Raw genomic sequence first — 129,855 nt, 5'->3', positions numbered from 1 at the left:
GCTGTGTTGCTTCAGTGTTTCACAACTAACACATTTAGCAAGGGAAGTTGACTCATGTGCGGACTAGAAAGTTCTGCCTACACAAATTGTTGTATATTAATTGTATTCTTCACAACAAGAGAACAATATTCTTTATGTCCTTAGTCCTTATTCTTTTTGAGAAAATCTGTCTATGAAATACATATAGTTTACTTTTAAAACTGGTAATGTGATTAAGGTATTATTGTCAGGATCTGAGTTTTTTCTGTTTGCCCCAGCCAATCCCCTGTGTTGATTGTTCTTCACCTGACTCTTGTTAGTTCCCAGTGTATTTATACCTGTTTGTTCCTTGAATGCTTTGTTGGATTATTGTGTTTGTGTCCTGAGTTTCCAAGTCTGCTAATTAAACTCTGTCTTCCACTTCAAGATTCTGACTTCTGTGCATTTGGGTCCTACTAGAAAAACATTCTGACAATTATGTTGATTTATGCACATTTATTTATTTATTATTTGAAGGAATGCTGAAATCTACATTGCTAATAGAAGAAATACGTATATACTAATACACAGCATGAAATATCTACTGTATACAGTGTGTTGCGTACACACACACACACACACACACACACACACACACACACACACACACACACACACACACACACACACACACACACACACACACACACACACACACACACACACACTGTAGTATATTAATACTAGTCCAGGGTTCTTCTACCTAGGGGGTCCGGGACCCCCTAGGGTCCTCAGAATTACTACAGGGGGGCCACCAATTTTTTGTGTGATAGGATACTTTTTTTTACATTAACCACTTGAACCCTAGCATCCCTATTCTGAGGAGAACGTTTGCCGAAAAATAACAGATCTATAAACTCACTGCAAGGCGTGAGCTTGTAGATCTGCTATTTTTGGGAAAGAGGTTTGGTGTAGAGGGAAAAAGAGCAGACCAAGTACAAGTTTTATTGAGGGTTTAAGCGGTGAACTGTCTGAAAATACATATTAATATGAATCTAAAAAAACGTATACATTTACAGTGCTGTCCAACACAATTTAAGACAAGTAGTGGGGGTCCCTGCTTTCAGCTAAGAGGTCCTTGACCTGAAAAACATTGAAGACCCCTGTATTAGTTCATACCCGTCATTTCGACACACCGTTCATCCGGGCTATGGGACTGCAACCATGACTACAGATCTCATAGTCTGCGAGGATCGTTCACAATAATAAACAGTTTAAATCTAGGAAAAGTCAAAAATTGGCTTTATAGTATGCCAATGGTCAATGTCGTGTGCAAGTTCAGATCAATTGGTCAACCCACTGAGGAGAAAATGCGTATAAACGTGTACGCATACAGGTATATGTGTGTGTGTGTGTGGTGTGGTGTGGTGTGGTGTGGTGTGGTGTGTGTGTGTGTGTGTGTGTGTGTGTGTGTGTGTGTGTGTGTGTGTGTGTGTGTGTGTGTGTGTGTGTGTGTGTGTGTGTGTGTGTGTGACGTGTGCGTGCGGGTGTGCAGACCGCAATCGGCATGTGGAGGAATAGAATAGAGGTGTAGAAAAGAGTCACCCTAGACAGCAACCCTCCCCCTGGCCTATTACCATGGCTTGGCTCCACCCCTCTCACCTGCTCTCACTCACTCCTCAATCAGTGGCCTGCTCTATATAAACTCAAACTGCCTTTCAGTTCACTTTGGCAGCAGCAAGACCCGACATGAGAGCCCTCTTGTCCTGGGAGTCTCAGCCAACCTTTATTATCAGCCAACCTGTTATGCGTCACTGAAGTGAGTTAAGTTCATGGTTCTCATATGTTGTATTTTAGTGGTTTGATAAATGTGCTGAATCTTACAGATCACCTGTTTGCCTTGTGAAGTGTGTGTATTGCGCAGTGCACATAGTCACTTTACCATTCAAGGAAATGCAGTTATCATTAACCTTAGGAAATATTGAATGTTGTTTGATTGTCCCATATTATTTGTTAGTACTCTAATGTTTAAGTGGTAGGCCTACCCATCCCCCCTTAGAGTGCTAATTATTGTGTTAGGTACCTAATTGTTTGTTGTCCATTGTTAAATGTGATGTCATTAATGGTGGCTTGTATTTAATTATGTGTTTCTGTCTTTTTATAGTAAAAAAACATAACTGAAGCCTCATCACCTCCGTGCCCAAACATATGCTCATGTGTGCAATGGAAAATAAATGGCTTAAAATGGAATCAGTTGTCTAACATTCTTGCTGATGTTCCATGGCGATGTTCAAGTACCTGTGAACCAGAACTCTATTTTATAAGAGGGAATGAGGAGGTGATGGGTAGGTATAGGGTCAAGGAGAGAAACAAACAGGGACAGATGTTGGTAGAATTTGTAAAAAGGATGGAAATGGCCGTGGTAAACATCTATTTCAAGAAGAGGGAGGAACACAGGGTAACATATAAAAGTGGAGGTAGAAGCACACAGGTGGACTGTGCTATGTAGGAGGGCTAGCCTGAAAGAGACTGCAAGGTGATAGCAGAGGAAAGCGTAGCAAGGCAGTAGCTCTCTAGGACGACCTAAGAGTGCAATCAGAGGAAAACAGTGAAGGTAGAGAAAAAGGAAATTGCTGGAAATTGAATAAGGAAGAGTTCAGGGTGGAGTTAAAGGGATATTTTACTTTCATTACAATTCATTCAGTCATTTTATCATCTACTCGGGCTTTTGTGAGCCCCCCAGACAGTTTTTAAGTTGCTTGATTCAGTATTTAGATATTTGATATTCATTTTATCAGACCCATTATAACTTCAAACTGTTTTTCACAGTGTTTTTCACATGTTAGATTCATCTAAAACCCCCGTCCTTGGTTCTGGTGACTCATCCTGCCCTCCTAATACGTGAGGGGGCCGTGTTTCTTCGATTACTTTTTTCATTTAAAAAAAAATGTATTTAATTCTTTTCATTTTTCCAAAAAAGTATTAAAAATAAATGAAAAAAGTAATGGAAAAAACACGGTTTCTTCACGTATTAGAGCAGTTACCAGAACCAAGGACGGGTGTTTCCGATTAATCTAACATGGTTAAAATGGAGTTTGAAGTTACAAAGGGTTTGTAGGGGGGCGTGTCTGATAAAACGAATATCAAATATCTAAATACTGAATCAAGCAACTTAAAAACTGTCCGGTGTGCTCCCTAAAGCCCGAGTAGACGATACAATGACCCAATTTTTGGGGGGAAAGTGAAATATCTCGAAAGTACTTGTCTTCAGGATAGAGGAAGGAAGACAAGGAGACCTGGTGGTGGAATAAGGGAGTCCAGGAAAACATACAGACGAAGAGTGAGGTGAAGAAGAAATGGGACAGCCAGAGAGAAGAAGAAGAATACAAGGAGATGCAGGGTAAGGTGAAGAGAGAGGTGGCGAAAGCCAAAGTTGTATGAGAGGTTGGACACCAAGGAGGAATAAAAGGATAGAGATGGAAATGTTCTGGGAAAGTTATGACAAGCGAAGACAGTGTGTTGAGAAGATGGAAGGATTACTTTGAGGAGCTGATGAATGAAGAAAATGAGAGAGAAGGGGGTAATGAACCAGAAAGTGAGGGAGATTGGGAAGGAGGAAGTGAGGCAGTTGGTTCAGACGATATACCGGTAGAGGTGTGGAAATGTTTAGGAGAGACTGCAGTTGAGTTCCTCACTAGATTGTTCAACACTATCTTGGAAGGCAAGAAGATGCCTGAACAGTGGAGAAGTAGTATACTGGTACCGATTTTCAAGAACAAGGGCGATGTACAGAGTTGTAGTAACTACAGAGGTATAAAGCTGATGAGCCACAGCATGAAACTATGGGAAAGACTAGTGGAAGCTAGGCTAAGAGATGTGACAATTAGAGAGCACTAGTCCATACCCGGTGAAGTGAGCAGGCTAAATAATTGGTCTACCTTAAGTCAGTCCACCTTAAGACCAGGATTTCATTAGCTTGTTTACTCCATGACATTGTGTCTGTCTAATGGTGGCGAGCCAATAGATTAGCCTTATTGTTATTATTATTACGGGCTTCGCAGTTCCGTGGGCATGGTAATGGTGAATGTGTGTGTGCAAATGCAGAGCAATTGCTCCAGCCACTGATGAGAACCGGGCAGACAGTTTTGGCCTCACCACCACAGAGGTTTGTAGAATTATAGGAGGATGGGAGAGTATGGGTTTATGCCCAGGAAGAGCACCACAGAGGCACTGTTCGCCCTGAGAGTGTTGATGAAGAAGTATAGAGAAGGCCAGAAGGAGTTACATGGTGTCTTCGTGGACCTAGAAATTGCATATGATGCCAAGAGAGGAAGCGTGGTATTGCATGAGGAAGTCAGGAGTGGCAGAGAAGTGTGTCAAAATGGTAAGGAGTGTGTTAAGAGTGACAGATGGTTTCGAGGTGGGGTAGGCCTACACCAAGGATCAGCTCTGAGATGTTTTCTTTTTCTTTTTTTTAAATGTTTTTTTCATTGACATTCTGACAGTTCACATTTGTTGCAGCATACAATTTGTGTAGTACCCCACATTCTTTTTGGCAGCTTAACTACCTTCATAACACAAACACACACACACAAACAAAATGGCAGGTACCACAATATACAGTCATTACGTTTTTCCAGAGGTACCACGCTCATTACCTCCTTATACCAATCATCCAGTGTAGGAATGTCCTTATGAATCCAAAGTCTGAACCCTTTCTCGTTTGTATTGGTAATGGACAGGTTGACACTTGACAGATGAAGTCAGGCAGGAGGCAACGTGAACTATGATGTTCACAGACGACATTGTGATATGTAGTGCATGAGGGCACAGGTTGAAGACAATCTGGAAAGGTGGAGGCATGCACTAGAGAGAGAAGAGGAATGACAGTTAGCAGGAGTATGACAGAATAGTATGTGTGTCTGAAAGGGAGAATCTGGAACAGTGAGGATGCAAGGAGTAGAGGTGGAGAAGGTGAAGGAGTTTAAATACCTAGGGTCAACTATCTAAAGTAATGGGGAGTGTGGAAGAGAGGTGAAGAAGAGAGTGCAGGCAGGGTGAAATGGATGGAGGAAAGTGTCAGGAGTTTGTGACAGAAGTGTTACCAGCAAGAGTGAGAGAGAAGACGTATAAGGAGTGAGACCAGCTACTGAATGCTGTACGGCTTGGAAATGATGGCACTGACGAAAAGACAGGAGGCAGAGTTGGAGGTGGCAGAGTTGAGGATGCTACGATTCTCTTTAAGGGTGACAAGGATAGACAGGATCAGAATTGACTACATTAGAGAATCAGCCCTGGTGAGACGGTTCGGGGATAAAACAAGAGAGGCGATGTTGAGATGGTTTGGACATGTGCAGAGGAGAGAGGAGGGGTAAATTGGGAAAAGGATGCTGAAGATAGAGCCGCCAGGCAAGAGGAGAAGAGGAGGCTGGAGTGACAGAGGAAGACGCAGAGAGAGAACAGAAGCAAATGGAAACACATGATCCGATGTGGTGACTCCGATGGGAAGTAGCCGAAAGAAGAATTGTGTGTGTGTGTGTGTGTGTGTGTGTGTGTGTGTGTGTGTGTGTGTGTGTGTGTGTGTGTGTGTGTGTGTGTGTGTGTGTGTGTGCGTGCGTGCGTGTGTTTATGAAGTTAATCTAAAATACAAGTTAGGAAGTTAGACCCATCTATGGCTGTTCGCACAATGCATTGTATGATTCGGTATCCAGCAGTTCCTTCCTTGGGGTTAAATTCCAATTCATCATTTGGCTGAATGGATTCAGGTCCTCCTGTTGAAAATGTATAGTCCAATGGCTGGGCAAATTCTCCCTGGTATTAAAAAAAATCACACCCTGTGTGAAGGAAGCGGTGCCTTTGGGGCGGGGTTTAACTCATTTCAGTTCGTCCCTATTGGTCGTCTGAGTCCACTTACCAAATGTGTACTTGGTAGCATGCTGCAAACTGGAATAATGGCTGTTTAAAGCCCAGCCAATGGGCAGACAGAGGGGGCGGGGCTTAAGTAATTACAGTTCGTGCCTATTTGTGCTTTTAGTCCATGTACACAATTTGTACTCCGTAGCATGCTGGGAACGTGAGTTATGGCTGTTTAAAGGCCAGCCAATGGGAAGGCAGAGGGGGCGGGGCTTCAGCAATTCATGCTCGTCCCTATTGGTGGTCTAAGTCCACATACCAAATTTGGACGTGGTGGCATGCTGCAAACTGGAGTTATAGCTGTTTAAAATCCCGTGCTCATCCCGTGCTCATACGGGCGGACGGACATAACATACGCTGGGGGTCCCTGGAACCCTGGGGCGGGGCTTCAGCAATTCATGCTCGTCCCTATTGGTGGTCTAAGTCCACATACCAAATTTGGACTTGGTGGCATGCTGCACACTGGAGTTATAGCTGTTTAAAATCCCGTGCTCATCCCGTGCTCGGACATAACATACGATGGGGGTCCCTGGACCCCTCTCTGATAACCAGTGGTACGTGTGGGCAATGAGAGGAGAGATGGCATAGGCAGTGTCCACGTCCGTGTGTGTGTGTGTGTGTGTGTGTGTGTGTGTGTGTGTGTGTGTGTGTGTGTGTGTGTGTGTGTGTGTGTGTGTGTGTGTGTGTGCGCGTGTGTTTGTATGTGTTTCTTCTTTGCCGTGCTCATCCCAGGCTCATACGGACGACGGACGGACGGACGGACGGACGGACATACGGACAAAGTCAAGCTTAGAGCGGTTGGCACCGCTAAAAAAAATAATATCATGCATGTTGGTGATTTGCCAATGGATAAAACCATGCATAATTTAGAAAAGAAATTGTCTGAAGTATTATTCTGGCCAATTTTGTCTAAAATGGTGGCTGTGGGGTAAAATGAACAAAATGCCCTGGGGTAAATTGAACCAATTATTCTTTTATTACATCTTTGCTGCTCAAATTATGCTGAATGACCTTTAATTTGGATGAATATGCTCATTTAAGAGAGGTTTGTAATATCGTATTCCAATTGCAAATATTAAAAGGTTCTGCATGACAAACTTTATTTAGTTGACTTTATATTGTTTAAATAACCATTAAGAAAATAAATAAGACTATTTGCAAAAGGGAAATGTGTTATTACATTTTTTTAAGGGAATACATTATTTGTTCAAGTTTGAACTTGAAAAATTAAAATATCATGTGGGTCAGAACTGTGACACAAGAGCTGGAACAGATGAACCTGTCATGGGGAGAGGCGCAACATGCTGCCAGGGACCAAATGCAATGGAGAGTGCTCATTGAAGCCTTATGTCCCATAGGGGACGAAGAGGAGTATGTAAGGAAGTCAATTACAGGCACACGGTATGGAGTATGAAAACCCTGTTTGACAGTCATTGGCACATGACGCACAAGAACATTTGTGCCTAAGTAAAATTGTGTGAAGTAAAATTGGTTCTGCGTTGTGTAGAGGCCCTTCAATCTTACATAACACAATAGCATTTGGGCCAGATCGGACACTGTGCAATCTGCTATTCCGACTGATACATGTGTACCGATTTGTGTGAGCTTTTGACAAAGTCGGAGTAGTAGGAAAAGTAGGAAAATGACAAAAAGGAGTTCCACCAGGCCTCAGCTAGGTGAAGGCAGGCCCAGTGTGTCATTGATTGATTGATTGGATACTCACTTTATTAACAGTTTGCAAAAAAAGCACAGAAAGTACAGTTTAATACAAATACAATGCTAAAAGGATTGAACCCAAGAAAGCACTGTGGCTTGTTTCCATTGAAGCGGTACACAGCTGCAATGGAAAGAAAGCACTGGAGCAGCTTTCTGACAACAAACTGACGTTTCTATGTCAATACATCACTCATGCCAAAAACAATAGAGGAGGTAGACCACTGTATAATGCAAAAAAAAGAATATGCCTTCCGGCAGCTATTTTAAAACTTTTTGTTTAGACAACTGAACAACAGATTGGGTCAAAACCTTATAGACTACTCAGCAACGCATTTCGAGTATATAATTCTTCCTCAGGCAGCAAAGGATACATCACTCATGTCAGTCACTCATGACTCAAGTGACTGCAAGTTATATTCATATCAGAACGTCAGCCTTGTGTCTTTTAGCACCTCTAATAAATAGGCTTCAAATTGTCCGAGCTGCTCCGGTGCTTGCCTTACATACATGGTGGAAAGTCTTGTCAGGCGGAAATGCGATTACCAGGCGTGGCCTATATGAGAAGTTGCATCATGATGAATGGAATCCAGGGGGAAAAATATATATTGTACAACCTACGGTTCAAGTTCAAGAGTTGTAGGCCAAAAAGTGAAGTTACCTGTCAAGTGCCACCATGAGGCCGATTTGAACAATTTGGGACAGAGGTTCATTCTTGACCTAGCTACTGGGAATTTGAATGAAAAGTTTCACACCGGTCAGTCCAGCAGTGTCTGAGATTAGCTACTCACAGACTCACAGACGCACGGACAGATCCATGGGCAAGTACAGGGCCGAAAATATTATCCCAGCCCCCGGCTGGTCCGGCCTGGCAGAGATAATAAAATATAATTTGATCTGAGAAGGCATTGCCTTTTTTGGACTATGGTGTGTTTTTTGAAGCTGATGACTGCAGTAATTGATACTTGTTCTACGGTCTATGGTGGTGCATCATGTTCTGCGTGTTAGACATCGGTGCCCTGCTGTGAAGGTCATGGTAAGGTTACTGGGGTATGACCAATTCACCTTGGTGATGTTTAAAGCATCACCAGTTAAATGCTGAAGTGATTTTTATACCCTCATTCTGATTGTGCCCTCAGTGAATATTATTGATTTGCTTCTGATTGAAGGCTTTAACCAATTTGACGAATGTACAAATCTTTATTTTCATTTCAATCATTATTTTTCTCTAAAATAAAACGAATAAATAAATGCTATGCTTTATTGATACAAACAACTTTTGTGATGTTACCACTTATTTAATTTTAATACAATAACTTGAAATGAAGTCTTCAGCAAACCAGTCACCTTCGCTGGCCTGCCAGTCTAATTTTTTTTGTACCGGATTGGTCACTTAGATCATGACCTCAGACGCTGACCTGTGACGCCCTCAGTGTTCCTTTGCTGGCCCTGGAAACAGCTAAATGCAGAGGAGCGGCTGTCATCATTGCAGACAAAAGACAGTCTGTCTGTGGGGACACACCTCTCTGGCCCCTCATGAGTCCAGCCAAGCGCACCGGGAGCATATTAGGACTACTGGATTTTATTTATCCTTTCTTCTGGGCTGTGCAAAGGGTTTACTGGGACGTCAAGTTTGTCAGATGCTTCAGCTGTGACTGTTTGACCACATCACCCACACCCTTTCAGGCTGCCTGTGCACTTCATGTTTGATTTATCTGATTTGCGTTGTCGGTGTTCATATTCTCCATTTGTCACTGAAGCATTATGTTGGAGAATGGTGCTGGCAGGACCCAACAAAAAAAGCCAGCCATGATGCATTCCTGGTCCTCTTAATGTCTTTCTTTAAGGAACCTTTTCAAGTGAATAGAACCTCAGAGGAAACCGAGTGATTGAAATTGAAGAGACTCCTCTGTTCATGAAATGCAATTTCTGCTGGGAATTTATGTTGAGGCTTATGCAGAAGGAAAAACATGGAACAAATAAGACCAGAGATACAAGCTAACAGGATTGTTAACTGGTCTTATATTTAAGATGATAGACGGTGTCAGTGGTAAACTAAGTGCCATGACAGCTCATATAATTTGTGTGCCTGACGTATATTATTCTTAATCAACTGTCCTGGTTTTAAAAGACCATACCGGTATCATGTCACTGTCCATTGACAGTTGAGAAATAAATTGTATATTAACTAAACATAGACATGTTCCATTAATGACCTTTTTGTTTTGTTTAACATCTTCCCTGAAGTAATTCAAATAGAACTGAACTTAGCTGAATAACTTAGTCAAAATTGGCTAAATGTCATTGCGCAGTTAAAGAACCACTTGATCTATTTTTGGCCTTTCAATCTTCATATAATTGGTCCTCACTAAGGCTCAATTTTAATATGGTGCCATTTTGCACTTGGTCTGTGTCTCAGAAGAAAGCTGTGGTCTGTGGACAGTTCAAAAACCCACCTATCAGTGACATCGATGGGGAATAAAAAATAGAACCTGCAGGCTTTCTATTCACATGCTATTATAGAAGGCATTGTTCTTGCATTAATAAAAGAAAATATTAAATTCATTTGAAATGACCAAACCTGCCTATGATGATGATTCATAAGGTGTAGTATTAATTATGATCTGGTTTATAACACGAATTACAGTTAATTACTCATATATACTCATAATGCTTTATAACAATAATCTTTACACATTATAAGGCCTTTCGTATGGTCAAGTATCATAATACACCTGCCACTCAGGGTCATTTCCCCCTTTCTTTTAATCAGGATCATATAGTTATTATAATTCTCATCAAGTAATGCATTATAATAATTGTATAATGCATTATCATTTATAATCACTGTTATGATACATTATGGTATGCTTATACATGTCAATTACTATAACTTTTCTTATAACTTTAATCGCCATTAAAGTTATAAGAACAACACAAAATGTTTCTGCCTACACCTCCAGGAATATCATTACTTTAATTAAAGTACACAATGACCACTTAGTGACATATAATCAAACTATAAGGCATTATAACTGTGAATATATTTAATTATACAATTATGATGTATTATTTATAGTACACTATGATCATTGCAAGAAAATATGCATGAGTCTCTAGAAATTATGAAGTATTATAATACTTTAGTGATTATAAAATGCTGTTATAATGTTATAAAGCTATGAATAATTATGAACTATAATTATGCAGTGTTATAAGCAGGTTTTTATGCAGTATAAGTCTTTTTATAATGTTGTATAGACATGAGCTTCAAATAAAGTTGTACCCAAATGGTAAATGAAAAGAATATGCAAAATTGATTTAGCTTTGATCAATAATGCACAATCTTTTAATGTATAACTGTCCATATAGTTGGATGTTAATTAATTGTGTATACGGTAACTATAGAATATAAGTGTGTTGATTTTACAACTATAGGGGAAGTTCTCTATAAGCCTCTGGCTTCAAACTTCTCCTGCACAATATGGTTACATATCTATTTTTCTTTTTATGTGCTAATAATAAATAAGACTCAAACTCAACTTATGTTTCAGATAGTGAGGGCCAGGGTTTTAAAGTACATTTTATTTGTTAATAACAAAAAGCTATCAAGTGGTAAATCATGTTTTTCTATCAGTTGCCTCTCCTTGACACAGAGCACTTTGATGAAAGCACACAGGAACTGGAATGTATATAGTGCTCTTTATCGAACTACCATGCAAAATCACTTGATTTATCCTGAGCACTTTCCCAATGTCACACTGTCTGTGCTTGTGACAAAAGTGCCCCTTGTTGTGGCACACAGATAACCACAGTCACCCTCACGATGCTCAAAGGACTGATTTAAGACTCGCTTTTTCAACCCTTTGTCTTAAAAAACAATGGCAAACAGAGCACTGCACTTTCTCTTGGCAAATGATGCCTTAATTGTGCAAGTTAACAAGCTTGCTCTTTTTTTCCCATGAATAACAAAGCATTTAGTGTAATGTTGTGTGTTTTTCTCCTGCTTTAAGAGATCTTGCAGCTCTTTTTTGGGAAGTTCCCATGCTGTGGTCTGCTCCCTTTTGGCTCTATGTTTCTGCCAAAGGAGAGTGGCAGTGCCCAGTTACAGGGTAGAAAAAATTGCATAAGATATTGTAAATAGAACAAGAGGGCATGGCTGAAATGCAGTGCCACAGTGGGACATTTATGTACAGTATTCATTATGTGTTCATTTATATCTGAAATGTGTTTGACCCTTCTCTATGTATTCTTTATAACAGTACCTCTTTTATCTCTCCATTCATTTTTGGCTCAAATATCTTGGTCGTTGCTCTAAATAGAGGTTAGTGTTGAATAGGACATCTCCATGAATTTGCATAATCTGGTGGCACTGGGTTTGGATTGCTGGTGAGCACATAGTGGGTTGTGCCAACTGCAAAAAGGTAAAGCCCTCATCCCTTGGCAGGGGGTGGGTGCTTTGAAATTTTTTGTCCCACAAGTTAGTAGGCAAACTTTATATCAGATGTGTTTTACATTAATTCATTGTGGGCAATGTCACAAAACAATATCTCAAATCAATATTTTATTTTTGTATTTATCTAAATGGAACATTATTTTTCTTCTCTCTGCATGGGCAGCTCATGAGCAATTATTTGACATGTTTTAAACCAGGTCTTATTTCTAAATATATCTACCGCATACTATATGTATCTGGGGTGTTATATGTGATTAGAGTGGTGTGCTTTCACATTAAGAATTCTCATATAGTTTAAAGGCATTGATATGCATTGTTTTCCTTTAAGGTTTCTTACAGACGCTATTCATGTCTGCTATCTTCTTACAGTGCCCCTTATTCAGACAGCTCTGGTGCCAAGGCACTGGGATGGCTGCTTCTCCCTGATGGGAAACTGTTGCTTTATGTGTTGGGTTGGTTGCCAAGTTTTGGCATTGTTATCTGTGAGGGGAGGGGGCTGCAGAAAGGGGGCCCTTTAAACCCTGTGAGATAGTGGTATCTGTTGTGGGAATGATCTCCATCCCTTTCGCCCCTTTTCTCATTCTCTCCATCTTACTCACCCTTCTCTCCCATTCCTTCCCCCGCGTCTCCCTTTTCCCTCACCCTCTCTCTGTCTCTATCTTTTCATGCCCCACATCAGACAGCCATCCTGAGGTGAGCCGGTGGAGATCTGATGCCATTGAGGCACTTTGATTACAGACCACTGCTGACTGTTGGATTTCTCACAGCTTGTGCGCTACTTTGGCTTTGCTCCCAAACCCTGTGCGTTTCACCAACGACTAAACACACCACCGCCCCCATCCCCAACAGCCCCGTCCCTGACCCCATCCCCAAACACCACACTCCATCCCATGAACAAGGAAACAAAATATTCTCTTGTATTATCAGAAGCTTAGCTAAAGTCTATTTTGTCACACTACAGTGTGGCTTGCCAAAAATAACTGATTTTGTTCATAAACATGAATGTTTAAAATATTTTGAACACAAATACCATTTTTTGTTTTGCTTAACCGCTGGAATCAAGTTTTAAGACATGTGGCCTGAAGGTTGAACTATTGTTTTCATTCTGTCTTTTCCCCAACAAATACAAAGCTATTCCTGAAAATGAAAATGTTGGCACACTGCCAGTAAATGTATTATTGTATTTTATTAATTTTATTTTTTAATTAATTTTACTTATTAACTAATAAAATGACAGAGATCTCTTATCTACAGTATTAAAGTTCTATAGAGTATTTAACATTCTCTGACAACTGCAACAAAAAATAAGCTGCTACAGTAGGCTTCAATTTATTCTGTTGGCTTATCCTGTATACCAAACTGTATTGAAATCAGTCAACAAGACTCAAAAGGAACTTAGATTCCATGTATACATATTCCATACATACTGATTATCTTTCTCTTCTGTATTGTGGTGAAGGAGTGGATTGTGAATATTCAGTGTGTGATATTAATGTTGAAGATAAATATTTTCAAACTAAGGCTTTGCCAATGAGGCTCGGTCAGTTTACATTACAATATGGTTTGAACTCATTCTTCTTGCTCAATTTATTATTATTCATGTGATGTGCTGTGGCAAATCTGTCTCATCTGGCTGAACATGAGTCTCTTTCTCTGCTAAACTCTGTGTTTAGAGTCAGGATTTAAACCAATATTGGGGCTGTGTAGGGATCCAAGTGTTCCCTCAGAGCCCTTGCCTTTTATCGTATTGTCAGTTTTCCATCTGTATGGCACTTTCATTTCTTTCTTTTGCTCTCTTGTTGCTTGTCTTTTGGTCAGGGGCTGGTTAATGTGGGTTTATCCAACCATCCAGGCGATTAATGTGGATTTATCCATCCATCCATCCATCCATCCATCCACCCTTCCATCCATCCATCCATCCATCCATCCATCCATCCATCCATCCATCCATCCATCCATCCATCCATCCATCCATCCATCCATCCATCCATCCATCCATCCATCTATCCATATGATACAGCCATACATACGTCCATCCATCAACACATAAAGCATCTGCATGACCCATGTGTCCTATATAGTTTTCAACCAACACCCATGGGACTGAAGATTATGCCAAGGTACATTTAACTAATTTGACAGACAAGGTCTGTGATTACGACTCTAGCTCTGTTTCTACAATAAGCCTGCATGAGTGAAGCATTTCTTCAGCCTTCTCCTCAAAAAGAAAACTTTGATTTCATGGTGCTGATTATGTTTCTTCGCAATCACTCAAGGATGAAGCCCAAGGATCTTGATATTTTCTTCCTTTCAGATGCAGGACAATAGACTTTCCAAATAAATAAATATATAAAAAGGAGTTCCACCCACCCAGTCTTGTTAGCACTCTTTCTTCTTTACTCACTCTCTCTCTCTCTCTCTCTCTCTCTCTCTCTCTCTCTCTCTCTCTCTCTCTCTCTCTCTCTCTCTCTCTCTCTCTCTCTCTCTCTCTTCTCTCTTTTTTGGTGCTTGCATAATGCTTGGAACCCAAAATAATACAACTTACTCAAAGACAGAGAGAAGAGACAGGAGATTAGTCCATGTATTGAGACAGGACTGGTATATAGCACACATAGCCCAGACTAAAAAACAACTCTTTCTTGATTAATAGGACCTCTGGCAGATGAACAATCAAATCCTGACTTCATTTTTCAACTTTGAGACTGTAAAAATGTAACCTTTACATTTGGTTAAATCTGTGCAGTTTCAGACTTACAAATTGATAAATTAACACTGGCTTGTACTGTGTGGTTTCTCCCAACGTGGCACAGATTTGCTGAGAGAACATTGAGATGAAAGCATGCTGTCAGTACAATTTCTTCCATTGAGTCACAGATTGCAATGCATATCCACCTTTTCTTTTGAATCTCCCCATGTTTTGAGCTGTTTATATTGTCTTGGTGTTGTGATATGATAATAATAATACAAAATATTCAGAATCCATGCACCATCTGCAGCAAGGTTGAGAATATGTACATAAATAACACAACCTTTAACCACACACTAATGAATAGCCACTCACGTTTGTCTATTGAAACTCAACTTCAGAGTTATCAATATATTTTTTACACACTGACATTTTCCCTAAATCATTCATAATATTTCATATGCTTGGAAATATCTCTTTACATCAAATTAATAAGAGACTCCTGCTGCCTTCAGTTAAGGTTGAATTGTGGTTTGTTTAAGTGTGTTAAGTTGGTATAGGTATATAGGAAAAATGTTGTTTCGCTGCATGAGTGCCCTTGGAACAAACTGTTTCCTTCTGCCTTCTGCCTTCCTTCTGCCAAGATTATAACCTCTGAGTAATATGCTGGAATAGGGTGAGCACTATAGAATATAAAGGTCCTTCATAAGCTTTTGTGGAAGCTTGATCTTCCAAAAAACATATCTCCTCAGTTTTGCATAATGCAAACTACTACATTTAAGACAAATAAGATCATTCTCTTACCATCTTTCTGTTCTCAATAGGTCAATATTAGTAGCGGCTGATATACTGTAGATAATTTGGAAATTATTGGGAAAATATGTTTTGTCTTGGCCACATCATTAAAAACTAAATGTAACTTTTGGTCTGATTGGAAGTTTGATACTTTTGTGATGTTAGGATACTTGTTTAATATAATTATATTCAGATTTGTATCTATTCAGTATTTAAGGTTATAAATCCTCATAAATCCTGTTCAATCATGACAAACATAATGGTTGTTTAAAGAAATATTTATTCCATTCGGTATTCACAATCTGTATCTATTTTTAAAACACACACAAACAAAATATAAATAAAGACAACAGAAAAAAAGAGAAAATATTTACATGGCATGTTGTGCACTGTGCAGACTAAACGCGTTCGCGTGCGTGTGACCAATGAAATTGAAATAGTGGTGATCAAGTCCCTGTACCGGCGACAGATATCCACCGTGATGCTGTTGCGTGGGCGCGGAGAGTGGCACTGTTGGGTACGTGATGGTGGGACTGCGCGCCGAGCTGTGCCAGGAGAAATGTCCCGTGGGAGGACTCTGCTGGTACATGGAGTCGCTGGGACTGTGACTTTGGTGGTGGTCCGGGGAGGAGTGCAGGTGGCCGAGGTAGTCGGTGGGCTCTGGCAGTGACGCGCCAACGGAACCGAACACGGGTTCAGTGACGACTCGGGACTTGGACTGTAAAAAGGCGAGGATCCGCGCGTACTTGATGTCTTTGGTTTCGGCCCGGTCCTCGGTGGTGAGGTAGTGCACCAGGTTCTTCATACACTCGTGGTATCCGTAGTGGAAGTAGTTGGCGAACTCAGCCAGCAGCTCACCTAGAAGAACGAATCAACATACAAGCGACCGTTAGTCTTTTTGGTTGACTTCATTGCACGGTTTATTGTCTTTGGTAAAGTGGGTGATCTGTAGGCTATTTCTATAGTCGCAGCAGTAGGCGGCCAAATGACTCCGTCCAACTTCACCTATAAAGTTTGTATAATTGTTGGCACATAGCCCCACTCAACGGAAGCTGATCTGGAAATGAATCAAAATATATAGCCTATAGGCCACTGTTTCCTAAACAGTAGGTCGGGACCCATTTGTGGGATTTTCATGGGTCGCAAGTAAATATCCCTTCATTTTTTGATTCCTACATTTTGAAAAGATTCCCCCCCCCCAAAAATCAGCATTTTTCAGGAATTCATAACCAATTAAAACCTTTTTCAAAATAATTTCATAAATAAATGAGAAGAAAGTAAAACATAAACGAGAGGGGGTAAAAAACTAGTGAAAGAATAAAATAGTGAAAATAGCAGATCTACAAGCTCACAACATGCAAAGCAATGCACTGTGAGCTTGTAGATCTGCTATTTTCACTAATTTGAGTCCCGGGCAAACGTCTAATTTGTCTTTTGGGTCTCGAGCTAAAAAGTTTGGGAACCACTGGCCCAGGCTATCATACAGGCACAGTTACATTACATACCCTTTTCTCGCCCCCGCGGGAAATCCGCTGAGTGGAGTGCCCGTAGGTATTGAACTGTCATCTCCAAGATTTCTGCCTTTTCCAGTTTTCCAGAATTCTATCATTCAAAAATATATATTGGTTAAGAAATAGACACACATAGTGATATACACCGTATGTTGTAAGCCATTTGTTCAATCTGATATGGATAAAGTTAAAGTGCCTCACCTGTTTAGCAAGTGCCATGGGCACTGTTTTCCCTAGTTCGTTCAGGCAGCGATTAATACGATCCCGTCTTCTTTTCTCAATGACTTTGTGGGAGATGGGAGTTCTCTGTCAAAAAAAGAGCGCATGAAGGAAATGTGAAAATGAAATACAATTCGCAGTTTGTTTATCAGCCGTAGGCCTAATACACATCGAAGAAACTGAAACAATAAAATATACCCACGCACAGAGATAGTTTGGGATATGAAAATGTATACATATAGGCCTAGGGCTGTAGCTTATATGTTGTGATTCTTTTTGTGTCCTGATGGCTGCTTGGTGCAAAATGAATTTCTGCAAGGACAAATAAAGAATCTATCTATATATCTAGCTAATGATCAACTCGAATACGAGAGAATGTAAGAACATGTCCATATAAGCTGTAGCGCGCAGACATTAGTGGATCTGTGCCTTTGCGCTCTGGTGCACCAGTGTGCGCAACAGAGATGGTGTGTGCTCAGCTCCACAGCAATTTTCTATTACTCTGTCGTATTTGTGAAAGAGGTTGAGATTATGTTTAGCAGATTGTGTCATTTAAGTGTTGATTTTGTAGTTTATTATAGTATTTATGCCAAAAGTTATTGTTAAGCATGAGCTCAAACTCTAGGAAAAGCATCCAGGACGCACGGCACATGTGTGGAGTCTGGTGCATTTCTTCTTACCCATGTAGCATGGATTTTCCTTTAGGTGGAATCCCAGTAATTATTTATTTTAACTATTGATGTAATATTGAAGTAGGGAGGCAAAAAATCCAATAAGAAACCCCAAACGTGTCCATAAAAGGCCATGTTGTTTGTAATTCCCTCAGTCCTTAAAATGAGGAGCGCGCCAACAGTGCTTACCTTTCGATCCTTCATCTTTGATGCCATCGACAAGTTTCTGACAGACGTCTTATCCAGCAGCTCAGTTGTGAGAGTAAGATGTTCCTCTGGTAGAAGATGGGCCAGACTGAGGTTTTAGGGGAACTCGGGGCCTTATAAAGGGATCATGCATGAGACTCTGGCATTCATGATGCAAATTATTCCATGGGATTAAGAGGCAAGCTTTTGGTAAATGTGTGCGTTTAGGATCAGTTAAAGAAATAGTAAAAAAAAAAAAAATCTCAAGCCATGGGCTAGCAGGGGGGCAAACCTGCTTTGTTAATCCACGTGGCTGTTCAAAAGACACGTGATTATTTTCGGAATATTATTTGCATAGTAACAACTCAGGCGGGAAATGAGAAGTGAGCGTTGGGTTCGCCTCATGCGACCGGGCGCACAGCGCGCACTGAAGACAAAGGCGTGGAAGAAAAGGGCCCTCTTTCTTCCACTCGCGTTTCTCACACGATCGCCTGTTTACCAATCTCAGCAAGCGATCTAAACTCTCATCCAGGCTCAGTCTGAGGTTTAAGGCCTGTCCAGTGTCATTAGAGTAATTAAGTAAGCCTTTAATAGGCTGTTCCGCCGAGTTCAGGGAGATCTTTTGGAGACCGAGTCCCCCGTTTGTTCTCGGCGTTTCTCACACGACTTGGTGACACGTCCATCTTTTATGAGAGATGGCAAGCTTTTTGTTTACATTCTTTATGTTGTTGGAGTCCTCGGCAGGTGTGTGATTAGCCCTGGCACACGAGCGTCGTCTGCGTCCAGGCCAGGCGTCTCCAGCAGTCTCTGGCACACGAGGGTTACACCACCACTGGAGACTCTTTGGAGAGGCTCAATTTGTATCCTATTATCCTATAAGAAAATGTCTATTCAGTCGAATGAATAGTTTCATTGGCCTAAATTTTAATAATGCTGTGAAAAGAAAGCGAGAAATAAAGAAGAATGCAGCTGGTGTGAACGTGCATTATTCCCCGTCACCTGCGAGATGGGTAGCCTTGGAGACCCCTATTCATTTGCCTAATTTCGGTCAACTTAACAAACTTTGGAAGAAATTATACTGCCATTGTTGTGAAGGGTGAAGCTTTCTGATCGAATTAACAGCATGTTTTGATCCGGTAAATGTCATTAGAAAGAAAGAAACAATCGCGTTTAAAGGGGCCTGGGTAATGCGCCAAGTGGAGACGCCAAAGCGCAAACTTCACAAAGGGGGCTAGTAAATGCCACAGGGGACTTTTGTACCCTCACATTGCTCAAGTTTTTTTCCCCCAAACAAAGGGTATTATTTTATACTTGAATACATTTCATACAACAATCGCCTGTTTTCTTCAAACATATTTTCACAGCAAGGTTAACAACAGGTTTATTGTGTGCGTTCATTCTCACCAATTCAACTCGATTCATGCGCCAAAACATTTCGCTTGGATACTTTTTTCCCATTGAGAACGTTTTAATCTTTAGAGTTCCACTGTGTTTTCGTACATTTGATCCTGTAAGCAACGTCGAAGAATAAAGAGCAATGGAAATTGTTAAATAAAGAAAAGAAAGGCTCACAAGACATAAAGCGTTTGGAGAGTTTTATAGCGCCATGGAGCGAAAAGCGCAAGAGAGTAGGGGGCATAAAATCCCATTATACGAGGAGTTTCTCTGTATTTGGCCTTTGAATATGAGGAAAATAACGTCTTTTGCTTGTCATGAAGTTATATATTAACTTTTTTTTCTCCCAGATGTCATTAACCAAATAAACACAAGTAATAATCACCTCAGCGAATTAAACCGAATGACGCGTAATTATCCTATTCACAATTAGGCTATTATAGGCACTTTGCTGTGAAAACTCATATTTAAGCGAACAAATGTGTAGGCCTACTAACGTTTTATATACACATACACGTGACAATTTGTAATACTTTCATTAAATAAACATTTGGCAATTTAAGCATAATCCTACATTTAATTTACTTTGGGCACCAGCGTGCGTTTGCACATGTTTTACAACATAGAACATAAGAATTATTAGGGATAACCTGCAGGTGCAATTCTATAAAAACTGTTACAAGAGGGAGTTCAGTTGTTCTGGGCTCGTTTGGTCATTTGACAAACTTTATTTTTATCGCAACTCTGCACTGGTCTAGCCACTTATGTCAATATGTGAACGAAGGTTATTAGAATTAGCAATTTAACAGTGATGGAAAGTAACTAAGTACATGTATCAAGTAGGTACTGTACTTAAGTGTAATTTTGAGGTATTTTTAGTTTACTTGAGTATTTCCAAATTTCAATACTTTGACTTCTACTCCACTACATCTCAGAGGCAAATATTGTACTTTTACTCCATTACTATTATTTGACCACTTTGGTTAGTTACTTTGTATATTTAGATTACAAAACATACACACGACTTCAGCCCTTAAACTGTGGCTATTTGAAAATAGCCAATCTACAAGCTCACGTGTCACAATGCAATGCTGTTGTGAGCTTGTAGATCTGCTATTTTCAGATTTGAATTGACAACATGTAAAATGGGACATTCTGCAAAATGACGACTTTTACTTTTGGTACTTTAAGTATATTTTGATGCCAATACTTTTGCACTTTTCCTCAAGTACATTTTGGATACAGGACTTTTACTTGCAACAAAGCATTTCTACATTGTGGAATTGATACTTTTACTTAAGTAAAACATGTGAGTACTTCTTCCATCACTGCAATTGAATGCATTCAGGAAAAGCTTAATAGCCATATGCCATGCGTACAGTGTTACCATTTTGAGTCTAGTGATTGCATTTATCCAGAATGTCACGTGCAGGCCGTAGGCTACAGTAAATTGCTTATTTAGTGTTGACACAGACTATACTGGAATACACCATATAGCCTTGGCCTGTTCACATCAGCTTTTCATAAATATGACCACCACAGCAAGACTACTGCATAACTAAGGGGCCTGTCAACTATTGAAAGTGAACTTTCCCCCATTCCTTATAAACGTCATTAACCTTTACCTGCACATAGTCCAGCGAGTCAATGAGTGGCAACACCAAATTGGGTTGGATACCAAGCAACATCTTAATTTTTTCTGCATTCATTTGGACTTCATCGTTTGCTTCATGTCTGAGTCACCAGTTATTGCATGATTCGTATGCTAAGTGTAAAGATCTATACTCACGGGATTAAAGGGGAAGTCTAGGCTGTAAAAAATAATCCAGAGTAGCCTATAAAGTCAAGAAAATAATGATATACATTAGTGTAGACCTATAATATACAATATATATTGCAATTAAATGAACAAATAGGCCTAATGTAGGCTACACATCCAGTCAAACTATTAGTGAGAGACGTATTAGGCTATCCCGATCACTGCTACCGCTGACGGTCTTGTTTATAGAATAGAATAGCCCAAAATAATAATAATAGTTAGCTTAGCCTAATATAGCCTACTTATAGCCTGTTCGTGATTGTTTGCCTGCAAACAATATTCTCAGATCAAACAGAGGATCAAATAATCATCTGGAATTTATGACTTGAAAACACAAAGTCCTATGTGTGCAAGTGTCAGCTATGTGACGCCGTGTTGTCAAGCGCTGCGCTCTGAACCGTGATGACCTTGGTGGGTCCCCATGGTCCCCATGGCACAATTCTTTAGCTTGGCGCGCCACCCTCAGCCTGAGCTGCATCAGTTCACACGGCCCCACTGAACTGATACAAATCTGACAGAGCTACACTGATTTGAATGCTAAGGATGTAGCAAACTATAGAGGTTGCAGTGCAGCAATAGGTTGTTACTATTATTTGATTTAAATAAATACAAATTCTTGAATAATAATCCTAACAGGCTAAATAAATAAATAGTAAAAATAAATATTGTTTAAAAAAAATGTTAGGCTAATAGTGCTGTCAATTAAATGCATTATTCAGATATGGGATGCAGGACCATATTTTTTTTTTAACAAATTACAATAAAATATCATACCCTATCCATCAAGGAAAAACAACATTTGAGGCATTACAAAGAATGAAGCGGCATAATACATCTATGAAATTTGCCAGTGGGATGATACCGTTGAGTAGGCCTATACTAATATGCTTTGTAAATAATGAAGGTAACATAGAAATATTGTGTCTGTAATGATTTAAACTTGGCTATGTCCATTTGCTTTGGGAATGGCAGTAGTTGTGGTGTCAGGGTTTTGTGTATGTAGGCTCCCTCTTGTGGTATAGGCTTGTATGTGAAGATTGTAATTCTAAACATAATTTGAAAGGTTATCTCTAGCCTAGGCTGCTGCAAAACGACTGAGCATGCAGAAAGTGTCTAGATGTCTTTTATCTAGCCTAAACAGTATCATTTCATGTGATTGTGGCTCTATGGTATAGGCGCCACACTTTTGCACTTTTTCAACTTAAAGCGGTAGTATCATGTAACTTTTTGTAGTGAATAAAATGTTATTTAGTTCAATCAGTATGGTAGAGTACATTAATACAATATAACGTATACAATTGGGGACGGGTGGATGTATTTGGTCTCCCAGCTCCTCTACTGAGTTGTGTCCTATCCTATGTTTAGGTTCACAGCCTTTGACACAATCCTCTTTCTGGTTTGACACGAGGTTTGACCTGAAGGTCAAAATAGCTATTTCTCCCCAGAGCAAACAGGCAGGCTATATTAGCTCAGTGGTAAAATGTCAGTACTTGAGTAGGAGACCCAGGTTCAAAGACAGAAAACGTACATAGAGCAGCTTTTAGTCTAACTAATACATAACCCTATCTATAGATAGAGCTGTCAGAGGCATATCAAGGCCTACTTGGAACTGAACTTAAACTTAATATAGATGCTTATAGCCTACCTTTCTTAAGATTTGTGAAAGGGGGTCCTTAACCTTTTTCTTTTTCTTTTTTTTTTTACATTAAAACTATATTTTTGTTTTATTTTAATTATATTTATTTATTTGAACTTTATTTTCATTTGGGGCTGGGGGCTATAATGATTATGTTATGTAAGACAGTGTTGGCACATTAAACGTGTGACGTGAAAAAAAACAAAAACATTAATGTGGCCTACTTGACACCAGATGGCACTGGCTAACCATAATGATTGACTAATGGCACAAGTCTGCTGTGTGACTCAGAGGCTCTCAGGCTGGAACCATTCATATTTTTGTGCAAAGGGGGGCGTTAAGCTTTTGGACATAAAAAGTCTGGGCATTAGAAAAAAGGTGGTCATAGTTATTTATTTATTTATTTATTTTCAGCATGAAAATCATGGGCTTATTATGTGTGTCTACATGCTCAACTCAACTAACATTGCAAGTTTCCCTTTATCTTATCATTACTGCCCCGTAATTATTTTATAAGTAGCTATGCTGTAATTAAAATGGTTATTTCATAATAAGCCCCTCCTAATATCCTCATTCAAAATATTTTTTCCCCAGACTTATTGTTTTGTTAAGTAGGGCCTACATTAATATTCCCCGTGAATTAGAATGTATTAACAATAAAGCAATCATTTTATAAGTAGCCTACCCTGGCCTAATTACAAAATAATTACACCATAATTAGCTGACAGTAAACCGTTACCAAGCACTCTTAGTGCGTTAATTCTATGGGTTAATCGGGTTATTCGAAAAATAAATAAATAAACCTACATTGATGGCCACAACATATTGACCAATGACAACCAGGCTCTCAAAGGCAACAGGAAAACACACTTGAGACGCTCCCTGATTGGCCAAGCATTCTACAAACGGAATACAATGCAGCCTGACGCTCTCCAGCCCCTTAAAGATTGTGTGGCTCCAGCCCTCGGAACTGCTTCGCATCACAGGTTTGTTTGTTGGTCATTTTTGCCATTTCACAGGTCTAATTGTTGTGCTCTCACTTTTCCAAGTAGTCTACACGTTTGTGTGGATCAGTAGGCCTGTTACAAATGTGCAGTGATTCGTGCTATATTGCGCTCTACATTGATCGGGGTTTCTGACGTTGTTGACAGTCAGTACTACTCCGTACCCTATGCTCAAGCCATGATGTAGAAATCAGACTTTTCCTTCAGTCGCATTTCTCTATGTAGGCTACGATAATGTCACTGCATTAACCGCTAACCTAAACACTGGAAGTAACATGAAGTTGATGCGGCGTGAATCAACACGTAGGCCTATTATCAGTGGTGGAAAAAGTACTCAAATGTTTTACTTAAGTAAAAGTATCAATAATACTGCAATGTAGAAATACTCTGTTACAAGTGAGAGCCCGGAATTCAAAATTTACTTGAGTAAAAGTACAAAAGTATTGGTATCAAAATGTACTTAAAGTAAAAGTACTCATTTTGCAGAATGTCCCGTTTCACAAGTTTTCAAATGTATACAAATCCTTTTAAAATAGCCCAATGCAACGCTTATAGGTAGGCTAATTGCATATGGCCGAAATGGGTTGAAGTGGTTATGTGTGTTTTGTAATAATAATCAAAAAGTAACTTAAGTTTTCATATAACTGTAGTGGAGTAAAAGTACAATATTTGCCTCTGATATGTAGTAGATTAGAGATTAAAGTACTGAAAATTGGAAATACTCCAGTAAAGTAAAACATACCCCAAAACTGTACAGTACTTGAGTACATGTACTTCGTTACTTAGTTTCCACTACTGTCATTTACTAACAAACCCGCCAGTTGCGCACAAAGTTTCTGTTTAATGCCAGGAGGTGGAAGACATGGCAGAGTTTAGTGTGACATTCTGCTTTGTTTGTTTAGAACAGTGGTTCTCAAACTTTTTCATGTCAAGGACCCCCAAATTGACACTTATTAGCCCGTGGACCCCATTTGAAAAGATAAGCCAGAGACTCCCCATAAGAGAAGATTTGTACGGCTCTAGCAGTGATTCTCAACCCAGTTTGACATGCATTAGGCTACGGACCCCCATTTAATGGCATTTTTATCCCTGGGACCCCAATTTATATTGTAAAATCAATGTTAATTTAACTCTGAGAGTGTACAAATGGTACCAAATGGACCTGTTGGGGTCCATTTGGTACCATTTGTACACTCTCAGAGTTATAGACCCACAAGGTCCATTTGGTTCCTATCCATCATTTAGCTGGGGACCCCCTGGAACCCCCGGCCTCAAGTACCCCTGGGGGTCCCCGGACCCCACTTTGAGAACCAATGGTTGCGCTGGAACTGGAAGCGTGCTACTGCTACCACTTGGTATGCGTGTAATAGGCGACGGTTGATGCCATTTAACTCAATATTGCAACGAATTAAAGGAAACAATACAAGCATTGACGAATCGATGCATGTCGCGAAGGCGCCCATCTCTAATAAACTTAAAGGATGACTGTTTTTTACTTTGGTCCTCTCACTTGTTGCTATTTCGTAACATAGCCAGCCTAAATTTGATGTACAAGTTAATGTTAGTTTGTATAAAGTATGCCATGCCGCCATGTTTTCCGTTCTATTTTGGATTAAGTTTAAACTTCCAATGTACAGAAACAAAACACTAGATTAGACGGAAGGGTGGCGACCGATATATTTTATAACTCTATGGTCGCGACCAAAGGCATGCTATAGGTTACGAGGCAGTACGAGGAGACACCACGTCATGTCTGTACGTGGCGTCTATGGGATTAAGAAAGTTGCCAGCTATAAAAACACCCCAACAGAAGATGGATCGAAGTGTTGAATAATGTGCTTATTTGACCTGTGTGATTGAAACATACGTGATTGGTTTTGGCACTGGATCTCCTTCTGAGTATTATGTTTTTGTTTTTTTAAATAAACGGATTATATAAAGTTGAATATTGTTGGTGAGGTTCAAGCAGGAAGTGTGTTGATGTTTAAACATGCAGTAGCTATAGGTCTATAGGTGGTACTAGGTATAGGGTGGTAGATGGTGCAAAAGTAGGTCAGACAGTTGTGGAGCAGCACGTTTTATGGCAAAGATCCCATGACAGGAATCTGTGGAATGTAGCTTGAGTGTAAGTTTTTGTTTGCCCCTCTTAAAAAAAACACACATCATTTTAGGTTTTGAGTTATACCTAAACTATGTCTTTATTTTTGTTGACTTGAGATCACCGTCTGTTTTATTCCCCCCTACAAACATGTTGTTCAGACCCACAACAGCTACAGTACATAGGTTTGTTCTTGTTTTTACTGGTTGCAGTGATTGAAAGCATCTCTATGACATTGACATACCTTAATCGTAGATGCGTGAAGAATAGAATGTCCCTTTCAGTGTGGCTTCCCAAGTGTACCTACACATTATACTCCATGGTCCAGTTGAAATTTGAGCTATGTAATTTTTTCCTGCTTCTCAAAATCTATTGTGTACATCATTACAATAGCTTTTGTTCTTTCTATACAGTAGCATACTGTAGGCTCTATTCTTTATCCAGCTTATCTCTCTTTTTCGTGGGGGTCATGTATTGCACAATGGAGCTCTAATCTATGTTAAACTCCATGAAAAACAAAAACTACTTAATATGTGTGATGATAATATTAATTGGCATGTATACCCTATATGATATGATTTTTACAGTTGCCAGATAATCCAGTAATGGCTTTCATCAGGTGGAACTCTTCTAAGTAATACTAGACAGTTGTCCAGTCAAGAACAACATGGGCTTCATCATTACTTTCGGCTGTCTGTCATGATGTTGTGACGCTGCAGCCAGCCTATGTGTGTGTCTTGGGGTTACTACCGGACGAAAGCCTCAGGCCAGCGCAAGTAAGCCTGCCATTATTTACACAACACTTCCCACTCAACTGTGGCTTTGACCTGCCTGCCACTGTGAAACAGGAAGTTGGCTCGCGTGTGTAAGATTAGGAAATGAAAAGTATTTGGTTGTAGTATTGATATATTTTACTGTTGAATGTTTTCATTTCCTGGTGGTTGCCAGCTACTAATTCAGTGCCTATTTTGTAATTAAACGAATGACAGTGTCGCTCTTTGAAAATAACAGGTTTTTAAGAGAAAATTTTCATGTTTGTAGTTTTGCATGAGTGCAAGTAAAAGTGTGTGTTATCAAACCTTGCTCCTATCTGCTTTGGTAAACTACTGATATTGGTCTCATCAAAGAAAGATTCATGACACTCACCACCTGAAAAGGCAAAATTCACATTCACATTTTCTACAAAATGTATTTGCAAATAATCCTGTGGTTTTAAATTTATTTGGACATCAATAGGAAAACCTTTATTTGAGGCTACTGCCTCAATGTTATACTCTTAAGTGTGTGCCGTTTACACTGGACAGATTGGAGGATGTTTCTCACTCATCTCAATGCCTACATTTTGCAGTGGTATATAAATGGCATGGCACTAGTGGTATATAAATGACACCAGTGGTCAATATGCATAAGTGTCATTCTTGAGGTCATTTCAACACTTACACTGTGTGCAGCAGTTGATGAATGACCTTTGCTCCATTTCAGAGATCCCACACTCCACCCCTCCCCATACATGACTCAGTCTGCACTCATGTCATGTGACCAACAGTGCAGGTCTCACGTCTGTGTTTGGACACAGAATCTTGCCACCCAAGGTCATCCTTTGTGTCCAAAGCAAGGATGGAATTGGGGGTGGGGTGGAAAGAGTTGTGCATTGAGCCCAATTTATACTTTGCCGTACAACCAAAATAGCCAATTTTCATCTGGTGAGAGACATGGACAAAGAATGAATGAGCGATTATTCTAATTTTGGTAAATGTATTTGGTGAATGTATAGGGCTACACATTGTTACACAGACTAATATTGACCTACCCTTCTTCTTAGAGCATGCTGTGCTATTTGTAAGACTGTTGAATTATCAATGAGATATTGACTATTGACCAACCACAGCAGAACTCTCAACAGGATCTTGTTAGATCTGCATCTGCTGATTGATTTATATAGTATCTGGATGTCGCTTCAACAGATTCTTTGTAAACCAAAGGTTATTCCCAGTTCCACATTAGACCAAATAAGAACTTAATCAATGTTTCAATGCTGTTAATTGCTCTTTGTTTTTAGACCATAACATTTTAGCATGACATGTGGGTCCATGTCATAGACTTACTTAGAGTTACTTTTTTTATTTACTCTTTTAATCTATATTATTTTACTCTGAATTGATGCTGCCAGTAACAGTTTGCATAACCCTTTCCATCGTATAGAAAATAAAGTTGCTATTTTTGGGATATTTATGGGAATGTGTTCTTAATTGTGTATGACAATACAGTAAGCATGATATGCAATTTAGGGCCTGAACTGGACTTTGAGAAAGAGTTGATGAGATTATGATGGGTAATTTAGTTGGTGGATTCGCTGATCCTGGGAGAGGTTGGGATTAAGTTAAGTATGTTTAAGGACCCTAGTGCTAATCCCCCATTCGGCAGGCAGTAATAACAAGCTTCAGTGGATCAGAAGGCTTTTAAATTGACTCTCAACACCCTAGTTGACAATCTCTATAATCTCAGGAACAGGGCAACAGGCCCTACTTAACTCAGATGTACAGTATCTGATTTTCTGTCCTCTAAAAAATTCTTTGCAAGTCTCCTTAGCCAGTAACGACTGTAAGCACATTTCTTGTTAACAATTTAAATAGTATGCTGTAGTTTACACAGTATAATATGGGTGGATGATTTACAAGCCTTGTTATAGATAACATAATTGTTTTATGATTGCATTTAGGGCATCATTTATCAGCTACAGTCTGCCACTCATTTAAGTGTCTGATTTGGTAACTTCCTCTCTTGGGATCGTGGTGACTGACTGTTGAGCAAAGTGTGCTTCCATCCTTAACTGCTGGCTGATCTGTATTCTTGATGTTCTGCTTTGTGTCTAACAGATCAGCTTGGTTTCTCCCTTTCTCCCATCCTCCCCCCCTTTCCACAGTCTTGTGTTTGCTGTCGAGTGGGGTGACTGGCAGGCTAGCACTGCCATTGGCTTGTCACCCTCCCAGGCCAAGTATGGAGAGTGGTGGTGGTGTTGGGGGAGGGCTGTGAGGGTTACCTTTCGCCTCAAACCACTCACACTGCTGACCATGTGACACCCATGGCATGTCCCCACTCTTGGCCAGCTGACAGAAACACATGAGCATGCACACTCTCTCTCTCACACACACACACACACACACACACACACACACACACACACACACACACACACACACACACACACACACACACACACACACACACACACACACACACACACACACACACACAAGTGTATATATTGCATCAAATCAGGTTTTGGGCTGGTTCAGAGGTGGTTGCACTCGATATTGGCCTTAATATTAGTTACTTCAAGAATGAATGCCTCTTCTATATTTGGTGGATATGGATATTACTGGTGGATATATTCCAAATGTTATTGATAAAGTTGCCTCAGACATTTTATGGCTACATTTGCGTAGCAGCATCACAAGGAGTGTTGATATCAGTTTATTATTTGGGAAAATACCATTTATTTTGTTATCACTCAACTATGAACCAGCTTTATTTTGTATCATGGACTTCCTGGTGTCTGCACAGTTGGCAAAGAAGCTCTCAGTAGCTCTCTTTTTTACATGCATAAAGAGAGTAGAAACATTGGCATGGAAGCAGAATGGAAGGGTAGAGGCATCAGCAAATGCTGCATTTCTTAATTCCACTAGATAAAGGAGCATTAGAAAAAGGCTAGAAACTCTTGGCTGCACAAGAATGGCACAGATTGTGCACAGTGTGATGAGGGCATTGGTAATTAAATCAATGTGATTGCCAGTTTTAGTCCATGTACATCGGTAGTAGTACATATTACTTTCCTCTGTGAACTTGAAAGGATCGTGACATATAGGTTATATGATTTATCTTGTTACTTAATACCCAGATCAGTCAATTCATTGATGTCTTCTGGGTTTGAATTACATTGTGGGGTTGAATGAACATACTCTCTGAATTGTGCTCCAGTGACTGGCTTAGTGTTGCTGTCTAATGCACCTGTATTTCTGTTTGGAAGGGGGTGTGTTCTGCTATTCATAGTTGTGAGAAAATCAGAGGTCTATTAGAGGTTAGTTCGAGACCCTTCTATTACCAACTGCTGCTACACAGAGCCTTAAAGACACCTATTCTTCTTTCCCTTAGGCTAGATTTCTTATTCTCATCTACTGTACTGTGTTGTTGTTGTAAGTATATTTTGATTCACTTCTAAATGTGCCTGCATATTGCATAATATACAGTAGTAGGACCTACTTCGTATTAAGAATCAATATTCAAGTTGCATTGCTTTATGCTTTTCGTCTTATACTGTAACAGACTGGAACGCTCATCAGTGTTGAGTGTTGACACTTGAAGCTTGTATTGTGAAACATTTACACAGGTTTGGCCTGAGTGATATGGTGACATGATAACCTATTTATTTACTTTTTTATTTGACTTTAAACCAAAACTATTTCCAACATTTCTCATTGATATAATCTCACTGTTTTGGACGGTTTCATATTTGCATATCTTTTCATAAAATCAGCGCCAGTTTAGAAATGTTTACCATTTGCCAATTGTTCTACAGTATTTGGTTGTAGTTGGCGCGAAGCCCATCTGCCGTAGTCTTGGTGATAATAATAGAAGTGGGTCGTTGTTTGTAGTTGTGCACTACTGTTACCTTTCACACTTGAGTTCAAATGAGGTGACCCTATAATTCTGCAATTTTACACACATACACAAGTGTGTGTGTGTGTGTGTGTGTGTGTGTGTGTGTGTGTGTGTGTGTGTGTGTGTGTGTGTGTGTGTGTGTGTGTGTGTGTGTGTGCGCGACAGAGAAAACCTGTGCAGGTTTTATGGTTACATGAAGTTTCCACATAATTGAACATTCCTTCATGGGCACTGCAGGATTGGAATGAGGACCTAAGGCAGGGGTTTTATAACATAGCCTTGTATGTTATAAGATATAGACCTTCTCCAGGCATCTGAAGAGGGTCAATAGACCGTTTCGGTCAATTGACCGAAACGTTGCCTAAATAAAGTTGTCCTTATTGTCCAAGTGTAGACGGTGTGCGGGTTATTTTATTGTATTAGACGTCTGATCCCTGTCCACCCACCCGTCTCTGAGCTTATCAGGTGTGCATAATAATAATAATGGATTTTATTTATGATGCACTTTACATTTGGGAAAATCTCAAAGTGCTACAATAAGCAAATGCATAAAAAAGAATCATCACACCACTAAAAACATCTAAGAAACTGAAACAAAACATTTACAACACGAGGGCATAAAGCCTAGAGCTAAAACCAGTGTAGCAAAAACAATGCTTTGTTATTAAGGCAGGTCTTTAGTCTCTCTTAAGAGTCAACCGACTGTGGTCCTCTCATGTGGGCAGGGAGGGCGTTCCACAGTTGGGGGGCGGCTGAGCAGAAGGCCCGGTCGCCCATGGTACTACGTGGGTTGGTCTTGGGGGCTTTGAGGAGGTTAGTGTTTGAAGAGCGGAGATTGTGAGTCGAGGGTTGTGGGGAGACTAATTCCTTGAGGTAGGAAGGAGTGTTGCCGTGGATGCAAGACCTTGCTTTTTCCAGTATTGTCAAATCTAACACATACACAGTAAATCCTCTGCGTTACAGTGCAAGTGAAAGGACTACTTCACCCATTTTCAACCTGTCTTCATATAACTGGTCCTCACTAATGTTCAATATGGAACCATTTTTGTATAGTTGGCCTGTGTCTCAGAGGAGGGCTGTGGGCAGTTCACAAACCTGCCTGCCACATCATCGATGATGAATCTAAGCTAATAGAAACCGCAGGCTTTCTATCCCTGGAAAGTTGGCATGCTATAATAGAAGCCATTGTTCTCTCATTAAAAGAAAATAAAAAGTTTGAAATCTTGTTTGAAATTAACCAACCCACCTACTGATTATGTCACTGGTAGCTGGGTTTGTGAACTGCCAACAGCTCTCCTCTGAGACACATACCAAGTAGGCAAAAATGATAACCTATTGAAAATGTGTGAGGACCAGTTATATGAAGACGGGTTGAAATGGGTGAAGTCCTCCTTTAAAATAAGTTATGGTAAATCCTGTAAACCTTTACACGATGTACACTACTCACTGACTTTGGAGTAGAACGGAACCCTGAGGCTGCCATATGCACCGTAAAAACAGGAGATTCCAGTGAGCTCATTTTCAAAGCATTCCAAGCAGGAAGTCTCACTTCCCTGAATCCCCACAAAAGACAGATGTGGCTTTGGTTCCTGGTGTCCTGATAGTGCCATGGAGACTTCTGTCTGGAACTTCTTTCCTTCCCTTGTCAGATTTCAACTGCAGAGCGGTTGAATAGCACGACACTATTGTCTGTTTTTTTTTAAGAAGAAATAGAAATGAAATGTATGATCAACATGACGGCACTAGACACAGTTCTTGTAGTAGCTTTGGTTCTTAGAAATTGTGCTCTGTAATTGAAACATCATATCTGGCCTGTTGTATGTCAAAATGTTCAAGGACAGCCAGTGCGGATCCAAATGGGTGACATTGTGTGATGGAACACATTTCTGTCACTGCCATGCCTCTTGACTTTCTATGCAGCAAGGCTGCAGCTGTGGAAATTGTGGCGAAAAAACTGTGCAGCTGATGACGGCTTTTACCTTAAACGGCCCCTCATCTTCTCCTCCCTCTTCCAACAGCACAGAGAAGCCATGCAGGCTCAGGAAGTCCTGAGGCAGCTGCGGATTCCCGAGCTGGACGACTTTCGGAATTATGTGCGGAACTTGCCCACCAATGCCCTAATGGGCATGGGAGCCTTCGCTGCCATCACCACCTACTGGTACGCCACCCGGCCCAAAGCCCTCAAACCACCTTGTGACCTCGCGATGCAGTCTGTGGAAGTGCAGGTAAGATGTTCTCTTCTGTTGCACCTACAACAGTCACATGCTACGTTCGTGTACGATCCTGTTGCCACACCTTTTGAAACTAAAGCAATGTTTAAACATACATGTATTCTTTTTTTTATTGAAAATGATGAAACAGTTGTTGGTTGCTGGCTTGTTGTTGATTCTGTCTTGTGTTTTTCTTAAATATATGTCTTGTACGTAATTTTGTCAAAAATTAATTTAAAAAATATATTGAAAGAGAGAAACATGTTTTTGGTAAAAAAAACATGTTTCCTGGTGTGTGTATTCGCTAGTTGTTTGTCTTTAGCAGTTGGTAACACTATTGCAATATGTCTTACATTTTTAGTGAAGTTATGAGTCTCATATTTACTTAATATTTAGGCTAAATGTAAAAATGTGGTAAACTTGATCCACCATTTCTCCATTCCTGGTATCTTATACTGTATTCTCTCTGTGTGTAGGAGTATACATGTGTGAGTACTTATGTGTTTACGTCTAAAAGCACTTGAGCGCCAGAGCACATTCCTTTCAGCCATCATGGTTTTAAACACAGTAACTAGCCTACTCAAAAACTATGAACAAGTATACCTACTGGCACCTAGTAATGGAATCTGTGAAACAGAACTTTAACTTAGCAGTTCATTCTATGCTTTGTTCACTCTATTTTCGTAACATCTGTTTTAGTAAAATTCAAGTAATGTGCTGTTCAAACAACCGCACCGCTCGCATGCCAAGACTTGTCTAGTCTGTGAAATGTGCATTGCCTCCTGCTGGCCTCTGTTGTTTTCCTGAGAACAGCAGTGCTACCGTTACATTGCTCACATTGTGTTTTAAAGTTTTATAAGTAAGTAAAATGTTGAAAATCATCAGAAAGTACAACTCAAATCTGCACATGCTTAAGAAGAGAACACGTCATACTTTCTTCTGTGCATTGAAGAAAGCATGATCTGCTGAAACGTCTGCTCTTTTAAAGTTTTGTTCATAAATTTGTGTTGTCTTTTTCTTGACATTGTATTCTGAACTATTTCAACTTTCTTGGTAGAGAAAATAAATACTGCTCTGTGTGTATCAAGGAGAACTGGTCAAGGACAGTTAAGCCCCTTGCACACAGTCAGTTTTATTAACACAATCCCCCCCCAAGCTCACAACGTGTGGAGGACCTCAAGGTGCGACACATTGTGAGCTTGTAGATCAGCTATTTGTTACTTCTGGGTGACACTGTTGGCAAAGTAGGGCATTGATTTCCAAAATATGGAGATACAAGGTTTCTGTCCGACCGCAACAATAAAGCACATAGAAGCAATGAGCTGGCCCCGAATATGATAAGAGTCTCTTATCAGCAGTCAAATGACCAGAGTATAGCCTACTGATAATACAGAGGTCGTGTTAGGTCATATTGTAGACTTAGGCTTAGTTACACTATGAACATGTTTTGTGTATTTCTTTTAATTGGACTCGACTCTTTTTTTTTTTACTGGTTAAAGGACTTATTTGATACTTCAAAGGGCAAATCAATGCATTTTATTATTTTAGAGTAGTTCCATGTGTGTTTTTTTTTTTTTTTTGCTAATAGTATACTGCCACAATCCCTGCATAAAACATCCCATACTATATTTTGTTTGTTACTGTAGCTCTTTAAGTGTGTTACATATTGTAGATCTTGATATCCAGCAAAACTCTGCACCTCTGTAATGGGATTTTTAATAACCTGACTCTCAAAGAGGTGGGGTTTTCCACCACAAGCAGGACATACTGTAAGTAAGCAAAATAGCCACCATGTGCTCATGGTCCTATTGCGTGAATAGATAGTTGGTACAAATGGTTGAGGAGCACAGTTGAAACCACCCTGCCCTGAGGCGGCTGTTTTGGTAATGAGTGAGCATGCAGGTCACAGAGACTTTCCATTTGCGTTGTCTGTGTCTAGTTGTGACAGTCCAGCTTATTTACAGTCAGAGGGATTACCAACAGTCATGGAAAAGACCTTCAGGTGCTGTTAATTAATTGGCACAGGTAGCAAACAGAACAACATAAAGTCTTCCTACGCAGTGCAAAACGGAAACAGATGTGCCTCTGAGACCATGATTGAGACATCTTAAGCCTCATGTTTTGCTAATCCTTAATTAGAATCAACAGTAATTAAAGGACACAAGTTACAAGAAATGTAGTACTACCATAAATCATATTACATGTTACATACAGTACATTTTCTTTTGAAAAAAAGGTAAAAGCATATGAAAAATATAAAATCATACCAGAGAAATATATCTCCACACTATCCAAAATGTGCTGAAACAAACACAACTACAAAGCAATTGCATGTTACAGTGACAAATATAACCTGCGGATGCACAAGTAGGCATATAACCAACCTCTCATGGAGAAGACAACCCATTCCTTCTGCTGTAAAATCTACTGGCCCAAGCTGTTCACAGTTCAACCCTTTGGGTCTGGCATTTTGTTTTAAAATACAAAATTACTATCCTTTTTTTGTCAGGGCTGGTATGGCCGACTCAAACATTATGTTCATTCCGACATACTAATGCTACATCTACACGAGGTCATTTTTGTATTGCATTTTCAAACACATACCTTTTGCTACATTGGCACCTATCGTGCACACTAATCAAGCATTTCTGCCCCCATAAAATGGAGACATTTGAAAACACTGCTGACCCTGTTTTGTTTTTAAAATGTCATCACTGTACTTAAACCTTTTGAAAATGGATGACGCAGGCAGTCAAGTTCGTTGACTATCAGTGGTTAACTCAACGTGTATAACTAATTACAGACATTACTGACCTTGTTGTCTATGATAGAAGCTGTTGTGTACAAGCATTTCATAATGCTACTACTGCCTACATGCACAGGAGGAACGCTATTGGACTACATCTGCATGTGGTAGGAGCAACAACAAAAATGAGGGCACCCGTGGATGTAGCCTACTTACATTCATGAATGACTTGGTTGTTACAGACAGTCTGTAACAGAGTACCAGTTCTGCTCACTTTTGCCCCCCTGAACAGCCGTATTACTTATAATTATGTACCACCACAATCTAGGTACTCATGTTGGAAGCCATGTGCAATTGGACATGTCGTTGCCCCAGCACACATAGGATAGGATTTCATCTTAAAGTGTAGGCTACTTAAGAACGTTTCCACGAACATAATGACATTCATCGTGTATCATCTGAATGTGTTATTTGGTATGAGGAAAATGTATGTGTGTTTGAAAACGAGGGAACTGGATTGTTGACATGGCATGTTGTGTCTTGTCCTTAAGTCACACTCCTCATGCTTGCTGGATGTTTAAAACTATTATTTTGGTGTTGGGTTGTTGGCTGAACATGTGCTCCGTCATAGACCGCACCATAGGTGAATGCTTGGACATTGCAGGCGTAAACCTCCTTCACACACACAAGAAAGTATAAAATGCAAATAATATACATAACACTGTACACTCCTGTTAATTCCTAGACCTGAAATCATCAGTAGCCATATTATGTTGCCCGTCATGTGTCTTTCAGCACAGATGAACTCACAGACAAATCTACTGTGACCACAGAAAGGGGAACCATTCTTTGAATGTATAAGCACTGTGTGTGACTACAAGTACTGTTTCATGGATGGTGTCAAATGGCTGTCAAATGTGATATGCTCGGTATGCGCATGCCCAGTGTGCGCATGCCCAGTGTATGTGAATGGTCACGTGACATCCGTTTTCAGGCTTGGAGTTAAGGCTGGGAGATGCGACTGAATATCAATATCATGATTATTTAAAAACTTTGCCTTGATTAGAATTTGTGTTTTTAAATTCACTGTTTTTGTCACTGTTTCTGTACGCCATCGTTGTTCAACAAAGTATATTACAGGGTTAAGTGGCCAATTTGACTAGTTTTATTTAGTTGATTATAAAAAAAATCTTTTAAGATTTTTTTCATGTTGATACTGTATGCAAGACATGACAGATATATTCGTTTTAAAAACTTGCTTTTCGATTTCTCAATTACCCTACATGAGCAAGATTAAGTCAGTGATTGGATTATGGACGGAGATGACTCCAGACAAGGTGCTTACACTAAAGTGTGGACAGAGACAGTTTTCCTCTTAGTGTAGATTCTCATAGGTAGGCAAATTTATATGAAGCATTTCCAGTAGTCTCTTCTTATAAACTTTTTAGGGTGTTAATTTTGTAAGGTAAGTATCCAAAAAGCTTCTCTTTATAGAAGTGCTCCCACCTCTCTTAAACCAGTTAAGCCCTACATACTTTCTCATACATCAAATAGTGAAAATAGCCGACCAACAAGCTCACAATGTGTCGCGCCTCAATGAATGAGTTGTGAGCTTGTAGATTGGCTATTTTTGCACATTTGGTTATAATGACATGCCCAAAATGGGGACTCCTGGTTGAAAGTGGTTAAAGGCTGTACAGTTTCTACCCCCTCAAACCTCAAGAAACATGTCATGACCTACAGTATATAGTATAACACATTGTTTATGAGCATGCCAAATTATAATTTTGTTTATTTCACAAAATGTAAATTATATTTAGAAATTACCAATATTTCTACCACTAATAAAAGTTTTATGGAGGACATTCTAAGTTGATTCTGAATGCCTCCGATTGACCTACCATACCTGTGAATATGAAGAAAGAAAGCCCAAAACATTGTCACTAAAATGAAACCACAAATGGGAAAAAGGGTTGTTGTGATACACAAACAAGTCCTCCAATTTATTCATGAATACGTTGGTGTAATTAGGAGAGCAAGGACTGCCCATACTCACACGTGACGTGTAAGTAGTAAAGAGTTTTCAAACTTAAAGTAATTTCATGATTTAGATAAAATGAGTAATTTCAAGGAGGAGTCTCTGGTCTCGTATGACAATGGGCAAAGGCCTTCTTCGTGAGGAATATTGGTGTATAAGCCAGTGACATCCATAGCGCATAATATGTCGGTGTCTAAGAGCAAAATGGCTGCCGTGTGCACATGGTTCTATTGCATGAATAGACTGTTGGTAAAAAGGGTTGAGGAGCACAGTTGAAACCACCCTGCCCTGAGGCGGCTCTATGTTATAATGAGTGAGCATGCAGGTCACAGTGCCTCTGGCTCTCCATTTGTGTCGTCTGGTTTGTAACAGTCCTGCCAGGTTTATTGAGCTTTTGTATGATGCTGAACCTGACTGATTTTAAAGCTGCAATCAGAACTTTTTATTTATAATTTAGTCCCCACTCGTTCAGGGTATTTTATGTGACTGTACATTTGCACATACATGAAATTTGTCCTCTGCATCCTTTACCCATCCTAACTATTGGGAGCAGCAGGCACTTCCTGCGCCAGGGGAGCAGTTAGGGGTTAAGTAGTCTCTCAAGCCAGTCAACACAATCTTTGAATACTACAGAGGGTACAGTATGTACTGTAACTCCACCTCACAAAAGTTGCGACAGGAAATTATAATTTGGGTTTCCAGTAGGTACTGTATTATGTACACGACTGCAAAGGTGAAACGGAGGTGGGGGAAGGTGGGACGTCTGCTTTATTTTCTTCTCATCTGTAGAAAATAACAGACTGCTAGGCTGTTGGGAGGAAGCATTAGAAAATTGTGTGAGCTGACGGTCTGTCTCCAGAGACAAGGGGTTAAGTGTCTTGCTCAGGGACACTTCTACACATAATGTAGACTGGGCGGTGAACCAGCAACTTCTGATTCCCCCGACTCCTATGTTAATACACTATGTTAATACAATATGACTACTATGTTAATACAATATGACTAACACAATGGGGTGGTTGAGGAGGTGGTCTCGCTGCTCTTCTATTGAGAAATGTAGACCCTGTGTTCGGGTAGGAAACCTGCTATACTTGTTGACAAGAGGTATTGCCTGAAGCTCAAAGCGCAATATCTCCTCTGCCCAAGCTTCGCTGTAGAAATGTTAGCCCTTGTGCGGTAGGCCCGTGTTTGAATCCCGGGTAGGATGTAAATCTTACAGATTGCAACTTTAAAATCTGATGTGAAGAGTCTAGACAGTGAACTTAGCATTTTGGTTCATAAGAGGTTCAATAGGTTTAAAAAATAACAGAAGACTCTGCAAGAGTTAGACTTGCTGTATATTCTCTAGGTGGTTCATCATAACTGATGATGATGCATACTGTAACTTGACAGGACCGGGTGCACACTTCTCATATTTTCCACAACAGAAAACCTGAGCTCAGGTTAAAGGGATAGGGTGTCTCCTACCGGAACCGCTGTCTACCGGTCTGCTGGTCATCAAATTATTGACTTCGGAATGCGACGAAAACTAAAACATATCCATGAATTCAAGTCTCCATGGGGTGACTAATCGATAGGAAAAAAAAGTAGGGTGAACTATCCCTTTAAGGATATGGCTCTGTACTTTTTTAAAAGTGGACATTCATGTTTCACTTTTGACTGTTGCATGATCTACCGTTAGCAAGGCTGAAGGTGGGATGATGCATACAGCAACATTTCAAATGTATTATTCACCTGTGCATGGAATGTTAATGGGGATAACATGCACTGTAAAGGAAAACATGAAATCCATATCTGTGCAGAAAGGGTCTGGAATGTTTAACGTGTTTTTGAAGACTTATTTTAAGCAAGTAAGTAGTAGTAATTTTTAACAATTTATTTTCCTCGCAGGGTGAAGGATATGCGCGAAGGTCCCTTTTGAATGACAGCGACAAACCCATGGTTTACTACTATAGTGATGCACAGACCATGTATGAGGTCTTTCTACGAGGGATACGGGTGTCAAGTAAGAACTGTTCTCTCAGCAAGATCGTATCCACTAAATGAATATGTTATGAAAATATATATATATTAATTCATTATTAAGTTAAGTTAACTTTCAGCCTGGTGTCCCTACTTTGGCCATGTCATTATAGGCCAAATGTTTTTTAAATGTTTAAAGCAAAAATAGCAGATCTACAAACTCCCAAGCTCTTGCACCGGGACGAAATGTGAGCTAGTAGATTGTTCGCTATTTGTCATACAATGAAGTATAAAGGGCTTACAGTAAGTGGTTAATAATGTTATAACTTTGTGATAATTCATTTAGTGCAAATCTTTGCTTCACAGACAATGGACCTTGCCTAGGATCAAGAAAACCCAACCAGCCTTATGAGTGGTTATCATACAGAGAGGTGAGATACTCTATGGGATTGTTGCCATGGGAAACGGGTATCTAAGACTTGAATATGTCTTAATGGGTTAAATAGTGAAAATAGCAGATCTACATGTTCAGAAGGGGTTGTGATGCGACACGCTCTGAGCTATTTTGACTATTTTTACACGCTACCATTGTACATCCAAGTATAATACAGGACTTGAATGGTTAATCAGTCTAATTGATTTAGTCGATTATAAAAATAAATCTATTCAAATATTTGAGTGTGTACAACAGTATATAAGAAAAACTAATATATGCAGTGTATATAGCAGGGGTCTTCAACGTTTTCAGGCCAAGGAGTGGACCCCCTAGCTGAGAGAGAGATGAAGCAGAGACCCCCTCCATAGGCCTACTGTATAAAATTGTGTTTCAGATAAACCTTTGCTGCTCTTTTTTTCCCTCTACACCTATAACTCTTTACCAAAAATAGCCGATCTACAAGCTCACAACGCCTCGCAGCGCGAGGCGTTGTGAGCTTGTAGATCTGCTATTTTTGGCTAAAGTTCTCCTCAGAAAAGGGATGCTTGGGTTCAAGTGGTTAAGGTAAAAAAAATAATCATATCACACAAAGATTTGGCGGACCCCCTGTTGTAACTCTGAGGACCCCCTAGGGGTCCCGGACCCCCTGTTGAAGACCCCTGGTATAGAGCACCGAAGTCTGACGTAATTTACACATCCTAGGTTTGTCTACCTGGTTCGCGGTTTTCCACCCCCAGTCTGAATCCCCATAGACTTATTTAATATCGCATCAAATAAGAACTGTGTTCCAAAAATAAACAAATGACCCTGGCGGTTTTACTCTTATGGATATGAAGCATCAACTGACGGTGAGAAAACATAAAATGTTACATCCACCGAATTAGTTACATTTTCGCCAGAAACAGACTGTATCAAATATAAGTGACTCACTATCATAAACTATACAGAACCAACTCCCTGACAATATGGCAGAGACAGTTTGTTTATTTTTGGACCACAATTCTTATATGAGACGATTCTAAGATGACCCAATGTTATTCTCCATAGCGAAATTACTTTACAAACCTGGGGATGAACGAGTGACGCCAGGACTTCTGTACTCTATAAAAATTAGATTCTCGATTGTTCGGTTATGTCAGTATTCGTTTTGATATTTTTGGTTAATTAACCCAACCCTACCATACATGTTGGAACATTAAGTTATTTGATCTCTTTTGTCAAGGTGGCCGACAGAGCAGAGAATGTCGGATCTGCTCTACTGCACAGAGGCCACTCTAAGGCAGGAGACAAACATATTGGCATTTTTGGCCAGAATAGGCCAGAGGTAAGATTACTACAAATAATAGGAGCTTTGTTGAATTTTTACTTTCAATTCTCCTCCTTTCCTAAACTCTTGCTTTTCTTATTTCTGGGGGCCACTTGCATCAGCTGAAAAATGTATTGGGTCAAATGTAACAAAGTCAAATGGGAAAAGACAAACTTTTAGGAATATTTATTTGTTACTGTACAGCTGGAACAACATCCTGAACTACAAATGTTCCCTAAAGCTTGTGACCGTTAAGCCTCTTAATGAAACATGAACCTTCTTTGGTGTCGGGTATATTCTGGAATGTTGATATGGTCAAGTCCTGCATTCATAGCTCTTCAATTCCTGCAAAATTGTTATTGATATGTCATAACTGCAACTCATTGTTCCATTTCACTGGATATATTGGTCAAGCTGTTAACTTTTAAAGTGTGGAGATGCTGATATATTTTTGTGTGTAGTCACAAGAGTGTATATCTTACATTGATACTTAATGTACACAACTGTGACTGCTCCATGTTGTCTTTTTCAGTGGACCATTTCAGAGCTGGCCTGTTACACATACTCCCTTGTGGCAGTTCCACTGTATGACACACTAGGCACAGAAGCCATTGGCTATATTCTTGAGAAAGGTACGTTTAGAGGGTACCTTGAAATCTTCTTTGCAAAGCACCACACCGTCTAGAGTCTGATCACATATTACCCTGTTTTCTGTTATTGTTGAGCTTTTGTTTTGATCAAGATCAATTCAACGTGCGTCCTTCCTTTTCCAGCTAACATCTCCACTGTGATCTGTGATGTACCAGAGAAGGCTAGGCTCATTTTTGACTGCGTCAGTGAGAAGCAGCACACAATAAAAGCCATTGTCCTCATGGAGGCCTTTGACAGTGAACTGGTGACTCAGGGGAAGAAATGTGGCATTGAGGTTCTTAGCCTGAGCGCGTTTGAGGTGAGAGCAACAAGACGTTTACTAATTTGACTTAGTTGCTACTATTTATTCATTTGTTTTGTTGCATGTATTCATTGTTTTTTATTTCTCATGTCACAAATATCTTAACATAAAAGTAAATATCTTAACGTAAAAGATGTTGGACTGAGTCATATTTGTCAAAAGGTTTTATTGTATGGTAAATGTTTGTCTTCACAGGCGATTGGTGAAGCCAACCACCAGAATCCAGCGGTACGTTGGACTGACACACACACTGTACAACCTAAACTCCCGCACACTGTTTTCAAATGCAAAAAAATATTTTTAACAGGAAATGCAATTAAAAAAAATAGTGTTTCCCATCAAAAAAAACTTTTTTGCATTTGAAGACACACTGCGGGTGTTTTTTCTTCTGCTAATCGGCCCTTGGTCTCTTAAGCCCAGTCCACACCAATGATTCGCAATGCAATAAGCAACTGCAACCACTTGCAAACAGAATCCCAAAACTGCACTGACCTGCAACGGGTCAATTCAGACGGCTGCAACTGGTTGCAAGTTGCAATGAGTGGCGTAGTAAATTCTTCGGTGTGGACTGGGCACCTGTCTCCTTATAGGTGTGCAAGTCTTGCTCTTTTTTTATTTGAACATTATTTAAGATACTTTACTTAAACAGTATTTAACACACTTTACTTGTATTTAACACATTTTACTTGAACAGTATTTAACATACTTTACTTAAACGGTATTTAACAGAAGTAAAGAAATGAGAACATCAGCTCAAATCCATTTAAGGTGAAGCAATCATATTTTAACTTTGAGTATCAATTTTTATGTGATCTACTGTACGTCTCATAGGAAGATAGTATGTTATGGTTTAAATTGACTTGCACTAGACTTCAGCACTTGTTAAATGGATTAGTAAAGTGCTTAAATGAATTGCTGTACTACTGTATGTTGTTGGTATGGGTTAAATCGTTTAATTCTCTGATTTGTTTGATATCTGGTTGTAGCCCCCTATACCAGAAGACATTGCATTAATCTGCTTTACCAGTGGAACCACAGGTACGGAGATTATATTTACATACAATATAGTAACTTATCCACTTAAACCCTATATACAGTACTTTGTTGACTGGGGACTCTCAGGGGTCTATCTTTGGCCCCCTCATTTTCTCCCTCTAGAGCAATGTCTTTGTCAAATCTACACTCACAACGCATCGCATTGCAATGTGCTATGAGCTTGTAGATCTACAATTTCCACCAATGTTATGTTATGACATATAATTATAAGTAGTAGTCAGTTAATTAATATTATCAATACGATTTAACTACTGTTTTCTTCACAGGAAACCCAAAGGGTGCAATACTTACCCATGGAAATGTCATCTCCAACACTGCAGCTTTCATTAGAATAACAGAGGTAAACAAAGACATGAGATAAACTGTCTGACACTACCATCTCATTTTGGAATTGGATCAATGATCTTATCAAAAGTATATAAAGCTTTTTATCTTTAGTCATATGAATGATGTTAGTACATTTACACTATTCAGAATCTTACCTTGGATTTCAGATTCTGTACTCGGACCGAATACACTTTTCAAATGCCTAACCACTTAAAGCCCTATATAATTTGTTGTACGATTAATATAGAAAATAGCTGATCTACAAGCCGCGACGCATTGTGAGCTTGTAGGTGAGCCATTTCTGATATTTTTGAAAATCTTTGACAACTTTTGTTTTGACAATATAATGACCTTTTGGGCATGTCATAAGTTGTCAAAGATTTTCTTTAATTATTATTATTAGTATTATTACATTGCTAAATGCATGCTGAGACAAATAAACCAATTGTACTTCATCCATGTCAGTAGTTAGTGGTCATTTTCCTATATCTTTTCTTCTCTGTTCCTACTCTCCATTTGTCTTACTTGTGTGTGATCCAGGGCGTTCTCGAGCCCAGTAATACAGATGTACTGATCTCCTTCCTTCCATTGGCCCATATGTTTGAGAGGGTTGTAGAGGTATGCCTTGCTTGACCTGTTTGTGTGTGTGTGTGTGTGTGTGTGTGTGTGTGTGTGCATGTGTTTTTGTGTGTCCCACAGGTGCACTGCATGCTGGACGTACATGATATTCATATGTCATATCTCCCTCTAGCACACATGTTTGAGCGGGTTGTGGAGGTATGTTATTTATTTTGCTGATTTGCCCTGAAATATCAAGGGGATGATGTGTGTGTTTACATGCAAACTCAAAATGTTTACATGGTGGCTAGTATGGCATGTTCTTCCATAAACATACAACTGTTTTCAGCTTGGAGGTACTGTACTACAGACACTTTAGTTTGGTCTATGGTCCCACATTCTATTGTGTTATAAACCTATGGAATAAAATACATTATCAGATGTACAGATCTATTGTTAATATTTGTGATGAAGATTGTGTGTCACTAACATAACTGAACATTTTCAGGCTCAGCAGTGGCAGTGCACATTTAAAACTAATTTAAAACACACATAGATTCTTTGCAGAACAGTGCCCTCTTGTGGCCAGACAATTCTGCACTCCCATTTAACATTGTTTACCATTTAAATCAGGGTGTCATCCTGATCCATGGTGGAAGAATTGGCTACTTCCAGGGGGACATCCGTCTGCTGATGGACGATTTAAAGGCCCTGCAGCCAACAGTTTTCCCTGTTGTCCCTCGTCTTCTCAACCGCATGTTTGATAAGGTCAGACAAAAATCCTTATCAGCAATACAAAGTAAAATACTCTGTTAATTTATCTCGAATATAAACAAATGGCTCGGGTGGCGCAGTGGTAAAAGTCCCTGCCCACCACCACAGAGGTTGAGGGTTTGAATCCACCGTGGTGCATCCGGCTTTGTCGAGCGTCTACACGGAACACAATTGGCCCGTGTTCAGGGGAGGGAAGCCGGGCGGGGAGGGTGATAATGGTCATTGCACGTACTTCTACGGGCTGGGGTGGCACCTGTCAGCGGGGAGTGTTGGGCGGGAGGAGTAGGACGAAGGCTCTACGTCCTCCTGCTCCTCACTGGCAGGTGAGTCAGTAGGATACAACAGCAGTGACACAGAAATGTGTGTGGGGAGAAATCAATTGGCATAACGACTTGGGGAGAAAAAGTGGTAAAAAATAATTGGCTACTCTAAATAAAAATACAAAAATGTAAACATATGGACCTGTGAGGGTCACTCTCGGAGGTCAGATGGATAAATTAACACAGGGTTGTGCTGTGTACGATTCAATTTAACCGTTACACTAACGACGATTCCTGCAAGCCTAAAATGGGAGCTGTTGTCTTCCTTCCAGATATTTGGTCAGGCCAACACGCCGCTCAAGCGATGGTTGCTAGACTTTGCCACCCGGAGGAAGGAAGCGGAGCTTAGAAGTGGCATAGTCAGAAAGGACAGCATGTGGGATAAACTCATCTTTCAAAAAGTTCAGGTAAAAGTCACATTTTTACCACCTCAAGGTCCATAAAAGCATTCTGTTATTATTCTTTAAATGTATCACAAGTGTCACATTCCCCATTTACAGTATGTGATTGAAAGCATACATCTAGTGTGTTAGCTCCTCCATGTCACAACAAGAATTTTCTCCTGAAAAAAATATTTTGACACGAGAAGCTGTTGTGTTCTGTGGAGTATTCTAAAGATATCTTATTTGTATTCGGCTGCGGACCCCCCCCATCTCAAAATATGTTGTTCCAGGGACCCCCAGAAGCAAAGATTTGAGTTAAAAATGTTCGCTTTAAAATAATATGTAAATTCAAAGATTTGCGCAAATTGTGTGCGCTATGAGCTTGTATATCTGCTATTTTTGAATAGCCAAAGTATCAAATCTAAAATGCCACAGATGCTTTCCCGGTTTTATGGGGCAATGTTCACGTCCACTTGGAGCCGAAAGTTGCTTTAAAAAAATGTACCTTCACACAGTTTGAGGTATGATAAATGAGAACAAGTGTCTCGATTAGTGAAATTGAAATTCCTGATTTTTAGATCTTAAGATTATCTTACATTGTTCTTGGTTTGGTTGCTCTTATCAGGCTAGCCTGGGTGGCCGTGTGAGGCTCATGATCACAGGAGCTGCCCCAGTGTCCCCAACCGTTCTGACTTTCCTACGGGCTGCCCTCGGCTGTCAGGTTAGCATGTCTGCCTGTTCCTCTTTTGTTGTCACTCCTTTTCATAGTTGACTGTGATTGTGTCTAAATGTAACTTCCTAACATGTCCTTCTTCATCCCAGTTTTATGAAGGATATGGCCAGACTGAATGTACAGCAGGATGCTCCATGTCAATGCCTGGGGACTGGACAGCAGGTAATTACATCAATATTGTCACATCACAGTTGCAAGTTTGGAGATATTACTGCAGATGAGCACAATTACACAGTATGTGCACTGGTGGAAAACTCAAATGGCCGTTTCTGGTGGTGTTGCTTAATCAAGTTGTGTTAATTGATGCCATATTGACTTGACTTTCATATTTTTTGTATTTTTCAGGTCATGTTGGGCCTCCTCTACCCTGCAATTCTGTCAAGCTAGTGGATGTGGCTGAAATGAACTACCTAGCAGCCAATGGGGAGGGAGAGGTGAGGATGGGTGGTTTGGTTAGCCATCAAATAAATTAATATGGGAAGTCGCTTATCACAAGACAAGCACACTTTCTCATACTCGCTCTCACCCTTGTACAACAATGAACATTCAGAGAGAGGGTCAGGGCCACAAAAGGAGGTCGATTTATTGAAATCACAAATGAAAATCAAACAGAAAAACGAATAACAAAAACAGGGAGGGGTTAGAAATAATAGAGCTTTAGCCAGATTGAAATGGCATCAAAGGTGATATTATGATATAAGAAATCACCCCTCTTAACGTTTTACTTGTTTAGATTACAGCTAAACTGGCATGCTGCTTCTTCAGCAGGTCATGTACTGTACGTATTGTATGTCATTTTCTTCTGATATATTATATTTTTCCTTGCTAGGTGTGTGTTAAAGGACCAAACGTATTCCAAGGGTACCTACAAGACCCAGAGAAAACTGCTGAGGCGATTGACCAGGATGGCTGGCTGCACACAGGAGACATTGGGAAGTGGCTACCTGTAAGCATCTCTGATTGCAGAGGAGACTGGATTGTCGTATTTCCTCGAACCTGACAAATATATGGTTCAAATTGGTTTTGTATTATTTGACATTGCTTGCATGTAGTATGGTAAGCCCTTATTATTTCAATTATTTTTCAGAATGGCACATTGAAGATCATTGATAGAAAGAAGCACATTTTTAAGCTGGCCCAAGGAGAATACATTGCCCCTGAGAAAATTGAAAATATCTACAATCGTAGTGATCCAGTGGCTCAAGTGTTTGTCCACGGTGACAGCTTGCAGGTGAGTAATTTTGTAATCTGAATATTATATATATTTTATTTTGGCCTTGCAAACATTAAGAAGTTATCAAGGTTCAAGGTTCAAGTTTATTAGTGTCCCCGAGGGGCAAATTGGTTTGCAGCATATAGCATCAGTACAGTACAACAACATTAAAACAGACAGTAAAAAACAGAACAGTAAAACATCTATAGCCGGTACATAGAGTTCACATTAGGTCATAAAGAGCAAAGTGTAAGGTGCTATTCAGTGCAGTGTACATGGCCATTGAAAAAGAATACGTGGACAACAAGGAGACTGCTAGGTGCACGTAATAACTAAAGGCTATCTCCTCCTTGGCTTCTCCATGACCGAGTTCAGACTGCCGATAGAAATGGGAATAAAGGACAGTTTGTGCCTGTTTGTTGTGGCACTGGGGGTCCGCAAGCGACGGCCCGAAGGAAGGAGTTTGTACTCAGTGTTAAGTGGGTGAGCAGTATCTGAACGAATCGACTTGGCTTTTTTGAGCACTTGTCTGTTAAAGAGAAGTCCAAGGCTGTTCATATTTGTACCAGTTACCTTGGAGGCAACTTTCACAATTCTGCCAAGGGAATTCTTGTCCTTGACACAGAGATTACTGTACCAACAGATAATGGCAAAGGAAATGACACATTCTATGTAGGCACTGTAAAACAGTTTCATCGGAGTTTTGTCGATATTGAACTTAGCCAATTTTCTCAGACAGTATAGGCGTTGCTGGCCTTTTTTATACATCATGATTGTCCGTGTTGAGGTCAAATTTCAGTTTATCATCGATTATTGTGCCCAGATATTTGTAATTTTTTACAATATCTACTGTCTCTCCGTTAGCCAGGCTCTTCCTGGGAGATTGTAGGGACAGTCTAAAGTCAATGCAAAGCTCCTTAGTTTTTGAGACATTCAGCTGTAAGAAAGCATTGTCACACCATGACAGGAAATCATCGAGCACTTGCCCATGGCCATTTTCTTCATTGCCAAGCAGGCTGACAATGACCGAGTCGTCAGCGTACTTGTCTATGAATGAATTATGGAAATGGCTAAGGTAGTCGTTGGTATATAGAATGTATAGAAAATCAGATATAGATACAGCCACATATACTGTATATAGTTTGGCTACTAATACATTTGGAGATTGTAATATAGTGTATATTGTCACTGTTTTAAGGCATGCCTGGTGGGCATAGTGGTACCTGATCCTGACTTTTTACCTGGTTGGGCCAAGAAAAGAGGGATTGAGGGATCCTACTCTGAACTCTGCAAAAACAAGGTTATATTTATCATCATTACCGATCCAAATGCACTTGGTAAGCATTGTTACATATTTTCATCTGACTGTTTGCCATGACTATTTTAGGATGTAAAGCAGGCCATTATGGAGGACATTCAGATGTTGGGGAAAGAAGGGGGACTTAAGTCTTTTGAACAGGTAATTATCGTGTATTTACTAACTTACTCACTTATGCAATATGACAATGTATTTACATCATGCCGTCTTTGTAGTCCTTGACAATCTCTCTGCTCTAATTAAACATTGTGTATCATCTGTGTGTTCATCTTCTCTGCAGGTGAGGGACATTGTACTGCAAACAGAGATGTTTTCTGTGCAGAATGGTCTGCTGACCCCCACCCTGAAGGCCAAGAGGAATGAGATTCGCAGCCACTTTAGAGAGCAGATTGATGCTCTCTATGCCAAGATTAAGATGTGAGTCCTGATGATGGATTAGGGAATGATGACAATCATTTAGAACCTAAATCCTGAATCAGATATTCCTTATCCACCAGTTAGTAACCGGATAATGTCTCACAACTTGGAATCACAGGTTAACCTGCTTTATCCCTGTCTCGTTTTCTTTGGGGAACAATATCCTCCATGTCCCTTGCAGCAAATGGCTTGTCAAATATGAGTATGTCCCAGTCTCCAGAAACATGTTAATACCATTAGTAACTCTTCTTGGAAGAAGAGGTATAGCAAACAAGGAGAAATGTGCCTCATTGATGCCTTAACTGCAGTCTGACTATAGTACATGGAACGTCGCCTGGTCAGAAAGTGCCAGTCAATTTCCCCTTTTTAAAATGAGCCTTTTTTGTTTTTACGCTTTGCTTTTTGTTTAGAATTACAAAACTGCCACAAACTAACTTTTTTTCCCCCAACAAATACAAACATTGGCTATTTATATACCATTTTATTTAATATTTTGGATTTCTATTTAAGTTTATATTTAATGTCATCATTGAACCTGTAAATAGTATATCTGTAGAAAAAATCTATTTGTATAATGGTTGATAATGCATTAGACATTTTCTGCATTCCCATGGTTCTTAATGCTGTACACAGTAAAATCCTGTTATGTATAGATATATACATGCTCAGTGTTAAAATTAACAATGAGGATTTTAATATGTAGGCAAGAGGTGCCATTTGTTATCTAGCCATTTCAGTGTAGTCAATAGCAAAATTATTTGTTTAGCAGGATTTAACAGGATTTCTTGTGAGATGTTGACCGTTACAAGTCAAGTTGGACTGAAAGAAGACATTTTGTTAAGGTATTTTTGTGGTCTATACTTTATGGTCTGTCCCTCCTTTTTAAAAGGGTCACTGTACTGAAATAGAGTTGAATATTGTGACCACGATCTCGATGTAAATGTTCTCAGAGCCAGTGATGATTCAAATGTCTTTCACCATCAAATGTTTGTATTTATGGATAACAATTTGATGTTGCAGTCAGCTTAATCTTCCTTGTAGGTGAGCAACATCACTATGTATTTTTATAGGCATTGGTCTCACATTTCAACATTTTTAGAGCCCGACCGATGCCTAGACCACTGATGTTTTGACCAATATTTTTTCATAAATTGCATAATGCATCGTACAACGTTGTGAACTTGTAGATCTGCTAGTTTTGAACATGTTTGAAAATGTTCACCTATGGATGATTGGGATACATCGGCTGCATAACTGCAGATACTGATTTCATCCAAAAAGTGAAATAATGGCCGATATATATATCGGCCAGACCAATACATCGGCCGGGCTCTAAACACTTTAACCTTTTCTCTCTGCATAATGTAGCAGTTCATTTATTTGCTGGTTGTTTAACAGGGTTTTACATTTGTAGAATCAAAACTGTTACAGACTGCCTTGGACAAGAAGAAACTATATTTTTGGCATCTTGAGGAAAAACAGAACTATTTGTGAACTCTATGTTTGGAACGAATTGTTATCACTGTGCATATACTGTATATTGAATAATGGTATTTTCTTTGCATTATTAAAAGGGTTTTATCTCTCATATAGAGGCCATGTAATGTTTCACAGCAATTTAATTGATTGATCATGCCATCCTAACTTCAGTTTATCTCCAAACAACTCATGACCGCCACAACCACTACAACAAGGATCTCACAATATTGAATGAAGCTGGGTGTAACACCACTGCAAGCCAATCAAAGAGTCATGCCCCTTTTCTAAAGCTATTTAACAAGAAAGTAAAGGGTCCAAACAGTTTTGTGCTTGGGCAAAAATATATCTTTATTACTCTACTGTACCAAATAAACACTTCTAATGTCTTATTTGTTTCCTTAAGAGTGTTCTTATGCTTTTTCAACAAAATATATTCAATAAATGTTTCTCTTTTTAAAATAAATAAATTGCCAAAACAAAAAATCGTTCTTAAGTTAGTCTTAATATTTGTCAACAATGCCCAGTGACAAAATGTAGCACTCAACACCTGCTAACAGGACTAAGGCATGCATTTGGGGAGAAGCTGATCTGAGTTCTGCTAACTGGACTCAAACTCCTCCATGCATTGGAGCAGAAGCTGATCCGAGACGATCTCTGTACAGTCTGTGCTCCTCTCATAGTCCACCGTTGCTTCAAAGTAAGCCTCGTCATCGGCTCCATCTTCCCAAACCTCTTCTAGATGTGCTGTGCTTTGTAAGGCTTGGCCTGATGCCTGACTGAGCTCAATGTTACCAACATCGTCTATCAAATACGCCTGGTGCTCCTCGTCCTGTCGCAAAAATGGCAATGACAATATTGTTTTATTTCACAAAGAACTGTGTACTTATTTGAGCAATTAAAACAAAGCTGGTTAAGATTCCCAGACACTGTCAACTTGAGTAACGCCATCTACTGGTGCTTTGTTCAACTTGCTGAAATGAAAGAAACAAACCTTTGTCATGAGGTTGCTAATGCAGATGTCCTGTGGTAGTGGGTAACCTGAGAGGGAACACGTTTTAATAACATTAGTGCTTGTCTCACATAGCCAGATCAGAGATTTACTGATACCTCTGAGGAAATCTAAATTCAATGTACAGTATGAGCCAGTGGCGTTCCCAGAAATTACATTTAGGGCAGGCGAGATTTTTTTTCTCTACCTACCCCCCCCCCCCCCCGGGGGGGGGGGGGGGGGGGTACTCGGGGAAAAAATCTCGGCGGAAACAAGTTAACAACGCAACACTGACTACAAAACTGAAAAACGTTAATAAAAACAATATGCAAGTATAATCAATTATTCAGCAGTGGTCTCTTCATGTAGTAGTTTAATGGTTCAAGCTGCTCTCATACTCAGAGCCCCTTTTATGCCTGGTGAGTACAGGTGATGGCCCAGAGACCCCCACACCTGGCACTCCTGGCACCCCATGAAGATAAAGGCAAACATTTGCATCACTATAGTATAGGCGACGTCGCTCTGCTGTTTGGATACGGTAGTGATTAGCTGCCTGCCTGCCCGCGTGAATGGACGAGGTCCGACGGCCACTATTCTCTTTGGATTTTTTTCACTGCCTGTTTTTCAGTCTTTTACTTTATTTTCTAGGGGAGGCTAGATTTTAGTTGGGCAGGCGGCCGCCTGCCCTGCCTCTATGGTGGGTACGCCACTGGTATGAGCGAGAGACTAATATCACTGTCCCAATATCAAGGACTGCCCTTAAGTCTTGTGGAATGCACAACCAATTTCTTCATTTTGGAATAGTTTCCACCCAGTTTTGGCCCATTCACTGAATTTAGATATCACATATCAATAGGCGTAGAACTCTGATTGTGTGTGATACTGCATTAATGCATGTATGCAGTGGAATAAACAGTATTTAACACTTTGACAAACAGTAACAACCCTTATAGCCAGTCCATACACGAGGGTCTGAAATTCAGACTTTGACAAACAGTAACAACCCTTAAAGCCACTCCATACTTGAGGATCTGAAATTCTTGCAAGCAGGATCGTGACACTTCTGGTACCAGAATTCCTCTTTGAGATCCACAAGAATCCTACAGAAAAGACCAAAGAATATATTGTGTATATAGATACTGTAGAGCACTCAAAGGCAAAACAAGCTATTGTACATGACATGAATAAGACTCACATGATGTTGTTGCTTTTGTGGAACCTGCCTACATTGTCACACCAGCGGTATTTCAGGATGTCAAAGACCAGCAGTTGTTCAGAGACGAAGTAGTTCCATCGCCTTATGCCTATTAAGGGGGGGGAAATGGGAAATGTTGCTAGTGACTTATACTCTGATATACAACAAGTCTTTATATAGAAAGCACATACTTCCTTGTATCCCATCCTTTTTAATCACAGTGAGAACAAAGGTGTCCACTTCTTGATAAGGAGAGAACTGGTAGCCATCCAATGTGCCTGTCAGCGAGGAATGAAAAGAAAGCATTGTAAATGCTACCCATCTACTAATGGTAGTATTACTGAAAACTATACGTACACTCAATTTAATATTACAGTACATGAAATACTTGTTGATTTCTGTTGACAAGGCATCCTTGTTATAGATTCCTCAGTGTCAGAAATGTCCCACGTTAGAATTCTCTGACCGGTGTACCTGGTGACATAAAGGAATAGTGTCTAATGCAGAGGCTCAGTTGACCACATGAACCCTAGCAATTAGGGTGAATATTCTGTGAAAATAGTATGCGTTGTGAGCGACTAATTTAGCTGAAGATATTTGGTGGATGTTGAGGATAAAAAGAGCAGACCAAGTACTGAGCCAACCCTAGTCAACTAAGTATTAGTTTACTAAGTATACTGTTTAAGTAATAAATAATAACAGCGTATGAAACTGTATAAGTGTGATCATTGTACCTCACATTGCAGACTAAGGAAGACAAGAATAGGCGTTCTTCTGCAGAAATGTTCCTTTCAGGCTTGGCAATAAATGTATTGTCCTCTGCAACAGTGAACGCAGCATTCTTTCCAACCTTTGATGATTTGTAGAGGCGAAAGTTTCTGTTCTTGGTATATACCCCTGTTTATGTAGATATTTACAAATTAAAAGAGTACATTCTGGCAAGTCTTACACAATTGATTGCATCAAGAATAATCTTTCTTTTAAAGTGTCAAGTATCTTTTACCAAGATCTACAAAGAGACATTCTTGCCCATCTTTGTTTTTCACCACAAGGAAGCTGAGATCTCTTTCATTTGGTTTCCACCTCTTGGCCTGTGGACTCTCCATCATCTCCGTGGTAACAGGTTTTCCTCCACTGTCAATCAATAAACAAACTTCTTGAGGAGTTGTATATAGCCATGGTCTTACTGTATAAACTGTACCGCAGTGGTTTTCAAACATTTCCATGTCAATGACCCCCAAATTAATTATGTATTAGGGCGTGGACCCCGATCAGAAAATATTTTGTGACAGGGCCCTCGTACAAGATTTGTGGTGTTAAAATGTTTCAAAGGTTTCACATTTATTTCAAGATATTTTGATAAATAGCCAATCTACAAGTTCACAGTGCATCGTTTTGCGCCGATGTATGTTTAAAGTGGTTCAATTAATTTTTATGCCATATTTACTCATGTTAATGGGGACCGCCTGGAACCCTGGGCCTAGGGGTCCCCGGACCCCAACTTTGAGAACCACTGCTGTACCATATACCCTATGTGTATGCATATACATTATACAGATACATGTCTGTGTGTATACGAGTCATTACGAGTCATTACAAGTACAACTGTTAAGTCAATTTAGATTTACAAACTAAAGAACATACTGTGTTCGATTGTCCTCTGCCATTGAATTCACACCAATGTCCGACTGACTTCCTCTTTTAGATGTAATCAGAACTGGTTGTAGAATGGCATGGATGAATCGACCTAAAGTGAATATCAAAGAGATAATACATACATCACAGAGTGAATGAAGGGTGTAACATGTAGCAACATCAACCTAATGGCGGTCATACGGTAGCTGAATGGGTAGAGAGACTGTCTGGGAAAAAGAGGGTCCCCAATTCAATGGCCCAGTGTCGAAGTGTCCCCGAGCAAGTCACTTAACCCCTAACTACTCCCCCATGATCGTGATCATTTGAACAGCCATCAGCTGGGTGAAGCTAAAACAGAATTTCTCTGCAGGAATAACAAAGATCTCCCCTCTCCCCCTAGTCTCGCGTAGCCAGACAACTATTCCACAATCTCCGAATGCTATATAGAGTCTGGAACTACACCTCCTGAACGCAGAAAAGGGAAGCTATCATCTTTTCGTCATTTCCGTTCACAAAAATATATTTAAAAATATATTTACATTCTATTTTTAAATTCCCATTTCTGATTTGTGCAACTGTGAAGACGAAACGGAAGCGGGAGTAGCATTTGAGAATTGTGTGAGGCGGCAGTCTGGCTCGCGAGACTACTCTCCCTCTGAATCAAACATTTGCAACCGTATTGAATTATACTTTGCATTTGCCTTAATCTAGGCGACACTGTGTATAACATAACATACCAACATGTAGGTTGTCTTTGAAAACTGCAATTGGTAGGATGAAGATAAGATGACGGCTGAACTTGTCCTCTGTACTGGAGTCGAGATTCAGGACATCTTCTCCAGAGCATGCGATCCCATAAACCTCCAACAGCTTATCACAAACATACTGACAACACACAAAGCAGAGACTAGTGAATGGTCAACGTTTATCTGGTTCAGTTTGAAGACAGAGTAGGTGGTATTTGGCTACTGTACTGATAAAGGTTCTGAACTATAGCCTACCTGGATAAGAGAGGACACCATTGATTTCCCATCAAGCCCTTTATTGGAGGGTCTATGAAACTCCAGGTCAAAGTACAGCTTACAAACTGCCCCCTCCGGAATCACCTCATAGCAATGCATCAGGGACTGCTGGTAAGTCCTGATGAGAGTTGGTTAGATTGCCATGAATGTACTCATGTTTTCAGATACTAATGTTGACACATTAATATGTGTTTGGCCGTGGATCTCTTTCTGTAGTAATGATGCAGCAGTAATAATGTTACATACCTGTAGTAATACCATAGCTCTGTGTAACTGGTGACTAAATACATCCGTTGACCCAAGGAGGTGTTTTCCTTTTCCAGTGCAAAAACATGCACATCCTGAGATAGAGGGCACAAAGTTATACGCACACCTTTTCTTGATCAACTAGAAACCACGTTCACACAAGAATTGATGAAGTAACATCTGAGGTACAGAAAAGATAACAAAAACCACCAGCAAACCCTTCGGTACACACAACACAGTAAAATCCTCAATGTCATTTTATCCATTTGAAACTGAGAAGAAGGTATATCAATGTAACCAAATAGAATGTAAACCAAACGTTACCTCTTTGGAGCTCTGAGCAAAGCTGATCGCCAGACACTGACGAGGGAACAGTCTCCACACGGAGGACGGCTGCCACGGCTGCAGTCTCGGTTTGTAGCGGGAGGGAAGAGGAGTCTTATGGAAAGACTGAGCCAGCAGCTCAACCTTCATCCGTCGCTCTTCACTCTTCTTCATTCTCACTTCATTCATATTGTGCGGGTGTTCGGCTGATGATCAGCTTACAGAATAAGCTTCACCTGCATAACAAAGCAACCAGCATTCAAGTCAAATACAGTGATGTCAGAGGGGAATGTTTTGGAGCAATTTGTATAGAAGTTACTCTAACAGTGAACACCACAGTGATACAGTCATGACAACTAAGAGGAAAATGTAAGAAAATAGAAATGACGCTAAAGCTTTCAATCCATTAACCTTTTATAGAGATATTGCTCTTAAGTTATGACACTCTTTCGCACCTTAATGTCTAATCTCATGTACATAGCTGCTGCTATGCGGACCTACCGAAGTGCTACCACATTTGTACGAATTTCAACCCGACGCACTGTCACGCACACTACTTGCGCGACTGGTCGGCTACGGCCCTTGCAAAAGGCCGGAGTCCCTGAATCGGTGTAAAGTAGATAATACTCAGACCTACCCAACCTGTGTCTTTGATGTTTTTTATTTACTAACACAAATACAAACATACATTAACACACCCAGCAGCCAATCGTGCTGCTAAGCGGCCAGTCAACTACGATCCTGCCAGTAGGCTCACATTCTACTAACAAGATCTAACCAGGTCAGGCAGTCAGGTCAGACAGGTTTTAAACCTACAGAAAGATTGAAACACAGAAACAATAATGACAATATTACCGACATGAATCTTCACACAAACAATAAACATATCAGCATATATGACTATTAATCTTCGTGTATCAAGAGCTTTGCTACTTACTACTGATCTGTTGAGGGACTCCAAGAAACTGATTCCCCACTGACTCTGCACCACAGACCCACACAAAGGATGTTGCCTCCCACCAGAGATCATGCCTACCCCCCAAGGTGGCCTGGTTCTCTCTCTCTTTCCTGATAAGACTTTAAGGAATTTGTAAGACCCTAAGAAAATCTAAGCAAGGACCCACAGTATAGTGCCTTTACTCACTGGGCAAATACGATGAGCACCTAGCAAGTGTCTTTCTCCTCCCCCATACATAGCATCAGGCATGTCATTTGAGCCTCTCTCTCTCTCCTCTTTGAGATAAGGGAATGGTACGGAATTTTCGACCTACACACTCTGAGAAAGGACCCAACTTATGTTGGGTCCTTTCTGCCTGTCCTTTCTGCCTTTCTGCCTGTTCCTTACTGCCTGTTTGTTAATGACTCCAAACAGGCAGTATTAACCTTCATATATGTATGTATTTTACCCTTGCCTTTATATGTCGGCCTACCACACTGGTATAATCCTAAATAAGCAGTAAATACACACATAATTATAATCGTAATAGGAATCACAGGCGCTGAAGGCATGGAAAAACCATACAACATTTGTGAGTTTGTGTCTAACCTTATGCACCTTACGTCTAATGTAGCTGGTACATACTATGTGTATGCAGATATCTGTTGTTGCCTCAACATAAACAACAAAAACTATGGAGCTGGACAAAAACTACGTTCACCCACTTCTTTACACCTGTGTAAACATGTGCTGTGTGTGACAATAGAGATGAATCTGATTCTGAGCTTCAGGCAGTATACTACTTGTCAACCAGCAGGTGTACCCAACACCAAGATCTTAAATGTTCAAAGGAAGAGTAGAGAGAGAGAGAGAGAGAGAGAGAGAGAGAGAGAGAGAGAGAGAGAGAGAGAGAGAGAGAGAGAGAGAGAGAGAGAGAGAGAGAGAGAGAGAGAGAGAGAAAGACCACCTCCAACCACAGCACAGCATAGAGAGAGAGACGTGTGTTTTGGGTAAACAATAGGACAGTCACGTCAACGACATATGCTTCCATAACGTACCCCAAAACATACGGGTTGGAGTCTAAACAGAAGAAAATAAAGTAGAGGAATTATTCCCCATATAGCTTAGAAATATGTGCTAGTTTGTAACTTTGTATTGACATTCTCCGTCTCGCAGATTAATGGTTACATAACTTTTATCCATTGAAATACGTTTCGGTTTGCAGCTCTAACCCAGATGCTCGTAAATAGCAATATGCAATGTAAGCAGAAAATGACTGTAATGTCTGTTCCTGAAAGGTATAATGAAATGTAACACAACTGTACCACATCTGCCTCCTGAATGTTACCTTATTTACTGCGGCAGCATCAACGACTAGTCTACTACACATTAAGTAACCTAAAGTAAACACTTACCAATCAATAGGTCTGTTAGATCAGCTCACTGCTGTTGTGAAGCATGTGCTCCTCGAGCATTAGCAGAGGGACATTCTTATTATGACATGGACAGTATAACTCTATGGATACTAGACGAGACGTTCTATGTGCCTGGTTGCAAACTCGCGCACTCGTTCAAAAACGAAAATAGTACGTGATGGCCCAGCCTACTGGCGCGCGGGAAGCACTGTTGCCAGGTTTTGAGAGAGAAACAAGCAACCAAAACCAGCCCAAAAGAAGCGAGCACTTCGGCCTTTGAATAAGCTCGCTGTGAGCTTGTAAGATTGGCTATTTAAAAAAATAATCTTAACACAAATCTTGTACGTGGTCTCACTCCCTGGCATAAAATATTTTCAGATGGGGGTCCGCAGACAAATAGCCTACAGGTTTTCTTTACTTGAAAATGTTTAAGAACCACTGGTTTGAGCAACATTAAGAAACAAGCTAGCCATGGTTCACATCATGGTATGACAGTCATGTTTCAGGGCTAGGAAACAAACCAAATAAGCAACTACACTTTTAGAAACAAGCCCAAAAAAACGCAACCCGCATCTACCAATATTTACAAGGGGACCCTGCTCAAGTCATTTTGCTAGGATTGGATGGCTTAGGGTTGAGGACAGAGTACAGCAACTTTAGCCTGGTAAACCCCCCTCCCTCCGGAAATCTCATTTGCATTTGATTTCAGGAAACAGTGTGTCGCAAGCTTCTTCCATTTGACGGTGTCAGGTTACAGCAACTTGCTATCGGCCTGGTCTTCAAGATACACCACAACATTGGGATCCCCCTGTATTTGTCAAAATACTTCCAAAATGTTAATCAAGTCCATGATCATAACACCAGAGGCAGCTCCACAAATCATGTTCAACCCAGATTTGGCTCAACAAAGGGAATGAAGTCGTTCTCATGCTATTCATCAAAAATGTGGAATGCCCTACCAAAAGGAGTAAAGGAGTGTAAAACCCTACTCACTTTCAAAACTGCCCTAAAGATGTACCTTCAGGAGGCTGCAATTCAAAAATGGCCCCTGTCCAAGTCCTAACCTACCCCATGTCCTAACCTACCCCCCTACCCCCTCTCTCTTTCTTCTTTTGTACATATTTTTCACTCTTCATACCAGTAACCTGTAAACTGATTGTATGACATTCTGTATAGTAGTGTGTATATCTGTCTGTCACTTATATGTCATCATGATTTGTGTGCATGGGGATCTCATCTTAAACAAGCTTAGTGCTTAATGAGCTTTCCAGTTTAGTAGACCTTGTATTGTGAATTTGTACTTCCATGTACTGTTATGTACTGTCATGTACTGTTCTCATGTCTTACTAAATAAAGTACATCAATCAAAACAAGCCACTTTACAGAAAAACAAGCCCATAAGTCGCTTATAATAAGCAGACATGGCAACGCTGGCGGGAAGCCCAGGAAACTACAGTTGCCATATCCGGTCATTGGTCTAGAGCCCGCCCACCGCATCCACACCAATGATGTATCCGCTCCAGACCGGATATGCAAACCGCAAAGCTCTTTGTCTAGTCCAGTAAAGCAATTGTTTCCCAAACAATGGATCGGGACCCAATTATGGGTTGCAGCAGGCCCATTTATATGGGTTATGAATAAATATCCCTTTGTTCTCGTTTCCTCCCAAAAAAAAATGCAGAAGATATATATATATATTAAAAAAATTAAGTAGTGAAAATTGCAGATCTACAAGCTCACAACGCATTGTGGGGAGACACATTTATCATTTGGATCAAGCTAAAACGTTATAGGAACCACTGGTGTGGATGATGTAAAGCTGGGATTGAGAACAAGGTTAAAGGCGACTCTGCTGTGATTGCAGGGCAGTTCAGTTTGGAAATTGGAAACATTTGTTTAAATCCATTTTATGGAGTAGGCTAGCTACTACTATGAAATATATTCAAGTAAAACTACAAATTCTCTATTGAAGAAGTGATCAGTGATCTTCAAAAGAGTGTGTCAAGTATGTATGTCAAGAACTTACACAGAAATGGGAGTTAGAATCTCAAGGGAAACTGTACCGGATTGTCTGGTTGAGTCACCATTATTAGGAAATGTGCCCATAATCAATCGCATGTCTCTGCTTGCTCATACAGTTGCAATGAATCAGTTAACATGAGTTTAATAATAAGGAAGGTTAAGAGAACAGAATAAGGGCAACCATGGGAAAGGAATAGATCAGTGGTTCTCAGTCTTTTATTAGCTCTGGACCACTAGCATATCTCAGTAAATAATAATGGTAATAGTAATACTTCACCTCAAATTAACTAATTGAATTAAGCCCATAACAGTCATTATTTAATTTCAAGCTTTTTTCCCCACACCACGCCCATACCCCCAATCCCAACACAACACAAGTGGTCCCCAGGTTGATTCTCAGTCAGTGTGGTGGTGGTCCCTGGTTCATAATCAGTTGATCTAAGTGATACTCTCTTTAAAAGAATCTGGAGGGGGGGACCCCAGACAACCGGCTTGAGGGCGGGGTTAGCGACACTGAGCCAGGGGCCTCATACTACGGTCCGCCTAAGGCCTCCAGATCCCTAAGTCTGCCCCTGACCCTAACCCTAACCCAACATAATATTTTAAAAAGTGTTTCCATGGATATGAATGCATAACAAGTCAGCTATGAGGTGGGAGAAAAAAATAAATGAAAATGATTATTTTTTTAGTATTTTGGGCTGAGTTAAATCACTGGTCAAATTTGACCCGCTTCCACCAAAAGTGGATGCAGGTTTGTAACACAATGCAAGGGTTAACAAAGAAGAAAAAAAATGAAGTTGTGAATCCTTGTCTTAGACAAGGGTGTTTTCTGGCAGAGTGCAAGTTTAGATGTAAAAAAAGGAAACCAGACCAAAACATTATATCAATTCATATATATAAATCCTTTAAGAATATTTTTTCACCAAACTTTAAAAAAAAAATAGTGTGTTAATAAACAATAATTTGTTTTTTTTTGGTAGGACATGATTTGTCCCAATTCTCAAGAATGGGTGATATATATATATATATATATATATATATATATATATATATATATATATATATATATATATATATATATATATATATATATATGTATGTTACAGGGCAATTGGAGAACCAGGGCAATTGGAGAAGGAGCACTCGTTTTCACTGCCCCCCAAGCAATTCTGTAGAACCAACACTAGAAGGCATTGCAAGCCACGAGGCTTCCCAACCACAGTGCACTAACATATATGGCCCTGACCACACACACACACACACACACATACGCGCGCGCGTGCGCACGCGCACATGCTTTCAATTTGGTTTATTGAAAGCATGACTGTTAAGATAATTTGATTGTGTTCTGGCTTTTAACATTTGTTTTAGTTTATCCCTAACACACACACACACACACACACACACACACACACACACACACACACACACACACACACACACACACACACACACACACACACACACACACACACACACACACACACACACACACACATGGATAGTGATCCATGAAAAGATCTATTCTCTCCCTATCGGTTTAAAACTCGGACGGCGCTGATTCGACTAGCAGAGCATCGGCCGGTCGGCGTGGGCACTCGCGCCCGAAGGCGCGAGGCAAAATGGTACAACCATTACCCAGATATACTGTATGCATTGAAGTTTGAGGAGACTCTGCGATGGATATATGTTTCACAGTCAAAGAGAGACGAGGAACATGTTCAGGAATGTGGGAGAGAATGTTTGGAAATTGAGAGATGTTTGGAAATTGGAAACATTTGTTATCTGCAGTATCACCTGCAGTACCACCACGGCCCAAGAAACCATCACGCCAGAATGAAATGTTTGGAACGGGGGAGTCTGGTGCAACGCTCAGGTCCTGGACCTGGTGAGACGAAGGAGGAGCCCAGCCAGGAGGCCATCCACAGAGCCTAGTCCCTCCACGTGCCAGAGCCTCCGCTCTCCCCCAGTCCCGGCAGAGTAGTTCCGGAGAAGCGGATTGAGTGGCCCTGTCTTGCCCTAAGAGGACTGACCGTGGGTAGCTACTGGGACGTAAGTCGGGGGCTTGATCAACCCCGGCAGGGTCACCTCGGTGAGGGTGTATGTTGCAAGACCCGAAACACCCGTCGACCCCAGGCTACAACACTGATGACACGTCCCAGGTGCATCCATGTGATGTTTTTCTTTATAGTTATTCTATTTATAGTGGCTCATAGGAATAGACTACGTGACAACCAGGAATAGTTTGGTGACCACTGGATAGACGGTTGACAGCCGGAATGTAGACGGCATCCGGGAGCAGTATGCGTTAACGCCCCAGCCTGTGTTTTCCGCGAGGAAGAAGCCCAACAAATCCACGGTGAGGCCTTTAAGGAGGGCCATTCAAGCAAGCCGCAAATGGAGCCTACAGTACCACCACGGCCCAAGAAATCATCACGCCAGAATGAAATGTTTGGAACGGGGGAGTCTGGTGCAACGCTCAGGTCCTGGACCTGGTGAGACGAAGGAGGAGCCCGGCCAAACAGAGCCTAGTCCCTCCACGTGCCAGAGCCTCCGCTCTCCGCCAGTCCCGGCAGAGCAGTTCCGGAGAAGCGGATTGAGTGGCCCTGTCTTGCCCTAAGAGGACTGACCGTGGGTAGCTACTGGGACGTAAGTCGGGTGCTAGCTCAACCCCGGCTGGGTCATGTATATGATATATATATATATATATATATATATATATATATATATATATATATATATATATATATATATATATATATATATATATATATATATATATATACATATACATGTATGTATATATATATATACATATATTTACACATATATATAGATAGATATATATATAGATATAGATACATATATATAGTCTATATTTGTTGCCTTGAATATGATGTCTCTCCATTACGCAGTATAAACTGTACTTTTTTTCTCCTTGCCGTGTTCTTAACTGCTTTACTGTCTTTGGCGCCATTTCCCCCACCGGGAGCAATAAATAGTGTAGACCTACACAGAGCTACTTTATTCTGGAGAAAAAGTCTCAGCCACAACATGCTAACTTAAATGAAAGAGGCCTATATGTAGAATTCAGAGAAAAGTCTTCATTGTCAATTTTCTTAGGCTACTTGTTCTGGTAAGCAAAATGGTACAAGTTACCATTATACTGTATGCATTGAAGTTTTACACAAATGGAAACATGTTTCACAGTCAAAGAGAGATGAGGAACATGTTCAGGAATGTGGGAGAGACGTGGGAGAGCATGCAACAAATGTATTGGCTGAAGACCAAATGCTGACTTAAAAAAATATTAGAAAATGCTTCCTTATAAAGAAAGCGTTTGGACTGAGAGCTAAGTATTGTATTTTGTATACATGTGTTGATGTTTTTTCTCTTGCCTCAGTCATCAGACACTACTAGACAGTAACTTCTGAAATTAAACTCTTATTTGTTGAGTGGTATAATCCACTGAAGTGAGGTACAGTAGGATAAATTAAGAGTCTTCACTCACAGGCACTGTGCAAAAGTATTGTCTGCCTTTGAGGTATATTTTGTAGTTTAAAGACGGATTCAGAGAACATTGTAGCCTTTTTTTTACCCCATTCAGTTTAGGGAAATAACACTTCTCCTTATTTTCTTTCCTAGAATATTAACCTATGCAGTTGCTAGTGTGATGGAAAAGATGTAGCTGCATATAATGCATATGATAATCGACTAAAACCTTCACTGGAAAGACGATAGCTTTATCAGTTATAGGGCATAACTGTACAGCTCCAGCCAACAGCAATGCCATTAGGAGAAAAAAGAAAACAAGACCCCAGGGCCAAATGCCAATTGTTACTTCCCTTTCCTGGGAAGGAAAGGGAGTTGCTGACGTTAGAATAATTGGCCTCCTCCCATAAGTGAATCACAACAGGGCAGTGGGTAAACGCCCCTGAAGTCTATTGTGCTTGGACTGTTTGTCGTTTCAACTTTCCTCCCATGTTTGGCTTTCTATGAGGAATTATCTATTCTAAAAAAAAGGTATGAGCTTCTGATTGTGTGTTCTTTTAGTTTGGACTATTTGTGTTTATGTGGTTCAGTGGAGGTGGGGGGTCTGTAGCCTATGTCATGGAAATGCTGCAGATTGGCTTCAGCCACACAAAGGACCTTTCCGATGCAACAACCCATTTGTGTGTGCTGTGGTGCAGGGTTATTTTAGTTAACTTAAATTATGTTTTAAAGTTGTGAACTTTTAGATTGGCTAATTTAGCTGCTTTTCTGAACGTTTTGTATCTCGCCAACTACTTTGTGCCCGTTACCCATGATGTCAAATGTCTGTGTCATCACTGAACATGTTCCTACAATGTTTTAATTTGATCTTCTTCAGTGACTTACGAGGGCAACAACCAAAATGGAGCACATGAGAGGAGGACTCCTGGTTGTGGTTATTACAGCTATTTGTTACGGGGTAAGTTTCCGTTACGAGCGCGCGCGTGTGTGTGTGTGTGTGTGTGTGTGTGTGTGTGTGTGTGTGTGTGTGTGTGTGTGTGTGTGTGTGTGTGTGTGTGTGTGTGTGTGTGTACTGTGTACTATATTAAAGTGTTGTTGTTAAAACAGTTATAACATTTCCTTAGTGGTCAACAGGGGACTGGCTAATTAAAATGAATGCGACAATGAATTACAGATGGCTGTAGTGACTGCAAAGAAAGTGCTGGACATGGCTGAAGATGCAGTGGATGACCAGTACGATGGGTGTCGTGACCAGGTCCTAAAGAAGGTCCAGTCAGGGCTATTGGACGAGGAGCTGCGTAGCAGTGAACATTTCAAGAAAGCCTGGAATGCAAGCAAGCAATGTACAACACCGATCCCTGGGGGACAAATGGAGCACACTGTTGCAATGTTGGCGTATCAGAATGGGCATGAAGATTTCCTAGATGAATTTAATGATGCTGTTGAATCTCTGGGTGGGAACTCTACTGTCTATGACAGCAAGTTTCAATTTAAGTCCCTCCACTTCCTACTTATGGATTCCATGAAGCTGCTGAATAAAGGGAAGTGTCAGACTGTGTACCTTTTTGCAGACAAAGGCAAATACAAAGTGCAGCCAGGCAAAGAGATTAGGTTTGGAATGTTCCTCGCAGTTGTTGGTAGTACAAAATTGATCGATTTAAACGATGGAGATTTATTTAGTATAACCTCCTGCTCGATTCTCAACCTGAAGGACACCAAATGCAAAGGAAGTGGGGATATTGAGATGCTCTTATCCCCCGTTGAAGTGTTTAAGGTGGAGTCAGTAACAGATATCACAGGTGATGATAATGACTACACAAACATAACTCTGAAACATTCAAACTATTCCAGCAACAACAACTGCTATCTATTCCCTGGGACTGGGTAAGACACAGTATTGTTTTTTTCAAATTGTTATGCTCAATTACGCTACTATACTGTAAATAACCTTTTTGAAATGTTATACACCTATGAATTACTGTATGAATAATGTCTGTCTGTCTGTCTGTCTGTCTGTCTGTCTGTCTGTCTGTCTGTCTGTCTGTCTGTCTGTCTGTCTGTCTGTCTGTCTGTCTGTCTGTCTGTCTGTCTGTCTCTCTCTCTCTCTCTCTCTCTCTCTCTCTCTCTCTCTCTCTCTCTCTCTCTCTCTCTCTCTCTCTCTCTCGTCACCCACATGTCTTTGTGTCTAGGTCTCTACCTGATGCCTCCACCACTAAACCTGATCCCTCCACTCTACCTGGCGTCTCCACCCAGTATCTGGGTAGTGCTGTGATGGTGCTTATGGCAGTTTCTCTTTTTTTGGTTACCTGCTGAAGATCAATAATCGTGAAATCTAACTGCTATCAGAGTTAAAGGAGAACATCGCCCATTTTCAACCTCATCTTCATATATTTGGTCCTCACTAATGCGCATTATAAGATGGCACCATTTCTGTCTATAATAATACTTAATTAAGATAATAACTAGTTAAAAGGCAAAAAAAATAAGCAAAGAAAAACATTAAAATTAAAAGGCAGAAAGGGGGATTTGAATTAGCAGGGAAAGCGAGTCTGAAAAGGTGGGTTTTGACTGAGGCTTTGAACAGGGCAAGAGTGGGTGCAGCTTTTATGTGAGGTGCGAGTGAGTTCCAAAGGGAGGGAGCTGCAAATGAGAAAGCCCTGTCACCCTAGGTGCGTTTCTTTGTTTTGGGGATGTACAGGAGGTTGGCATCACCAGACCTGAGAGCGGTAAGGGGCGTGGCGTTTGAGGAGGTCAGAGAGGTAGCGGGGAGCCTGGTTGTTGAGGGCCTTGTAGGTGGTGACACGTATTTTGAAATCTATGAATCTCTCTACTTGCTCTGCATCTCAGAGTCGGACTGTGGAAACTTTATAATCCTACATACCAATGACATCATCGGCAGGCAAGTTTGATCATTTCAAACAAGATTTCAATGTTACTGTTTCTTTCTTTTGTTTTTGATGGCCTCTATTTCAGCATACTAACATTCCAGGGAGAGAAAAGTTTCTATTAGCTTGGAATCCCAATTGATGATGTCCTTGGTATGGTTTCTAAAAAGCCCACAGCCCACCTCTGAGACACAGTCACAGTAGACAGAAATGATGCCATGTTAAAACGAGCGTTAGTAAGGACCAATAATATGAAGATGAAAATGGGTGAAGTGGTCCTTTAACTATACAGTTATATACACTTTTTTTCACTCTCACACGCTGCACAGTACACACACACACACACACACGCACACGCACACGCACACGCACACACACACACACACACACACACACACACACACACACACACACACACACACACACACACACACACTGTATAGTTACTTCACCATATTTGCCATTTGTCATGCTAGGCCCTAGCAGCTAGGGAATAGAAGTAGGAAAGGAATACAGTGTTACTGTCCTTCGTCAAGGCAGCATAAACTGTGTTCAGAAATTGGTCAGTAATTTTACTAAAATTGTATTGATGAGCAGAATACTAATAATTGACAGAAGTAATTAAGTATTTCTTGCCTTCAATCATATGATTTATAAGTAGTTATGATCTCCAAACCAACTGAAATTCAAAGTTACACTTTTTAATTCTAGAAATAATTTACATTCTAAAAGTAATTTAATTTTTTTTTTTTTTTTTTAAAGATTAATTTATATGAAACATAGCTAATATTTGACATAGTGCTGGTGTGTTCATAACAATCACAATGCTTCATACTAGACTTTGTCATCTAAAGAGTGCCATACTTTGATGATAAGAAAACTGTTATACTATACTGTGTCATGAAACTGTACTATATCATAAAACAAACCTCATATAGGCTTATTATACTCCCAAAAAATGTAATACGTTGTTACAAAAATCCTATGCTGTAATGTACAAAATAAAGTTTTGATAGATGTCGGAAAATCCTAAAACATCATAAAATACATGATTGATGATAGTAAAATATGATATTTTGCCTCATTATGGGGACTGCCATGGCACACAGGAGCACTGTTTGAAGGACACAGGGTTGTAAGTTCAATCTCCAGAACTTCCTGAAGGATGTGCTTTTTGTACATCACAGTTGTACCAAAGCAGAAGAAAGTTTTTATTGAAAGGAACTGAGCAGTAAACTGTACTGTAGGCTGGCCTATATGTGGAGGTACAGCGGGACAGTGTTTCTGATTATGAATTGGCATTAGAGTAGTTTTGATTATGGAATGTGAACATTTAAAATGAGAGCTTTTATTGTTTTTAGCTGTTTTATTGTTATGCTTAAGCTTTTTGGTCGTGGTATTTTATATTTTCAATTGTATGTGGATTGTGATGATTCATGAGTGTATCTGCGTTTTATTTGCATAGCCCTCTGAGGCTCAGATGAGTGTGTAATAAAGACTTTTGTGAATAAATAACAAATCTCACTTTGAGATTATTCAGTGTTTTTACAAGTTTTCTGCTGAACTGTAAACTTAACAGAATCACATACAATGAGTGACTTTATTTGATTACCAGTATTTAATCGATAAAAGATATTCCCATAATTGATTAAGAGGATTCAAATTTAGATCATTTTCAGTAGAAGTAATTATGTCAATTCCATGCATTTAGATGGAGGGCCAGAAGTACCATATTTAAAAAAGAAATAAAGGAATACATTAAATAATAAAGAAAAAAAATGAAATAAAAGTGCAGGTTAAATTGAAAATAAACAATAAAAGTTGTTTGTTGTAGATGCGATAAGGTAGCCAGCAGAGTGCAAACGTCACCACTACGATGATCATCATCTTTACCACCTGCCAGAGATGGAGGGAAAAGAGAAAATAGATAGATAAAACCAGAGAGAAGACAGTATAATATATACTGTATACACAGATTATGTGTGTGGGTGTAAAAAAATAAAAAGAGGGGGAAAAGGCTTTTCTACTATATGAGGAGGTCGATCAGTCTCATTTTGTTCTTAGTTTGAAAGTAAATTAATTATGTTTTGTTATGGTCCGGCCATAACTTAATTACAGCCAATTCATAACTCAAGTACATCGGATAACTTTCCTGAAACTTCACATCGTTCTGTGCTGCTATTTTTCCATACAGTAGCTACAAACTAAAAGGCATGGGTTTCCGAGGCTACTAACAAACAGACTTAAGCCCAGTCCACACCAATGATTCGCAACGCAACAAGTTGCAACTGCAACCACTTGCATCTGCAACAGTCAGAATACCCAATTTTTGGTATAGTCTGAGATTTTTGAGATAGTCTTGTATAGGTATCAAGAAAGGAGTCTCTGTAGCTATGCCACTTGGGGGCAGTGTGGACACTCCATGCTTGCCCAATTTCCCTTTTTCATGGTCTGCCTCAGGATTCACAAATCTGGGTATTTCCATTATTCTCAATGTTAAAGCACTGCTACGGTTACATTTCTCTAAGGGGTATTAGGAGTGATCTCACAAGATGGTTTGACCTTCCACTTTCTTGGATGGGCAGGATAAATCTATAACTAAAATTAATGTGCTACCCCCAAGGGCGCCGATATTTATAAACACCTGCGGGTGCCCAACATGCCATACATGCATGGGGCGCGTGCGCGAAAAATTTTGCGGGTTTGGGTTGGATAATTAACTTTTTTGGGGGGGTTTTGTAACTTTATTTCGGTTAATTCGGTTTATTCAGTACACAAAATTTACTCTGAACTGAGTATGTTTAAACTCCCCCGCCCCCCCACCCGCGGCCGAAAGAAAGGGCATTATTTTTCTTTGGGTACTTTATTAACAGTTTGCCAATAGTACAGTGGTACTGGTATGATTTTACAACAATGAATGTCAACTCAGACTCACTCATGACTTTACCGACCACGACCACCACCACCAGCGGAGCTGGCTGTGCTATCCTCCGCTTCCTCCTCCTCCTCCTCCTCACTCTGACTGTGCTGTTCGCCTCTGCGGGTTTGAAGAAATTTAGTTTCTGCTGGGTGAATCTCTTCTTTGCTGAAGGTGCTGGTGGCTTCATCTTGCTATTAGTGCAGTAAAGGCAAGCATCTCTCTCTTAGTTTGTGAACTTTGTGTTAATTTACCTGCTAGGTGAAGACTGTCTAGAGCCGGCAAAACGTAAACAAATGGGAGCGCGCTGCAAGTACGAGCGGCTGCGCGTTGACTGCGAGTATGAGCGCGTGCACCCCCCCCCCCCTCATACTCGCGCGCGGCGCCCCCCCCACCAATGAGTGGATATCCGAGTTAGACAGCTAGTAGCTACTGTAATGGTTATGGTACTGTAAATCCGGGCACCCACCACTACTGATTTTGAAAAAATAAAAAATAAAAAAATAAAAAATAAATATATATATATATTTTTTTTTTGGGACCAGCACCCAGTGGGTGCTCCTCATTTCAGGTGGGTGCTTCAGCCCCGAAGCACCCACGGTATCGGCGCCCTTGGCTACCCCGGCTTCTATACCCAATGCAAATGTTACCTCTATGCATTACCAAGGGAAATTGAAAGAGACTTTTCTAAATGTATGTGGCATAATGCATTGTAAAAAAAAACTAGACTGAGTATGAAGACATTTTGACCCAGGAGTCAGTGCCGTTTTTCAGTCTTGGTACGATAGAGGATAGAGTTATAGGAGACCTGTTTAATGTCAATGCTGTTCTCATGTCGATTGTAATGGTTAAGAACTCATTTGGAGTTCCTCGAAAATACTTTTTTGCATAACTTCAGGCTTGCCACTTTATCAATACGGAAGTTTCCTCAAGACAAGCCTGAAGCCTCTTCACTGAACTATTAACCACATATTGTTATGATAAGTTACAATGCACACAATTTAGATGATGTGGTGGGGAGGTCAGGGGACTTTCAATCAAACTGAGTACGTTAATGTTGGGCAGAATGCATTCAATCTTCTCACTCCACTTGTCTTAGCTACAGTAATTGAAAATAGCCGATCTACAAGCTCACAACACAAGATCTTGAAATAAATGTGGAAGATCTTTTTAAACATTTTAACAACGTTATTTAATTATTTTACATGTGGAAGGCAACTTTATAGAAAAAGCAGCCCAACGTTGCTTATAATAAGCAGACATGGCAACCCTGGTCATACACGTTTTGTCAAAGGTTTTGTCACATGATTACTTCCGCAACACGTGATTTTTATATTTTCAAACATCCTGGTAGCTGGTACAAGTAGACCGCAGATCCACCCAGTGAGAGAGTAGAGCAAACAGTGACTGTCTGGATGTACAGAGACATTATAAAATAATCAGTGACAGTACGTGATGCCCAGGATGACAAAGCAAGAAATGTATCTATTACTCGCTGGGACAGCGCTGCTGTTCCTTGGAAACTCAGTAAGTAAATGTTTTTTTAAATACCTTTCATACTCATCATCATCCCTTATTGACACTATTGCTGCTAGAGCCTAGTCTTACCTAATGTAATGCAACAAGGTACAATCAATCATCATCTCTGTAGACTAGCATTTCATCTTGTAGTGTGTTTTGAATTCGAGCTGACAATTTATCTGAACGTTTGTTAGACTTCCATTTAAAGGTTGGCAGGCATATCCGATGGCAACAATTCTCGTTGTTAATGCATCAGGTGATGCTTTTGTCATAAAAAGTGTAACCTTTATAAACCTTTACAAAATTGTTATAACCATATTGTTTTTTTATGCTGTTCTGGTCTAGCCCTAGAATGGCTGCGATATTACATACATTTCATGTGTGTGTATTTGGAATACATGAAATGTACGTAATATCACATACATAGCTAGGGCAAATAGACCAAGATTGGGTCAACATAGACCGAATGTTACACAAGGCTCTCTAAACACTGTTAAATTGTGCTTTGACTTCTCTGTTGGCCATCAGCTTGGAGCAGACCGTTCATTTAGTGTGGACTACGAGAAAGACTGCTTTCGGAAAGATGGAGAAGAGTTTCGCTACATATCTGGAAGCATCCATTACAACAGGATCCTTAGAGCCTATTGGAAAGATCGGCTGCTCAAGACGTATATGGCTGGACTTAATGCCATTCAAGTGTATGTTTACCTCATATTAGCTAACTTAATGAATACTTATTATTCTATCAGATACTGAATAGAGTTGTGTTCAATATTCATTGATATCATATGTGCAAACTTGTCCCAGTACTTTTCTCAGTGAAGGGACTTATGATATTACCATGTTATTCCAGCCACTTTAATGCTACACTTGATGCAAGGATATAGACTATGTTGTTAATTTAGAACAATGCATATACAGGTGTGCCTTCACTTTACAACTAACAAAGAAAACGGTGAGGGGGGTGCTCAACAAGCGAAGCAAAATACAAATGAAAAAACTGCTTGTAAAAGCTTCTGTCAAGGCATTCAGATTCAGTCAGGATGTTGAGTCACACACTTGACTTGAGTACAGTATGTATGTATGTAAAATAGAAGATTATTGTCTTATATCACGGGAGAAGTAGACATGAAACACAAAAATGGTTAAGTATAGTTCTCTGTCCAAGTAGAGACTAGACCATAATTGAGATGGAGGAACCTTACGTCATAGTCACAAGCGGTACTCATCATAACAATAATTGTCAGGTGGTACTGGTCAACAAGGGCCATCTTGAGTCTACAAAATTCAGATTATCAGAACATATTATAAGACAAAGGTTGGCTGACACCCTCAAGTCACATGCTAGTGAGACAGTCTAGTACACGTGATTGGAATGCCTTACCTAACAGTGAATAAAACAATTATCCCACACTTCCAATGGTGGACTAATCTGTGGAAAGAAAAGCTGGAGCACTGCTCTGACTTTTCTTTCAACAAAAGAGTCCACTACTGGAAGTTTTTGGCTCATTCATTAGAGCATATTATATCTTATCTTTTATCAAAGTTGCCAAATACGTTAAGAATTTCAATGACATTCCTTAAGCAGAGATTCAACTAAACAAAGTGAAGTTTCTTAATCCACATTTGCTTGTTGTTCTCCATGAAGGTACATTCCCTGGAACTACCATGAACCTTCTCCAGGCCAGTATAATTTCAGTGGCGACAGGGATGTGGAGTACTTTCTTCAACTGGCTCAAGACATTGGTTTACTGGTCATACTTAGACCTGGCCCCTACATATGTGGAGAGTGGGACATGGTAAGAGATGGAGTCTTAATGTACATTCTTAAGGGAATTAAGTGTGTACGGTACATATTAAAGTGTTGAGGCTATGCCTCAACTGCAAACATCACCGTCTGTTTTTTTCAACTGTGGAGAATTTTACAACTAGTAATTTGCTGATATAAAAAAAGTTTTACACATGCTGTGTGTATGGATGTTGTTGTCTTTTAGGGTGGCCTACCTGCCTGGCTACTTAGCAAGAAAGACATTGTGCTGCGGTCATCAGACCCAGGTATGTAATGGATGAGTGTGAAATCATAAACAGCAAGGTATGCAAAATATGGCTTTGTGTGTGCTGTCATGTTTTTACAAATGTCTTGTCATGCTGTACAGATTACATTGCTGCAGTTGATAAGTGGATGGGGAAGATACTGCCCATGATTAAGCCTTTTCTCTATCAGAATGGTGGGCCTATCATCACCGTACAGGTATCATCGCTGTACCCTTTTCTTCTTATCACTAACTGGGCCATTGTGGTACCTTAAAGGAGCACATCACCCATTTTCAACCCCATCTTCATATAATTGGTCCTCACTTATGAAAAACCTGTCCCTGGTACGCAGGTTTCTGAACTGTCCACAGCCATCCTCTGAGACACAGACCGAATAGAGAGAAATGAGCATTAGTGAGGACCAATTACATGAAGATAGGTTGAAAATGGGTGAAGTGGTCCTTCAATTTGTTATTCATACACTGCCGTACAACAAAGTATCAGGCTTAATACAAAACAACCCCTCTCTCACCATGTTTCTGCCTCTGATACTTAAGGTGGAGAATGAATATGGCAGCTACTTTGCTTGTGACTACAATTACATGCGCCACCTAGCCAGGCTGTTCCGCTCTCACCTGGGGAAGGAGGTGGTGCTGTTCACTACAGATGGGGCTGGGCTTAGCTACCTCAAATGTGGTGCCATTCAAGGTCTCTATGCTACCGTTGATTTTGGTCCAGGTAAGTCTGAGTTGCAGATTTATTTTTTTCCCTTTCTTTAAAAAACAAACAAACAGATAATTTCAGGTATTTAATTGTAGCATTTAGCCCGATAACCCCCCCCCCCCACTTCTACTTGATTCATTATAATATGCAGTAAAGATTACACTTCTGCACTTAACCATTAAGTCTCTACTTTGTCGTTCGACAAATGGGGAAAATACAAAATAGCTTATGTCCAACATTGTGAGCTTGCTTTGTAGATCTGCTATTTTTGCTATTTGACAATGTATGACAACTTTTGACAATATAATGCCCAAAATAGAGATGCCAGGTTGACATTTGTTTTGTCATGCAGAGCAGTAGAATCTTGTATGTCATGGAGAGTTGTCTTCATTGTTAGGGGTGGAACATTTGACTAAATAATCCTCTGGCATGGCTGGATTGCAAAGGAAGCAAAAAGGAGAGTAAAGATGTGAAAAGTGAAACATGGAACACATTATATTGGCTTCAAGGTTTTGTGAGATGACTGTGTTCAACGTCTTGGTTGGTGTACCATGGTGACTTATTGCCTCACTCCATTATTAGTCAGAATGAGGGCATATGCAAGTTTTTGTTTGCATTGTTAGTCTTTGTGTGCATTGAGTCTATGTCTTTTGTGCATACAAGGGGGAAACGTTACTGCTGCATTTGAGCCACAGAGACACGTTGAACCTCATGGGCCTTTGGTAAGCAACACATATTGTCTTCGCTTGTGTTGACACAATTACTACATCTTCAGTCAGACCTTGACAATTTTGCGTCCTTGTATTACAGGTCAACTCTGAATTCTACACTGGTTGGCTAGATCACTGGGGCGAACACCATTCTGTGGTATCCTCCGCCATAGTGGCAAAGTCTCTCAATGAGATCCTGGCTCTAGGTGCAAATGTTAACATGTGAGTGGTTAACACAAGTCTCTAAGAGTGACACACTACTGTTAAATGCTGTTAAATGCAAAGCTGAGAGAGGCCAGGATAGGGGTATAAGTAATATCATACCTCTTCCTGGTACCAGTTAGGAGCCTGGCCGCTGTATTTTGGACCATTTGTGGGCAGGTTATGAATGACAGTGTTTAGGGAATTGCAGTAATCCAAACGGGATGATATGAGGGCATGGGTGACTACTTCAAGGTCTTGGACAGTGAGAAATGGCTTGATTTTGGCAATGGAGCGAAGTTGGAAACATTGCTTTTCAAAGGTTTTTGACATGGGGCTTCACAAAGGGTGTACAGGTTGCCAAGATTGTTCAAATTTGTTTTTTAAATACCCAAAAAATGTGAGATATTTAAGTATGTAGGGCACAATGTTTAAGTTATACAACATCTGCTTCCCTACCAACTGTTTAATGGAAAGGGAAACTAAATACTGTAGATGTAACTGTGTGTAAACATCACTTGGTGGAGAGAATGATCGTGATACAAAAGCTTCATCTCTTGTATCTGTGCTCTGTAAGTAATGGACATTTCTGCTCTCTATTATTTTTTAATGATATGCTAATCATATAATAATCTACCCTCAGGTACATGTTCATTGGAGGAACAAACTTTGCATACTGGAATGGTAAGTGCCATTTCACAACTTGGTTTCAGAAGATGACATTTCCGTTTGTATTTGAGAAAGTCATTTTTGGCAGTCGTATACCTATCATCATTACCAAGGCAGTATTTTCACTGTCTAATTGTTTGTTGTTATTCTAAGGTGCCAATACGGCATATGCCCCTCAGCCTACCAGCTATGACTATGATGCCCCTCTTACAGAAGCTGGAGACCTCACAGAGAAGTACTTTGCCATTCGAGATGTGATCAAAATGGTATGCAAAGTGATGTCAGTTTACGTAATTGACCTACAGCTGCAAAAAAGATTTGAATTAACTAGAAAAAGCTCCCAGTAGAGAACACACCTCTGCAAAAGAAGCAGCTTTTGCAGAAAATGTTGCTGTAGCACACCACCTTTTAGGAAAACATACATTTTCATAACATTTCATCATGGTTTAAAATAGAAAGCTGTATATTAGAGTATTGTATTTATTTATTTTAAGTGAAAATTGTAGACCCATGTAATTATCATTCAAAAAAGCAGACGTGGGCATGACCCAGGGCATCGACCGGCAAGTCGGTGGCACTGAGCCAAGTCCGATGACTCCAATTCCTGGTGTTACATGAATCCATTCTGAGGTTTTGCTCAGTTTTGTGATGAGCCATGCCCACAGCCTCGCCCCATTTTGGCCAATCAATGTGAGAAGTTAATCAGTTCTTCCTTGCCCCATGACCAACCTTTACTGAAGCTTTTATAGTGTTACATTACGTTCTGGATATGCTCCTTTGTGTGATAGGCCATACCCCCTTTTTGTAAACTTTTCCAAATGAAAAGTTAATCAGTTCATCCTTGACCTACAACCAACCTGTCCACATATTTTGTACAAATCTGTTCATACCCCTTTTGAGATATACTGCTACTAATGGGAAAAAACATTGGCAGATGTAATAATTATTGTTGAGCTGACATACAGTATGTGTAACCTGGAAGAACTATTTTATCTTACTTCAACAGTATAAGAAGATACCAGAGGGACCCCCGCCTCCTACTTCTCCAAAGTATGCATACGGAGTTGTTAAAATGAAGAAGGTTGGTGTTTATTTGAAGTTATTCCTCCCTAATGTCCCCTAAGTTGAGAAATTAAACTTTGAACTTTGGTACCCTCAAATATTATATTGTAATTCACCTCTTGGAAAGGGGAAGGTATGACATGATATAAAGACATACAGTTGTATAATGAAATACATAAATTACCATTTGCCATCGCAGCTCCAGACATTAACAGATGCCATAGAAATATTGTCCTTTTCCGGACCTGTTACGAACATGTACCCTCTGACCTTCACTGAATTGAGCCAGGTAACCCTCTGCTGTGATTTTTGTATTAGATTATGAAATTCTAACTACATTTGTCAGATTTGTAAGTGTTAGTAATATCATGGTATTATTAAATAGGATATGTTTTATACTGTTATTCATTATCATATAGGTTTATAGTTTATATATTATGATATATTTTCCCTCTCCCTTGCAGGCCTTTGGGTTTATGCTCTACAGGACCAAGCTACCTGTTAACTGCAGTAAACCAACTCCTCTGTCTTCTCCACTGAATGGTGTCCATGATAGGGCATACGTGTCCGTGGATGGGGTGAGTCTTCTGCTATCCAAACGTTCTGTGATTTGTTAGAATATATACACACAGATTTAGTGTTTATGCACTACAGCTCTGTCACAGTTATTAATGTACTTCCCTAATGGTTAAAATACATTTTCTAAGGGTTATGCACTATGTTGGGTGGTGCTGGCCAACAGTAAAATTATTTTAGGGATGAATCACACATGTTTCATCGTGAGACTTATGACTCTTCTCTTTTGTTCCAAAGGTGGCAATGGGGATACTTGAAAGAAACAAAGTGTTAAGTATCAATGTGACCGGTAAAGCTGGAAGTCAGGTTGACATACTAGTGGAGAATATGGGCCGAATCAACTATGGGAAGCAAATCAATGACTTCAAGGTTCTTTTCATTGTATATTTCTAAGGCTACCATACATAATGTACACAGTTGTCTGTATAAAAACCTGAGGCACTAACATCTTATGTTTTAACAATGTTTTATTTTTTAATTTATTTTCTTTGTTTCTTTATTGTGAAGTAAACAAAACGTTAAGGTTTAAGGTGCTTTATTGTCACGTACAATACAGCTGTTAGCAATATTTTAGACAGGCAGTTCAGGCAGTATTGTACTCCACATGTTTTTTTTGTAACTATACTATATATGAGACCCATTTATACTATGTATTCAATTGTGACAATTTTAGACATTTACAGTTACTAAGATATTTGTTCTTGTGACACTATCCTGCTTTGCCTCACAGGGCTTAGTGTCCAACCTGACACTTGGGCCTGATGTGCTCACTAGCTGGACCATGTACAGTCTCAGTATTGATGAGGCCGTCAGCGAGGGGCTCCTTGGGGAAACTGAGCCCTCAACAAGAGATGCACCTCAGCCTTCCAACCTGTCTCTTCCAACCTTCTACGGGGGCAGCTTCATCATTCCCGACGGCATTCCAGACCTGCCCCAGGACACCTATATCAAGTTCCCATCCTGGAGGAAGGCATGTGTCTCATTATAAAATATGTTGTAATACTTAAACTCTAGAAGAATACTACCATATTACTGTACATGAATCATTTGCTGAGGCAAACAAATGAGCCGCACTAGCCTACAGCAGGGCTCGGGTTTTATTTGTATAAATTGTGTTCAGCGCTCAGGTAGGCTAATGTTCACATTGTGTGTGGTGTTCTTGTGTTCATCCAGTTGTCTTTACTTAAGCTCAGGAACTTAATGTAGATATAGTAGATATACTGTATAATGTAGATCACATGGATTTAGGTCTGCCATAGCTGGGAAACAGAACTTTGGCACAGCTTGAAATGCTAATATTGGCTTAACATTGCAGGCAGGCAGTGAATTATTGTACTCTATTGTACTGGCTATATGTCAAAGTGTCCCTGAGCAAACACTCTAACAGCTCCCCCTGAGCGCTCATAACCATCTGAGCAGCCATCACCTGGGTGAAGATGAAACTGAATTTCCCCCACGGTGCTTTTTTGTGGTTAGGTCCATTTCACCAAAACAAAGCAATATCCCCAGTATGAGTGGTACTTAATCTGTCTTTAGTGACTTTTCTTTTCCTTTTTTCCTTTTTCCAGGGACAGGTTTGGATCAATGGCTTCAACTTGGGACGTTACTGGCCCAGCCGAGGCCCTCAGGTGACTCTTTATGTCCCTGCCAGCATCCTCAGTACAGCTGCACCCAACAATGTGACAGTCCTTGAGCTGGAAGGGGTCCTCTGTACAACAGGACCATGCATGGTGGAGTTCACCAGCACTCCTATTCTGAATGCCACTGTAGTCAGTGACTACAAACAGAGGGAGGTTTTTGATAAAGGTGATTTATTGTGATAACCCGATTTCATACAATATTCTCTGTAATCACTTAAAAATAATCATGGGTGGCTCTACTTAAGTGATTAGGGGTGAACTGTATGATTTTTTTTTATTATTCAAAGCCTTAGTTGTATTGTGTGTTGTTTTGTTTAAAGGCATTGACATTTCAAGCTGTGCTGAAATCTCAATGTGAACAGGCTGTAAGCCAAAGAATATATTTTTGTCTCTAAATTTCAGCAGGAAAATGTGTTGTTTGATAAAGTATATTTTATTTTTGTATAATATTACAATTTTGCTTGTATTCTGTTTGTGAAGTGCTAATATATTGCCATGAATTTGTTTACACTTGACTACTTTGATCGTGGTCTTTTTTTTAAATTAAAATATGTAAATATTTGTTTTTAATGCCATACAATTGTAATTAAAATGCTGATTTGATAAATCCTGTACTGTAGGGACTAATTTCACAAGCCCTTCAATTAAATGGTTATTCACTGAATCTTTCTCCTGTGTCTGCACTGTACATGTAATATGTACCTCTGTGTTTACGTATACAAAATCTACAAAAAGGGTTATGTTGGAAGTGTGTTGAGTTGAGAAATGCAGGGCTAGAACCATGTGTAACCTTTATCAGTGGATTATACACAACCAGAAATGTCCTCTGATACATTTGTATGGAATGTGATAGTTTCCTTAATACATTGTAAAGCTTTAAATGTGTTTTGGCCTGAAATCTAAAAAGACACTCATTCCATCACCAAAGTTAATCAATGTGCTTTGATCAGGGGTCTAGAAATTGGCTTTAATTACTCCCATCTTCAATGACAGTGACTACAGGTCCATTAGCATTCTCCCTGTTCTAGTTTATGTCTCCATTTCATTCCATCTCAATGGATATGGAAAGTATGGTTTTCATTTCAAATTATCCATTGGGATCCAGTCTAGAGCCTGCCTTCTGTACTATCCAGTAATTTGCGTGCGCGCGCCCACATGTATGCACACATTTCCATCTGCTCTAGACCCAGACCGGCTCAGCAACCTGCAAAGCATCTTGATTTCATTCTAGGTCAGGGGTGTCAAACTCATTTTAGGTTAGGGGCCAGACTGGGTAAAATGCAAGTTCATGTGGACCAGACCTCTGAACATACACGCCTAGACACTAAGCCCATTTCAAGACAATTACCCCATGTACCCCTTTGAATACCTGGCAAATACTGTATGTATTATAATTACTATTTTTCCTATTCATTTTATATATTTACTTTTTTTTGTTTACTATGATGTTTTATACCCTTTTCTTTCTTTTTTCAATGAATTTCACGACCAATGCACCAAGTCGAATTCCTCAAGTGAACATAAAGTTGAATATGGTATATGGAGCAGTTCACACACTGTATCAGTAGGTGGCGTTAATACACCTGAAGTATTTTGCCAACCCCTATGATGGTTGGCTTTAACAAAGAAGAAGAAGGAAGGAGGAGCTGTTGGGAGGAGGAAGCTTGAAGCAAAGAGGTAAATAAAACCAAATGCATAGATACATGTTATGTAGCTACGATAACAATGGTTGAATACAACTTACACTGTGTTAAGATTAACGGTTCAGTTAATTGTTTGATAGCCTCGCTTATGCTTCAGGTTTGACGTTAGTACTATCATGAAATATTTGAGCAAGGTAGCATTAGCCAGATACTGAAAGATGCTACACACGTAGCCGTCTAGTGACGTTACCCGTGATATATAATATATTATGCTGACCTCTATTTTCTGTTGTTTTGTCATTTAATGCAGGTTTGTGTGAAGTGGAGCAACCTTGTGAAACGTTACACAAGGTTACACACACAGACAGTGGATGTGGTGCAGTGAAATGCAATGCAAAGCTGGGGATATGATTATGATATAGTAATTGATATCTTAATCAATTAATCAATCAGTATGACCAGTTACTGTCTGCTGGTGCTTGGTGGCTGACCTTTGAACTGCTCTTTTTTTTTTTTTTTTTTTTTTTTTTTTTTTAACACAAGACAGCCTTAACCTCCTCACACAAAAGTACCTCACTTTTCTCTGAAGACCATCATCTCCACATTTATTTATTTTTTAATTAATATTTTTATTAGGGAATACCAAATACATTGGGACATCTCCCCATCATTTTAGTCTTCAAGTCAAGCAGCATCTTGTCATATAGGCATCATGGTGGATAACAGATACGCCACAGCTCTGGTCATTGGCTCAGTGCTCAGCCTCCTCGCCACAGTGTATCTGTCGGTTGCCGTGGGAACACAACACTGGTACCAGTACCGCAGTCTGCCAGTCTCCAGCAACGCCTCCGAGCTCCGAGAGGAGTTCATCAATGGAGACTTTGATGAGAAGGCCTACAGTGACACCATGTTCCGTCTCAATGGCACCCTGGGACTGTGGTGGAGGTGTGTACTTGTCCCGGCCCCAGGTCAGGGACACTGGTACAAACAGCCCGGTAAGAATCCATGTCATTGTGATATCACTAAAGGTTTATAAAAAAATACACAAGATGATAGGATTTGTGATGAATTCATACTGAAATAATCTGAAAAAGCATCTGTGTCATTTTAGCGTTGGCTATTCAAAAATAGCAGATATACAAGCTCAGCGCGTCATTTCGTGCCCCACTGCGAGCGTGTACATCTGCTAATTTTGTTGTTTGAAACATTTTGAATAATTTTGAATTACGAAAAAGTTTGAGAACCACTGATTTAGAAGGCATTTGTAGAAATGGCCTCAGGTCTTAATTTAATGTCAGTTTGATGGTGTTTGCCCAGTTGCATTTAAGCTCTCCCTCTTGCTGTCCCAGATCCTAAGATGGTGACCCAGTGTGTGAGCTTCACCCTGCCCCAGCAGTTTGTTTCTAAGTACAAGGATCCTGGCAACCATAACAGTGGAGAGGATCTACTGAGGACATGTGAGTTCCCCAACCCATATTTACAGTTTTTTACGAACCTTTGTTTAACCACTTAAACCCCACTTAAATATGGTTGAGTGGAGTCCCTCAGGGCTCTATACTGATGTCTTTTCTGTTATTGTGGAGAAAGCTTTTGCTGAAAATAGGCGATCGACAAGCTCACAATTCTCTTGTTTGATCTCCTTCCCACTTGCCCCCCTACCCCTCTTCTTCTCTCTCTCCCCACTCTTCTTTCTACGGAATTTAACGTTGCGATGGGAATGATGTACAAAAACAAATTTCACCCACTTTTTTACCTTGACAATAAACCTGATTCTGATTCTGATTCTGATTCTGACAACGCGACGCAGCGCGTCGTGTTGTGAGCTTGTCGATCGGCTATTTTCAGCAAACGCTTTCCCCACAATGCGGATGCTGGGCTGGGGTTTAAGTGGTTAATTTAGTACTTTTGAATATTGTCAATGTAAATTACGATAATATTAATAGCTGTATTACATTTGACTGCCCGAATAATGTATTATTCTTTCACCGTTCATTGGCTTATGTTTCTTTGTGCAGACTTGTGGAGGTGTCAGTTCCTCCTGCCCCTGGTGTCTCTTGCCTTGGTTTTCCTGAGTTGCCTTATTGGGGTGTGTGCCTGCCTGTGCCGCAGCATCACCCCCACCCTAGGTGTAGGAGTGCTACATCTCCTGGCAGGTAAGAGAAAGGAACACTTATTTTTGTTCTACTTTATAGTAAACAATGTTTCTCACCCACCTATTACCTTTATGCCCCAACTAGCCAAACGTATGGTTTACACAAATTTGTGAGTTTTAACTGACTTTCAGCATTCTCCTTTACCCGTGCTTCTCCAGGCCTGTGCACTCTGGGTACTGTTTGCTGTTTCCTGGCAGGAATGGACCTGCTCCACCGGAACTCTGCACTGCCTGATGGGGTGGATGGGTCACTTGGCTGGTCTCTCTACTTGGCCCTGATCACATCCCCGATGCAGATGATGGCAGCTGCTTTGTTCCTATGGGCTGCCCGCAGCCACCGCAAGAATTACACCCGCATGACTGCATACAGGGTTGCGTAAAATGCAACATATTGAGCCTGAACAAGATTCAAGTAAATGAACTACTCTTCAGAAGACTGTTTAGTGAGGTTATTGCTCAGCAGACTTCTACAGGTTGGACTAAATTTTTACACCTCTACCAAACCACAAAAGAATACAAGGTTGATCTTCTGGAACTACAGGCCACGTTAGTGCTGTTGAATGGGGAAGTCACACACGTATAACTTCTCATTTATTTTCTGTTATGATATTTCACCCAGATTTCACAGCACCTATAACCTTCATTAAACTTGAATAACATTTATTTTGAGAATAACATTTATTATGACCTTTTCTCACAACATTCAGTTGCGCTGGTTCCATTGTTTTTATGCTGGTTTGTAAAGCTTATGACTGCATTTTTCTGTTGCCATCTAGTCTCACCATATTGTCCTTATTTGTGAATAGTTTAAACTTTAAAGATGTCATGAAATGGCTTTATTTTTGACTCTTTTACCAAGCTTAGCTCAGAAACTGAGGCATGTTTTGGCTTAACCAATCACAGTCTCATCCTGATGCGACTTTTAGGGACTTTTGACATAAGAATACACATAAATGGATTTTATTTTTGTGTGGGGAAAACATTTTTCATTTCATTAGGTCTTTTAAATAACAATGAAAGTTTATTATTGCCACCAATTTTAAGTCAGCAGGGTTATTTGAGATAAATAACCCTGGCTTGCTCCATTAATGCATGATGATATTAGACCGGCCTATTTTCATAGGTTATGTGCATTTTCTTTGGTCTTTATGTGTATTGCAGAGGCTTTTTTGTTATTATCTGTGGTAATTTTCACTTTTTATATATGGCATGTTTTGGCTGAATGTCATTCATTGAAATGTAACCACTCCTTTGCTGTTTTCATCCACATTTGTAGATGTTTATTTCAATGTAAAACATAATTTGTTGAATTTATACCACTCCAGAAAACCTGTGTTCTTTAAGATCACATGTAAAATATAATGGCCTACATGTTTCAGCCCCAACTTGTGTCAACTTGTTGTAACTTAGACTTAAACCAAATTACTTTTAAGTAACTCTGAATCTTATAGAAAAGTGATATTCACTCCAAACCAGATAGCACAACTTTATTTTTCTACCAGTGGCAGTGCTCTATGGCTCTTTAATAATGGCTGCTCCATTGGCCTGCTGTTGATTAAAGCATGACACTGATGTAAGCTTTAAAATAGCTGTTATTAATTCAGTTAATTATCTTGATAATTGTTAACTGTGCCATAATCTACTGCCAGGATATGTAGATACATTTTCAATCACCGTCTTTCACATTCATTGAACAAAAACATGTACATACTTATGAATAGTTCCACACCACCTTAATGTCATGCACACTTCAGGATTTGAAAAATTGCTGGCATTCATATTTTAATACTAATCCTTTTCCAAGTAAAACTCGAGAATTTTTAGGTGTAGTCCATAGTAGCTGAGGATGCGTGCACCCCAACTACGTGCAGACTTGGTACCGTAACCACAGCTCCCGTAGTCCATGGCAAAAATGCTAAAACTGTAAATTTGGGGAAAGGGAAACATCACCTGTGTCAATTCCTGCTTATGCCAATGGCCCATGTGCAACTTCAGATCGATTGGTCATACCACTAAGGAGAAAAATGGATAAGGATAGACAGAGTTTTATTCATCTTATAGTAAGATAGATTATAGGGTGATGTTTGTTGCTTGTAAAAGTGAAGTTTGAAAACTGTCAGCCTTTTTGCACTTGGCCTGCCTCTTTACAGCTGCAGAGATTAAAATTAAACATTTGCATACACAAATGTCCATAAACATGTTGGGTACAGTCAAATCCAGCATCTACATATCTGGAACAGTTTAGACTGAGTAAGGCCACTTAGGGGTTTGTTTGTTGACCTTTAGCTGAAGGTCTCATCTAATCTGATAGTTTGGAACTGCCCTACACTGCCACAAGAGAACATTTATTAAAAAAATGGCCTGACCCCCATTTTTATATATATATATATACTGTATATATAGCAGCGGTTATTATGAGAGATTATTCACTTCTGCAGCTGCTATTAGAGTCTGTCTGGGGAAACTGTTTACATTGTCAAGCAGGCAGCAGCTTCTTAGCATTTCTTCTGCCTTCTCTGTCCATCTGTTTATACTTGACAAATATTACCTCACATTCAGAATGAATCGCTGTGACCTTTTAGGTACCCAAGTGGTGTGGAAGGTGCAGTAAGTTCATAGTTCAAGCCTCAAGTTTATTTCAAATTACAAAATAAGTCAACAGCAGGAACAAAATGTACTGTATACCCACAAGTGTTAATTAACCACCATACTTTGGTGTTGTACAATGGTGTTATGCAGAGAAAATAGATTATCTACAAGCTCACGTGTGACATGGTTGTGACCTTGCAGATTGCTAAAATCTGAAAAAAATAACTTCAGTTGCTCAACCAATATATTGGCTGCACTGTTTAAACTACTCTAACACTGACAGTGTGTGGTAGGGGTGTGCCGATATATCGTCCCGCGATATATATCGCGATACGTTTTCGCGACGATATGTATCGTTTTGGGAAAAAAAAATATCGTTTTTTTTTTTTTTTTTTTTTACAATCATAATAATCAGGCATGCAAACGGCCCCGAAGTGAAAAGAGTGACAACATGTTTTTTTTTTCGGGTCAGGTGTCATACTATTTGGATTCAAAACGGCTATTGTAGCTGAAAAGCTACAAGTTTGCATGTCTGAATAATGCAAAAACAGAATTATTTGTTTGCATTTTCTTTTTTTCTCCTCCATATATTTTCATAATAAAAAAAGTGCGTATCGTATCGTATCGTATCGAAATCGTATCGAAGTTGTGAGCCAAATATCGTATCGTATCGTTTCGTGAAATTAGTATCGGCACACCCCTATGTGGCAGTGAAATATGACATTAACAGTATTTAAGTCTGTAAACAATTATGTTATTGAACTGTGTAATGTGTTAGCAGACCTGTCAAATACATTTATTTTGTCATGTAAGTTCCCTATTTTTAATATATACTTAATTTATACCACATTTAAAATTGTATGGCCAAATAACCTATGCATTTGGCTTTTAATGGTACAAATTGTATAATGTCATGTGACCTTGGTAGGAAATAATTACAATGATTTAAGATATTGCAAAAGCAGCATTTTCCGGCAGTGTTTTAGCTCATATTGGCTGTCATATTATATATTTTCCTGCTCCAGAATACATGTTTAGTTGCTGTTGTATATTATTAGATGCCTAATGTTTATTCACTTAGTGGCTGTTGAAAATGTTTATGTATCCTAAGGCACACTGTTCATATTGTTTCTCTATTAATAAATGTGACTTTTGCATTTATTTTTCTGTCTTGGAAAAGCCTGAAGTGTCAGTCAGATTCAAGGTAAGCTACAGTATATGTACTTCGATACAGTCAATCTCACCTGTATTTACCACCTTGACAACTGCACCATCATTGTCCAATCTACTGGAATGTATTCACATTTTTGCTGATAAAGATCCAAGTTGGATCAAAACACTTGTCATTAAAGTGTGGAGACTTGTGCCATTTTGCTTTAATTTCCATGTAGCCAGTCAGTCAACCATGCATGTGCATATCAGAATAAAAGTACACCACACCAGAATTAATTAAAATGTATTTACTATAAATTATAGTTGTAATTATTCCATAAATATTACCTAATAACCCATTAGTATAGTTCTGTTTAATAGTATAAAATGTATCTAAAATATATATATATATTATTATTGAAGTTCATTGTTTCAATATAAACTTTCTCTCATGGTTCTTCACGCTTCTACTCCAATCAATCCTTCTTCACACTTATGGCTGGTATGGTTAAAGTTTTCTTTTTAGCAAGATGGAATGCAATTTTCTTCTCATAGTATGCACACTCATTCACAAAGAAGGGATAGAGTGGTTCATCCCCCTCATACGGAAGTGTCTCTCCAGAGAATGACAGAAAGGTGGGGTCACCAGGACGCAGAAGGCTGAAATCTCTATCCTATAGAAGCAAAGTGACAAGGTAAGATAAAGTGTGCAGGTGAATTGCAGATAACAAATCTCACAAATAAACAAATGACACATTCACAGATAAAAATGACAAAAAACGGTTTCTTATTATTTTGACTTTGTTTTAGGTCAGTGCCGAGAGACAGAAAAGCAAGGGCAGAGAGAGGAGAGACATGAGACAAGATGGGAGTCGGATTCAAACCCAGGTTTTCGTGTTCACAAGGAGTGGTCCGTACACTAACTGGCTGAAACACCAGGTGCCCCCTGTTACAATGTTTAACAGTCTTAAGTGTACCAAGTGTATGCATCTCACCTTGTAGTTCAAATATGATAGACAATATTGAAATGTGCTTGTTGTACCTGTAGACTGGGGTGTATGGCACCAGTCATTTCATGTGTCTCCGGGTCTCTTGGGTAGTCTATGCTCTTCACGAAAATGTACGCTTCCACTTCACCGCCTTCAAAGGTGCTGCCTATGGAATTATGGGAAAGATATTAAATGACTAGAATGGACTACATTTCTGGGGCTAAACATGTTCATCTTGATAGCGACTGGGAGTTGTTACTTTACCTGAGTTGAAACTCTGAATCCAAATTAATATCTGATCAACTGCCTCTTTCATTAAGTTAAAGATATCTGCTCTGACCACTCCATTGGGTTGTGGTCCTATCTCTATTGCTGTGGAGAAGAGGAGATACAATTCTTATACCAATGTTTGTCACAAATTCAGAGGTGGTACACACACACACACACACACACACACACGCACGCACGCACGCACGCACACACACACATGCACACACGCACACACGCACACACGCACACACAACATAAACATGCACACACTGTATAAATACAGACTCACACACAAGCACTTACAGAGGCCATGTTTGCCCAGTGAATCTTGAGAATAAGCCTCAGAAGAGGGCAATTCCATAACGATCAACCTCACGGGTGCAGAGGTTATCTTGCACTGAAAACACCACAAGGAACGTATTTACCCCCAACATGATGTATTAATGTTACATATTTAAATAGTGTATTAAAGCCATTTTATAAGGAAACACAGCTTTTGTTTAAGCTATATTGTGCATGCACATATAATGGAATTATTTGATTGAGAACGTGAGTGATCAGCTCCAGGTTTAAAGAATTCCATAGTTCCGAAGGGCACGCCCTAGCTGACCTCTAAGATGAAATGCTGGAAACCACAAAGTTCTCACCTGGATGTATTTAAAGATATGCAGGAAGACCCAGTCAAAGTGATAGCCAATGAGGGTCAGGCCCATATTGGATGTGGTGTTGTGGAGATCACAAACCAGATCCATGGCTTCTTGGCTGCCTTTGGGACCAAGCTGAATATTCAGTTCCTGGGCTCGACTAACCTCATAAGGGGTGGCATCTGTTATAGGTGCACTGGTGGACAAAAGATATGTTATTGTTTACTTGGTTAAAATACATTATTTAATACAGAACTAACAGTTCTCAAAGGGGTTCTTAATGAGTTAGTTAACCCTAGACCCAAAATACATTTTTTTATTTACTGCTCGGCACAATCGAGCTACTGTTATTAATTAAATCTCTCAAATACTGAGCTCAAAGCCTACTTTTTGGCAGGGGTTCTCAGCAAACCTTTATTCCAGTTGGCAACATTAAATCACATTTTATGGTTTAAGCCCTTTTCTGTTCACCTGAGTATGGCGTCTGTAAAACAACGGTTGATGTCTGTTTCTGTGTATCTTCTGCAAGTTTCCACAGCCCGTGGGTTTGACATGACTGTGGTTATAGAGACTGATCCAACTTGATCTACCTGCTGTCTCTGCATTTCTCTCACTAGGCACACACCGGACATCTCATTTCCATGTGTGCCACCACAAATGGCAATGCGAGACAATGCAGGGAGGGACACATGCTCCATCTGTGGGCAAGAAAAAATTTAAAACTGCCAGATTAGTTTATAATTTCCTCCTTCTATGTTCTAAAATTTTAAATTCAAATTAACATTCACTATTAGAATATTTGCAAAACACAGAGAGAGAAAGAAAGAGACAAAGAGCCTTTTCAGAAATGCCTTAGATTTCATGAAGGCTAGACTCAATATGATGAAGCAATCAACAAGTATAGGTTTTATTTATTGAGATCATAAATGGTGGGGTAGAATTCAAGGAGGGAGATACATTGTTCAGCACTTCAGCTGTAATAGTAGCCTACTGTCTTGTCATTGGTATGTGGCAGGGTTACTCAGCTGTAATTGTATATAGCCTACATCGTCATTGGTATGTGGCAGGGTTGCTCAGCTGTAATTGTATATAGCCTACTGTCTTGTCATTAATATGTGTCAGGGTTACACAGCTGTAATGGTAGCCTTCTGAAATGGAACTAAACTCATTAAATGGAACTAAATTCGGTCAGGAGGATTACCTGTCTTTACATCTCATTATACAGCTAGTTTACACATTGGAGACGACTCCAACCCATTGGTCTTCATCATTGCATTATGTATAATTGTCCTATCAGTTTAGCCTATAGAATTAACACCTTCTTTCATACTGTACCTGCATGTTAACCACTCACAATTGTATTTATATAGTATACCTGCCCTGCCTGACCTCTCTTTTGCTGCCATTCTAACATGTTGCTGCTACAGTTATTCAGTGTCTTATTTCAACTTGTACCAACGCCTCAGTGAGTCAATGATTTCTCAGTTTGAAAGCCTGATCTGGGAAAGATGGGCTTTAACTTCAATGATCTTGGCCATGTTTATCAAGAGCCATTCAGAGGGCAAAGGCCATTCTGGCTGACAGTCAACACCCTCTTCATGTGGAGTCTTGCCATCAGGGAGGCGGTATATGTTTCCTAGGAGGACTAAATCAAACAGATATCCGAGATCACTTGTTCCCCAAGTTCTTGGGATTTTGGCTAATGGCGACCATGCAGACATACCTTGGTCATTTGTTCTCATGTTTTTGTTACTTAATACTTACAATACAGGCTTGTTTTTCTTGACTACAATGTTAAAAATGTAATTTACATAGTATGTTATTTAGGCAGATGCCTAGGTTAATTGTTTACCTGGTATCCTTTATAGTTTCAATGTACAGATTATTTTTTGATAGTATGTTGTTTAGACTGAAGCAAGGTTCTTAGTTTACCTGTGTTTACTGAGGCATTACATTGTCTCTCTGCATTTGATGTATGTGCTTACCTTGCTTATTGTAAGTTGCTCTGGATAAGAGCGTCCGCTAAATACCTAAATTGTAAATTGTAATAATTCTTCATAGAATAAACACTGTTTTGGTGAGAGCCGACAACATTTATGTAGCATGGGAGACTTTTCTAAACACCTGCTATAGTCACTGAATCTGGGAAAAATAAATATGTGACAGGCTCCATGCCTATAATTTTTAGGCAATCAACAGTACAGAGATTACGTGATCAGTATGTGATTGATGACACACTGAAAATGATAAACATCTTATTGATTCATGAATCTGTCATGTCAACATGACAAACAGATTCACTTCTTCACATCATGCACATGTTTCAAACATTGAACATTGAACATTGTCAAATGGCCAGGACCACACATCAGCATAAAAAGCTGTCCTTTCAGTCCAGGTCAATTACCTTTGACCTCCCACTTCCACTCTCTGCTATAGTCTGCAAAACATCTGGTTTCATTATGTCAAAATGGCAGTGGGGGAAGAAGTACTCAAATGTTTTACTTACGTAACAGTAGTACACTGCAGAAATAGTCTGTTACAATATTTCCTAGAGTAAAAGTAAAAAAGTAATGGAATCAAAATGTACTTAAAGTATCTTCCATTTCATGTTTTCAAAATGTATAAAATCATTTGAAAATAGCCGAAGTCTAAATAGGGTTGAAGTGGTTAATGTTAATGTATATTTTGTAATAATATTTAAAATCTACAAAGTAACTAGTAACTAAAGTTGTCCAATAATTGTAGTGGAGTAAAAGCACTATATTTGCCTCTGAGGTGTAGTGGAGCAGAAGTAAAAGTATTGAACATTGGAACATTGGAAAAAAATCCACCACTGCAAAACAGCACATAGCCTAGTCCTGGGATGTTCTGAGGGGAAAAGGTAGGCTGCGTAGTGTTTTTAAGAAGTGTTTTTCATCTCAGAGTCATGACCACATTGAAATGGCACTAAAAGAAAAAGTACAGCAGCAGCACATGAGAGGATGCTTTCCAAGATATTGCATGGACTAGAGCAGCTAGATTTGCAATGGTAGAGAACACAGCAGAGCAGAACACAGGGACAATTGAATTCCCTACCTTCTACAGAATCTGGTAAAGTTCAAGAAAATACATTTAAGGCTAGATGTCAGGGAGTTGTCTTACCTTTTGAGTCAATAGTTGTTCCTTGATCAGCTTTCACTGAATGTATAGCGTACAAAACATTCAGCAACCTTTGAACTTAGAATGAACTCCTTTTAAAATAACCATGCATTAAAATGTAGAGTTTCACAATGTGTATACACAGTTAATCAGGCACTCCACCGATTACTTTGAAGCCAGAAGCACTGAAACATACAAACACACACAACCAGCTTGGTGTTTGACATTGTAAAGTGAAACCAGAAGTCATAGACCACACCCACACACTGACTCTTAAATTCCGGTGTCTGTCATTTATTTATTTTTTGCTCTGATCTTTTATGGTACAGTACCTCCCCCATTTGCATGTTTAGAGTACTTCTTCCAGCTGTATCAGCAAAGGAAATGCTGAGTCACTCCACGGACATGGGAGAGAGTGAGAAAAATAAAAGTAATACAAGTAAAATAGTTAGAAAGGCTTAGAAAAATAACAAGAAAAAAGGTGCAATAAATTGAGAAAGACTAAGTTAAAAGACTCTTTACTGTAGATTCTACACTATTTTGCCTGCCAATTTCATTTTCTTCAGCATAATATGTTTTTTATCAGTGGCCACATTATAAATCTAATCGCACACATGGCTCAATCAGACAAACGACAAACACTGTTTCTTCCCTGTTACCAATAATATTGGTAACAGGGAAGAAACAGTGTTTGACATATGTCAAAAGTGTGAGATGACAGAGACTGAGTGAGGGCATTTCAAGCAGAATACTCCCTTTGGGATTATTAGATGATGTCTGAATAATTCATGGGAAAATTGTTCTAAAAACATCTCTATGCAGGTAGCAGTTTCTTGTGACCTTTTTAGCATGGGGCACAGACACTGTTTAGGAGAGGCTTCCGTTGTGACATTTCAGTTGACCGAAACAGGTGGCTTGTGGGTAATTAGGCCATGCTGAGAGGTAACAGACTTTTTGGTATTTGTCTGTGAGACAAATCCATGAGGGTGGGCTACATTACTGGCCTCACTTAAGCACCGGTTGGCACCTGGCCTGCTGAACTGTTGGCCTTTGGGGTTTGGGGCAATACAAGTTGACATTAGTTGATTTTTACTTCATAGTTTCTGTTGTTTTAGCCTATATACAGTAGTTTTTTATTAACCTTTCTAGTAAATGTTTCTTCTCAACAATTGATCAGTTATAGAGATAGGTCTTCCATTCACCAAGTGCACGTGTAAAAACTGACGTACACATTAACCTGCACATTTCTGGAGTAATGGCTCACACTCTCCCACTTCCACTTGATGTTGTGTAACCTGTGTGTAAGCAACAGTATAATAAAATAACTTTTTTTCATGTTCATAAAATTGGTCCTCACTAATGCTCATTTTAGGGTTTATCATTTCTGTTTATACTCACTCTGTGTCTCAGAGAAGGGTTGTGGACAGTTCAGAAACCTGCTTACTGGTGACATCATCGGTAGGCAGGTTTGGTCATTTCAAACAAGATTTCAAACCCTTTTTTCTCATTTTTTAAAATGAATTTAAGAATAATGGCTTCTTCAGCATATTAACTTTCCAGGAAGAGAAAGGTTGTAATTTCTATTTGCTTCAAATCCCCATCGATGATGTCATTGGTCCATAGTCCACCAATGAGAGGTAGAGTGAGCAGATGGAAATTATGCCATATAATGAACATTGGTGAGTACCAATATGAAGATAAGGTTGAAAATGGGTGAAGTGCTCCTTTAAATGTAATTACAGAATTACACTATATAGGCTATTGAATTTAAATGTAGAGAAAATAGGTACACTGCATATATCTCTATATACCTCCAAGATAGGTCTACAATGTAGGTCTGCACAACAATGTACAGTAGGTCTTCATTGTAGACCTACAATGTAGTGAAAACAACACATTTTCCTCAAATGTTTTTCCTTTGATTGGGGTAAATGATTACTGCAAGCAAAATCTCAACAGAAACATTATGAGGCAGCTGCCTTTTTATTATTATTAATATCATTATTACATATGCCACTTAAATTATGTCTGTTTATTCAGCATGCATAAAAGCTACCCTATCAATCTACACAAAATGCATGACCCAGTATAGAAGGCTACTTACAGTGTAAGAGCTCACAGTTCATTATGGCAGCACCATAGCCTATACAGTATAGCCAAAATGATTGGTTATGACAACAAATAGGGTATTTATTTTTCCTCTACGTCATCACATCAATCAAGTTCAATGAGGTTAGTTTACAATCGCAGGTGTAGTCTGAATCTGATTGATTGAATCAAGTTGGTTTATGATTGTAGTCATCTGGCTGAGCTCCCATCCTGCTGTATACTGATTTAATAATTTAGAAATGTGTAGTGCATGTTCATTGCTGCTGATATGACATTTTGTTTGCGTGATTAAACTTGAAGTAAACAGCACTTTTACACTGCACTGTCCATCAAGTTCATACTCAACTAGACGCGTCGCAATTGGCAATTGCAAAGTGTGGTTGCGCCGACGCCGGTCGGGACTCGAGTAATATGCCGGGAGGAATACCGTCGGAGACTGCGCCAATTACATCGTCACGTCACTCCTGAGATCACTTGCGTTTCATTTTGAGAGGATTGATCCCCCAAAATGCATGTTTTTGCATCAAACGGTTACATTTTGTGCATTTGTGGTGCCCCCTATGGATCAAAGTGGAAATGCTTTTGGGGATTGGTTTAGTATACCACCCTTGACATGTGATTCAATTTTGGGATTGACCGGACGTTTCGTTCGTGATTTATGGCCTTTTTTGTCAAACGGGCCCCTCCCGCTAACTTTGGAAGCCATTTACGGACGAACGGTATGGACTATCAAAATGCCGCTTGGATAGGTTTATCGTATGGGTCCATAGATCACGTGTACCGATTTTTGTGAGATTTGGAAAAAAAAGTTGAGGAAAAGGAGCAAAAAGTGTGTTTTGAAGAAAATTCAAAATGGCGGAAAATCTATCCTGACGCAAATGGGCGTGGCCTATATGGGGAGATGCGTCGTGACCCAAGGAATCCAGGGAAAGGAAATTTTGCTTTTACGACCTACGGTTCAAGAGTTATAGGCCAAAAGGTAAAGTGGGCTGTTATAGCGCCACCATGTGGCCGACTGGTGTGATTATTTTCTTAATCATTTTGCAAAAAACTATTAACCTCCCCTCCAAATGTGGTAACTGTAGCTCTTACGGTTTCTGAGAAAAAAATACTTGAATGGGAGTTTTTGCAATTCCCATTAAAGTGGATGGGGAAATTTAATGCACTAATAAATCAATATCAAAAAATCTATCCTGACGCAAATGGGCGTGGCCTATATGGGGAGATGTGTAGTGACCCAAGGAATCCAGGTGAAAAGAAATTTTGATTTTAGGACCTACGGTTCAAGAGTTACAGGCCAAAACGTAAAGGGGGCTGTTATAGCGCCACCATGTGGCCGAATGGTGTGATATTTTTGTAAATAATTTCGGACTAAATTATGAACCTTCTCTCCAAATCTGGTAACTCTAGCTCTTACGGTTTCTGAGAAAAAAATACTTGAATTTGAGTTTTTTCACTTTTACATTAAAGTGGATGGGGACATTTAATGCACTAATTAAATTAATATCAATTAAACTATTCAACCAATCTCTTAGCAAAATACAAGCGCACGATTCCCGTTCAAGACGGTCATTTTGATATATGGCACAACATTAGGGGATAAAAACTGTGGGAGGAGAAAAAGTTTATCTATAAATAAAGATGGAAAGTGTATAGAGTACTAATAGTCTGGTTGCCCTGTTGGGCAACCACACTAATTATGACACTTTTTCAGTTGTGTGTGTGTGTGTGTGTGTGTGTGTGTGTGTGTGTGTGTGTGTGTGTGTGTGTCGCTGTTCATTTTATGTGGTGCTTAAAAGCGTGCGTTTGGCGCCTATGAATTGTGCACCATGCGTGCAAGAGGGTTGGATATAATATATGTCTCTAATATACTCCAAGACAGAGAGACAGCAGCTCATGCTGTCAGTTGGTCTACTTCCTTAGCTGATAACACAGTGAGATGTCGTAATTATAAAAATACAAACGTAAAGTAGCTTCTTTTGGGATTGTTTTCATAGACCTGGGCTGGTTGCTTATTTCTCTCGCAAAACCTGGCAACACTATGTGTGACCAATAGGTGGCAGTGTTTGCACATCATTACTTACCAAACGCCAAACAGAAAAAAAGAAGAAGAACGTCCAATTCTTGTGTTGTTGTGGTTCAAAACGGGGTGAGAGAGAAAACATCACATTATTTCAAAAGTATTCATGTACAACTTACTTACTTAGCCCGGAACAGACTTTAATGTCTATAATCTGGCGTGATTAAATGTGCATGTTGTGTGTAGGTAAAGGTAGAGGTTAGATTAGATAGCTATCTGAGCTAGCTTTATTTTAACACCTATGGGTTGATCTTTGCAGGGCTTCCCTTTGACGAAATGGAGCCTCGTCATGGGATCATGAAAGCTTTCCCTAAGGTTAAGAGAGCCATGCCGTTAGAGAGGAAGGAGGCTCCCCCAGCGAAGAGGAAATCTGATGAAAGCCGTCATGTTGCAGGTTTGACACACTCGCTCACTCACTCACTCACTCACTCACTCACTGAACGACTGACTGACTGACTGACTGACTGACTGACTGACTGACTGTGTGTGTGTGTGTGTGTGTGTGTGTGTGTGTGTGTGTGTGTGTGTGTGTGTGTTAGATAGAGGGTGGTGCAGACTAGGGTAGAACTATAATGGCTGTGATTACATAGATTTGTCATGTATAACATAGGTAATACCAACACTAGCCGCAAGCAACTATCTGTAACTCGGGTGCAACACCCTCCTTGGGATAAGATGCCACCTGCAGTTCAACTGGCAAAGTGTGTGTGTGTGTGTGTGTGTGTGTGTGTGTGTGTGTGTGTGTGTGTGTGTGTGTGTGTGTGTGTGTGTGTGTGTGTGGTTGCAATGGAATAACATGTTAACACATAGATATATATGATAACGCTGATAAAAATAAGAGAACTAATAATAACACATCACAAACACAGCATTTATTTTCCCTGACTAAGAGGGTGATAACAAACCTGCCGTGTGCTGATTGTTCAGCTCCAGCAGGCCAATCAGTGCACGCTAGTGCCACTGTTGAACTGTGACCTCGCTGCTTTAGGAACTCATCATTTTAAACATTCGGTCAAATTCGCAGCTGAAGAGACACTGAAGAGACACTGGAGTTCTTCTGGGTGTGAAGGAACCAAAACTATGTGGAAAACAAGTGACCTTCAACAGTGCATGAATGCTTGAATGTCCATGTTTTCAGCCAGCTTCTGTTCTGTTGTTAGACAATCCCAGTGGGTCTACTGTCTGAACACACTAGAAGAGGTTTAAAACTCTGAAAAGCCTCAACATTACACATTTAATGACTGGCTCTAACATAATAGAGTTATAGTTACAGTTACACTCTGTCATAGAGGTGTACACACTTTCCGCCAAGCAAGGATTGGGCATCACAAACTACAGAATCACGTACAAATGCATTCGTATCAAAGTTTTCGGTCTAACTTACAGTATGTGAAGCAATTGGTAACAGTGTGTTTAAAAAAGTGCTATACATCTAAAGTTTTACAAACTATTTCATTACCTTTTGAGGGCCTTTTACTTATTGACTATAATGTTTATTCAATTAAAGAGCTGATCAAATGCTATTTTCTTTTTATTGTCTTTGTGAAAAAATAAGGCTATGGGTATGTCATAAACAAATGATCTCCTGCCTCCTGGTATTCATTGTTGGCTCAGTATCCACCAGCCTATCAGCTCATGGCAAAGGTGAGGCCTGAGGAAGCCTGCCCGATGAGTGCTAAGGTGCGACGTTGAATGCCTTGGTTTATATATAAACAACCCTTTCCTCTCTTTCATCACAGGGGATATTTTCAGCAGTGCGACAGTGTATATCCTTCCTGCTGGGATAGGTAATGCCAGATGCCAGATCTTCCAAAGACAAATCCACCAGAATGGAGGACAGACTGAAAGTTTGTTCTCTTCTAGTGTTACTCATGTAATTGTAGATGACAGTATGGACTGTGACAGGGCTCTCCGCCTTCTGAAGTGGGACAAGATGCCACCTGCAGTTCATCTGGTAAAGTGCACCTGGCTGAGTTCATGCATCACAGAGAAACAACTGCTTGATGTAGCTGACTACAGTCTAATCTCTCCAAATAGGTCAGTATGCCAAGATTTCTAACATGCTAATGCAACAAATGGTGGTGTTTAACTTTCTATTATTATTATTATTGTTTCCATCCCATCCAGACATAGAATGGGATAGCATTAATGCTGTAAAAGTCATTCAACATTTTAACCACGTGAACCCTAACATCCCTGCTGAACATGCTATTGCAAAAAATTGCCTATCTACAAGCTCACAACCCAATGCGTTGTGAGGTTATATACGGCTATTTTCGGCAAAGAAATGGTAATGAAAGTGTAGAGGGGAAACAATGGTAGGATTGGAAAGAGGCCTGGTGGACTCTGGTTAAATATATATGGTTTAAGTGGTTAATTTAGCAAGATGTGAACTGGCACATAACAAGTACTGGGTAAAATAATTGTGATTGTTATTGAGGAAAACCGGATGGGATTGGGATGATACTATGCTGTAATTTCAGTTTGTTAAACCTCATATCTGCCCCATTAGGGATCACTGTGAAACATACCAAGAAGATGGAAAAGAAGACTTGTCCAGTGTCTTTCCTGCTACACAGGACACAGTAGAGCCTCTGTTGGATCAAGCAAAACTAGAGGACAGCACACAAATGGTATTTTCATATAATAGGAAAGGAGATTTTACTATATTCATATGGTATGTGGAAAGAAAAGTTTTTTCCCCTTTCATGCCTATACTACAGCCTATCAACTAATTCCCATCTCTGTCTGAATGCTATGTTTGATGCAGTGTATTTGTATTATTTGGGACGACATGACATACTGTATCTGGTTATGCATCTCCATATATGGGTATAAAACATCATGTAACTACAATTGGTACAGCTTCACAAACACGTACACAGACATACAGACATTCGTGGATTTTCGGTTCTGCTCAACCACCGGTCCAGCCGAATTCCCACCCAGCACAATACATCCATGGGTCATTGGTGTCACACACGCCAGGTTTGAATTCGATTGATCGGACAGTGCCCGAGTTATGTCACGGAAAGTTACACACGCGTACATACACAGACAGAGATTCTGTGAATTTATATATAGATAAAGCATTTAAATGCAATCTGCTCTACTGCTCCTCATTTGTGCATTAGGTCTCAGACAACAAAGAGGAGTTGAGAGAAGAAGACGGTGTCTCACAGGGTGACTTGATTGCACTGATGACTGGTGAGCACCCCAAAGAGGAGACCTCTGGATCCAGTCACGATCCCAGTCCAAGCACTGGTCAACAGAAGCCGGTGTTGAACAAGTGGATCTGTTCCCAGTCCTCTGAGTCCAAAAACATTAACTACAACAAGAACATCACAGATAAATTGGAAGTACTGGCCAAAGCTTACACACACCAAGGGGACAAGTGGAGGGCGCTGGGCTACTCCAAAGCTGTCACTGCACTCAAGAGTTACCACAAGCCTATCACTTCATATCAGGTAACCTTATTTATGGTTATCTCATGATTTGTTTGTGATGTCTACTGTCTGCTTTGTAGCACTTGTTTTCTTAGCACTCTAAACCCCATTTATTCTCTTACTAGGTTTAGAAACTAGAGGGTCACATTTTTTTAAAGGAAAGCCGAACTACTCAATCACAAAAACTTAAAGTTGCATACAATGATGCTTTACGGTTTCTGGTGAGGGTACCAAGATGGCACAGTGCCAGCCAGCTGTTTGTTAAACTGGGGGTACCTACCTGTCAAGCCCTTTTTAAGAAATGTAATGTACAAATTCATATGTCGTCTTGAAGAGTCTGACAATCATGTTATTACGATTTTAATTAACCCTGTGAAGAGTTCTACTCGGTTCACTTCCATGATTTGGAGACATTGGCGCAACAGCCTCTACAGACTGTGAGCAGCTGTAGTGTACTGATTGTATGTTCTTTTTTTTCCTTTTTTTTCTTTTTAATAGTGTTGTGTATGTGTCATTCTGTCTGTGATATGGACTTTGAGTCTGAATTAATCAAAGAATTTCATTTTCTTTGGCAATTTAACCTGCATTTCGAACGTTACAAGTCTCCCTCAAAATGAGAGCGTAAATACTCTTGGTGATCTGTGATGTCATCAAGTGTACAGCTTGGAAATATTTGATACATATTGAATAAGTGCATGACTTTATGGACTGGATTTTACACACTAATGTGCCTGTCATATCTGCATATGCAAGGTCATAATATGGATATGGGTGGGCAATATGGACAAAATCAACTATCAATATGTTTAACCAAATACCTCTATATTGATATTGTGATATAATATACATTTTTAATTTTTCAAAAAATAAGCTAAAAAAAGCTATTTTTGACAATACATTTTTTGAAATAATAATAAGAGAGCACTTGACATATATACTAGTCTAGCATGCCTAACCCTAAGCAAACAATATGTAATACAGTAGTGAACCTTCTGCTTTAGTCGCTGGCCATGGGAGACAGAATGATCAAAACTTAGCTGTCTTAGAGCTAGGATATGATGTCATAGTTTCTACAATCATACGATATATATGATTGTGGAAACGCCATGTAATCCTTTAACAGCTACCTATTCCTTTTGTTGCAGGAGGCTTGTCAAATCCCAGGGATTGGGACGAAAATGGCTGACAAAATTGACGAGATCATGGAGAGTGGTCATCTCCGTAAAATAGATCATATTGGGGAAGCTGTGCCCGTTCTAGAACTTTTCACAAATATCTGGGGTGCAGGAGCTAAGACAGCACAGAATTGGTATCAACAGGTAAGCCATCCATGCAAACACAGATTCTTTGTATGCATAGTCCACCATGGGCACCGTTGGAGGTGCGACAGGCCTAACAGGAAGACCATCCATCCCCCTGTATGGAATAATGACTTGTTTATTATTTTTTAATAATACCATGATTTTTTATTATTGAAGTAAAAATCCTAATCTGACGTTCAGTGATGTTGCATTTCCTATGCCTACTCAGAGTGCAGTTGAACAAAAAGAAAAAAGGTTATATGTTGTGAATATTTTGTATACATTTTACTCACCAGAACCTTCAACATTGCACAGTGATTTTCAAAATGGCCATATTTGGGCGCTTTTGGAAGGTTTTTTTGTTCACTAATGTATTGGCTAGTTAAAATTGTATTGAAACCTTCAATGACTTGGCATGTGAAATACTTTATTATTAGCTTATTAGATTAGAGTATTTATTACACATCTGAAGTATTGAGAGGGAAATTTCATTTGATTTTGTTAGGGATTTCGGACTTTAGAAGATATCTGCACAAAAGCTAACCTGACCAGTACTCAGAAGATTGGACTCAAGCATTATGATGACCTTCTACATCGGATGCCCAGGGAGGAAGCAGCCTCCATTGAGATTGTGGTAATGTATCTGTTTTCTTAAGACCAAGGGGCCAATGTTTGACACACCGTAAGAGAAGCTAGACTGACTACAAGTCAATTGTGAAAGAAAGGAGCGGAGGTCATATTTACATAATGACCTTAGTTTTGTTTTCTCTTCAAATGTAAGATATCATATCATAATGAATGAATGTGCACACAAAATTACGATACGATTTTCAATGTATCTTAAAAAAAATAGATGAGTAATCACTCTTTATTCACTATACCAGGGGCGTCAAACTAATGTCCCATAAAGCTCAAACATTTATTTCCATTAGGCTATGTCTGGCAATTGGACTATTATTCATAAACGATAAAATGTTACGGGCTGCATAAGACTGTACTCACCGGAACAGAGTACCAGCACTGCTGACTTTTGCCCACCTTATTACTTATAATTATGTACCAGCACTTAGTGGTGACTCTAGGTATGCATGGTGGGAAGTCATGCACAATTGTGCATGTTGTTCCCCCAGCATTTTCAAGGCTGCCCGCCTTTTGCCACAGCCACCTTGAATCAGTAAATCCCACAAAATGATGGATTTAATTTGGACCAAACTGTCACCTGAGTTTCAATGATGGATACTGTGATTAACTGCTACGTATGAGGCAAAAAACATCACTACACAAGAACTAGGGTGTGTTCATGAATGGAGAAGCAAAACATCCCACACATCCCACATATTCAACTGTATTCACAAAACGTAAGAATGTTTCCATAAACATGGTGGCATTCATTATTTATTTTCTCAACTGTGAGCAAAATGTACACGCGTTTGGAAACTTGCGAAGCAATTAAGCTGCCGTGGCTTTTACTTGTAATTATCCTATTCTTTGTGCAAAATCAATAGTAGCATAACAGTACCAAACCTCAAATGAACAAAAAAAACAAAAACGTTTCAGTACATGTAATAGACCATCAGGCTTCTGATAATCATATTAATAGTACCATGTGCACACTTGCACCATACTGTAGATGGGTGCACCGAAAAGTCGTAGGATGCCCGAATGCTGCAGGCGGAAAGCTCATGTAGACCTGACAATGTATGAAATGCAAATAATAAATAATGAACACATTCATGATTCCGATTTCAGACATTGTTTAGTCCTAAACCTGAAATCGGTAGCCTAAGAATGTTATCCATCTTGTTTTGTTTGTTTTATAACTAAATTCTGAAACGGCATTGATGGCTTTCAGTGTTGGGAGCATGCATGCACAGACAGACACATAGTCCCATACTGTGTAGATGATTTTGACCAATCTGACCTGTGACTTAAATGAGTTTGACACCTGGTCCATAATACTAAAACATTTGTCTGATGTATTCTCTTCATTTGGATCTGCAGGTAAGGGATGCTGCCCTGACCATAGATCCAGGCCTGTTGGCCATGGCATGTGGTTCGTACCGCCGGGGGAAGGCAACATGTGGAGATGTCGATGTCCTCATCACTCACCCTGACGGCAAAACCCACAAGGGGATCTTCAGTAAACTGCTACATACTCTCCATCAGAGTGGTAAGCTATATTTTATTATCCAAAAAACTGAAAAAGGTATGGAGGGCTCAGAAATCCAAATATGTGTCATGAAGGTCCTCTCTTGTAGAGAACACAAAGTTTCAACAAAAGGAAAATGATCAATTCATTTCATTTCAAGACCCGACATTGCATGCAATTTTTGCGACAGTGGCAACAAAAAATTCTGGAAGAAACGTCAGGCAGACCCAGGCTCTAGGGTGGGCGGCCATATGCCTCAACCACGTCGGGGGGGGCGGGGGAAGAGACAGAGAGACAGAGAAAGAAACAGAGAGGGAGATACAAGTAGTAGCAATAACAATAATAAATATGATAGTGTAAGATGGTATATAATATAATATAATCAGTGTCGGGCAATTTACTTAAAAGCAATTAGTTATAGTTGCTCGTTACAAAAAGTAACTAGTTACTTAACTAGTAACTAGTTACTACATGATAGAAGTAGTTTGTTACTAGTCACTTTAAAAATGATAATACATTTACACAACTATGACTACTAAACTAGTAGATGTAGGAATAATGTCCTAATAACAACATTGAAATCATGTCATTTTAGTTCTAGACTGAAGCAGGCGGCTCAACGTGATCTTGAACGCGCCTCCATGTTGACAAACGTGCAGTGCATGCACGTTCCCCTGTCATGACTGTGCGTCTATATTCAACATGGATCTGTCAGAAAACCTGGTTTAACTGGTTGCTTCAACCCATCGATAACTTTTTTCCAGACGGTCGGAAATACAGGCATCTGTAGCATAACGGGGTTATACCTTTCCTTTTTTGATGCAATACAGAAAAAGGTAAGAATTAATTGCGCCGATCGTCTCCTCTTAACAACAACAGTTTGAACACCGAGCGAGTGGCCCCGCTGCCCGCAGCTGCAGCGAGGGGGGGAGGGTGAAGTGACAAACACGGCTAGTGTGAGAGTAGAAGTCGGATCATGAACCTTTAATCCTCTGAAGTTGTTGGCTCTTTTCACATAAAGTAACAAGTAATGCAGCCATTAAAATGTCAGTAACTATAACGCGTTACTGATGTGGGGAAAAGTAACTAGTTACGTTAGAAGTTACCACAAAAGGTAGTTGCATTGTTACAGTAAAGGCCTTTTCAGACAGGGTGCGATTAGTCAATCAGTTTTTTCCGCATGCGAAAAGACGCACAAATTAAACTGGGTTCAATTGGAAAAAAAACGCATCGCCACAGCCACTTGCTGCACGGCAAATTCGGAGCCGGTGTGCATGAGGTCATAGAGAACTATGTGTTCTTTTAAAAAATGATATTGTCAGTTTTTTCCGTGCGAAAAATCGCACCCTGTCTGCAAAGGCCTTAACGCGTTACTTTGTGACACGTTAGTCCCAACACTGAATATATCTTGTCTTACCCCTTACCCCTAGGCCTTTTTTACTATTTTGAGGGTTAGGGTTAGGGTTAGGGTTATGTTTGAAGATGGCTATTTTTGCCAAATATTCACACCAGAACAGGGGCGCTAGGGTTCAAGTGGTTAAAATTAAATGTTATTTTAGAGTTTTCTCAATTTCAATTAAGCTAAAACAAAAACACACTTTCAATGATTTTACACAGGATTTCTGACAGATGATCTGGTGAGTCATGAGGTGAATGGAGAACAGAAGAAGTACATGGGTGTGTGCCGTTTGCCAGGACCTGACCGTCGCCATCGCAGGATTGACATTATCGTGGTGCCCTACAACGAGTTTGCCTGTTCGATCATGTATTTTACTGGTTCTGCACACTTCAACCGCTCTATGAGGGCCCTGGCGAAGACAAAATCTATGAACCTATCGGAACACTCACTGAACAAGGATGTGGTGCGTCAAGGTGGTCATAAGACGGATAAGGGCACTCCACTTCCTACACCAACAGAAAAGGATGTTTTTAGCCTTTTGGGCGTTCCATTCCGGGAACCTCATGAAAGGGACTGGTGATTTGACACTTGTAGTTTTTAGTTATGCAAATGTCATGTCTATTTTATAGAAAAATTATGATGACGCTAAAACAGCAGTTTTTAAAGTTTGACGTGTGACTCATTGAGTTGTCAGAGCATTGTAGAGGAGGTGTGGACAGACGTGAATGTGAAAGGGAATGCAGGATACACAGGAAGTCATATTACTGCTGATTTGCACAACAATGATGTATCTATAAACGTTAAATCCAGCATACTAACAATGAAACAAAATGTTATTTACTATTTAATAGTAGTACGTACTTTCGGTTTTGTTTACTTCTCCTCTCCTAATGCACATATGTGTGTGTATGTACATATGACTGAAGGGAGGCTCACTGATTTTGAAAACCCCTGTGTAAGAACATTCATGTGTGCTCATAATAATTACTACACATGATTTTAGACTTATATGATCCATTTTACTCGAACAATAATATTGTTTGAAAAACATTTTTTAACTGGGCATCATGAATGATAATAAACACTATATGCGTGTGACCGCCAATCTCTTCATTTCATCAATCCTATGCATAGACAAAGGTTTTTATTTTGTATGTATCAATTAAAACTTTTAACACAAAGAAAATTGCCTATAGCGACTTTAGCCACTTAAACCCCAGGGTAACCGTAGTCCCTCAGGGCTCAATACTAGTGTATTTTCTGTTTTGTGTTATTGTGGGGAAAGCTTTCGCTAAAAATAACCGATGTACAAGCTTGCGAGGCTGGGGTTAGTGGTGTTCTGGTGGTGCTTGCTTAAGTACCTAGTGCTTAGTGAGTAAAGATTCAAAACATTGTGGTTTAGAATTCAGGCAATATCATTCCTTCTTTTTTTCAATCATTATTTTCTCTGTACAAGTTTGTCTTGGAGCTGCTATTGAGAACTTGTTGTTGTGAGTGTTGTTGTCTTCATGAAAACTGCAAATAACAGCTGAGGAGACCTCGCATGAAAGGCGCATCAACCTGTGATTGGTCACGTCTTTCCAGTCTGAACAAGGTGCCCAATCACAGGTCAGTCCGCAAAACGAGTGGTGATAAACGCAACTGTGCGCCCATCACGTTGCGCACATGGAGCCAGTAGAGGCGACCACACCACACCCAGCAGAGGCAGAACAGTGTTGCCATGTCCGCTTATTATAAGCGACTTTGGGCTTGCTTTTCTGGTAAGTTGCTTGAGTAAATATTGGTGGTTGCGGGCTTGTTTCTAAAGTGTAGTGACTTATTTAGGCAATTGTTTAAATTCATCATTAACTTCAATTTCTTCAACTTCAATCATTTAAACTAATGGTTCTCAAATATTTTCATGAAAATGTTTTGTGCTAGCGAGCATTTTGCATTTGTGTTGTTAGAATGTTTAAAAAAATATTCCACATTTCATTGCAAGAGTTTTTGAAAATTAGCAGACCTACAAGCTCACAACGCGACGCGTTGTGAGCTTGTAGATCGGCTATTTTCAAATAGCCGACGCATAATGGGTTTAAAGTGCTCATGGTGTGGCCTAATAATAGTTGCTTCTTTTGAGCTTGTTTTCCTACACCCGGTTGCTTATTTCTCTCACAGAACCTGGCAACACTGGGAACAGCTTGTGTAACAGCTGGATCAGCCAGTGGCGACGACCCGAGAGCGACCAGTTGCACCAATGTTGTGCTTCCTTCACAATGTCCAATTATAACGCACTAGAGGCGGTGCGAGAAAGAAGTGGCCTTTCGGTAGTAGTGCGGCCCGGGCCGTAAAGTACTTTAAAAGAAGGTGTTGTTTTTTTAAACAAGAATATTTTTGGGGGGATGCGTATGTTTCCCCCGTGTATCTTAGTTGTGGGAGAGGAATGAGAGGTGTATGTTCGGCTCTTTAAAGATGGGGTTGTTTTTGCACGTCGTCGGCTCTGTCACCCCGACGGAGTCCGCAGCAGACGGGGTAAGAACTGTGAAGATTTCCCACAACAACAAGGCTGTGGCTGTGCTGCTAATGTTTGCTAGCTAGCTACCAGTGGTGGAAAGTAAGTAACTTAAGTACATGTACTCAAGTACTGTACTTAGGTACTATTTTCAGGCTTTTTTTTTTTTTTTTTTTTACTTTACTGGAGTATTTCCAATTTTCAGTGCTTTTACTTCTACACCTCAGAGGCAAATATTGTGCTTTTTACTCCCCTACAATTATTTGACAACTTTAGTTACTTTCTATTACAAAACATACATTAACTACTTCAGCCCTATACTTTTCGGCCATTTGAAAGTAGCGTTCTACAAGCTCACATTGTGAGCTTGTAGATCTGCTATTTTCAAAAGATTTTTTTATACATTTGAAAACTTGAAATGGGACATTCTGCATAATGAGTACTTTCGGTACTTTGAGTACATTTTGATGTCAATACTTTTGTACTTTTACTCAAGTACATTTTGAATTCCAGACTTATACTTGTAACAGAGTATTTCTACATTGCTGTACTGATACTTTTACTTTTACTAAGTAATAAATGTTAGTACTTTTTCCACCACTGCTAGCTAGCTACTTTGCGAAATTAGCCAACTGGCTATCGTGGGTTAGCTCATCAGCTATAGTGCAGTACCTGTTCAGTGTTGTTGTGCCGAGTTTGTTCAGCTAGTTGTGGGTGAAATGTATGTTTTCAACGGCAAAGGCTCTTGTTTAGGTTAAAGCTGTGATACTATAATAGCAAACTGTTCAAGTCAGCGCCAGTGTTGCCAGTTTTGCGAGAGAAACAAGCAGCAACCAGTTCTACGAAAACAACCCAAAAGAAGCAACTATAGGCCACACGACCACTTTAAACCATTGGCTATTTGAAAATAGCCAATCTATAAGCTCACAACGCGTCATGGTGCGATGCGTTTTGAGCTTGTAGATCTTCTATTTCCTTTTTTTTTTACAACAAGCAGACATGGCAACACTGGTCAGGGCAGCTGTACTTTATTAGGGCCTGTTGTGTTGTCTTCTGTATCCCGGTAGACAGGAGGACGGTAGAGGTTCTTTGGCCATATACAAACAACCTGTCTACTTCAATTACATATATTTTTTTCTATGTTCATTGTTCATCCTAATAAGCAGAAATAGCACTGCAATGATTAGCAATGTATTTGATGCTGTCCAGTGTTTCTAATGGGGAAACTTCGAAATTTCAATGCCTATGGTGCATCAACAGTACACTAGTAACTGATTCCCTTTTCTCTGCGACCCATCTGTCTGATTATGTTATTTACTATAATGTCTGATATTATGCTAAACACACAAATGACACCCTGAACATGTGTCCTGGTCTTTTATTCAGTCTGGCCAATGAGACTTGGCTGCAACATAAAGCTTATAAATGCTACAGTACTGTGACAGTAACCTGCACGACGACTGACTTCCTGGAGATTGGGTTACATTTTCTTTTTTTACATTCATACAATGTATGTACTCAAAGGGAATCAACCAGTTTGTGCCAGTGGAGTGCTTTCAATTTGTACTGGAGTATTACACAATTATAGCTTGTAAGATAAATCTGTTTTCTATATTATTAGTTGAGTTGTCAATACTTTTTTGCTAGCTCATCTCCAACAATATTGCTTTGATTGTGTCCTTTATTTTCTCAAAAAGGTGCATTTGAGGTGAACATGTAATAACAAAGTAATATGGATAGTGTCTTTCCTTGGTGTAAATGTTGTAGGCCTATTTTGGATTAATGAATTGATTATTTAATTTGTTTGGTATGAAAGTGGACAATCTCTGGAATGTGAAAACTGAAAAGACAAACAAAACAATAATTGAGTGACCACCCTCAGAACGTGACACACATGAAATCTACTGACTTGCGAACTCGTATCATAAAAAGCAGTTATCTAGCTGTTATGCTGTGATTCTGGGAATACTTGCATTGATTGTGGCATGCAATAATACAGTTATTGGTAGTGTGACAATCTAGACTAGACCATTAGGGTATTTTTAAGAATATTTTCTCTATTGGAGAACGGCAATGTCCTTTTAATGTGTGAAAAAATTGCTGTTTTGAGCAGTTTATTATCATTGGCATAATTTCCCTATTTATTTGCATTGTATCTGTCCTACAATGTCTATATTGGTGCATCCACAGTGCACTAGTAACTGATTCAGATACACACTCACAGCAAGGACATACAGTTTAAATTGAAAGTGAAAGAGGAATAACGTTTGTATAGTTACTTTGTCAGCTCTCTACAGGATGATGTTAATCACATTTGTGTTTAGTCATCCATGTAAAGTGTAGACAGTTAGGCTACATCAATTTAGTTGTAGTTTATGTAGATCTGTTTGCATTTTGTTATCACTAGATAGGATAATGTGCTTGTTAAAATATCTCAGCAGAATTTGCATAGACCTGCTGACAAAGTCTAAAGTTCTTCTCAAATTATCAGTGTTTTTGTTGTATCCTTCTGGATTTAGATTGCTCAACATATTGTTGGACTTCTAGCCTACTACTGTTGACTAAGACTACTAGCAGTGCATTAATGTGTCTTATTGGGCTAAACCACAGGCTCTAATAACATTTTGAAAGACTACTAACATTTGATCAGCAGCAGCACCACGTGACCACAGACATGTATTACTCACTGGCTTATCCAATATAAGGATCCATCTTGCAGGCCAAAGTGTGGATATTTTTCAACTTAGGTGTGACTTTACAGTACACCGTGATGCTATATTACAATGTCATCAGCTGTGAGGCTTACCTATAGCTTCGGATGGAAGTGCAGTCCAATCTGCTGTTTGACAAGTAGCCTACATCCTCTTCTTACTCTTATTTTCAATTGATTAGTAATGTATTTTCTGGGAACCCTTTAAAATGTTTACAGAATCTAGCAAAAGGATGCATACCTAAAAACTATTTCTAGTGGGCAATATGTGTGTCAGGCTTTTAATTTGTATATACTTGTACCATCCATGAGCAATCTGTCACTAACTATGATGAATTATTAGGTGTTTTCAGGGGCTGGCTTACCACTGTGTTTACAGTTTACACCTGTTTTGTGTTTCTCTACACAAAACAACAGTTTGATATGTCTTTTCATGTAAACAAGTGAAATAACTTGGAATAGGAAAGCAGTGGTTGTAAGTCTTACAGTGACGTATACCTAGATTACCGTCTTTTCTCCTGTCGGCACTCAGGATGGGTGTCAAGGTTTAAAATCTTAAATTGAGCAATGGCGGTGGACTAAGGTGCTAAGCTTTTCCATGCACAAAATACAGCTAATGACCTTTGTCACAACATTCTCCCTGTATTCTCTACCCCTATCTGAAGAGGGAAGTAATATAGTTATATCTGCTATAAATTGATATGGTGTTTTTGGAACTGATACAGATTCCAGTATTACATTGGCTATTTTTAATAGTCAATGTTATTTAAATTTTAACATTTAAAAAATGTGTATTCCTGGAAAATATCCTACAAACTCCATATTAACATAGTGTCAATTTCATCATATTGATTTTTCAAAATGTAAATCACAGTTAATTTCTTGTGTATAGATCGTCCTCACAACAGACGCACTCAGATACCACAGAGTAGATAGTATACTATAGATACTACCGAAACAAAAACTTTCAGTTTTTGGTGGGGGATTTTATTGTATTTTTTGGGACACATTTACCATGGTTAATTGCCAAAACAAATACTTACATAAACAAGCACAAATTTGCAATAGCTGCGACCACACACACACACCTCTATAGCCAATTGGCAATATTGTGGAAGCCAAAGTGCCAGACAGAACGAGTTAGAGAGCTGCTGGACGCAGCTAAACCCCCCCAAGGAAAAAACATTTCATATAGTCACTATTACAATGTGGTCTTTTTAAAACGTGTACATGCGGCACGTTTAGATTATCCAATGTCCACCTTTTGAATGTCCACCTTTTGAAGACCAGTGTAGCCCACCATATGCAACATTCAATTTTAGCGTGTCCTAGACCACAGATTACCAATGTTTTAGCTGATATTTTGTATTTTTTTTTAAGTTTTTGAATTAATTTGAACAACTTAGATTTGATAAAGAAGTTTCTATTGGAGAACGTATAACTTATAAGCAAACAAGTGAATAAAAACAATTAAATTAAGTAAATATAGTAAACTTCAGTGTATGAAAAATATATATTTACAAGCAAATAAGTAAATATATACCCAAACTGAACATTATTTTATTCAAGGACATACCTATTCAAAGATTTTCAGTCTATAAGCTCACGACCGCCCTAACGTGCATTGTGAATTATTTGAAAAGGATTGAACACAGCGCATACTTGCTGATACAAATGTCATCAAAGAAAGTAAGATAAGGCCAATATACTGATATATCGGCCGGCTGCACAGTAGTTTTTTTTTTAAATGACTGACTAAATATTTGATGCAGTCAGTGTATGTATGTGTTGATGCTTATAACTGTACCGTGTTCACGTTCTGATAATCTGTAAGTACACAATTATACTTGATATTGAGTCAACCCTGAGTCACAAGAGCCAGAAAGTTGAACCTGGTCCAGCCTTACACGACTGTATATTGTAGTACTTAATCCATTAAAATGTGTGCAAATCTTTGAATATTTATATATATTCAATATTTGCTTCTGGGGGGTCCCTGGAACAAAATATCTTTTGAGAACCACTTATATTATAGCAACATAAGTTTTATAAAAAAAACTGTTCGGATTTAGAAGATATTTGTAGAAATGAGCCCCGTATTGATGTTGTCATCAATATTTGTTTATGGGACAGACACACACCCGGACAGACACACGGACACACAGACAAAGTCAGATATAGAGCGGTTGGCACCGCTAAAAATCTCTGCCCTGCCTGTTTTTTCAGTGTTACCCACTGATAGTGCAAACAGTCAAGGCTACATTGTAATTGACATGGTCTAAGTCAGTTGTTGGAAATTGGAAACATGGCCTACTTTTGTTTAATAGGGGGGTGAATGTTTATTATTATATAATAATAACATTTGCCCCATGTGGAATGGCTGAATAAAACAGAATAAATGTGCTTTGTGTCTTATGTCCTTACCCTGATTTCTCTGAATGATTTTAGATTCGGCATAAGCACTGGCACTCATAAGTAATCTCTGATGAGTACCCCATCAGTCATTTCTTATGGGGTCACTGAGGTTATTCTGTAAAACAGGCCATCCTTACTAGGTAGGCTATTGGCTTTACAGTCAGGAATGAACTAAGCATTGTAGCTGTAGGTCTTGAGGAACAATGTTTGATAGTCAACAGTTTTTTTTTTTTGGACATTTCAACACCTTCTCATTATTAGGCATGCTTGTTTGCTGTTATGTCACCAAAGTTCTGGCACAGCAGACGTATCCTCCCTTAATATGGTACTGTAGGACAAGAAAGGTGGATAGTGTTATTGTTGCCCGTTTGGATCGGAGACAGGGGAATCTAGTCTGTCCACATTCTTTTCTCTATCACTGTCTGTGTGCTAAAAAGCAATTAACTATAGCTGGTCTCAGTTTACCTAAGTATTCTTTATGGCCAAGTGTTTGATTGATAGTAGCATGTCATAACCACATAAACACAGTGACCGCTTTGTTTTGTGATGTACTCTAGTCTAGCCTATAACATACTGTTGAGCCTAGAAGGGAATGTTTATTCTTGACCCATGGCTATGGGCCTATTTTACCAATATTTACCAACTCCTCCTGACCATAAAGGACTCTGTTATCTTTGTAGCACAGGGTGTATAGTGAAGACCCAAACAAACTAGATGGCTATCAGTATCCAATTGCAAGAAAGGGCAAAGCCTGCAGAGTGGAGAGTGCATGGTGGAGAATAGCTGTCAAGTAAATGAAAACACAAAAGTTAAAGATAAATACAATGTGGAAATAACAGGACATATTTTTTTCATTGCATTGTGACTTAAACCGTTTGACTCTGAATGGGAAAACATTCATGCATTTTTTTTTTGTAAGTGGTGATGACTGATTAACTTGAGGAGTTTGTGCCTGGAGGTATTTGTTACATTTGATCCCAGTGTTATGGGTTTGTGGGTCTTATAATAACTGTGTTGATCTCTTTGTCTCTTTTCCATTCATACACAGAGCCAACTGTTTCGTGTACAGAGAGAGAGCATGTTATTATCATGCACTGCTCCAGCTAACGGCTCCGCTGCTGCTTGGAAATTTCCGTAGAGCAATCCTTGTCTCCTGTTTGGACCTGGTGTGTAGGGGAGGGGGAGAGAGAGAGCGAGAGAGAAGGCTGTTTAACCTTTTTACTGTGGAATAAAGACCACGGTGGTCAAGAGCTTGTATGGGACTTTTGCACCCTGGATCGCCATGTCTCTCAATCTGGGACCTACTATGGTAATTTATGGAAACATACCTTCCTCAGAACTCTGGTTAGCTGATCATTAATTTAATATAGAATAGAGCATGCAGCCTGGGCTCTACCTGGATGCATTTAAAAGGATTGATTGCATAGCTCCATTGTCTCTCAACTTGTGTACTATCATGCTTTTTATCGGTGGTTGATATCATGGACGGAATTTGAAGGTTGTATTGGATGTTAGCAATACGGCCAATACGGTTAATAATGGCCAAATAACAGACCAGGCAAAATAAGTCTTTGACACATTTAAAGTAAGATATGGTGATCAACTGATGCATCTTAGAGAAGTTCAAAATATCCCATTTGAGTTGATTTTAACCTGTGCTGCAACTTCTGTGGGTTTATTTTGTTACTGTAACTATTATGATGCTAGACGTCTTCTGACTTGCAGATGAATTTGATTAGTGTGTGACTGATGTTCCTTTAGGCCTATGCTTTGAGCTTTGATTTGTTACTCTTTGACAAATATTTTGTGTGGTATTTTCTTGAAAAGAGTGATTCCATATTTTATATGGATTGTGGATGCTAACAGCATTCCAGCAGATTAGTAGTAACAGTAGATAGTGATTTACAGGCACATTGCTGCTCCACAGCCTAATCAATTAGCGTTTGTCAGCTCCGAGCCATCACTCACACAGGTCATTAGCTGCAAGGGTTAGAAGTAAGTTAAAATTACCTTAGTACAAGTAAAACTACTTGGCACTGCTGTATCTTGTAAACTGGTTAATTAGATTTTCCTTTTAGTTACATTTTGCAAATAGGCCTTTGAAAGGGGGCACTCTGCTGTTATTATCTCTGTTACTGTCTGTGTGTGTTTTTCAAAAAAATAAAAATGGTGGGAGACCTAGTCAGATGGATATAGTTGCTTGGCAAATTTGTAGAGTAGGCTTTTAGATGGATGTCTGTAGCAATTGTTGTATAACTCTGACTTACAGCATAAGAGTCATGAGTTTTCACATTAAAAAAGTTGAACCTTTAAGGCCGATTGGTGACATTGTTGTGCAAGTAATGCATGAAAATGTCATGTAGCCTCTAATATTTTACCATTACATGGAAATTTGCAAAACCGTGGCAGAAGGAGAAAACACTGTCCAAAAACAATACGGATTCAGCCCCTTGGCCTCTGGCTTCAACCTCCTTCAATACAGAACTACTGCTATATATTGTCTTTAAAGATTCTGCAAATGTTGACTTGGAATGTAGATACATTTATCTCATACACACACAATAGATTGATAATGATCTGATGAACTGTACTGTTCAGTGACATATTGTTTCTTCCTCTTGTCCTTCAGAGCCTCCTGTACTGTGAAGGGGTAAACAACCAGAGTTACATCTGCGAGTCAGGGCACTGCTGTGGCGAGTCTCAGTGCTGCAGCTACTACTATGAGCACTGGTGTAAGGACCTTTTTATTATGCCTCTCTCAAATTGTGTTATTTCCCTTCTTTTCTTCAAGAGCAACTGTTCTCCTCGCCTGCAGTCGTTGAAGTCGCATTCTCTGTCTGGATTTTCATAGGATCCTGCAAGTTATTCCCTGATGGTCAAAGCAGCTGAGCATGTTGTCGGAATGCTAATTAGACTGTTTTGTCATTTCAGAACTAATACACAGTAGAACAAACCAGACCTTTTACTATAGTTGCATGTCTGTTTTTCAGAATTTGTATATGACGTGGGAATGCAAGTCAGATACAACCAAGAATTGCTACTTCTTTACAGTGCTGTTATGTTTGGTTTCCTTTTCAGTCTAGATTTTACTCTAAAACCTTCACCGTGGCAGGGTTTCATGTGCTCCATTTGTTTGTGATGACAGCCCTACTGCTGCCCTAGTATGCACTACTGCATGCAGATAATGTAAGTGTTCTCTCCTCTTACCACAGGGTTCTGGTTGGTTTGGGCCATCATCTTCATCTTGAGTTGTTGCTGCGTGTGCCACCATCGTCGCACCAAGCACCGCCTGCAGCAACAGCAACGACAGCATGAGATCAATCTCATCGCTTACCGTGAGGCACACAACTACACCACTGTGCCTTTCTACTTCAGTAAGAGCCTCTCTGGTCTACACTCAGTTTGAGAATTGAAAGGATATTTGAGGCAGTATGTGAAAAACAATACATTTATTTGATTTAGCACTTTTCAAAACAAAGTTACAAAGTGCTTTGTAACCAAACAAAAACGTAACGTAACAGCTCTATTCCTGTAATGTGATTATGTCATTTTAATTTCTTTTCAAGTTTCATGGAAGATCATTCCATGAAACTTATTTCATTAAAATATGCCCATCTGTTTTGACCATGACCGTGGGTATAATATTGACCTTTGTCCATTTTGACCAAAAATGTAATCATAATTGTATCACTTAAAGTTCATTTAAGTATCAGAACCTACCTGTTTACATGCCCCAGATTTCAGGAGTCGGTTGGTGCCTTGCCAGCATTGCAACACCAACTCTCTCAGTGCTGCCAAGTCTCTTAACAGAGAAATGACCTAAAAATGTTTGTTTGCTTTGTTGTGACATTTTTCTCCCCTTTGCTGTTCTGGTAGGGATTATATCTATGGTTTGTGGCTTAGTCACATTGGTGTCACAATAGGGCTATGAAAATGAAAGAAAACAATCCTTTCAAGTATGTTGTTTTCCATGCCAGGTGCATTACTAGCCTAGAGGAGAGGTGCTTGTTTAGGTCTTGTCAATATAAATGTGTATCCATTAGTTTGTGTCTGGAACTTCAATTTTCTCTTTTCATCTTCAGGATTTCTCCCAAACTACCTCCTGCCTGACTATGAAGAGGTGGTCAATAGACCTCCTACTCCTCCCCCACCTTACAGTGCCTTACACACGGGCCCATCCTCAGTGGCTACCAGCCCACTGGACACTGAGCAGCAAGATAGCCACTGCCCAGCCATCCAGCCCACTCCAGTGACCCCAATGTCTGACACCTTATGCTCCAGGGCTAGCCTGGAGGAGCCACACACCCCCAGCATAGGCTTCAGACACAAACCTGACAATAAATCTCCACAGACAGCCCAGGAAGTGGGCACAATACTACTGTCAGCTGGGCTTCAGGAGGGGCTTACTAGGGAGGGGTCCACCAGTCAGGAGAAAAGGGGCGGAGGTGGGGCTGACCCCTGCAAAGACACCTTGCTGAAGGACCAGGGGGTGCCTGAGGGTTGCGCTGAGGACAAGGAGCGTATGTCCAGCGGGAGGAGAAGACGATTCACAGGGGACTCAGGGATAGAGGTGTGTGTGTGTGGCATGCGAGGGAACAGTGGTTGTAGTGGAGCGGGGGGGACTGGCCAGGATAGCAAGGAGCTGAGGGAGCTGGAGCACCTGCTGGGGTGTGAGGAGGGCGAGGAGGACGACGACGATGATGAAGAGGAGGCTGGAGACTTCTGTGAAAGTTGTGGTCACCGCACTCCCATTGGCGTGGACGAGGAGCAGGTGCTGGGAGCTCCAGAGAGGCCGGTCACACGCGGGCCCGCCGGACCTGCGGCACCGCCGCAGCCAGCTAACCAAACCTCTAGTGCCTCCCTCCACACTCCGGTGTGCCTGCTCCTCCACACCATCAACGAGCAGGAGGGGCCGCACCACAGCTGCAGCACGGAGCCCCAGGGTTGACTCACAGTTAAACACTAAACACCCCTTCACTACAAACAACAGAACTCAGGGGAGGGAGGCAAGCGGACATTCGTTTTTGAAGAGTAAGTGTTTTCTACAACAGATATGTGTATTTTATGAATGTGTTATGTCACAGATTGTACAGGTGTGGGTGATATTAGGGTGAGTTGGTAAGTGGGGTTCTTAACTTTATGTTTATGACCCCCACCCCCTCAGCCGGAACAGTGGCCTTAAACTGTGTATTGTGAGTTTTAAGCCATCTGCAGCCTGCATCAATTGAAACTGCTCATACTGAATACACAGAGCTCTTCTATAGTGCTTGCTCCTCACCACCTTCTGTTGGTTCTACTCACTGAGAGGAATGCAGCGACACAATATTAGGAACTTCTGCAGGTGGGAACTGTGATGTCACAAACAAACAATCACGGACAAGCATGCGAAAGCAGCACTGCTCACTTGAGCGTAGATAACCAATCATAAACATTTCCTGCACTGTTCTCTCTGGCCAGGCAGGAAATGACTCTGCAAAGAATCACTCGGAGCGAGAACATTGTGGACGAGTGCAATGTGTTGAATCACCACATAGTGTGTTTATGCAATTTGATACTGTACAGGCACATTGATCAAGATTGTGTGGAATGTCCAATGAGACTCATGCTTCTTTCTAAAGTGGTTTTTCAGCTATTTAAAAAAGCACCTAGCCTTGTTCTGTAACTCTACACTGTTTTGACAGAGAGATATAAGTGCATTAACAAATCTACATGAGGTTTATTACATTTTGCACATAACGTATTTATCATTAAGAGAATGTTAGCTTCAAGAAATTAATACAGAAATCATATCTAAGAAATCCAGTCTTAATTTTGAATATGCCATTTATTTTTAATTAATACCTTTTCCCTTATCTGTTTATATGCAGTAAATTACATCAAGATATCTGCAACACTATATTGACCTGTGATAAATAGAAAAGGCAGGCAGGTTCCAAATATGTGTTAGCTTATTATTGCACTGTGTTTCTTGGGGGAGGGGGGGGGGGTAAACTTTCAGCAATGTCAGGTTTTAGTAAAGTTTAAAACTTTAAAATATACAGGTACCATTGACCAAAAGTTAACCACTTAACCCTGCCGTCCCAAATTATGGCATGTCATTCTAGGTAATAGGTTATTGCCTATTTTAGAAGAAAAAAATATATATAGAATGTTTTTTTTGTGGTTCAACAGTTCAGTCTGTAACAACTGAAATGCAGAATATCAAAATTCTGTCTGACTGGCAATTTGTGTCAGGAACTTCACCATCACCACCTTCAGTCACCAGCTATATTAAAAACAAGCCAAAGTAGCTTCAGGTTTTATCACAAAGTAGTGATATGGCAAGTTTCATGTCATTCCTGAATTAACAATAAACATTTATAATAGCTTACTGATATCTCTTATCCACACAGATTTCACAATAGCCTGCTGACAGGCAATGCAATCTTTTTGTTTTATTTCTGTAATGTGCCCATAGCATTGCTGTCAGGCAGAAACCACGATGTGAGCTCGTAGATCGGTTATTTTCACAATTTTCAAATGTTTTTAAAATAATAATAAAGGAACAGCTTTGGAAATAATCATAGAAGTCCACCCAACAGCAACGCTAGACTTTTTTCCAATGGCTGATCCCTTCTCTCTTGTGTTTATACCATTAGCACTTCTGAACTTCCCCCCAAAAAGTCAATCTTTGTGTCTGCTGATATTTACACTAAACATCTTGCCTTTCCAATTTTCAAGGTGTTAAATCACTAAGTAAATAACAATACAAGATGACTGAACGTCCAGAGTTTGTTTAATTTCACTATTTAAGCAGACGGGCCAATCATTGACAAATTCATATTTATAATTTCAACCTAGATTTAAAAAAGAAGGTGAAACAGACAAAAGAAAAGTAAGGTTGGGCACATTGAAGCAGATTAGATAATATATTTGAAATATGGCAGCTAATACCAAACAAGATGACACGCAGTGGTGCAGTAGAAGGCTAGAAGCTTAGAAAACGATATCTCAAGCATTAAAATACGTTGAATGCTATTGTCAAAAGAAACATTTGCTAGAATACTTTCCAAATCTGGCCTGCACGTCTAAAATGCAGTTGTTACAAATGTTAACAAAGCTGTTATAGCTGTTGGTTGATAATGCATGTGCCACAAATATGCCATTGGACTATGAATGTACTATGTGAAACCCTTACATGTAGTGTACCACAAACTTAGTGTGATAATATATTGGTTTGTGTGTTAGAAATGTTTGGCCAGAATTAGAACGATCAGATTAAAGGGGTTGTGTCATGTCGATGACATGTTCCATCCAAGACATAATCTCTATGGACCTCCTTAAAACACTGTAATGCCTAAAAGCACAACTTTTTCTTCAGCTAACCTCACAGGTGTATAGTGTATACTGTATACTTTACCTTAGACAGTGTCAGAAAAACTGTTTATCACCCAGCATATAGGTATATCACAACTAGATGCTCTGTTTCATATTTTTTCAAGAGTTAAATGAATATTTTACCCAAGCGGACACTTTTCTGAAGTGCTTTAAATATACATAACATGTATATTACATGCTCTTGCTCTTTGTATGATGAAAAAGTAATATTCTTTTATTGTGGTCCATAAAGTATGAAGATGAGCCATTGTTCATAGCTGAATCCTTTGTGTACTCTTGGTATTGTAAAATCTGTTAAAACCACTTTTTATTGGCACGTTGTATACAATGTTCTGAGATGTTGATCCAAATAGTTACTTAAGAAATTGTTAACACATTGATCATGTAATTATTAGCTTTGTTGTTATGTAAAGACCAGGTAATTTTCTGCTTAGCTGAGAAAATGATTGCCTTTCTTGAGACTTGTCCCAACATTAAATGTGTGAAGGGTATATAATGGTGCATTTGACAAATGTAGACAACATCTTAGAAACATCAGGGGCACCTTGCCAAAGACATTTAGGCTGTGTTGTTGTGCACATATCCTTTGGATGTTCTGTTCATAAGCCATTTATTACAACAGCCAATATGGATGTTCAATAAACATATCCTTCAAAGCCATGCCAACTGTAATTGTTTTATTCTTAGTGGTTGTGTGAGTGAATATTTCTTATCTAAATTCATATCGTGTCTATCTGAGGGGATTATAATGATGTAAAAGGGTAGGCTGTAATAAAAATCCCAAAATCTAATGAAATAATATAACATGCTGTATTCAGTTAGAAATACACATAATAAAAGTTCCCTGAATGTTTGTGTGCAAGCCACCTGAAATCAGCAGTGGTTCTCATTTGTCAGTTCACTGTCATCTGGGGACCCCGCCAGAATCATCTGGGGGTCCCGACCCACAGGTTGAGAACCCCTGCTGTAGAGGGCGCTATTGAGCCGGAAGTAAAGTCAATGCAGCCGAGTAGACTTTAAGATCAGGACCCCGGACCTTAGTTCCAATCCACACCACCACCAGCTCACACACACACAGACAGACACACACACACACACACACACACACACACACACACACACACACACACACACACACACACACACACACACACACACACACACACTCGCGTATACCAGAACCACGGAAAGCAATGGCTGATAAGAGGTAAGGAATATAACGGTATGAAAAGACTTCGCATTGCTGCAACTATGTCATATAACCTATGTCGATGAATTGAATAATACAAGACCGCAAGGATGTTTTTGGTGTTATTCTTTTAGACAACGTGTTAGACAGTAGGCCTACCCGTGCTGTTTTACATTTCTGTCTAATAAAATATTCAATCAATCAATCAATCAACTTAATTATTGTAGAAAGTAAATTGAGCGATGTATACAGTCAGACCCCTGTCAGTCATCAGGAGCACGATGGAAACAATTGCCATTTAAGGGTTTTTTGTGCTATTCCTTTAACAATATTTGTAATCCGTACCTCTATCTGCAAATCTGTTGATAAAGTATTCAATCAATCATGACGTTAACTTTCTATTTGCTGCTGTAGTGCATGCTGCGAAAAACTCTTCTCAGACACCACCATTCATGCTGATGTCAAGGTAACTTCGTTTCACTTCCCAAACATTTAATTTGCTTAGTCTTTTTGAATATTTATCATTCATTAATACAGAATTAAACAATATCATGAAGTCTAAACTGCGTACCTTGGACAGATCTCCTTCATGTCATTTGATTTGAAGAGATTTAGCCTGCCCTGGTCATGTTGTAAACACTGATAACGTTTAGTCTATCATAGTATTAAACATGGTAATTTAAAAAAAAATCTTTATATCCACGTGTATGTCCTCAGGATTACTATGGCAAAGTTCTGAAGAAAACTTCTGACTTGAAGAGCAATGCCTGTGTGACCCCAGCCAAGCCTGTCCCTGCCTTTATAAGACAGGCTTTGAAGAGTGTGCATCCTGAAGTCTCAGATAAGTCAGTGGATTGTTGTTGTATATTATTTAACTGTTACATTGTTATTGAAAGGCAGGGAATTAACATGATTTACAGAGGATTGTTGCAGATGCTTGTACATGTAGCATAAATGTAAAAGACACCTGCCATTACACACACACACACACACACACACACACACACACACACACACACACACACATACACACACACACACACACACACACACACACACACACACACACACACACACACATTAAGGCAGACCCTGACTGCTTTCTGAATTAACCACTTGAACCCTAGTGCCCCTATTCTGGGGTGAATATCTGGCGAAAATTGCAGATCTACAGTCTCACAATCCATCGCACCGTTGCGCATTGTGAGTTTGTAGATTGGCTATTTTCGGCAAAGATATTTAGTGTAGAGTTGAAACAGGAGGGGGCCTAGTATAGTGTCCTGGGGACTCTGGTCAAGTAAGTAGGGTTTAAGTGGTTTTAATTCCATCCTGTCTTAAATTTGCAATATATTTCTCTGTCCTGACTCCTCCCCCTCAGATACTATGGGTGTGGCCTGGTCGTGCCAGAGTGCTTGGAGGGGTGCAAGGTGCTGGACCTTGGCAGTGGAAGTGGCAGGGACTGCTATATGCTGAGCAAGCTGGTGGGGGAGAGGGGCCATGTCACTGGCATTGACATGACTGATGACCAGGTACATTGACTATAGGATGAAATAGGGCTGGGCGATATGGACAAAATAAGATATCACAATATTTTTGACCAAATACCTCGATATCAGTATTGTGACGATAATTGTGACAAATTGACAATAATTATCCATTTGATTTTTTATGTAGAAAAAGGAAAGAAAGGAAATGGCAAAATCATCTGATCCACAAGCTCAAAACCTGTCACATCTTTGAAAATAAGGTTAAAACCAGGAAAAGACAACACTTTTGTCGTATCATGATATTATGATATCCAAAATCCCAGGCAATATCTAGTCTCAAATTGTGATATTGCATAGCCTTAGGATGACAGAGTGTCCTCAGTGAACCCCTGAAGACCTTGAGGGCATCTGTTAATGTAACACAGCCTGCCTTTAGACATGTTGTAAACATTGTTAACGTTTAATCTCTTATATTATTAATCTTGAATTATAGATTATTATATTGAATACTGTATTATTTATTACTGTAATTTTATATACATAGCTAAGTAGCTTGAGAGGCTAAATTGTGGTGATGCTATTAATACTAATCATAACATATCGTTTCATGCTCTATGTATGAATGTTTCAAAACAAGAAATCTGAATTGAGCAATCTGATTGTAGTCAGTAGTTACACTTTGCCCTTGATTAGATAAACACTTTCCATACCCCATAACATGTCTGTGTTGTCTTCTAGCTTGATGTTGCCAGGAAGTATGTGGACTACCACATGCAAGAGTTTGGCTACAAGAAGCCCAACGTCAGCTTTGTCCAGGGTTACATTGAAGCTCTGTCAGAGGCTGGGCTTGAAAAGAACGCGTTTGATATTGTCATGTAAGATCACAAATATACCGTTAAGCCTCATTTATGCTTAAGTGACAAAGGTGCCACTCGACAAAATAACTGACAAATGTATCAGCATAGACTTTGTCGCCAAAGTATATAAATCAGGCTTTACTCTCTTTTTTCCTTGGATTTCAGTACCATGCAGTAGTAAAATAACTATATATATATATATATATATATATATATATATGTATATAATTTGGTTTTCTGTCCTTTAGTTCTAATTGTGTGGTGAATCTCTCTCCTGACAAAAAGAGGGTACTGACAGAAGCGTACCATGTTCTCAAGGTACTCTACAGTATGGTTACTATTTTGTAAACTCTCTAATCATGTCACCAAATATGAGAAGGATGATGGACTGTCTGTACATTTCTTTAGGATTCAACCCCATTTCCTAACTATGATTTACCCTGAGTTTAAATAATCAGTGTTGAGATTAGATTATTTATTTAGACTTGTTAGGAAATGTTCTGAGTCATGTGGCATCAGGTCACAAATATGTACGTAAGTTCCTGTAGTTATCATGCACAGCAGATGCAAAACAATCAATACACTAACATCTTATTTACATATTACTGCTGTTGTTGTTTAGGATGGTGGTGAGCTGTACTTCAGTGATGTCTACAGCAGTAGCAGACTAACAGATGAAATCAAAAATCACAAAGTCCTGTGGGGTATGTCAGACTTGTTGCTTGCTACCTACAGTTTGGTCAGGACAACTCATTGATTGAATTTAAATATTTGTAATGAATATATGATTAGCAATACATTTATTTGGTTTGGCGATGACTGTGGGTGTGTTCGGAAATACAGCACTGAGCGCACGGGCCAATACAAACTAATAGGCGAGTGCGCTGAGGTGGGCAATTTCCGAACGCACCCTGTATCTGATTCGAGGTATTCTCAGGGCACATGCTACATCTCCCCTACCAAATACGGGCATTCGGAATCTCCCCATAGTACAAAAAAGCAGATCCAAAACAAACAACCAGTAGCTGGGGTGGTGGAAGTTGAGCAGTAATGTAAGAAAAGGCAGCAGCACACAAGCAACGAATGAGCAATGCAAACATCCCAGTTTAAATGGGACACTCTGTTAGTGAAGTGAGTATTTGATTGGTTGTGAATAGAGGCATGGCCACCAGCAACTGCAAAAAGTTCCCCGACTGAACTTGCTATGTGTACCATGCACAATGCTCATTACCATAATACATCACAAACGCCTGTCATGAGAAATATGAGATATAGTGTCACACTAACAGAGTATATGTGATTTATCTTAACAGGTGAGTGTATAGGTGGAGCTCTCTGGTGGGAGGATCTCCTACAACTGGCTGAGGAGGTGGGCTTCAGTCCTCCGCGGCTAGTCACAGCCAGTGAGATTACAGTGGACAACAAGGACCTGCAGGACATCCTTGGTTGGATTTTTATATATATAAATTATATTTAAAAATGTTTACAGTATACACTAATATGTTTCTAAATCCTAAACGTCTGTTGACAATAGATGAACATCAATCAGTAAAAAAACACAGAAGTAATAATTAATTAATATAAATCATTATATTATTACTTAATTAATATCTGATTTAGAAGTAGGACCCATGCACACAGCAAGTTAAAGCACCTCAAAGTATGCTATGATTAAAGTACATACTTGGCTCTTTTCTTTTTTATCTTACTACTTGTTATTCTTAATTATTTATTTTGTTATTGTTGCTATTGCTGCTAAAATGATAACGTACGGAAAGCAAATCATTTGATTCTTGTCTACTCGTATATGAGTATTTGAGGTGTAACAAATAAGTATTTTGGAATCTTTAATCTTGAAGCATCCCATTTGGTTTAGACAATTCATTAATTCTAGCCTGATATCACACTGTCTGAAGTGAATGCAGTCCACTCAGTGGATGGTCTGGACCCAGGCAACATTAATTATTTTTCACCTGTTCTGTGGATGCAGGGGACTTCAAATTTGTCTCAGCCACATACCGCCTGTTCAAGGTCCCGAAAAATGGTGCCAAGGCCTGTCAAGTTGTATACAATGGGAACATCACAGGGGAAGAGAACGTCCTCGAGTTTGACTGCCACTATACGTTTAAGGTCTGTATCTACTATCTACTGCAGTGCAACTGAAGAACGTCTTTGGGTCTTTAACCCATTTAGACCTGGGCTGGAACCCCATTACGTAACTATACCCTTCAAGCCGGGAACCCCTTTTGGGGTTCTTGTTGCTATGTACAGTATATAGCAACATCATTTATTTTGTAATCTTTGAATAAATATTTGTTTTTCGGAAAACTTTGGGCAGGATTTAGGTCTAAATGGGTTAAGCACTTAAGCCCTATTAAACTACATAATGCGACAAATAGCAAAAATAGCCAACTACAATCTCAAATGCGTACATCTCGGCGCGTTGTTAGATCTACTATTTTCGCTATGTCTGAAAAGATTTTGACAAGATAATCTCATCTTGACGCCAGAATTGATGTGGTTACAATTTGCACACAAATCATTGCATGCCTGCCTGTTTATAATACACAGGTGAATGAGATCGTGGAAGTGGATGAAGCAATGGCTAGCATTCTGACCCATACTAGATTTGCTGAGGAGTTCACTTTCCAACCACCAGGAGTCCCCTCTGAATCCTGCACAGTCAAGCCTAAGGTTAGAATCATAATAAGCACCCTGAGTTTTGACTAATATCATGGGCATGAGTCATGGGTGAGTAGGCTACTTGCCATCACTAGTTTCACGTAGCCATACAATCAGAGATCTCCACCTACTGATGCGTCTGGGGAAATCTAAATTCAATGAATGGGCTAGGATGCTGGGGAAAAACAAACCTATACCCACACATACCGTCCCAATATGAAAGACCGTCCTAAAGTCTTGGCATTGGTTCTGTGAAACTGTTATCATCTTATATTAAAATTGGCTTAATAGACCATATTCACACGGCGGCCATTTTGGAATTTAACATTGAAAGTGCCACCCCGTTGCCGTGGCACTTCTCTGATAAAGCCCCCGACACAATGACTCTCAGACATATTGGTCGGATCGCCGGTGCGACGTACGGTGTGAGGGCTGCGTTGTGGCCCGAACCTCTAGTTTTATAAATTGAATTCAGATGTCACCAGTAGGCGAAGATCTTTGTTCATCTGGCTATGCAAGATTATGACACCACTGGATCTTTCTTTGAGCACTAGAGGTCAGTATTTTGGTGTCAGTTTCAAGTATGACACACCTAGAGAGCCCCACTCTCTAGCTTGGCATTTAGCCTTGCATACATGCCTGTGTCCACACACACACACACACACACACACACACACACACACACACACACACACACACACACACACACACACACACACACACACACAGACCCACACGCACACATATATACATTATTCACACACTCAAGGTCAACCAGCTGTCTTGGAGTCATAACCAGACTGTGGACTCATGCTGGTGAACCTTGAATAGGAAGGAATGTTCTTCCTTCAGCCAATCAGTTCTTGTGACCACTCAGTTCACACACAAGCATCCATACACACCTCTATTTAGATATGTCTAAATATAAAGAGCAAACTTCAATTATTGATTAAACTGACACTATGACATCTTTTTTCCTTTTGGTTACAAAAGATCAGAGAAATGTGTGCTGCTTTCCATTACTTGACCTTTGGACTGCCTCTTTGAAGTGACATCAGTCTTTAGATCTTTCTCCAATCAATGCAACGTGAGAATAGTAATAAATAGCCTTTGGTCTTGTTCATACACTGCGTACAAGCACAGCTACTGTGGCATGCTGATAGGATGAACCACTGATGTCTGATAAAAGAGCTGCTGAGTCATAGTAAATCCAAAGGAGCCATAAATTCAAAGGCTTCAAGTGCAACTCAAATTGGCTTGCAACATTTAATGCACAACATTGAACAAGTTCATGGGTAGACAACTATAAAACAGTCAAGGAGAAAAGAAGCACACCTGAAATATTTCATAAAATAAGAAGGTCAGTTGGCTCTCATGCATTGAAGGTGGCATGAGCTTGGCCCTGGCCTCCCTAGGTTGGCAGAGGGAAGGTAGTGCCCAGGATTACATAGACAATTGGCACTGGGTGTAAAAAATGGGGTTACAAAATTGTGGGATAAAAATGTAAAATTCAAATAAATAAAATAAATCCCTGTGTGAGTATTTCTTTCACCTTGCCAATTTCACCTTTCTGTTCCTCCCAATTCTATTGTGTTCTTAAGTTGTGAAATTGACATTGAATACTTATGTGTATCTGAATATGGGGCTTCCATTAATGTATGTGTGTTTGTTACTATCCATTTAGGTAAGAACTGTAAATCCTTTTGAGCTGATGAGCCAGAAACTGGGAACTGGAAGTCCAACTTCAACCACAGGGGGGTGCTGCGGCCCACGTTCGACTGCCTGCTGTAAATGAAAGAAACCAAAGAGAAATGGAGGCTTCACATTACATTATCCTGTGTCTTCTGGTGCCTTTAAAATGTATTCAGAAAAGGAATGCCTAGATTGATGCGTGGATGGAAAATGTCATGCGATTACTTTAAGTAATCGCATGACAGGTTCCATTCCTAATGGAAATACAAATTGTTCACTTCAGTGGTGGAAACTTGGAAAGTAACTACTGTTAAGTACCTTTACTCAAGTATTGTACTTGAATACACTTTTGAGGTACTTTTAATTTACTTGGGTATGCCCATTTTTCAATACTTTATACTTCTACTAGACTACATCTAAGAGGAAAATATTGTACTTTTTACTCTACAATTAATTGAAAACTTTACTAGTTACTTTGCTAATTTAGCTCACAATGCATTGCGAGCTTGTAGATCAGCAATTTTCTAAAACGTTTGACACATATTTAAATATATTTTTTAAAGAATTGTGAAATAGGCCATTCATACTAAGTTTTAAAGTATGTTTAAAATATGAACCTATTATTTTCTCCCTTTTTTGTTTTGTTTTGTGCAATTCTAGACTACATTGGGGTAATCAATTTGATATCCATATCCATACCTCTACTATAGGACAGATGGCAATATTGTTATATTTTTAAAGTAATAAATCATCCCCTTCCAAATCTTCAGGCTATATCTTTGAGTCTTTGTGCATGTAATATGCGTACTGCGATTGCTACTGTTCTGTTTATTATTATTCATTTATAATTAGCCATACAGTAAGTTTGATGCATGACTGTTGCAGAGATGGAAAGTAACTACAATTGCTCAAGCTAATTTTGAGGTACACTTTTCTTGAGTATTTCTATTTATTTGTTTATACTTTATACAGGCTACTTTTATACTCCAACACTCGCAGACAAATATTGTACTTTTAGCCACTGCACTTAGTTGCCAGCTGTAGTTACCTGTTACTACATTAGCTGATCAATTATGATTATTATAGGTTTAAGCTACCCAGCAGCACATAGCCTAAAGTAGGCTAATAGACAATCAGCCCCTCCTTACCACTTACCATGAAAGCAAGTAACTAAGTACGTGTACTCAATTACTGTACTTGAGGTATTTTTTACTTTCTTCAGTATTTACATTTACTTCTACCCCATTACATATCAGAGGAAAATATGTACTTTTACTCAACTACAACAATATGAAAACTTTAGTTACTTGTCACTTTGTAGATTTTAATTATTACAAAACATACTAACACTTCAGCCATATAGCCTGCCCTATATATTTAGTCCATTTGAAAATAACAGATCTACATGCTCACAATGCCTTGCATTCAAAATATTTGGCATACATTTTGAACTTGTGAAATGGGACATTCTGCGCAATGAGTACTTTTACTGTTGATATATTTTGATGCAGACACTTTTGTACTTTTACTCAAGTACATTTTGAATACCGGACCTCGACTTGTAACAGAGTATATCTCCTATGCAGTAGTGATACTTTTACTTAAGTAAAACATGTGAGTACTTCTTCCATCATTGACTTCTTCCACCACTTGACTGTTAATAACCAACTCCATTCTCAAGGGAATTTTAGCTTGAAAGTTTGATTGTATTCTCCTTGGCAAAAAAACTGCATGGGCCTAGTCATGCGCACCACGACTTCTGAGCACAGAGCCCTCACTCATAGAACAAACGAACCTAATGAGTGGAGGACGCTACTAATTAATCTACTAATTAATCTATTATTATAGTGAACCCCAGTGGCAATTTCAGTCACTTATAATGTTAATACAGGCGTCAGGTCTGCCTGCAGCAGTTTGAAGTCAGTCTGGGTATTTGGTATTGTCATTATGATTTAAGACACTTCTTCCAATATTGGATGTCTCATAAAATTAATAACTGAGGTCCTATACTTAGTCATACGAATGGTGTCCCGTGGTGGGAAAATCGCCAATCTACAAGCGTAGCAATGCAACGCATTGTGAGCTTTGTATATCGGTAGCCTTGGATCAAGACTAGATGTATTTTATCGAGTAAGACTTTCGTATCTATGATAGTCTTGACTAGCACCCCCCAGTGCGTCCTGCACTTTCACCAGTAAAGCCTGTACTTCTCCGTACATGTACAAACATTTTTTATGAGGTACTTACCCGGCTGCACCAAATGTTAACTCACGCTTCGGTGTCTTTGTGCAATGTATTAGTCCGTCATTTTCAATAAATAAGTGTTTTAATCCCGTCTATGTCGAATTCTGTATTACTCAATGGGTGGTTGTGACGGGGCGCATCCGGTCAAAGCCGGAATTACACTCAATGTAAAGAGGAAGTAAACGAGGGGTAAACAATTACGTTCGGCCACAGACGGGATTAAAACACTTCTTAATTGAAAATCACAGACTAATACATTGCACAAAGATTCCGAAGCGGGAGTTAACATTTGGGGCAAACGGGTAAGCACCTTATATATTTTGTTTTGTACATGTACGGAGAAGTACGGGCTTTACTGGTGAAAGTGCAGGACGCACTGGGGGGTGCTAGCCAAGACTATCATAGATACGAAATTATAATTCAGAATCGACAAAATACATAATATGATATTCTTGATCCAAGGATAGTATATCGGCGAGAAATGCC

General features: G+C 39.6%; 10 protein-coding genes across 14 annotated transcripts; 7 read left to right on the top strand and 3 right to left on the bottom strand.

Annotated features, from left to right (window-relative positions):
• Positions 1-15,891: 15,891 nt before the first annotated feature.
• helt (helt bHLH transcription factor) lies at positions 15,892-18,141 on the bottom strand (the record flags this gene model as incomplete). Its single annotated transcript, XM_084079651.1, has 4 exons — positions 18,112-18,141; positions 17,234-17,338; positions 17,027-17,123; positions 15,892-16,379 (listed from the first exon to the last, which is right to left on the bottom strand). Exons 1-4 carry the CDS (start codon positions 18,136-18,138, stop codon positions 15,892-15,894), a joined length of 717 nt encoding a protein of 238 aa, XP_083935777.1. The 5' UTR covers positions 18,139-18,141.
• A 5,727-nt stretch (positions 18,142-23,868) lies between these two features.
• Positions 23,869-49,913, top strand: acsl1a (acyl-CoA synthetase long chain family member 1a). Of its 4 annotated transcripts, none has more exons than XM_084072980.1 (21): positions 23,869-23,944; positions 32,738-32,944; positions 39,604-39,718; positions 40,042-40,106; positions 41,334-41,435; positions 41,950-42,049; positions 42,191-42,366; positions 42,565-42,597; positions 43,356-43,407; positions 43,692-43,765; positions 44,452-44,529; positions 44,944-45,078; positions 45,677-45,811; positions 46,413-46,508; positions 46,610-46,682; positions 46,866-46,954; positions 47,350-47,466; positions 47,608-47,751; positions 48,932-49,033; positions 49,121-49,192; positions 49,332-49,913. In XM_084072980.1, exons 2-21 carry the CDS (start codon positions 32,750-32,752, stop codon positions 49,470-49,472), a joined length of 2,094 nt encoding a protein of 697 aa, XP_083929106.1. In that variant the 5' UTR covers positions 23,869-23,944; positions 32,738-32,749; the 3' UTR covers positions 49,473-49,913. The 4 variants fall into 4 exon arrangements, with proteins under 4 accessions (XP_083929106.1, XP_083929109.1, XP_083929107.1 ...); XM_084072983.1 differs by lacking the exon at positions 44,452-44,529 and adding an exon at positions 44,293-44,370; XM_084072981.1 differs by lacking the exon at positions 23,869-23,944 and adding an exon at positions 30,139-30,253.
• Positions 49,914-51,210: 1,297 nt separating this feature from the next.
• On the bottom strand, positions 51,211-58,847 carry primpol (primase and polymerase (DNA-directed)). Of its 2 annotated transcripts, none has more exons than XM_084073019.1 (14): positions 58,710-58,847; positions 56,358-56,593; positions 56,034-56,128; positions 55,767-55,905; positions 55,503-55,650; positions 54,775-54,877; positions 54,134-54,264; positions 53,865-54,027; positions 53,510-53,604; positions 53,322-53,408; positions 53,131-53,239; positions 52,959-53,035; positions 51,939-51,985; positions 51,211-51,776 (listed from the first exon to the last, which is right to left on the bottom strand). In XM_084073019.1, exons 2-14 carry the CDS (start codon positions 56,544-56,546, stop codon positions 51,546-51,548), a joined length of 1,614 nt encoding a protein of 537 aa, XP_083929145.1. In that variant the 5' UTR covers positions 56,547-56,593; positions 58,710-58,847; the 3' UTR covers positions 51,211-51,545. The 2 variants fall into 2 exon arrangements, with proteins under 2 accessions (XP_083929145.1, XP_083929146.1); XM_084073020.1 differs by having other exon boundaries at positions 53,519-53,604.
• Positions 58,848-64,660: 5,813 nt separating this feature from the next.
• Positions 64,661-68,014, top strand: LOC311038051 (erythroblast NAD(P)(+)--arginine ADP-ribosyltransferase). The gene is made up of 4 exons (XM_084047352.1): positions 64,661-64,754; positions 65,101-65,181; positions 65,398-66,107; positions 66,413-68,014. The coding sequence occupies exons 2-4, from the start codon at positions 65,125-65,127 to the stop codon at positions 66,534-66,536; spliced, it is 891 nt and encodes a 296-aa protein (XP_083903478.1). The 5' UTR covers positions 64,661-64,754; positions 65,101-65,124; the 3' UTR covers positions 66,537-68,014.
• Positions 68,015-71,426: 3,412 nt separating this feature from the next.
• glb1 (galactosidase, beta 1) lies at positions 71,427-79,825 on the top strand. The gene is made up of 16 exons (XM_084078674.1): positions 71,427-71,552; positions 72,075-72,244; positions 73,195-73,345; positions 73,541-73,601; positions 73,703-73,797; positions 74,138-74,318; positions 74,967-75,025; positions 75,114-75,235; positions 75,858-75,898; positions 76,037-76,149; positions 76,890-76,964; positions 77,145-77,234; positions 77,410-77,523; positions 77,759-77,890; positions 78,252-78,491; positions 79,090-79,825. Exons 1-16 carry the CDS (start codon positions 71,481-71,483, stop codon positions 79,339-79,341), a joined length of 1,968 nt encoding a protein of 655 aa, XP_083934800.1. The 5' UTR covers positions 71,427-71,480; the 3' UTR covers positions 79,342-79,825.
• A 960-nt stretch (positions 79,826-80,785) lies between these two features.
• On the top strand, positions 80,786-84,341 carry LOC311056727 (claudin domain-containing protein 1-like). The gene is made up of 5 exons (XM_084073534.1): positions 80,786-80,838; positions 81,115-81,799; positions 82,154-82,261; positions 82,820-82,957; positions 83,116-84,341. Exons 2-5 carry the CDS (start codon positions 81,517-81,519, stop codon positions 83,334-83,336), a joined length of 750 nt encoding a protein of 249 aa, XP_083929660.1. The 5' UTR covers positions 80,786-80,838; positions 81,115-81,516; the 3' UTR covers positions 83,337-84,341.
• A 2,560-nt stretch (positions 84,342-86,901) lies between these two features.
• On the bottom strand, positions 86,902-91,962 carry LOC311060636 (N-acyl-aromatic-L-amino acid amidohydrolase (carboxylate-forming) B-like). Its single transcript, XM_084078880.1, has 7 exons — positions 91,745-91,962; positions 89,072-89,298; positions 88,604-88,796; positions 88,260-88,353; positions 87,951-88,058; positions 87,740-87,852; positions 86,902-87,371 (listed from the first exon to the last, which is right to left on the bottom strand). The coding sequence occupies exons 2-7, from the start codon at positions 89,296-89,298 to the stop codon at positions 87,174-87,176; spliced, it is 933 nt and encodes a 310-aa protein (XP_083935006.1). The 5' UTR covers positions 91,745-91,962; the 3' UTR covers positions 86,902-87,173.
• Positions 91,963-95,955: 3,993 nt separating this feature from the next.
• poll (polymerase (DNA directed), lambda) lies at positions 95,956-105,314 on the top strand. The gene is made up of 9 exons (XM_084076549.1): positions 95,956-95,999; positions 96,190-96,324; positions 97,670-97,967; positions 98,443-98,563; positions 99,065-99,397; positions 100,522-100,695; positions 101,183-101,311; positions 102,679-102,847; positions 104,444-105,314. Exons 2-9 carry the CDS (start codon positions 96,207-96,209, stop codon positions 104,803-104,805), a joined length of 1,704 nt encoding a protein of 567 aa, XP_083932675.1. The 5' UTR covers positions 95,956-95,999; positions 96,190-96,206; the 3' UTR covers positions 104,806-105,314.
• A 1,137-nt stretch (positions 105,315-106,451) lies between these two features.
• wbp1lb (WW domain binding protein 1-like b) lies at positions 106,452-119,911 on the top strand. The gene is given in 5 exon segments (XM_084068851.1): positions 106,452-106,662; positions 106,665-106,736; positions 114,471-114,573; positions 115,054-115,215; positions 115,924-119,911. Coding segments are annotated over 5 exon segments (1,218 nt in total). The 5' UTR covers positions 106,452-106,647; the 3' UTR covers positions 116,790-119,911.
• Positions 119,912-120,291: 380 nt separating this feature from the next.
• as3mt (arsenite methyltransferase) lies at positions 120,292-127,871 on the top strand. Its single transcript, XM_084075076.1, has 11 exons — positions 120,292-120,425; positions 120,822-120,873; positions 121,125-121,252; positions 121,786-121,936; positions 122,633-122,769; positions 123,000-123,069; positions 123,374-123,455; positions 124,065-124,196; positions 124,742-124,881; positions 125,323-125,445; positions 127,118-127,871. The coding sequence occupies exons 1-11, from the start codon at positions 120,412-120,414 to the stop codon at positions 127,226-127,228; spliced, it is 1,140 nt and encodes a 379-aa protein (XP_083931202.1). The 5' UTR covers positions 120,292-120,411; the 3' UTR covers positions 127,229-127,871.
• The last annotated feature ends 1,984 nt before the right edge of the window (positions 127,872-129,855 follow it).

Source organism: Gymnoscopelus microlampas, assembly GCF_963454915.1.
Source record: "Gymnoscopelus microlampas genome assembly, chromosome: 2".
In the NCBI taxonomy this organism is placed as follows: domain Eukaryota; kingdom Metazoa; phylum Chordata; class Actinopteri; order Myctophiformes; family Myctophidae; genus Gymnoscopelus; species Gymnoscopelus microlampas.
This window is presented reverse-complemented; position numbering and strand designations above follow the sequence as displayed.

Excerpts from the sequence above, each read along its gene's own strand:
- glb1 (XM_084078674.1), top strand. The coding sequence starts at position 71,481 with ATGCCCAGGATGACAAAGCAAGAAATGTATCTATTACTCGCTGGGACA. Across the intron at positions 73,602-73,702 it reads GCTGCGGTCATCAGACCCAG|ATTACATTGCTGCAGTTGAT; the intron begins GTATGTAATGGA and ends CATGCTGTACAG. Across the intron at positions 75,899-76,036 it reads AAACTTTGCATACTGGAATG|GTGCCAATACGGCATATGCC; the intron begins GTAAGTGCCATT and ends TGTTATTCTAAG.
- as3mt (XM_084075076.1), top strand. Across the intron at positions 123,070-123,373 it reads AAGCGTACCATGTTCTCAAG|GATGGTGGTGAGCTGTACTT; the intron begins GTACTCTACAGT and ends GTTGTTGTTTAG. Across the intron at positions 124,882-125,322 it reads ACTGCCACTATACGTTTAAG|GTGAATGAGATCGTGGAAGT; the intron begins GTCTGTATCTAC and ends TATAATACACAG.
- LOC311060636 (XM_084078880.1), bottom strand. The coding sequence starts at position 89,298 with ATGGAGCATGTGTCCCTCCCTGCATTGTCTCGCATTGCCATTTGTGGT. Across the intron at positions 88,354-88,603 it reads ATATCTTTAAATACATCCAG|TGCAAGATAACCTCTGCACC; the intron begins GTGAGAACTTTG and ends TGGTGTTTTCAG. Across the intron at positions 88,059-88,259 it reads ACTGGGCAAACATGGCCTCT|CAATAGAGATAGGACCACAA; the intron begins GTAAGTGCTTGT and ends TCTTCTCCACAG.
- LOC311038051 (XM_084047352.1), top strand. The coding sequence starts at position 65,125 with ATGGAGCACATGAGAGGAGGACTCCTGGTTGTGGTTATTACAGCTATT. Across the intron at positions 65,182-65,397 it reads TTACAGCTATTTGTTACGGG|ATGGCTGTAGTGACTGCAAA; the intron begins GTAAGTTTCCGT and ends AATGAATTACAG. Across the intron at positions 66,108-66,412 it reads TATCTATTCCCTGGGACTGG|GTCTCTACCTGATGCCTCCA; the intron begins GTAAGACACAGT and ends CTTTGTGTCTAG.
- primpol (XM_084073019.1), bottom strand. The coding sequence starts at position 56,546 with ATGAATGAAGTGAGAATGAAGAAGAGTGAAGAGCGACGGATGAAGGTT. Across the intron at positions 55,651-55,766 it reads TGGTGTCCTCTCTTATCCAG|TATGTTTGTGATAAGCTGTT; the intron begins GTAGGCTATAGT and ends GTGTGTTGTCAG. Across the intron at positions 54,028-54,133 it reads ATGTCTCTTTGTAGATCTTG|GGGTATATACCAAGAACAGA; the intron begins GTAAAAGATACT and ends CTACATAAACAG.
- acsl1a (XM_084072980.1), top strand. The coding sequence starts at position 32,750 with ATGCAGGCTCAGGAAGTCCTGAGGCAGCTGCGGATTCCCGAGCTGGAC. Across the intron at positions 40,107-41,333 it reads AGTGGTTATCATACAGAGAG|GTGGCCGACAGAGCAGAGAA; the intron begins GTGAGATACTCT and ends TCTTTTGTCAAG. Across the intron at positions 43,766-44,451 it reads CTTTCATTAGAATAACAGAG|GTGCACTGCATGCTGGACGT; the intron begins GTAAACAAAGAC and ends TGTGTCCCACAG.
- poll (XM_084076549.1), top strand. The coding sequence starts at position 96,207 with ATGGAGCCTCGTCATGGGATCATGAAAGCTTTCCCTAAGGTTAAGAGA. Across the intron at positions 96,325-97,669 it reads TGAAAGCCGTCATGTTGCAG|GGGATATTTTCAGCAGTGCG; the intron begins GTTTGACACACT and ends CTTTCATCACAG. Across the intron at positions 99,398-100,521 it reads AGCCTATCACTTCATATCAG|GAGGCTTGTCAAATCCCAGG; the intron begins GTAACCTTATTT and ends CTTTTGTTGCAG.
- LOC311056727 (XM_084073534.1), top strand. The coding sequence starts at position 81,517 with ATGGTGGATAACAGATACGCCACAGCTCTGGTCATTGGCTCAGTGCTC. Across the intron at positions 81,800-82,153 it reads ACACTGGTACAAACAGCCCG|ATCCTAAGATGGTGACCCAG; the intron begins GTAAGAATCCAT and ends TTGCTGTCCCAG. Across the intron at positions 82,958-83,115 it reads AGTGCTACATCTCCTGGCAG|GCCTGTGCACTCTGGGTACT; the intron begins GTAAGAGAAAGG and ends GTGCTTCTCCAG.